Consider the following 144,179-nt stretch of genomic DNA (forward strand, 5'->3'; position numbering starts at 1 on the left):
GAATTTTTTGAAAACCTTCGCGCGCAGCTTTTTACCGGACCTGCCTCTCCGTTGCGAAAGGTTGTAGCATTGTTTATCTACACAGTCTAGTTAGTCTAGTTAGTGGTCTAGTTATACAATGGTTGTAGTAAATGCACTGATCAAGATGGGCATCAATTTGAACACTAAGCCTCCGCAGACTGCAGACTTTTTATCGGTCGATAGTTTGGTCGGCTTCTTAATCAGTACAGAGAGGTATGCAGATGCGCACATTACACCGATTTAGTCTCGGCCGACAAAAAAGTTTGATGGGCTTCCCGATTGCATTCAAAATAAAAAGTCGACCAACTGTCGGCCGACTGTTTAATCAGTATTTTCTAACTACGACGTGCGCACACACGACGATTGTTTTATCGGCCGATAGTTCAGTTTGGAGAACTCTCGAACAATTTTCGGATTCGGAATGTAAATGACGTTTGAATTTTTGCATACAGTCATGTTTAAGACAAGGAAGGAAGGAAGGTAGCCTTTTGTTATCCTTTCAGAGAAGTAGAGAACTACAGTAATGTAATCAATAATGCAAATATCCTAATATCCATTCCACTGTTGTAAGTCACGTATGTTAACAATATAAACAGAAATAACAACGAGAATAGCAGGCAATGGATAAGAGAATAGCCTTTCTTTAGAAAATGTATTAGCATCTTTTGCTTTGACAATATAAATTAGTATTTCCACGATTCCACGCCAAAATTCCCATTAAATTTTCGTAGAGAAAAGAATAGAAAGATGGTTTAGGGCAGTGTTGCCAGGGCCAGGGCTACCGAAATTTCGGTAAGTCTACCGAGGTGGGCTCCTTCTTCTTCTTTAAGTGCCGTCTTCTAATCGGAGGTTGGATAGCATCATCACTATCTTTACACTATCTACCGCTGCTCTAAAGAGTTCTATAGAACTGCATTTAAACCGAGCCCCTTAAATTCTTCAACCAAGACCACTCCTTCAGCCTCTTATCTTTCCCTGTATTATCAGTCTTAGCATTTCATATCGCTGCCCCCTCATTACGTGTCCCAGATATTGTAACTTTATTATTTTTATTGTGTTTATTATTTCGCTCTATTTGCCTTTTTCTCCCAATATTTCTGTGTTCCTTTTCTTCTGCGTCCATGCTATTCTAAGCATCCTTCTGTAACACCACATTTCAAATGACTAGCTTATTTATGTGTTCTTGCTTCAATATCCAACTTTCAATTCCATATTTCAGTATCGAGAATACGTAGCATATCAAAGCTCTTACTCTCAGTTCTAATCTAAGGTCTTTGTTGCAGATAATTGTTTTCATTTTAACAAACGCATTTCTTGGTACATATTCCTATCCTGGTCCATATTTCTTGGTTTGACCATTTTTCTCTGAAATACAGGTTCCTAGGTATTTGTATTTGTCAACCCTTTCTATCGGCACATTTCCGGCCCGCGAAAGTATTTTAATCCGGCCCGCCAAGGTTCTATTGACATGGATAGTATACCTATAGCTTTAGCACAAAATGTATTTTTTCTATAATTGTGGCCCTCCTATAGAGTTTCTCCCCTTTGTGGCCCCCCATTAAAAAACTTTGTCCACCACTGACTTATACCATAGAACGTATGACGTGTGGATGCCTTCACATATCTGGGCACAGACGCACAGAAATCAATTAGAAGAATTCCGTAAGTAGCGACATTAATGCCTGTATTTCCAGTGGGAATTGTACATACTATAAAAGATTCATAATATCGAAATTATTATACTTATATATAATATAGCTCAACAGGCCTTAAAAGCCTATGGCTTGGAATTTCTCCACGGGTTTCCTTCATTTTCTCCTGTCCATGGTCGAAGTTCTCCAATTTGATATCCCGATTTTTTCCAGGTCTTCCTTACATACTTCTAGCCACTTTTTCCTGGGTCGTCATCTTCTCCTCTTTCCTTTCCCTCTCAGCAGCGAGTCCTTTGATCACCTTCCGTCAGCCATTCTCGCAAGATGACCTAACCAACTTAGGGCCGGTTGTTCGAACGCTAATCAACAATGATCACTATCAAATATTTAATTACTGTCAAAACTGTCAATGTCAACTTTGGTTGGGTTGCTAAAAACATAATTGATTACAATTCTAAGACTATAATCAATTAATATAACAATAATTATTAACATAACTGATAATAAATCTCATAATTTTAATTAATTATGTTTTCAGCAACCCAAACAAAGTTGACATTGACAGTTTGGTGACAGTAATTAAATATTTGATAATGATAATTGTTGATTAGCGTTCGAACAACCGGCCCTTAGTCTCTTTGTTCTGACCTTATGGCTTATTTCTGGTTCCGGTACAGCTCTCTGATCGATCAGAGTCTGATCTCTGCTTTTGTTCGTCTCCTCCAAACGTCTTCATCGTTTTTTACTCCCCCGAATATCTCCCTTAGGACACTCCGCTCCCAGATGTTCAGCATATTTTCTTGATTTTTGTTCATGACCCATGTTTCGCCCCCGTAAAGAACTGTGGGCTGGATCACTGTTCGGTAGTGTCTTAATTTTGCGTCTCTGGAGATGTTTTTGGCTCTTAGTAGTTTGTGTAGGGCTCCGATTGTCTTTCTTCCTCTCTAAATTCGTTTTTTAATTACTTAGCTTTCTTCCCCTTTACTTGTTAGCGTTACTCCTAGATACTCAAACTCCGTCACCTTTTTGAAGCAATACTCTTTATTCTCGTTATTTGTGCAAGTTTTCTGTTGTGTATCTTCATCTGAGGTCTGTCCCATTTTAATATACATACTTTGTTTTTTGCTTATTAATACTCAGTCCATACTGCTTGGCCTTTACTTCAAAGAGTTTGAAAATCCTCAGCAGTTCCCTTTCCGTTCTTGCCATTAGCACCACATCGTCCGCAACTTCCAGAACCTGGTTTCTGTTGTCAAAGATTATACCTTTCGTTCGTATTCCACTCTCTCTCAATATTGCCTCCAACAAGAAATTGAAGAGTACTGCGGATCTCCCTGCTTTAATCCCCTTTTAACTTCAAATTTAGACAAATTGGATGTAGATATAGAACAGGGAACCAACCGCCAAATTGTGAAATATTAGTTTCTGTTGTTAAATAGATTTATACAATACCCCTGCACCCAGCTCCAGAATATAAACCTTAAATAATACTCCTAGCGCCATCTATTGACGAAAGGTTTATGTTCTTATACAGTTTCGCGAAATAGTAATTTTAGAACAAAGATCCACAATAATCTGAAAGTTTATAAGAATGTCGGGTGTAAAACAAATATTAAATCTTTTAAAAGGCTCTGAAGTATTGCCAGGACCAATGCACATAATAAACAGCAGGTAAGTTTACAAATTATTACATTTTTATACGGATTTTATAACCTCAAGTATGTTACTTGGTTCCTTTTTCAATAATGAAGTTAAGTGAAATGTGGGGGTTTGGTACTTTTTATTGTTGTTTGGTTCCATGTTCTAAAATGTCTAGTAGGAATAATATGGATTCTCTTCTTATTGGTTCTTTGTTCAGAAATATGATATTTATGGAATCCGAAGTTATGTGCACATAGGTACCTAGATGTTTTCGTATTTTGCTAAGATGTTTTTTGGAGTAGGATTTGCACGACAATATTCCTAATCATCTTATTCGATGAACACAAATTAGGTAGTCAGACATTACTTTGGTGTTGTGTAATAAATCAAAATATATTTAGATACCGTTTTTTTATAGTCAGTTTGAAAAAAATACTGGTTTATAAATACGCCACTACCTATTATAGCTTTGTTTCAGGATAATCGTAGCTTAGGTAACAACAAAGATAGTTATCCAAATGGTAAGCAAAATGGTGCAAGTAAGGAAAATAGTACAGCTGAGGCTCATAATACAACTATGGAAGGCCGGAACACCGATTTATCTGAAGAGAGTGACTTTGACGACAAAATTGCAGATCCTGATTTTCAAAATGATGAAGCCTCATATCCAGAAAGTACCGATGATTCATCAGACAGCAGTGCAAATACGGGACACGATTCTAACAACGAAAATTATACTCAACAAGTAAACTACGAAGAGCATTGGAAAGGAAGACCAAGAAAAGAAAGAAAACGGAAGTACATTGGACAAACAAAAGCAATTCGGAGCACTTTAAAAAACACCAATAAACCATATATTTCTAAAAGAGGGTTACACGTAGATTCTAAACAATTTATTGACTATCAACGTAACTGTAAAGAAAAATGTTATACAAAAATTAATAGTGACATCCGCAGAGAAAATTTTGAGAAATACGTTGGTAGTTATGATCTTCAAACATCATTTATTATTGGCTTGGTCATAAAAGCCATAAAATTTCAGCAAAGATTGTATGGGCCTGAAGATTATGCAGATGTTATGAGAAGCTGCAGGAAAAAAATGCAATAACAGTGAACACCATGACTACTAGTGACTTCTAAGTTCAAGTACTCGAGAAAAAATGATTGTCAACAGAAAAACCGATATTATAGGACAAAAAGTAAACTGGTTGTTGGTTCGAAAAATTAAAATCGAGAAGGTCCATTTAGTTTACTTTTTAAATTATCACATCATGATGATGAACAGTTTATTTAAGTTGATTTAAAACCAAAAGTTAAAGGTAAACCACAGCTGTCATTAACAACTGAATTGGAGCTTTTATGGATGACTGGGAAACCTATTTCTGCGCCCAAGTTAAATGATATTAAATCTATTATACATTTGATTCCTAAAAACGAGCAAAACTTTTTAACATCATTGCTTGCTAATGATGCTATTATAGATGATGTAGGTAAATGGTTATGATGGTGACATTGATTTTGAGTTTGAAACTGAAACTGAATAATGAGGCAGATTTTGTTAAAAAGTTCTATCAAACATAATAATTACCATTTTTTTTATTTTCTTTTACCTTTATTGATACCTGTTTGTAGCATTAAATATTGTTTTTACGTTTTTGTACAAGGAACCACATTACTTTGTTGGAAAATAAACCTGTTTTATTTGGTGACTTGACAATTTCTTGTGTTCCCTGAAACCTACTCGTTGCTAATTTATCAATAGAAATATTTTGTTGTATTATAAAAAAAATATTCCTATTTATACATGGAACCAAGTGACTGGTTCTTTTTAAAATTGTATAAAAAATATTGAAATTTAATTTTTTAAAAAGGAACCAAGTAGCATATTTATTTTATGAATGATATTTTTTAAACTACTTTCAGACAACAAGAGTATAAATTACCTATACTAATATTAGACGTAACCTACAATATCTTAAAATAACCGTTGTTCAAAATAATCGATTCTAACTGATGACAATCAATTTTGTTGATTTTCTCAGTTGTTACTTGATGATGCTTGGTTCCCTGTTCTATATCTACATCCAATTATTAGACAAAATTAAAAAAAGGTACCTACAGAACATTAATTATTATTAGACCCGTAGTAATCTAAGATTGTGAGATCTGGGTAATAACAAAAATGAAGCGCAACTCAAGACATTGGAGAACAAGATACTGAGAAAAGTATACGGTCCAGTACAAGAGTAAGACCGCACATGGAGAATCAGAAGATATAACGAAATTATTAAATTACAATGATATTACAAAGATTTGTTAAGTCAAATACTGTCATAGTTGGGACATGTCCAAAGACAAGAAAATACAAAATCAATAAAGAAAAGATTTTAAAATTGAAGACGAAAGAAAGCAAGACACAGAACTAGATGGTTGGATGACATGGAAGACTACCTGAAAACTGTGAATGTAAGACAATGAAGGAGAAGAGCACAAGAAAGGCCTGAATGGAAGGACATAGCAAGACAGGCAAAGACCCATTCAGAGATATGATGCCAAAAGAAGAACAGACTGAGGTTCCTAAAGGTATTCTGAGAAAGACAGTAGAAAAAAAATCAAAAGAGAGAGAAAGTCTTAACATAGTACAAACCTACGCTTTCCAGTTCGAATAAGTGAGATTCTGGATGTAACATGTTCCATAAAAATATAATTCAGTTTATAAAATCCAGATTTTTTATAATATAGGTTATTTAGATTTGCTGGTTTTAAAAGATTTATCTACTTTATTTGTTTTTTCGAGCACGAAGTAAATGTCTCGTATGTGTTGATTTTTAAAAATAGTATTTTTTAAAGTCATCTATTTGTGGAAAGTAAATATCTTTCATTTATTTCTACAATTTGGTCCAATTTGAATAATTTTGAATTTAAGCTAACATTAAAAGAATTAAAAAATATGATCAGTGTTATTAACTCACCCTGATTACCAAACCGCGTTTCAAATGCGTAATTTTTGGTTAAAACTCTTTGACGTTGATTAAACAAAATCCCCTCCCCCAGCCCGTTCGCTTTCCCCAAATCCAACCCCTACTTAACGAGCAAAATGCACAATTGTATCCGTTCAAATTAAAATGTAACAGTCATTAAAAGCGAAAATGAGCGTTGTACAATGGGGATAAAAAAGCGCAATTAAAAATTTGAATGTAAGACAAAGCGGCATCAACACAAATACTTTCGGACGGTTATTGTTCTTCGAGAAACAAAAGAAAACCAATAGTTAGCAAATGGTTTGTAACTTATAATAGATTGAATCAGGGACGGTGATTGAGATAGGAATACAGGCAATAGCTTTAAATTTGCCTCTCACACTTTTAATGAGTTGAGATAAAATGAGTATTTTCTTGATTTATTATACTTAGATACAGCTCTGAAAATTCGGACATAGAAGATGGGACATAGATCTTCAAAACTATATGGTCTCCAAAAAGGGAGTGAAAGTAGCAGTACCAAAAGCTAAAGCAGAAGCGTATTTAAACCTATACGATCAACTTGATACCAGGGAAGGCGAAGCAAAGCTATATAAAATAGCCAAACAGAGAGCAAAGAAAGCAAGAGATTTTAATCAGATTAGATGTATCCGAGATGAAAATAATAAAATACTAATTTACGAAAAAGATGTCAAAAAGTGATGGAGAAAGTATTTTGACAGTTTATTAAATGAAGAATTTGACAGACAGCCTGTGGAGTTAACGGAGACAGTAACAGCAATGGTTACCAGAATAACAAACGAGAAAGTGGCTCAAGCGCTTAAAAAAATAAAGAAAGGAAAAGCAGTCGGACTAGATGATATTCCTGGTGAAGTATGGAGAGCATTGGGAGAGACAGGAATAAGTTGGCTAGCAGGTCTATTTTATAGAATTATGGAAGTTGGACAAATGCCAGACGAATGGAGAAGCAGTATATTAGTACCTGTCTACAAAAACTAGGGAGACATACAACAACCTACAAACTACAGGGCTATAAAACTACTTAGTCATACTATGAAAATATGGGAGAGAGTAATTGATAGACGGATACGTGAAGAAACCGAAATATCCGATAATAAATTTGGCTTTATGCAGGGCAGATCAACAACAGATTCAATTTTCATAGTAAGGCAACTGATGGAAAAATACAGGAATAACGAGACCAACGCTCATATGGTATTCATTTACTTTGAGAAAGCACATGATAGAGTTCCTCGAGAGATTCTGTGGTGGCACTCAATAAGGAAGGAGTCCCTGGCGAATATGTACTTAAAGATTGTGAGAGATATGTATGAGGGAATAACGACTAGTGTTAAGACAGGTGTGGGAGAGACTGATAAATTTCAGGTGAAAGTAGGATTGCACCAAGGCTCGGTGCTTAGTCCTCTTTTATTCTCATTAATTTTGGACCAGATAACAGCGAAACTACAGGGAAGCATTCCATGGTGCCTAATGTATACTGATGTTAATAGGAAATAGTGAGACTTAGAACAAAAACTGGAACAGTGGAGACAAGCTCTGAAGGAAAAACGTTTAAAACTTAGTAGGACAAAAACAGAGTATTTGGAATGTTCATTTAAAGATGGAGTTACTACAAATAAAATGGTATCTTTGGATGGTGAAATGATTGTGAAAAGCAATAGTTTTAAGTACCTAGGATCGGTATTATAGAGTAATGGAGAAATAGATAAAGATGCTTGCAGTAGAATTAGGGCTGGATGGATGAAGTGGAAAGAAGCGAGTGGTGTGTTGTGTGACAGAAAAATTCCAATGAAGCTGAAGGGAAAATTCTATAAAACAGCCATAAGACCGGCTATGATGTACGGAGCTGAATGTTGGGCAGTGAAAAAGAAAGAGGAACAACGAATGCATGTGGCGGAAATGAGAATGCTTAGATGGATGAGTGGAGTAACAAAGAAGGATAAAATTAGAAATGAGTATATTAGAGGAACTCTAGGTGTGGCACCAATTGATGCCAAAATGAGAGAGCATAGGTTAAGATGGTTTGGTCATGTTCAACGTTGAGACGTTAGTCACCCAATACGAAGAATAGCTGAAGTGCAGATTCCTGGAAGTAGTAGGAGAGGAAGACCAAAGAAGACCTGGGGGAGACGATAAGGCAGGACATGTTGGTAAAGGGGATTAACATTGATATGACCCAAGATATAATTGTGTGGAGAAATGCAATTAGGGAAGCCGACCCCTCATAAGGATACGGCAAAGAGAATGATGATGACAGCTCTTAAAATTAATCAGGAACCTCGAAAACGTTATGCCGAGTTTACTATACCTAGTGATCTAAATTACTAAGAAGTAAACTAAAACACCGTACACCATTGTCTTGAAGGTACCGTTGCTCAGTTCTGGTAGATTATGAGCGAGTCGTTCATAGAGGTGGGAAACACAAAAAAATGGATATTAAATGACAAATAATAAACATGGAAGAGAACAACTCTTCAAAAGAAAAGAGTGCCACTGTTTTTAAATGTTTGAATAAAAATAAACAAAACTGGAATATTTGAAACACAAGGAAAAAAGTACAAGTACTATACTACTACATGTCGGTTTATAAAGTTCTCCGCCATTTTTCCAATCGCCACTTTGTCTAGTTGTTCCATAGGTCCTCCCTCTTATATGTTTCTATTTCTCAGCTCTTTCTCTTTGTCTATTCCTTCGCTCTAACTTTTTCACGGACTACCTCGTTTTCTCTTTCCTTCTGGTTACCATTTTAGTATTTCCTTTGTAACTCGTTGTTCATCTATTTTTTGTATATACCCGAACCAGATAAGTTGTTTTATCGATAAGTTATCTGTGATTGTTTGTTTGATTCCCATTGTTTCTTATAATGTGTTTGGTGGTAATCCTTTCTCTTCTAAATCTTCCTGTTGTTCTTCTCCAAAATCTCATTTGCGTTGCTCTTTCAGCGTTGCTCTCTCAGCTTTGCCAGTATTGTTTCTTTCATTCTTTCAGTGGACATAGATAGATCGATTTAAAGAGGTGGTCTTCTGGCCTATTCCACTGCGACCTTTTCATATCTATTGTGGTAATTTAGTCCTAGATAACATTCTCTAGGATCCTTTTTAGAAAGTATAATAGCTTCGAGACTAAATCTTCTATGTAGCTATTTGCTGTTAGATTTTCTTCTACTATTGCAAATAACCGTAGATTTGCCAGACTGTCACACTGACATAGAATGTACTCTGCTGTTTCTTCTTTCAGGTGACAGAATCTGCACAGGTCGTTATCTGACAATATCAGCTTTAAATGCTTATTCAGCTTACAGTGCCTTATTATCAAACCTACTATGGCTTTGACTAAGGACACACTCACCTCGCAGCTGTATAGAATGATACAAACATAATAAATACCCAGAATAACCAAACAGAGTAATAAGATAAAATATTCAAAATTATGACAATCATGATAACTAACCCCAGTACTTTTTTAAATAAAAAAAAAAACACTGCGATGGCTTAGTGTATAAACCTCGTATTTCATTTTACAGATAATTTGACAGGAGAACAAGTTCACGATTAAAAATATATATCTGTGTCAAATTATAAAACAAGGAAAACCACACGGCAGAGATCAAAAGATGAGTTAGACTGGCATGGGCGGCATTTGGAAAACTAAGCTACATCCTTAAAAACAAAAGATATCCAAAACATCTTAAGACCAAGGTATACAATCAATACGTACTCCCTGTTCTCACTTACGGTTCCCAAACTTGGACGTTTACAACAGCAAACATGGACAAGATCATAAAAACGCAAAGAGCAATGGAAAGGCAAATGTTGCACATAAGACTAATGGATTATATGAGAAACGAGTGGATAAGAGAGAAAACCAAAGTTAGGGATGTTAGACAGAAGTTGCAAAGTTGAAATAGAGATTTGCCGGACACAATATAAGACAAAAAGAAGACCGATGAAACAAAATTCTCATAAATTGGAGACCGTGGGAATATAAACGAAGCAGAGGAAGGCCACAAATGAGATGGGTAGATGATGTCAAGAAGCACGTGGGCTCTAGGTTGATAACTGTAGCGACAGACCGAGAAGAATGGAAAAGGATTGGGGAGGCTTATGTTCAAAGATGGACCGAAAAAGGCTAATTAGATAGATAGATTGGTAGGAGAGACTTTAAACTTACTTTCTGCAATCTCTAACCTAAAAACAAAAAAATATCTTTAGGTATTTTTGATTCTGGACACCTTTATGTAGATTGCAGATTATCACACATAATTTTTTCAGATATATTTTAGGTTAGAGTATGCAGAAATTCTGTTTAAAATCTCTACTGTACAATTATCTATAAAATAAGATCTGAGGTTTTCACACCAAGCCATCACGATTTATTTAGTCCCTTTCGATTTAAACATTTTTAAAATAAAGACTGCACAAGTCTAAAATAGACTTGTGCAGATTCCTTTTTAGGGACACCCAACAGATCAAAGTATTAGACCAGATAGACGATAACGCAAGAAAAAAAAATTAAAAATTTGCCGAACTAATGGACCATCCCAACCACATCCTGCGAGAAGATCATAAGGTAGGTATGTATCATGTCTGTCTTCCACCGATTGAAACACATGAGACCAAAACAGCAACTGCTTGGCAACGACTAAAGGTAGGAACATGCCGAAGATACATGGATGTTCGTGGTGTAGATCGCGATAGCGGTCGCTGCATCGATGTCAAAACAAACCTTGATTTTCTTATGAGATCGCACATACCAAGGATGACACATCCTTGTTCACCTTCGCGACCTATCATCGCGTTTACAGCGTTGTCGATGCCAAAACAAAATAGTTTGTTTTACATCGCGATCGAGCTACTGATCGCGTGGTAAATTAAAGTTTATTGGTGGATTTTAAACCACGTGACATTCGCAGGCGATACGGCTGGTGTATTTATTCATTTCTTGTTGTAATCAGGATGCTACAAGTCTACAAATTATATGGAAACCGCAAAGAACACTGAAAGGAAGGTATCTTCGGTATGTTCTGCCCGTCATGGATGTAAATCTCGACCGAAATCGCGACCTACACCGCTCTCATCCATGTATCTTCGGCATGTTCGTACCCTAAGAAGATATAGCGTGTAAGTAGCTCTGCAAAGGTCGACTAACTCACACCCTTAGGCCTTAATCAATGTTCATCCCAAATTTCCTCAAAAAAAAAATCATAAAATACACAAAAAAAGATTGCAAAATTTTTTTCTTGCCTTTCATTTTTGACATATAAATATTTAATATTTATAGGTATTTATAATTTAATTACGATTAATTAATTTTTGTTTAACAAAATATATTTCCCTTTGCCATTGGTAATTTGATTGACAGTTTCATCTTACTTCAGTGGTTTTTAATAGTAGGCCTGAATCCCGCGTACCAAAAAAGTTGATTAATATCAAGCTAAAAATTTGTTATGAATAATAGCTTAACGGTGTCTAGTCGGACTAACTTTGATGTACGGGAACACTGGAGCAGGGGATGTTTTAATTGTGGAACAGGTTACAGGTTTCGAACGTCAGACTACGAAAACGTCCCATGTATTTTGTCGGACAGAACTTCCAATTGATTTGTTACCCTCTCATTAAACTCTGATGCAAAAATCAGACTGCTATTTACCACCAATATAATTCCTGTAATTTGACATGTTCTACGTGTCGGACTTATTAAAATGCCCAACATGTTTGTCGTTCAAACATTTTTTCATATATTATATAAAGTTTGCTATTGAATAAACTTAAAAACAACCTGCTAGTTTTCACAATCATAAATTTGCCAGGATGACATGTTACATTATTAAAATCACGTTCCACAATTAAAACTTTCCCTGATCCAGTGTTCCCATACATCAAAGTTTGTCCGACTAGACACCGTTAAGCTATTATTCATAACAAATTTTCAGCTTGATATTAATCAACTTTTTTTTGGTACACAGGATCCAGGCCTATATCAAATCGGCCAGAAAGGGTGAAACGGGCTATATGTATAAAATATGTACATCTACAATCAAATCCATTATTTTTTTAAGTTACTACTAATTATTTATATTATATTCGTAATAAATACATATTTAAAATTTTAATAAACTTTTTTATTACTTTTATAGGAGTAACTACAAAATTTGGCAGTTGGCATTTTAAATATGGTGTAATTTAAATTGGACCCTGTAATTAAATACTTAATAAGTAGATACTATAAGCAATGCTCATATGGAAACAAAATTGCAATTTTGTTGATAAATATCTTGAGATGGCTGATAAAAAGCACCTAGTTCTACGTTAGTAGGTACATGTTAACTAAAATTATATGTCATAAATTATGACATGATTATATTCCATGCCAAATACCTACATAAAAAACTCATTTAAAATAAGGGGAGTGTAATTAAAATTTATCTACTTTTGATCAACGTGTGTTGCCAAAAAATGTGTTATTATTAAGGAGGGTGATTGGGTATTTAGCTAGTCTTCGATAGATGTCATTACAGTGGAACCCCGATAAGTCAGCCTCCGATAACTTGGAAGTCCGACTAACCCGGACCTATTTTCATGAGACAAAACAAACATTTTTTCACTTTGACTGAGTTTTTTACCAAGAAATAAACAATATTGTACACAACTGTACGTTAATTCAGATGTACTGTACATATGAATTTCATGTTTTTGCAATTATAATGTGTATTTGTTTATTATTTATATGTATTTTTATTAATTTTTACCATATTCTCCGGCTAACCCGGATTTTCGAAAACCAGAATTGGCCGCGGTTCCGATTAATCCGACTTATCGAGGTTCCACCGTATTTTATAAGGTCTAATAGACCCCAAATTTCCAATTTTACATTTTATGTGTTTTTTGAAGTGCCATATTATAGTATTTGCAGTACATTGCGGAATTTTGTTTTATATAAAAAGGACATCAGAAAAAACTTAAATTTATAACAATAAGTTTAATTAAAAATATACAAATCGTCGAATTAAAATAATTTATTTTGTTGCAATCAGTAGTAGTAAAAAATAAAATAGGAAATGTTAATTTTTAATATTACAAGTAATGCACAATATATTTACATGTTGCAGACAAACGCTATTTTTACACATTTTACAAAAATATTTTGATTTCTGGTCGATACCACGAGAACATGAATTACATCTGCGTCTTTTGGTTTCGACAGGCGGACTTGCGATTTCTTCTTCGTCTTCCCCTCTGAATTTTTCAATCCACACCATATTTTCTTGGCACTATTTTCATTTAATAGTGTTTGCAATTGATAATTATTTAGCAAACACAAGCACGTTTTTTCAAAAATAATCGACGCCGTATAATTTGGTGTTGCTCATGTTGTCCATAAATCGCAAAAAGGCATTTATACCTGCTATGTTAAAAATGGAAACAAATATGTGGTCACGTTCTACTATCTCTGGATGTGTTCATGTGTTGTATATATAAACATAAACTACATAGTTAATCCAGAGTATTGACATGAGTATTCTTGCCTAATTCTGGGATGTACGAGATGATAGTTTGCTTGTTTTTGAAAAGCAAGTATGGAGTAATATTGGTTACGCCTCCCCGCACTTTTCAAAATCGTAGACATTTCTTTATTGTTCTTTCAAATATTTCCAACCATAGTTGTGTTACAAGCTTTAGCTTTAGCAAGTCTATAACCAAATTATAACTAATAAACCTAAACCAGTGATCTTGGGTCACATTACGATGTGTGTTTTACGTTAAGGGAGAAAGCCTCCAAGATTATCTCCATATTATACTTACAAAATAAGGTTTTTATTTGTCATCTCCATATTTATTGCATAAAATGTTTTGGAGTTATAATGTTTTGGAGTTGTAATTGAAGCCATTGTAAAAACATTAATTCCAAATTTTGAAGGCTTACTAGGTATATATTGCCTCTTCCTAGTACATCTTCTTCGGAAAGAAAAGCGGGCAACACTTCGTCTAAAGTTACTTACTAATATATTCTACTCTAGGTCCAGTTACAGCTCACTCCTCAGTATATATATTTTTTTTTAAGATGAAGTTAGTTTTTAATCCTAATAGCAAAATTAATAATATTGGAAATATTAAAAACATTACTAAAAGATTTTTAAATTGAAAACCTATTGGTACATTTCCCTGGTGACACCTCCAAGGCTTCTACAATTTGCAAGCCAAATGGATGCTGCAGTGAAGACAAAGGGAAGGAATTCTAAACTATACAATTCACATCCCCCGTCTGCAGCTCGGTAAAGTTCCAACGGAAAATGCACCTGGTTACTCTACGGAGTAATACGACTATAAAATAAAAATGTATACCATTTTTATTCAGTTGCAATGCGAAGGCAAAACAATCTTACTTTTCAATTAGAATACGGAGCGCAGTCCAGTCCTCTGAATCGCGATTTTCGGCTCTTATTGGAGCCTCATCGGAAAGAACGTAGGCACTGTTCTCCATACCCCAATTGACCAGCGTCGAGAGGTTTTCCCACGCATTGCAACCGAAGTGAAGGTATTAGGTGACTAGCGTCATATGGCAATTGAAAGATGAACTTAGTTTTCAATCCTAATAGCAAAATTAATAATATTGAAAATATTAAAAACATTACTAAAAGATTTTTAAATTAAAAACTTATTGCAGCAGCAAAGAGGACTGGACTGCAGCATCCATTTGGCTTGCAAATTGTAGAAGCCTTGGAGGTGTCACCAGGGAAATGTACCAATAAGTTTTCAATTTAAAAATCTTTTAGTAATGTTTTTAATATTTTCAATATTATTAATTTTGCTATTAGGATTGAAAACTAACTTCATCTTTCAATTGCCAGATGACGCTAGTCACCTAATACCTTCACTTCGGTTGCAATGGGTGGAAAAACCTCTCGACGCTGGTTAATTTTGGTATGGAGAACAGTGCCTACGTTCTTTCCGATGAGGCTCCAAAAAGAGCCGAAAATCGCGATTCAGAGGACTGGACTGCGCTCCGTATTCTAATTGAAAAGTAAGATTGTTTTGCCTTCGCATTGCAACTGAATAAAAATGGTATACATTTTTATTATATATTTTTTTTAAATTGAAACAAATTCTAACTCTACTGAGGTCAAGTATCCTAAGTAATCCTAATAATTTCTTAACTTATATTTTCTTAACGATTTGTGATGGGAAGTAGAAACCAGAAACCACAAAATAAATGTAAAATGTGATTGCCATTGTAATAAATCGTGAATTAATTCCATACAAAATAATATTTATCTTAAACAGGCTACAAGACAACTGTTTCAGAACATCTTGACCTTTTTTACAAATCTTCTGTTGATCTTCTGTTTATTCCAATTGCTCAGTTCTGTCTTTTGAACCTTATGAACACGCCGTGATTTCTAAGGTAACAGTGCATAAAGTAATTAATGTTCTCTTCACGTATTTTCCCTATTCAAGAGTCGAAAGTAATTTCAAATGACAAATTCGTTAGAGGATAATTACCCAAATAATCTGTATATCCCCCGTCGAATCTCGAAAGTTTAACCAGCCGTGGAGGCAATAACAATAATTCGGTGTTTTATGATTGCGACCCACACAGAATACCAAAGGGGAGGACAAACAACGTCGGACCCCCACGATTAAACTTATCTGTCACTATCGAATCTTTTAACAGATTAACCATTGGCTTTAATTCGAATTTTAACTTTAATCATGTCCCTCGGAACATCTGGTACTTTTACGGACGAGCACAATGCGCTGCTCGCGAATGTTATCCCTTCTTTTACAGGGCAGGACTTACACGACAGGGAATTTTTGTCGGGACATTAAATTATTTCGGGTATCTAGCAAATTTTCAGTTAATATATACCAATATACTTGAGAGTTAGGCTGGCAAGGTGTTATGTTTTCTCGACTCTGCTTTACGTGATAAAAGCATGGACACTTAACGCGTCGACTGATAAAAAGTGGAAGCATTTGAACTGTGGGTGTATAGAAGAATCCTGAAGATATCATGGACCGAGCATGTAACAAACAACGACGTCATGAGAAGAGTCAACAAAAGAATGGAAATATTGGAAACCATCAAGACACGAAAGCTGCAATACCTGGGGCATGGTATGCGTAATGATACAACATACTTCAATTAATTATACAAGGGAAAATCCATGGCAAGAGAAGTGTAGGAAGGAGAAGAATCTCATGGTTGCGTAACTTGAGGGAATGGTACGGAAACACATTAATCAAACTATTCAGAGCAGCAGCCTCTAAGATAAGATAGCCGTGATGATTGCCATCCTCTGTCGCGAAGATGGCATGTAAAGAAGAATAGAGAAAGAATATGTTTCCTGCAGATAATTAGGTATTTTTTTAGTGCTTTGGAGGAACATTACTCAGAAAATCATCAAAATAGTTATACAGGGTGTTTCATTGGGAAACGGAAATACTTTAACGGTAAATAGAGGTCACCGAGCCGGTTCTAGATATACTGCATTTTTTTGGCCTAGCGACTTTTATAACCGAGTTACAGGGTGTTTTATCGATGTTACCCATTTCTTTCCTAAGCCATAACTTTAGAACCACCCTGTATATTTTTTTGATATTTGGTACACATATGTCTCATTCAAAACCCAAACGACCGACATACTAACCATAAGAAAAATCCAGGTCCGGATTAACAAAAAATTATAAAGTAATTGTGAACTTAAAAAAACACCCTGTATATTCAAATTTTGAAAATCTCTTTGCATATTTGAGAAGAGCACAAAAGAGTAAGTTTAATGGTTCGCTTCAATTTTTCGGCCAGACAATTTTATGAGTTTAATTTTCAAATTGTATTGTATTTTTTAAGAAGTCTGACATTAAAATTCAAATACAGTCAAACCCGCTTATTAGAATACCTCTTAAAGGAATATACCGGTTTAAAGAATAGAAATTTGAGGCCCGAAGCGTTTCTACTAGCGACCAATGATCGGATATTAGAATATCCCGGTTATAGGAATACTTTTGATTGGCACGAAGGCTATTCCAATAAGCGGGTTCGACTGTATTATTAACTTTTAGTTATAAATTATTAAAGTTAATTAATAAATACTCATTTTAAAAATAATCAATACTTATTTACCACATTGGAACGACCCAATTACTAATGACAAGGAAAATCTAGGTCTGGATTTACAAAAAAAAATATAAAGTAATTGTGGCCTTGAAACAACACCCTGTATATTGAAATTTTGAAAATTTGTTTGCGTATTTTAAAAGAGCATAAAAAACTGCGTTAAAAGGTGCATGTCAAATTTTTGCGCAGATAATTTAATTACGGTAATTTTGAACTCATATTGATTAATTCTGTCAAGTTCACAAGAAGCTGCCAGAAAAATGATGAATAATTTCAATGTAATTAGAAAATCGATTCGAAATCTTTTAAAACGAACAACGAAATGCATTTTTTAATTTGAGCAACTGTTATAGTTCAAATATTTTTAATTTATATTAAATTGTTGAATTGTTTAAACGAATTTTTTTTATTAGATTAGTATAGCTGTTTTTTAATTCTTTACTAAATCATTAAAATATCCCAATTCTCGAAATTCTAATTTTTAATGATGTGCATACAGCTACAAATCCAAAGAATCCATGGAGCCAGCGTAGTAAATAAGTATTAACTATTTAAGTATTGATTCATTAACATTAAATTATTAAAAGTTAATAATACCTGGTTTTAATCTCAGATTATTTAAAATTTCAATATAATTTCAAAATTGATGCAATTAAATCGACGGCGAAAAAATTAAAATTAACCTTTAATCACAGTTTTGTATGCACTTTTAAAATTCGCAGACAAATTTTCAAAATTTCAATATACAGGGTGTTGGTTCAAGGTCACAATTACTTTATATTTTTTTGTTAATCCGGACCTGGATTTTTTGTCATTAGTAATTGGGTCGTTCCAATGTGGTAAATAAGTATTGATTATTTTTAAAATGAGTATTTATTCATTCACTTTAATAATTTATAACTAAAAGTTAATAATACCTGCTTTTTATGTCAGAGTTCTTAAAAAATTCAAATAATTCGAAAATTAAAGTCATAAAATTGTCTGGCCGAAAAATTGAAGCAAACCATTAAACTTACTTTTTTGTGCTCTTTTCAAATATGCAAACAGATTTTCAAAATTTAAATATACAGGGTGTTGTTTTAAGGTCACAATTACTTTATAATTTTTTGTTAATCCGGACCTGGATTTTTCTTATGGTTGGTATGTCGGTCGTTTAGGTTTTGAATGAGACATATGTGTACAAAATATAAAAAAATTATACAGGGTGGTTCTAAAGTTATGGCTTAGGAAAGAAATAAGCAAAATCGATGAAACACCCTGTAACTCGGTTATAAAAGTCGTTAGGGCAAAAAATGTAGTATATCTAGAACCGGCTCGGTGACCTCTATTTACCGTTAAAGTATTTCCGTTTCCCAAAGAAACACCCTGTATAGCAATTTTAGGGATACCATGTGAAATAGAAATAGTTGTGTTGTAACATCAAATTAATATATCAAAAAAAAACTTTTTTTAATGAAAAATCTTACAAAATCACTCTTTCTTCTTCTTGTTAGCCTTCTATCGTCTGTGTTTGTCATTGTTTTTGTTTTGCGAGTTTCTCCATCATAGTTTGTAATTCCCCGAATGTGCTTGCTATAATCTCGATTCCGTCAGCGAATAGATTGTTTAACTTATTGCCATTAACGTTCTAACATATTCTATTGTCAAATGCCTTTTCTTAGTCTATGAAGGCAAGAAATACAGGGAGTTGGTATTCATTTGCCTTCTCTATCAATGTTCTCATTGTCTTAGCTTATCTTAGCAGATTTTAGCATTTTTTTATCGTACCCTTCTAGATGTTTTTACTACTTAATAACTTGTTTAGAGCAAAGATACAACGATTACCAGCCGTAATTCTCGCGTGCATATATATTTGGTCTCCTTGTGAATATCGCTATTAGGCAATGACATCATTTTACCTCTTCGAATGTATAATATATTTTTTCTTCTGTGATTATTGTCAGGTATTGTCCTTGTATGTATTCTCGTTTTATCCATTCCATATATTTAGTCTTTTCTTCGTTTACTTATATCCATTTCTTTCTCGCTTTCATTTCTAATGTTTTTAGTATTCCTTTTAATACTTCTGGCTATCAATACCATGACATCAGGGACTGCTAGGGATTAGTGTTTTCGTTGATACACAAGCTGTTGATTCGAGCTTTTGACGAGAAGTTTAAGAAGGATACTGAACAACAGTGATGACAGTGGGTCATCATGTCGCACCCCCTAACTGAATTCAAACTTATCTGTTTCTTTTCCATTTATTTTTATCCTAATGTTGTTCTGAAGCTATTTTCTTGTGGCATTTTTATAATCAAGTATATTCAAATGGGAAATAAGCCACAATTTTACCTAAAAATGATTTTATTGTTTTTATTTATATTTATATTTTATTATTTTTATCCTATTCTCTATTTTTTAGAGTCACTTTTATTATTCTTACTAATTTTTCACTAATTCCCATTTCACGGAGTACCTTGTATATTTCTTTTCGTTTTACTCTGTCAAAAGCTTGTTTAAAGTCTATGAATAGGGCCACCCTAGATTTCCCATATTCGTAGCTTTCTTTTTGTATTTCCCTCAGGAGGAAAATTTGATCTACTGCATTGCATTTTCTTTTGAATCCACAATGATATTTTCCTATGTCAATATGGTGTACTCCACGAATATACGTCTGTTTTGGATTATGGCGACAACGAATATTTTAGTGTGCAACATAAGAAGTACGAAAGTATTTTGCTCTAATAATTACTCCAATAAACAACAATATAATTTGCAATTTCCTTTCGTTCTTCATATTTTGCACAGTAAAATATTCGTTGTCGCAATAGTCCAGAACAGACGTATATTCGTGGAATGGGATATACCTATCTATTTTTGTGATATTTTATCTTTTATATCTACTGCATGTATTTTATATGCAACATTTAGTAGCGCTATTGCGCTGTACTTATGTCATGAATTTCTGTCGCCTTTCTTGTGAATTGGCACATTGTGGGCATAGATGAGGGGGTATTGTGGGTCCAGTCCATTCTGTCGGTGTACCTATGTTCTTGTTCCTATATTTCTTTCAGCAATTTTTTAAAATGTTTCATAATTAGTACTGGTCCTCCATATTTGAACAACTGAGGTTTTACTTCATCATTTCCTGAGTTTTTATTTTTTTAGTTTCTTTATTATTTCTTTTTCATTAGGCGGTCTTTTCTGTGTTCAATCTTAATTTAATCAGTACATTAAGGTTTTATGCGGTGGAATCGCATAAAAAAAGATTTTACTTGCATTGAAAAAGTAGGGATACGTTTCGTGATTTTCTTAAATCACATAAAATGGTGGACGTTTGTCCACCAAAAATTGTGTCTCTGATATTTTTTTTTCTCCATTGGGCCAAATAAAATCTTAAAGAAGAAATTAAAAACGCAGACTAACGATATTGAGACTGAAAAAACCTCTTCTAATGGAACATAAAACTTTACGACACTTTTAAATGTTTCAATCCAGAAATCAAAATCCGCCGATTATTATACTGCAACTTGAAATCAGCAACATTTAAACTATAAAATACTTTACATTTAAATATAATTTCAAAATAATTACAGGTTATACCTTTCAATGAGAAATTCAGATTGATATAATAGCTACATGCTACATCATGTAACAAGGGGAATACCCAAATACTGTAATCTGGAAGGGAATAGGTAGTTAATATTAATTATACTAGTTGTTAATAATAGAAATTTTTGGATGAAATTCAAATCGCACAACTTCAAAATCGCATTAAAATAATCCGCATAAGAAGAGACCTTTCCTTTCAGTCTTCTTAATATTTTATTGGAAACAAATAAAAAAAAACCCCAAACAATTAACATTTTTTGTAATATTATCATTAATATGTATCAAAAATAACAATTCGTTTCATATGTTTTAACATAAATTTATTTTTAATAATATCTGAAAGAACTTACACGAGACAGACTCAAACTGCCTGGTTTCTGAGCTGTATAGAAGGGCAAAAGTGATAGACGCGTGTAATTTGAATCCCTATTAAAATGATGTGAGTAAATTCAAAACGAATGATCCAGGAACGTATTAGAAAATTTTATTGACAGTCAATGTTTTGCAAAATCAATGTTGGAAAATATAAATATACACTGACCGGCACGAAAAACGGGCACCCCAAAAAAATTTTATGTTACTTTTGATGTCTCGTATCTCCTAAACCTGTTGTCCGATTTAAGTAATTGTTTTATTAGGTTATAGCCTTTTTATTTTTTCTTTAACAATATCGTTAAGAATATCGGTAAGAATATTGTTGCTAGACAGGTAAATTTTGATTGTATACCGGGTATACCAATCAAACTTGTTTTTTTTTCTCAATTTTCACAACAACTGTGAAATATTCTAGCCTTTATAAAATATTGAAATTAAAACCCAAATATAGCCCCAAGTTTTCTTAACAATATGTTTTGTTATTCATTCGCTTATGTTGAATAATAAAAAAGTTAGGGACTTTAACAACTAGCCATGTTCTTTATCAATACAGGGTGTTTCTAAATAAGTGCGACAAATTTAAGGGGTTAATTCTGCATGAAAAATAATCACTGTTTGCTTGATAAATCTATGTCCGCAAATGCTTCTTTGCCGAGATACGGGATGTTGAATTTTTTCTTACAAACTGACGATTTATTTATTGCTTTAAGACCGGTTGAGATATGCAAATGAAATTTGGTAGCTTTTAAGAGGTGGTTGCTCCGCATTTTTTGACATACAATTAAGAATTTATATTCACCATTGGCATGCATACGGCTCATATTACCCGGTCATATTACCTGCATGCACGCCAATGGTGAATATAAAATTTTTGATTGTATGTCAAAAAATGCACAATAACTACCTCTTAAAACCTACCAAATTTCATTTGCATATCTCAGCCGGTTTTAGAGCAATAAATAAATCGTTAGTTTGTAAGAAAAAATTCAACATCCCGTATCTCGGAAACGAAGCATTTGCGGACATAGATTTATCAAGCAAACAGTGATTATTTTTCATGCAGAATTAACCCCTTAAATTTGTCGCACTTATTTAGAAACACCCTGTATTGATAAAGAACATGGCTAGTTGTTAAAGTCCCTAACTTTTTTATTATCCAACATAAGCGAATAAATAAAAAAACAGAATGTTAAGAAAACTAGGGGCTATAGATGGGTTTTAATTTCAATATTTTATAAAGGCTACAATATTTCACAGGGTGTTGGAAAATTGAGAGAAAACCCAGTTTGATTGGTATACCCGGTATACAATGAAAATTGACCTGGCTAGCAACAATATTACTATAGTATTTTTACTACAAAAACGTTATTACGTAGGTCAAAATTTTTGACGTAAGAGAACTGTCAAAACATTAGAATGTGACTGTTCATTATTGCCATGTTTATAATAAACATGACAATAATGAAAGTCACATTCTAATGTTTTGACAGTTCTCTTACGTCAAAAATTTTGACCTACGTAATAACGTTTTTGTAGTAAAAATACTATACAGAGATATTGTTAAAGAATATGGCTATAACATATTAAAAAATACTTAAATCGGACAACAACTTTATAAGATACGAGACATCAAAAATGACCCATTTTTTGGGGTGCCCGTTTTTCGTGCCAGTCAGTGTAGAAGGATAAGGGTTTCATTCAGATATAAGGATATTACGATGTATTTCGATGGCTAGGAGATCTTTAAGAGATAAACTAGCTGTCCATTGGCGCACTAGCTCATTTAGTAGTATACTACTTTTTGTATCTATGTTTTGTATATAAATAAAATTCTTTTAAGGACACGAGCTAGTATTATTAAATAATATACATAATAATACAAATTTTATAGACTTGACAACCACCTATGTCATGGTGTGAAAGGACTTGAATTTTTTTAGTGCTTTGAATTTCTCTTCATTCCTTCATTTCACTAGTTTCTTCATTCCTACCTAAAGGGTAAAATAGTTCGAATTAAGTTAGCAGAAACACTAAGTGGCCCATTTACACCTGAAGCAGAAGCAACAAATACAAATCCAAAATAAATCCAGCGGTAACCCCTTCTCGAAGAGAAACTCCATCTGCAGTCACATTGTCCCTTTTGGGAGTTGATTAACAAGAATTCTGAAGCGGGACCCTAGTCCTAGTACTCTACACACTCTATACACGACACTTAAGTGTAGACCACTGGTAAAGCGTCCATGTAACTACTGTTACCATTATTAACAGTTAAAAATCTTGCAAATAACTATTTTATGACTAGTATGAAATAATTCCATTTATATTTTTTACCAACAGAAATATTTGTTAATAGTAGATAATTCAGTAAATAGCCAACTAGACGCACGAAAATATTGTATGTGAATCCGTTGCATGTTATTATACGTTGTTACCACATTTGGCAGTGGTAACGCAGGAGGAATCTCGCTATCACTCGTTTCTGAAAATTTTAAGGAGCGACGGCTCTAGAGACGTCGCGTGAGCACGCTTTTGTATATCAGTATTGTAACCATTTTTTGGATTGGTAACGTTGGTTTAGTACCTATTAAAGATTACAGTGTGCGTGCATTTAAACGTGGAAAGGTGTTGCTGCGTATTGCGTAATTGATCAACTACTTGAAATGTCATTCTCCTTCTATATTTTTTTTATATAAAATTTTGAAGAAATGGGAGCATGAAAGAATTATTGAAAATGGAAGACTTAAAATATAAACAATAGTTTTCAAAATATGTTCTTTTTCCTACTTGTTCATTTTTTTATGTTAATTTTATGGTAATGGTAGAATAATATCTTTAGTTTGTTTATTATTTATTGTTATACCTATTACATTTTGGGAATAGTGATTTGTTTAATTTTATCCCACAGGATTGAATACAAAAAGTTATATTTGGGAGGTTCAAAATAATTTTTTTAAAAAAGATTTTTTTACATCTGGTTTTGGTGACACTTTAGAAAAAGCCACGCGTTGCCACTGGTGTACACAGAGAAGCAGGATCCTCGAAACGAAGAGAAAGATTCTCCAAAAATTCTGCAGAAAAGTCAATAATTTTCCAGAGAAAGAAGTCCTTCGCTCCATGAAAAATTGCTTATAGAACAGCCAGGTAAAGAAGAAGGAGCAACAAAAGAAAAAGGAATCATGTTGAATCTTAGGAATCCAACGTCGTCTAAGGTTTCATATTTTTCTTTAAGTGGCTTCTTCGCGACGAATGTCGGCAATCAACATAGCTATTCGGAATTTAGAGACGGCTGCTCTGAAAAGTTCATTTGATGTACTTCCGAACCATTTACTCAGATTGCGCAGCAACGGTATTCTACTTCTCTCTTTGATTCTTTTTCCTTGAATCTTTCCCTACATAAACAATTGGAACAAGTTGTATCTCTGTCCGAGATATTTCAAGTTTCTAAGATTCCATAGAGAGCCCTTGTGCGAAGCATAAGAGAATAGGTGATAACCTAGAAGGTTTGGTCCTTTTCATATAATATGTCTGTCTCCTGTTTCATTTCAAAGAGAAAGTAATTCTTCACAATAGTTAGGTTTTGATTTTAAAGATAAATGAAACAGCGAAGATTATTATTCCATTTATTATAACAACAATTTTACTACACAATTATACATGTATTAATAACTTTAATTTTTGGCATAATAGGTAACCTGTTGCATACAAATTTGAATATGTACAAATACCTACATGAATAGACACATTTACAAAAAAGTATGTACAATAGCATTTTGTATAAATATAAGTACGATTTGCACTAACAGCAAAATAATTACACAACACTTTTATTTAAAATTGAGCTTTTTGAAATTATTTTAAAATATTGTTGAATTTCACTAAATATTTCGAATACTAAGGCAAATAATGATACAGATTTTGTTCCAAAAATTGAGGAATTGGTTTTTAATGTACCTAGACTTAAGAGGATCGGTACGTATTTTCGACTGTAATGCTATTCAAATGGGGATTCATTTTTTTCGAATCCTGAGAAAACTAATAAGTATTTTTTTAAAATTTAAACGCGGAATGAAAGATTACGTTATTAGCGAGGGCCGAAAGTCCCTGAGAACTTCTATAATGTTTATTTTAATAAGTTACAGGGGTGAAAAACTAAGAGAAAATTTAGTGTGATTTTTAATTTTAAATTTCTCATTCAAAATAAACTTTTTATTAATTCTAAGGGACTTTCGGCCCTCGGTAATAATTTAGTCTTTCATTCTGCGTTTAAATTTTTCAAAAATATTTATTGGTTTTTTCAGGATTCGAAAAAAATGAACATAATGCAGTGGTAATATTTTCCAAATCTATCTTTGTCTTACAACTCACTCAGCCGAATATAATATTGTCAGCATATATTGTCAGTCAGACACTGACAATCAGTGACAATTTTAAATGTTTGACATTGCATCGGGAATATTTTGAGTTATTGATTTAATATTATTGATATATAGTGTATTTGATAAATAATTGATTTAAGACGTGAACTTAATAAAAAGTTATTTATTGTGTATTATTTGTGGAAGATCCAAGCAGAGAATACATCAGGTTAATATATTCTGTGATCCAAGTATTTTGTTGTTAAAGATGTTCAAAATTGTAAGCGTTCCATAACAATATATTATTAAAAAATCACTTTAACACTTTTCCTCTTTTCTCGATTGAGTATTAGTTTTTGTTGTACAAATAAATTATTACAATCACTGAATACATAGTTAGTGAAAAAATTATCACATTTATTATCTAAATTAATTATTTGCAATTATAAACATAACGGTTATCCAAGAACATTCAAAAGCCATCTCTTTAAATTAATGATGACATTTTCAAGTAGAATGACATTCTAGTATTGTTTACATATCCATACCAGTGTGAATTTTACTACACGTAATTTGCCGTGTAAAGACAGAAAAAGTAGGGATACACGTAAAATATTTGCGAATTATGTACCCTTAGCATTTATTGATAGTCCAAGTAATGAAGCTTAAAATAGGACAAACCCTCGCAATTTTTATAGAATGGATCGATTTGCTTGAAAATTTGAAAATAAGTAGTGGATAGTTCAAGGATCAAAATCTATATGATGCCGAAAGGCGCTTTTACCATGGGGGTGGTTGCCACCCCATCTCGGGGGTGGAAATCATTCATTATAAGCAAAAAGCGTTCTATACATTTTTTTCATAAAATTAATAGTTTAGATTTATTCGCTATCGAAAGTGTTAGTTTTATATCGAAAAAATCAATGTTTTTAATAAGTTTTCTGCTAATATCTCAAAAAGTTTTTGTTTTATCAAAACAACTTTACTTAACAAAAATGTACATTTTGAAAAAATAAACAAAACCGTTTTTTTTTTTATTTTCTTTAAGACCAATAGTAATCGAACTATACTTTATTATATTATGTTGGCTCTTCTTCGTCAAGTGCTAAAAATATTGTAGTTTCAAAGTCAAAGGACGGAAAACTATGCATTCTTCGAGGATAACTTGTTGAAACTAAATTAAAGCATTTAAAAATATTTATCTCCAGAAATGAAAAGAATCTCTAGCTAAAAAATTAAGCGACTTTAAATGAAAAGAATGTCAGTCCCTATTTCGTTTTCAGCGAAAAGGTGATCGTAAACAACCCCCTAATCACGACCCTAATTAAAATTTGTCATTGACCTGATTTCGTTTCCATGATTTATGCATTCTTAATAAATTCTAGAAGTTTTATCGGCTTAGAATGATTAGTTTTTAAGAAAATTGAGTTAAAAGCGAATAACGAGTTTTTGTAGTTTAGTAAAAAATGCCCTTTTCTTCAGAATAGGAAGATTAGCATTAGAGATACGACAAAATATTTAAATATTAAATTGTAGCCTATTTAATTCTCAAGAAATTGGATTGCAAAAAATTTTTTTACGGCAAAAATTGAGTGAGCTATTGATAATTAAAAGTTGTAATATCATGCAAAAACCACCTTTACCAACCCATTCAATGCCACCTCTTTTTGTGACTGAGAATTTTAGAAGGATTTAATATTAATAGCCTTATAGATCTTGTAAGAACCTACAAAAGTCTTTTTTAACGAACTTTCTAAGATAAAAAATAAATAAGTTACGATTAAAAAATCAATATATTTTTTTTTTTTTAACAAAAAAGAGAAATCCAATTGGAAGCATAATAACGTAAGTTAGCGATGTTTTTAGTCATTGGCCTTATTTATTCTTCTTTGTTTATGTATTATTAATAGATTCTAGAAGTTGGACTGGCTTAGAATGATTAGCTTTTAAAAAACTGAAGTTTAAAACGAATAAAGAATGTTTGCAATTTGGTAAAAAATGTCATTTTCTTCAGAATAGAAAGATTAGCATCAGAGATACGAAAAAATGTTTAGGTAGGTAATTTAATTCACAAGAAATTGGTTTGATAAAATTTGTTCTACGGCAAAAATTTCACTTTCGGTAGCGAATAAATCAAAAACTATTAATTTTATCACAAAAATGTATAGATCATTTTTTGCTTAGAATGAATGTTTTTATTAACTTTTGCGGTCAAAATATTAACTGCTATTTTTAAATAACAGCAAACCCATATATGTATAACTTTACTAATAAAAATACTTTGTTGTAATTGTAAACATATTTATAATACGGGATTCCGGGAAAATCATTTATTTTCTTTTTCATGTGTAAAGTTATTAATTTTATTAGAAATATTTCTGAGTTAAAAACTGACAATTATCTTTATCGGAGATGAAGATTACAAAATTGTTAATTTTAACAAACTATTATTCATGTGATAATCCGATAAAGAATTTTAGACTATGATAGTTTATTAAATTTCAGCACATTTTTTTCCTGCAAAAATCCAATAAAACATGGCGTAAATTGGAAACTAAATAATACGAAAAAAAAGACGGTTAGATGGGGCCCATATTTATAACGAAAAACAAAATAGCAAAGCGATTGTAGTAAATTTAAATTTAAGTGTACTGAAAACCTCTCTGAAGACTATAGAAACAAACTGTAGAAATTACTGAAGTCTAGTAGTAGTCTAGTGTAGAATAATTTTTATTTTGTAATATAACTGTCAAACTAATTAGGAGTAGATTTGTCCCTAAAACTTCCCCAAGAAAGGAAGGAACATTTAGTAAGAAATGTTTCTTTCCACAAGCTTACCGTGAATGAATTCCCGTGTGCCAAAAGTTTTTTACAAAAACGCTGTGTATATTCTCAGATAATATAATAATGCTGTAGCTAATACTGATTCTACTGGATGATATTCTAAAGAAGACAATCGCGGAAAATGGTAACCAGTTAATAAAATATCAGAAGATATTGGTTTAAATTAAAAAAAAACTACTCTACGCCATAAAAGGCAAAAATAAATTTCATTTCCTACAGCAACCATAGACTTACCAACTCCGGGCAATTTACCAAAGTTATATAAAAGTACCAAATTGTAAATATTTCAATTGTTGCAGTTCAAAGTAAATATTTCAATTGTTGCAGTTGGATTTTTCTTGACAGATACAGAACTTTAGTTCTTCTATAATAGAATTATTTGTTAGAATCTATGTAGTTAAAGTCGAGAAATATTTAGTGAAACTCGTTAAAAAAATATTACAGGTTACTTGGCGTTTCATCATTTTCTTTATAAATATGAAGCACTTACATATTAAAAAGTCATTTGCACGTAAACCCATTTTTATATACACTTAACAATGTACATATCACTTAGAAGGTCCATGCTGCACTCTAAGAATTAATTAATATTATTCTGAAGCTGTTTCCTTATGACATATTAAACAATTTACTATTTTATTTAAGAATAAAGCCACCATTTACGTTTGAAATTAAATTTCGGCTTTATTTCCAAATAAAAAAATTAATTAATTACGATCGTTTAAAGTTTGAGTACTTTAAAATCTTATGAAATAAATACAGAGTGTTCCAATGAAAAGTTCCCCCTCCCCCAAAAACTCAGAAATAGAAATTAAGAATTTCTTCAAAATTTAAAAAACATTTCAGTATAGACTTATTACGAATATTTTTGATTTATTGTTTATTGATATCCATATTAAAGAGTTTATTGATATATTTGTAATTTTATTAAAACATTCTTAGATTACAGCCACTAGTCCAACTTTTTAGTTCTTTTACATTCACACCAATCCAGACATAGGCGGCCTACTTACAGGACTAGAAGGCAGACTATGTACAGCAGCGGCCACTGCTGCCTGGTGGTGGTAGTACAAACTGCTGGGGTATCCAGGTGATGATACCACAGAGGTACCGCCGGCGCTACCGCTGTCTCTACTTTCCAAAGGATGATGAAGACTGAGAGGATGGTTTTGTTCGAATGGATGTCGTATCGAGGAATTTGCAGATTCGTGGTAGAGGATCGGTACTCGGACAAGGCGTTGGGCTGCATGAGCCATGTTGGCAGCTTCAAGTTCCGCTGCTAGTTGCCGCTTCCACTTGTTTCTGCGATTTTGGAACCATATTTTTACCTGAAATACAAACAAAGCTCTTTAGTTGATAGAGTAAAAAAAGCATGAAACACAAGAACAACGAACTGAATTAAGCAAAAGTGGTTTAAGCGATACTTTCAAGCATGTTAGCACAACTGAAGTTTGGCACATCTTTCGTAGTGTCCTAACTTTCTACCTTCTACCAGTTGGGCTATTTCTCAACGTTTGTGAAATTGAGTCATACAAGGCCCTGCCAAAATCAAGTTTTCCAGGCCCGGCCCCAGGGGTGGGTGAACTGGGCGGCTGCCCAGGGCGGCAAATTCAGGGGCGGCAAATTCAGGGGCGACAAATTTTAGAGGACAGTTAATTTTTGAAATTGAAGAAATAATGTCTTATATTTTTAATATTATAAAAAATCAATATTATGAACAAGAGCGGCAAAAATGCAACTGTAAAAACGAGAATTAAGTAAATGAAACAATAACAATTGCAAGGTTCGGAATTGCAATTTGACGGAAAATCGACAACACCGCCTTTTTCTTCATCGCATAAAAATAGTAGGATCAGAACTAAACTAAATTCACTGAAATTCACTTAGAATTAACTTTACTGAAAATGGTTATAATAATTAGAAACATATGGCTGAAACTTTATCCAGCCAAGTCTCCAGCTCATCTACAGTCACAGCGACAGTGGGTAGAACTAGCAATTAGACTAGAATCGGGCAAAATCATAGATGAAGAAGCACAAAAAGTTCTAAATTCAGAAACTGGTCATTGGAAAAATGTAATACAACGACTTATATCAATAATACAGTTCTTAGAACATTAGTGTCATCTAATGAGGGGCGATTCTGATAAACATTTTCATCAAAACAATGGTAAATTTTTTAAGCTTTTTGAGCTATTTAAAAATTTTGATTCTGTGTTAGAAGAGCACATTAGGAGAATAACTAATGGGAGTAACAAGCAGCATCACTACTTGGGAAAACGTATTCAAAAAGAAAAAATTATTTAGCTCCTCCATGACCAAATCAAAAATAAAATTTTAAACTTTTTGAAATCAGCAAAGTATTACAGCATAAATTTAGATTGTATAACTGATATTGCTGGGGTGGAACAGATGACTATTGTTGTACATTTTGTCGATTTAGGTTCTTGTTCACAAAGTGTTCAAATTGAAGAACATTTTCTTGGATTTGTGCCTGTAGTGGAAACCACTGGCATGGAAGTTACAGAGTCCCAGAATGAACTGGGAATACCTTTGGAAGATATGAGAGGACAAGGGTATGATAATGGGGCAAGCATGGAAGAGAAGAACTTGGGAGTTCAAAATAGAATTTTGAAAATGAATCCTAGAGCATTTTTTGTCCCGTGGTCTAGCCATTTATTTAACTTTCTGTTTTAGGAAATTGTAAACATGATGAAGTCCAACGTCTGAATACTAACATTCCACCTAGAAAATTAAGAAAAAAACAAAAGAGAGATATAAAATGCTAAAAAATTGGGATTTGCTTGGGCCAGGAAGTCTGTCACACCTTACTTGGCCACAGGAAGGTTAAATAATATATTGCAATTTTAGCTGTATTAAGAAATAGAATCAAAGGAGGATGACTTACCTGAGTTTCTGTAAGATGCAAGCTAGCCGCCAATCCCGCTCTTTCCGAAGACGACAAGTACCTCTTCATGTCAAACGTACTCTCCAGCTGAAACACTTGCGACCTCGAGAACACAGTCCTGGTTTTCTTTTTTCGCTTATTCGATAACGAATTCCCAGGACTCATACTTGCACCATTTCCCTTTTTGTCTTTATCATTATCGTAATCGCTTTCTTCGTCTTCTATATCTTCCTCTATAACCAAATTCTCGTTTTCTCGATAAGGACTTTTTGATCTAATATTAATATAATTCTGATCGAGGAAAGCTGGGTGAGAGGATGGAATGATACTTGAATTGTTTGGACTAGAAGGTGGCGATCTTTGGTGGTCTGAAGGAGAAGAGGGGCGAGAAGAACGACTCTCGGTGTTGGTGATTGGTTGGGGATGTGGAGACATCGGCGGGCTGGGGTCTTCGGTTGTTGATCCACCTGCAACAAAAGAAAACATAAAATAGTAAGATCGCTAAACAATACTGAAGTGTTCAAAATGTGGTGTCTCATATTATAAATGAAGAGGTTTTAAGAAGATTGCTAAAACCCAAAGAGTATTATAAAGTTAAATGTTTCAAGTTAAAATGACCTGATGTTGCTAAGGAATTGACTTTATATTTTTGTAAAATTATTTATAGCAAATTTATATTTATCATAAATCATTTATAGCAAATAATATAGTATACCTTATTTTTACTTCTTGAATAAGATAACCATGAACGTAGAAAAGTTTCATGTGAATATGACTACAAAATTATCTTTTCAAAAAAAAATAAATGAATAAATATCTCAATAAACTTTTTAGAGATTAAAAATATTCTGTCTCGTCATCATCAATTTTTGCTTTTGTCTATTAATCTGTTTTTTTTTACATAATATAATATCGAATAAAAAACACATTGTCAAGGATGTGTTATTTATAAACAAACTCAGTATTGGAAGAGATCACCATTTAATCAGAGAAAAAATAAGTATCAACGCCAAAAAGGACAAAAATAGGCTAGCACATCATAGACGCCCTACGATGGACGAAATGAAATAACATAAAATAAGTGAGTAGGTACTCAAGAAATTCTGAACAACAGCTTATTTAACAAAGAGAATCTATGTTACTGGAATTAGTTCAGAAATCCACTGCGCATCCGCTAGGAAAAATATTCTGATTCGGATTTTTTGCACAATCTTACTCAAAAAGGACTCATTTTAACAAATTTGCATGTTGCCAGGACCAAAAGGTGGTCAAAATATTTTTAAAACGTTTTTCTTTGTTTTTTCCTAAAATTATTTTTTTTAATGGAAAAAAGTTTTTCTAGGTTTTTTGGATCATTCCAAACAGAAAAGGTCTTTAGTGACTTTTCTCTAAAAATGATAGTTTTTGACATATAAGCGATTAAAAATTGAAAAATTGCGAAATCGGCCATTTTTAACCCTCAAAAACTATGTAAAAAACTGAAAATTTGAATGTTGCCCAGGTAGATAGATATTCTTTAAACATCGATTGATGAAATTCCGAAGAGTTTTTTGCAATACAGTATTCAAAACTCCTTTGTTTTTTAATTGCTAATCAAGCGTGCGCGACACTATTTTCCACCGACAGTATGGTGCAAATGGAAGGAATAAATTCGTTATTTCGTAAATTGGCGACTTTAAGGAAAAATCCCGAAACAAGTCGATTTTTATTTTTAAGTTATGATATTGTAGCACATATGGTATACTAGTGACGTCATCCATCTGGACGTGATGACGTAATCGATGATTTTTTTTAAATAAGAATAGGGTCGTGTGCTAGCTCATTTGAAAGGTTCTTCAATTCTCTATTCGGTAATATAAACATTTACATAATTATTTATACGGGGTGTCCAAAAAATTTTTATTAAATTAAATTATTTGATAAAAAAAGAAGTAGAAGGACACCCTGTATAAATAATTGTGTACATGTTTACCGAATAGAGAATTAAAGAACCTTTCAAATGAGCTACCACACGGCCCCTATCCTCATTTAAAAAAATCATCGATTACGTTATCACGCCCAGACGGATGAGAAACTAGTATACCATATATGCCACAATATCATAACTTAAAAATAAAAATCGACCTGTTTCGGGATTTTTCCTTAAAGTCGCCGGTTTACGAAATAACGAATTTATTCCTTTCATTTGCACCATACTGTCGGTGGAAAATAATGTCATGCACGCTTGATTAGCAATTAAAAAACAAAAATTGCAAAAAACTCTTCGGGATTTCATCAATCGATGTTTAAAGAATATCTACCTACCTTAACAACATTCAAATTTTCAGTTTTTCACATAGTTTTTGAGGGTTAAAAATTGCCGATTCGCAATTTTTCAATTTTTAATCGGCAATATGTCAAAAACTATAATTTTTAGAGAAAAGTCACTAAAGACCTTTTCTGTTTGGAATGATCCAAAAAACCTAAAAAAAACTTTTTTCCATGCAAAAAAAATAATTAAAAAAAAAACAAAAAAAAAACACGTTTAAACAATTTTTGACCACCTTTTGGTCCTGGCAACATGCAAATTTGTTAAAAGTAGTCCTTTTTGAGTAAGATTGTGCAAAAAATCCGAATCAGAATATTTTTCCTAGCGGATGCGCAGTGGCTTTCTGGACTAAATTAAATGAGCTCGAGTAAAAACAAGATCAGAAATAAAAAGAGCAGTTAAAAAAGCCAAAATAAACTCAAATAACAGTTAATTAAAACAAACCACCCGAGCAACCATAGAGCAAAGAAAAAGCCTGACAAATGGAACCACTGAATATAGAGAAACAAACAAAAGAACAAGAAAATTTTTTGAAAAGTATTACAAAGAACTATACTCCGACCAAGTACTAAAACCAGATGAAATACAACTTCGCAATATATCTAACGTCGGCTCGGAAATGCCTCCTGAAATAGCTAAACGAGAAATAGAATTAGCCTTATCCCGAATGAAAAACGGCCACGCTCCAGGGCAAGGCGAAATTACAACTGAGACGATTAAAATATGTGGAGAAATAACTTTAATCACTTGCGATTTGCAGATGAAATTGTACTAATTATCACTTGTGCACAGGAGTTACAAGAAATGTTAACATACTTAAAACAAGCATCGGACTAGAGTACAAGAGTACTTACTAGAGTACAAAACAAGAGAGTAGGGCTAAAAATGAATATTGAGAAAACTGAGGTAATGTTAGCTGAATAAGCAAATCTCTTGACTCTTGATGATAGGAATATTGAAAATGTAGAAGAATATGTGTACTTGGGATAAGAAAATCAAACTACAGAAATAGCCAGAAGAATAGGAATGCCTTGGATAGCAGTAGGTAAACTATCATCATCATCAATGGTGCTACAGCCCTATGAAAGAACCTCGACCTTCCCAAGTCTATTACGCCAGTCAGTCCTATCCATTGCCAACCGTTGCCAGTTTGCTGCGCCTATTTTTCTCCCATCCTCATCTACACCATCCTTCTATCTAAGTATTGGCCTACCCCTATTTCTACTTCCCACAGGTTGTGACATAAAGATTCTTCTAGGAGGGTTGTTATGCTGGGATCTTGCTAGATGTCCTGCCCATCTTAGTCTCCCTATTCTTATAAGAGATACTACGTCTTTACCACCAAATATATGTTTATATCTGTGGTATACCTCGTAGTTGTACCTACTCCTCCAAATACCATTTTCACAGATGCCACTGAATATTACTCTCAGGATCCTTCGTTCAAATATAAGCAGAAGGTTTTCATCTGCCTTGGAGATGGTCCATGTCTCCGATCCATATGTCAACACTGGTTGTGTAAGGGTTTTGTATATGGTTATTTTTGTTTTTTGGCGTAAGTTTCTGCTTCTCATATGTCTACTCAGTCCAAAATAGCATTTGTTCGCTAGGATTATCCTTCGCTTAATTTATTCCGTCATGACGTTCTCCTTGGTGATCAGGGAGCCTAAGTATGTGAATTTGTCCACCGCTTCAAAGGTAGAGTTATCAACAGTGAATTGGTGACCGATGTTTCTGGCTCTATTGTTGGGTGTTGATGCCAACATGTTGATGTTGATGTTTTCTCCTCGTTTACTTTCAGGCCCATATTTTTTGAGGCATTTGAGAAGGTGGTATACATTTCTTCTAGTTTGCGTGTTGTGCGGTCAACTAGGTCCACGTCATCTGCATATGCCAATATTTGGGATGATTTAATAAACCATTTCCTCTGTTGTCTATTCGTGCATCTCTGACCGCCTTTTCCAGAGCTATGTTGAAGAGGAGACACGCCAGAGCATCTCCCTGTCGCAGCCCAACATTTGTTTCAAACTTTACTATAAAAAGCTTTATTATAACATATCCAAAAATCCAAAAGCCTCGGCTACCAAACTAAGAGTCACGCAGAGAAGAATGGAGCGGTCAATGTTAGGAATAACTCTGCGAGACAAAATCAGAAACGAAGAAATCAGGAGAAGAACAAAGGTGACTGACGTCATCGAGAGGATAGCCAGGTTGAAGTAGAGATGGGCAGGACACATAGCCAGAATGACAGATGAGCGATGGACGAAGAAGTTATTGGAATGGAGGCCAAGAGAAGACAAGAGAAGCGTCGGTCGACCGCCTACAAGATGGACTGACGACTTAAGAAAGGTAAATAAAAACTGGATGAGAGCGGCGCAGGATAGATGGGGTTGGAAACGAGGGGAGGAGGCCTATTTTCAGCAGTGAACTTTTGAGGCTGGATGATGAAACATCCAGCAGATTTAAAACAAAAGGTTTTGACGCATGTATCCTTCCTCTCATGACTTATGGAGTGGAGATTTAGAACAACTCAAAGAGCTGCTGAGAGACTTATGATAAATGTAAGTTGAAGAGATCATATTTATGACAAACGAAGATCTAAGAATAAGAACTAAATTAAAAGGTGATATTGAAGCTATTGCAAAATCTAAATGGAAGTGAGCAGCACATGTAACAAGGGAAAGCAAAGAGAAGTGGGCAAAGTGACCAAAAGCACGTAAACAAGGCATAGGATGATAGGAAGACCGAAAAAAAGATGGATCGGCAACATTAGAGAAAAAGCAGGAAGAAACTAGCACCGGCTAGCTCAAGACAGGCGAATATGGACAAGACAAGGGGAGACCTATGTCCAGGGCTGGACCAGAATAGGCTTCTAAGGAAGATTCTTTTTTTTGAGCTATGTATTATGAATTCAATTAATGTCTCATGAAAAAAGATCAATTTTAATTTATAAAATCATTAGGTATACAGTGGAACCCCGTTAACTCGGATTAATTGGGACCGAGGCCGATCCGGGTTATCGAAAATCCGGGTTAGCCGGAGAAAATGGTAAAAATTAATAAAATATGGTATGCTTACAGATAAACTCCGTTATAATTGTCACACAGACACTGGTAAACCACGTTCGCATTCCACACAAAACCACACATACAAAGCGTCGTCAAAAGTCTCATTCTTAGCTTTATTAGCTTTGCACCGATTAAACTATCTTTTGTTATAATTTTGAAAAAAAAATTCTTCGATTTTAGTTCTATTTTTCTTCCAATCCGATACTGTAGATGTACCGACACCATAATATAATGCTGCAAGATTCACCTTTATCAATTCTACTTAATGCTTATAGTTTCTTTTCCATTGTCACTACAACATTTTTACGTTTTGTTGCCCTTATAGACAAAAGACACGCAAACACAAAATCTGAATAAATTTACGAACGATTACAAAACGGAAGCGAACAATAATACGACTTTACTAGACACAATACCGTCTCTGATGTTATGTTATTTAATAACAGTGATGACTAAGACCATTGTTAAAAAAATAATTTTAATAGTCTTTTCTAAACAATGCTAACACAGACAGTTTCAAAAAAATAAAGGATAATACAGGTGCCTGTTGTTTTCGACAATGAATGTGGTGTACCATGAGTCATTTTTACTATGGTATTATGTAGTTCAATCCGGTTCCATTATCTCTCGAATATTATATTACACAGAGTTGGTACAAAACCTCGTGAACCTTGAAAATGCGTATGTATAACCGAAATAAAATGAAGCCAAAAACATACGACTATTTTATTTGCTGCGAATTGCGCGACAGGGTCCCATCTGCACCCTGATATTTTCAGTAATGTCGGATTCATCAATCGTTTCGTTCGTATATTGACGTCACCAAATGAATGAATTAGGTTCACGAGATTTTGTAACAGCAATACATTTTTATTGTTGAAATGTTTGTCTGATAAAAATCGGTCCGGGTTAGCCGGAGTTCCGGGTTATCGGGGGCCGACTTATCGGGGTTCCACTGTACTTAAAGGACATCGCACACATCTTATGGAAAATATAATGTCACTCAAATTCAATAAGATTTATACGAATAGATTCGTTTTAAATTAACGGTTAAATCTTATCATTGCGCCAACTCCATATTTTCAATAATAAGAGCAGAAATTGATATAAATAAATCTGAAATCAAATGGATACGTACATAAGTTAGAGAGAGAAAAAATATTTTATAATACCCAAATTGTCGGTACTTCATAAATCAGCGGATTAGTTTCACTAATCCGCTTAGGCCCAGCGGGGTTTAAGCTTTTTTGAATAGCACCCAGAGCAATAGTGATTGTAACTGACAGTTTTACTGACTCCAAAAATGTGATTTCGATAAACTTTAATTGCAATTTGCGCCGTAATTAATCATAATTAAGAGTTGGCGCAATGATAAGATTTGACCGTTAATTTAAAACGAATCTATTCGTATAAATTTTATTGAATTTGAGTGACATTATATTTTCCATAAGATGTGTGCGATGTCCTGTTTGGATGAAATTATTATTATAATATTTTTTAATTCATATTAGGGAAATCCACACCTTGAACCACCACTGCCTTATTAAATTTAAACTTGAAAATCATATGCAATAACGGTTTTTGGCACACCAAAAGGACTGTTATAAAATATAATGTGTCCATTAACATAACAGCATGACCACACTAAGAGTTTAAGCTAAATTTTTAATTAAATTGAAGTGTTCTCATTTGTTTAGTACGACGAAGTGCCATTAACGAGTGGTGGATAAACATCACTAAAAGCGACATTTTGGACATTTACAAGCATCAAAACCATTTGTCCTCTAAGAAACACCTGGCAGTCGGTGAACATGTTAATATATTTTTGCACGTTTTGTCAATTTCATGAAGGAATGAATTCGTTTGCATTTATTATATTAGGTGTTGTTGAAGTTAGCGGCATTTATCAAAAGACGGATTGATTGCAACGTTTTTAATTAAAGCTATTTACTTATAATTTACTTAATAAATATAGTAGAATATTTAATGAAATTAATGAATGTTACGTGCCAATAATCATTACAAGTCATTTATTACATATCTAAATAAATCCTCATTTCCCTTTAATTAGATAACATCTGGAATCTGAAGCAATATTAGTGTATAAATTCTATTATACACCAATAAGGGATTGACTAAAACTGTTTTTCTTTGGCGTCTTCAAGAAAAGGCTTTTTCTCCTCTGGATTTGGGGATACTTTGAAGAGTGTATGTAACCTGCAATACTAGCTAAAGACTAAAAGGTTGTTAAGTAAACTATGTGTTTGTGTATGTGTATGTTTTTTATAGAGGCAAGAAATACATCTACCAATCTTTAGGACTTGAGGTACTGTGTGGTACGTATTTTAGTCTCGTATGTTACAATTCCAACTAAAACTCATCCCCTTCTTTTGCCTCTTCACGCGGAACTGCCCTAAAGCATTACTTTTCTCCTAATCATCTCTATTTTCAGCTTTCTTACTTCTTTCAGTGCGACGAAGATTCTGGAGGAGTTTCATCGCAAATGTGTTTATTGTATCTCAAGCTGCCTTCAATGAAAGCATTTCCTGCTAAGGTGTCTGGTCGAAGAACACATGCTCCGCGTCTTCACTGACCCTTGAGGCTTCGTACAAATGCTGCGCCGCGATTTACCAGTTTAAACGCTGGTAAACTCGCGGTTGCATATGTATGATGATGAGCGGTTGCATTTGTTTCTATGTTAACCTGAACCGCGGCGGTTGGGTTTTTCAGGTAAAACGCGACGTCGACGTTGGCAAACCGCTCTCATATGGACTAAGGGTGAGACAGAACGGACACTCTGATTTAGCACTGACGTGCTCCAAATCATCAGTCCCAAGTATTGAAGGAATGGTTGTGATGTGATTTCATGTTCTCCAATGCTCAGAATTACGGTTTCCTCCTGTTTCCGATAAGTAACAAGCACTGCCTCAGTTTTGTGCTTCATTAGTTTTAAATTAACTATGTTCATCCACTGGCAATGATGATGTGGAACATGGGATTTATTTTCTCAAGGTGCTTTCCAACGATCACCACAGACAGGCGCGGATACAGGGGGGTCAACGGGTCCATCGACCCCCCTATTATATTTAGTCTATAAGTATTTTTTTATTGTTTATAATTTTTTTCTGTTAACTCTAAACTTTAAGCCATCAGTACAACACTAAATTACACGACAACCGCTTCCAATGAATTGGAAGAAGCCATAAAATCTAATAAAACACCCTTCTCTGAAAAATAATCTGCAGGCGCATTTGTTTGGATACCGGTGGAACCATAAACAAAAGAAATATTTTTCTCAATTCAAAGAATAACAAAAATGATATTTTAAAATGCAAATATATTACACTGGGTATAAACCTTATCTCATGAAAAGTCACGTTTCAAATTTGCGATACAATAAATATATAAAAATTTGTATTTTACTAGATAATCCATGCGTACCTACCCATTGATGGTGGAAAGGTTAATCTTTATGGTAAAGAACGACCAGTGAGATTAATAGTCGTGAATTGTTTATCAATCCACGTTTATCAATTATACCGTAGGTATCTGGGATTATACAGGGTGTCCAGAAACTCTACCGACAAACAAAGACAGGAGATTCTTCAGATAATTTTAAGATACTTTGACCCAATTCACTTAGTCCAAAAATGCTTCCTAAGGGAGCTAGAGCTCTTTGAAGATGGCGTCTTGTAATTAGTTTTTCTTAAATACGGCCAGAACGCTTCTATTTAGAAAAACAAAAATTGGTACGCGTATTTATATTCAAGATATAAATTTAATCCATCCATTGCAAATTCCTAGTACCGATCATAGGCGTCCGTTTTGGGTAGGGTAACGGTTATTTTATCGCATAACTTTTTTATCTTTAACTTTTATGAATTTCTGACACTGGATTATTAAATTGTGAAGTATTCTAGTACTAAAAGGTACTCTTGTTTTAAATCGGTAGGACACACCGTTTTCTAGAAAAATCGATTTGAACATTTTTCGCTTGTTGAATCAAAAAAAAAAATTCAAAAAAAAAACTGTTTAGAAAGACGAAAACTGGTACATTTATTACTATTCCAGAGATAAATCGATTTCATTAATTGCGAATTTCTAGTACTGGTCATAGCCGTCCGTTTTGGGTAGGTCAACAGTTATTTTATAGCATAACTTTTTTGTCTTGAATTTTTGAGCATTTTTGACACTAGATTATTAAATTATGAGGTATTCGAGTACTAAAAGTTACTCTTACTTTATGTTGGTAAAATACTTCGTTTTTTGTTGAAAAGTTCTTTCAATTTTTTTTCAAATTCTAAAAACGAAAAACTTTCAAATCGATTTTTCTAGAAAACGGTGTGTCCTACCGACTTAAAACAAGAGTACCTTTTAGTACTGGAATATCTCACAATTTAATAATCCGGTGTCAAAAATGCCTAAAAGTTAAGGACAAAAAAGTTAGGTGATAAAATACCCGTTGCTCTACCCAAAACGGACGCCTATGACCGGTACTAGAAATTTGCAATAAATGGAATCGATTCATCTCTGAAAAGTAAATACACATACCAATTTTCGTTTTTCTAAATAGAAGCGTTCTGGAGGTATTTAAGAAAAACTAAATTCATGACGCCATCTTCAAAGAGCTCTAGCTCCCTTAAGAAGCATTTTCGGACTAGGTGAATTGGGTTAAATTGTCTTAAAATTATCTGAGGAAGCTCCTGTCTTCGTTTGTCGGTAGAGTTTCTGGACACCCTGTATAGTATATTTTATCCTTAGAGTAAGTGTGAGTCGTATGGCTAAATCTGGAAAATATAATATTTGACATTTGAGGTAAGTCTGGCCCCCTATTATGAATTTCTAGATCCGCGCCTGACCACAGACACATCATCGTCATATGGTGTCCCTTGCTAATTCTAGCTGTAGTAACCCATCCTACATACCTAATATTCCACAAAAGAAGGTCTAGTACAGAGCCCTGTGGTACTCCTCCAATGATTTTATATTCCTTCGGACTGGACTTATGTCATACTTCAAAAGTCGATCAGTGAAGTAGCTTCATTATCCTCCTTAGATATGCTGGTACCTTCATTTCGGTAAGATCTTGCATAATGCAATCCCAGTTGGCAGAGTTGAAAGCATTTTTGATGTCAAACGTGGCCATCAGACAGTACTTCTTCGTATTCCTGACAACATTAATCGCATCTACATAGTGGTGAGTGTACTTTTCAAAAACCATAATGATTAAATGATTACTATTGAGCACCGGTTCAACTGTTAGGTCGATTATTTGATGGACTATTCGTTCTAATATTTTTCGAGCTGTATGCAGCATACAGACTGGACGATAAGATGATGGTTCATCTGGTAGTTTCTTCCCTTTTGGGAGAAGCACTTATTTTAGTTGCATCTATATATGCGAAAAAGTACTCTCCTTGAGGCATATATTGTAAACCTCCAGGAATATTTCTGGTGATTTTTTGATGCCTTTATCCTCCGTGATTGACGGGATTTCTTCAGCCTCCGACTCCTCGATTGGATAATAAAAGTCTTGTTGACGAAATAGTGCATTACCAGTATCTTCTAGGAGCTAAGGACATATACAGGGTGATTGATTATTGGGGTAAAGCTCCGTAGATCTTCTATAGTAATAGATAGCAATAAAAGTTAATAACAAAAATTGTAGCCAACTTTGAGCTTCACATTACAAAATTAGTTAGAATGTTACACGGTGTTCGATAACATCTTGGCAGACCAAATTTATGTTTTTTTAAATAGAACACCCTATATTTTATTTTAAATTCGAAATCCTGTTAACTTCTTTATCATCACAAAAATATAAAGGTTTGTTATGTTATACAGGGTATTTATAAAGTTATAACCAATTTTGTATGAAAATCGTAACAAGTTCAACTCCCTGTATAAATGAAAATAAGCACAACAGCAATGGTTTACTAATGCCATATTTTTTATTTATTGTCAAAATTTTCAAGAATTATTGACATTGCTAATTTTCTTTATATCAAATACAGGGTGAGTCAAAACGCAAGTAGATTATTTTCTCAGTAATGTTAAATATAATACCCTGTATTTTATATCATTATTGAAAAGTAACATCACCGTACTTTAATTTTTATATAACATTCCCTATGTCCAAATTTATTAGTTTTCGAGATATTTTCATTTTTCAGAGCAAATTATTTTAGGTGTCTAAATTTATCTGAATTTTAAGTAAGCCATGACTGAATTGACAATTGACGATTACTGATTATCAATCCGGTAATCAATGTAACAATGTTGCAAATAAAGTAATAAAAATAATTTATTAGTAATACATTTTACAAAAAAAAAACACAACCACAACAAAAAACATTTTTGGAACAATTAAAAACTACTTTTTTTTATGTAAATGTAACAAATAAAGAAAGAAAATTAGTAATAAATTTACAAAAAAACACACAAACACAATATACAACATTTTGTGAAGACAATTAAACACTACTTTTGTATGTAAATGTAACAATGTAACAAATAAAGAACGAAAACTAATTTATCAGTAATACAATTTGCAAAAAAACATGTTTAAAAAAATTAAAACCTACTTTTAATAAAACATTTTTAATATTTAATTATATACGGTGTTCAAAATTACCTCCTAACACATTTATGCACTCCTAAAAACGATCATTGAATGAGCTACTTACTCTACGAAGCATTTGTAAATTAACACATCGAAATACACTTTTTATTCTATTTTTCATCTCATCCCTTATTGTTGGAGGTATTTTATAAACTTCATTATTAACGTAACCAAAAAAAATCAGTCCAGTTTATTAAATTCTGGTGATTTGGGTGGCCACGCTACTGGTCCATTGAAAAATGAAAATATCTCGAAAACTAATAAACTTAGACATATGGAATGTTATCTAAAAATTAAAGTACGGTAATGGTACTTTTCAATAGTAATATAAAATACAGGGTGTTCCATTTAAAATTACTGAGAAAATAATGTACTTGCGTTTTGACTCACCCTGTATTTTATATAAAGAAAATTAGCAATATGAATCATTCTTAAAAATTTTGACAATATTTAAAAAAATATGGCATTAATAAACCATTGCTGTTTTGCTTATTTTTATTTATACAGGGAGTTAAATATGTTACGATTTTCGTATAAAATTGGTTATAACTTTGTAAATACCCTATATAACATAACAAACCTTTATACTTTTGTGATGGAGAAGTTAACAGGATTTAGAATTTAAAATAAAATATAGGGTGTTCCATTTAAAAAAAAAACATAAGTTTGGTCTGCCACTGTGTTATCGAACACCCTGTAACGTTCTAACTAATTATTTAATGTGAAGCTCAAAGATAACTAAAATTTTGGTTATTAACTTTTATTGCTATCTATTACTATACAGGATCTATTGAGCTCTACCCCACTAATCAATCACCCTGTAGGTGTCGACATAGAATGGCTTTTCAGGTGAGTCATGACCACTTTATAAGGTTTGCCCGACGGATGATTCTGCACCTTATTGATAAGCTCCATCTAGCATTGTGTTTTGCTGTAGGTCTTTAATTGCCTTATTTAGTCTTCTGCGTGAGTTCTTGTATTCTTTCACCAGAACTGTAAATTTCTGTCGTCTCCAGTCACGCTAATTTGCTCTTTTTGTTTTAAAGCACTCGTTACATAGATCACCTATGTGATCATTCCAGCAGTGTACTGGTACACGTTGGTTTTTGTCGCATACTTGCGTAGCAGGCCTCCACGACCCTTTTCATCAGCTCCTTGTTCTTATTTTCAGCGTTTCCAGTGGCGATTGGGTCGCCACCTAGAACCACTGTAAAGACAATTAGATCAAAAAATTTTACCCTTCAACCAACTGCATTAGTCTGCATATGTGTCTGGTACTCTATTCAATGCATATTTTCCATATTGCGTATGTCTCTCGCTGTGAAAATATTAGATACCTTCCAATCAAAAGAATATACAGCTCCTGGAGTCGGATTTTCGAATTCAATCGAATTGGTTCGCATACGAGTTAACTCGAATAAAAAATTTCGTATACGAATCTGAATCTGTATTTTTGAACGTCCTTCGAAATGTTATACGTATACGAGAAAAATTTGCACCGGCAACACTGCAAATTCGAACAACATTGGGCTCAACCTTCATTTGAAGAGTCACAGTGTTGTCATACTTATTTTATTAATTTCTTGTATAATTTCAATCAATGGTATAATCACATTATTAAAAAAAATAGCTAAAATATTAGCTGGAATCGAATCTTAAGCTTGCATAATATTAGTAATATCGGTTTGCAAAGTCCACTATTTTGTTTATTATTATTTTTGTATCCAGTATTTACACTGATATTGTACTAGTTTTTTGGTGTTTCAAAACGATTTTTTAAATGCAGGTTTATATAATGTGATAGTATGAAAAAATTGAGAATTTACACTGATATTTTACTATTTACTTTTCAAAACAAACTGAGGTGTTTCAAAACTATTTTTAAACAACTTTATATAATGGGATAGTATGAAAAAATTGAGGATATGGCAACGGTGTCATATGTCAAGCTTACAGCTTACATCCAATGCTAGAATACGTACATAAAGTTAGGTTAGGTTATATATTCAATGCATTATCGTACAGTATGTCGTTTCCTTCTATTAAAAAATATTTTTAACCACCCATTGAAAAGAAAGTTCAATGTAAAAATATTGTATACATACAACAACGATTAAAACCATCAATGACAACTGAAATGACCTTGAAATGACAACAACAAAACAATTCGTATACGAGCATCCAAATTCGAATGGTTCATACCCATTCGAGTCATCGTATACGAAAAAATTCGTACACGAAGTATTCGAAAATACAAAAAACTGGAATTCGAGCGAAATTCTTCTAATTTCGTATGCGAAATATACTCGAATGAATTCGAAAATAGGGCCCCTGGGGTCGTATTTTCGAATTCAATAGAATATTTTCGCATACGTGTTAACTCGATTGAAAAATTTCGTATACGAACGTGAATGTGTATTTTTGAACGTCCTTCGCAATGTTAAACGTATACGAGCAGAATTTGCACCGGCAACACTGCAAATTCGAATAACATTGAACTTATTTGTCATCTGAAAAGTCACAATGTTGCCATATTTGTTTGGTCTATTTCTTGTATACTGTACAAGACTGTCTTAACTGGGGTATAATGTATAAGAATAAGATTGTATAAGAACGTTTAATGTATAAATATAACGACTTATAGTCTGAACAAATTATAAAAAAGGGCAATTTTTGGGAGAAAAGTTGTTTAGAAGTTATTTTAAGTGTAATCGAATATTAAGATTGCATAGGTATATTAGTAATATCAATTTGCAAAGTCCGCAGAAAGTGTGCCATTTTGTTTAATATTATTTTTATATCCAGTATTTACACTGATACTTTACTATTTACTTTTCAAAACTTTACTTCAAAGCGATTTTTTAAATGCACCTTTATGTAATGTGATAGTATGAAAAAATTGAGGATATGGCAACGGTGTCATATGTCAAGTTTGGAGCTTAGATCCAATGCTAAAATGCGTACATAAAGTTAGGTTATAATCGTACAACATGTCCTTTCTTTCTATTAAAGAATTATTTAAACCAGTCATTGAAAATAAATTTCAATGTAAAAATATTGTAGACAACAACACAATTAACACTATCAGCTAAAACTATCATGACAGCTGAAATTACCTTGAAATGAAACAATAATTCGTATACGAGCATCATGATTCGAATGGTTCATACCCATTCGAATCGCCGTATACGAAAAAATTCGTACACGAAGTATTCGAAAATACAAGATACCGGATTTCAAGCGAAATTCTTCTAATTTCGTATGCGAAATATGCTCGAATGAATTCGAAAATAGGACCCCTGGAGTGAACCGTGGCCGATGAGAAACGCTGTCGTCGGTCGTACACCCACTTAAACATTATGCAGACAGGATGTCTCTGATCGGTCATGGTTCGTTACGCGAGCTGTAAATACGATAAAATATTGTACATTAAATATACAATTAACTTTATAGTCTATTGATTATGTTCAAAATAAGAGAGCTAAAAGGAACTACAACGTTAACGGGATTTTGTTGTCTCATATGGTCAACGGACCTCTATATTTGAAAAAACCGCGGAGTGCTACCATTTAAATGGGAGTTAAATTAAGGTGAGTTCCATTCACTTTTGGTACAAACACTTCTACAGGAAAATTGTTCCAGGATAAATTTACTATCGAAATATCATATTTTAAAGTCAAAAGTATTTTTTTTACAAAAATACATTCAAAAGAAAAGCAAGAAAAAAACACGAAAGAAAGCAATTTTGTTTTCTGCCCCATAATTTTTTTCCACAGGGATATAGGTATAGGCATTGCTTCAGCGAAAAATAACTTCCATCATTTCTCTTTAAAATGACGTTTGGTAGAAGTCTCTAGAATTTATAGTTTTCGAAATAGGATTTTTCAAAATTTGCCGCTCACAGAACTTTTAAGCCAATTTCCCCATTATTTCGCAAACATTGTTTTTTAACTTTTTTCTACACATTTCTAGGTATACGCAATGGTACATTTAGTAGAAATAGAAGTCAATTACCTTTGAAATGGTCTACTGTATAAGGTCGTACGACAATTTTTAAACAAGTTATGCTTTTTCAAGATTTTATACTTTTAATGATTTTTGATATTTTTTATGATTATTTTTTAAATTTCTCATTATGACTTTTTTTTGTACATTTAGGTAGATACATTCTGGAATAAAAAAGCTTATTTTCTCTACTTTAAAATGATGTATTTCAATCACCCCTAGGACTATTTTTAAACAAGATATCCGTAGGATATCCAAGGGTATAAGTAAATTAGAAAAATTTTAAAAATTTTAATTTTTTTCAATTAGAAGAACATAATTACATATTGTAACATAATTTATAATTCCAAATAACTTTTCTTAATAACACTTTTCAATATTGTGAAATATAAAGGTACTTTACTCTTGAGCGAAATTCTTATTTTTTAACATACCTCGTACACTATTAATAAAATTTTGTATCTGATGATTACATCTTAGGTTTTAGACTATGCAGAGCATTTTATAAAAAATAATTTTTTTCATAAAGTTAATAATAAAAAGTTTTCCATATGGTTCCAACTTAGTGGGACCTATTGCATGTGTATATGTCAAACTTTGAAAAAGCATATCTTGTTTAAAAATAGACCTAGAATTTTTTGCAATACACCATTTAAAAGTAAAGAAAATAAGCTTTCCTTTTTAATGCACAATGTATATACCTAAATATACAATAAAAGTTATAATGAGAAATTTAAAAATAATCGTAAAATATACCAACAATCATTAAAAATATAAAATTTTGAAAAACCATATCTTACTTAAAAATAGTCAACAGCCTTCTACGTTAAACCATTTTAAAGTTAATTGACTTTTCTTCCTACTAAATGTAACATTGCATATACCTAAAGCTGCGTAACAAAAAGTTACAGAACAATGTTTGCGAAGTAACAAGGAAAATGGCCCAAAATTGTTGTGAGTGGCGAAATTTGAAAAATCACATTTTGGAAACTATAAATCATACAGACTTACACCAAACGTCATTTTAAAGAGGAAGGATGGAAGTTTTTTTTCTGTGAAGCAATGCCTATACCTATATCCCCGTGGAAAAGAGTTATAGGGCAAGAAACAAAAATGCTACCTTTCGTGTTTTTTTCTTGCTTTTCTTTTGAATATATTTTTGTAAAAAAAAATATTTTTGACTTTAAAATGTGATATTTTGATAGTAAATTTAACCTGGAAAATTTTTCCTGTAGACGTGTTTGCACTAAACGTGCATAGAACTCACCCTAATTCGCCCTGTGCCTAGGGACTAATTCACCCCTTTGAATGGTAGCACTCCGCGGTTTTTTCATATTTAGAGGTCCATTGACTATATGAAACAATAAAACCCCGTTAACGTTGTAGTTCCTTTCTAAAATACATAATCAATAGCCTATTAGTTTCCTAACTAAAGATTAAAAAACTCTACAATCAAAAATTAATGCAATAAATTAAAACTTGAAAGTTTGTAGTATGTATTCGACGATAGAAAGTCAATACAATATTCCAACACGATAGTTCATCTGGCTCTCCCGTTGTTTGAGTCTCGTATTCCATGTACAAATTATATCGGTGACAACCGATATCTAGTAATTGCAGCAAATTGTAAAACGGCTTCCATGGACTTACAAAGAATTGCGTAATCAAGTCTAAGGCGATTAGAAACCGGGTATTTACCGGAGTATTTGAAAGTATTTTTATTGTTAGGCCTGATTTCCAATGCTCGAGAATTGACGCGCCGTGTACAATCCGGACTTGAAGGGCTTCTGACGATTAGAAAATATGCCATGAACGGCGTTATGTAGTTCAACGGATTACTTAAGTCTTTCATTTATTGGATTTCATAATTTAGAACTACGGCATAGTAAGCTATAGTTTTTTTTTTAATGGCATAGACTTGGGTGTCAATTAGCCAGTCACAACTTTTTTGTTTTCTATTCATACTAAGGCAATGAAATCCTTAGAGTTCCATAGCAAACTCTTCCACAGCTCTCTACCCAGTTCAAAAGATGCAGGTGGCCGCTATGGACTATCCAAGTTGCTCACCACATTTTTACATTATACATCTTCTTCTTTTTCTTCTTTTTTCATATGTAGATAATATATCAAATTATCAGGATTAATAAATTTAGAGGTTAATTTTAGTTTCACAGATAAATTTCATTAAACAATCATATATATTTTTGCTGTTCAGAGACAATAGATAGGATATATTGAAAGGTGGAAAAACGTTACATTTTATTAAATCTTCGATTAAATTATAGCTGTGTGGAATGTATTTTGTGCACTCAAAGAAAGTGTGATTCAAATCACCCACCTTCTGACATTAAGTACAAAGATTTGAATCAAAAACTTTAATTCTTGCTAGATGTAGAGGGAAACATGCATGTCCAAACTTCATTCTGATTAATGTTGTTATATATCTTCGAGTTACTACATAATTTTTAAACCAACATATATTGGGAACAGAAGGTTGAATCAGTGAATACTGAGATTTGGATTGTTTACAAAGATCTCGCCATGATTGACTCCACTGATTTTTAACTCGATGCTTAATAGTGTTAACTAAATCAGATATGCAACACTTAGATTATTTGAAGTACCATACTCAATAGCTTTTTTAGCCAAACTATCAACATATTCATTATGCGTTAGTCCTATATGAGCCTTAACCCATAAAAAGTTCACTCTTCTTTTATTTTTATGAATTTCAAAATGGATTTTCTTAATTAGTAGGATATAAATATTTGAATTATTATTAGGAAAATCTATAGTTTGAATAGCAAGAAGAACAGAGAGTGAATCGGAAATAATTGTTGCAGATATATCTTCTGATTCTTTAAAATATTGCAAGGCCTCATAAATTGCTATGGCTTCAGCACTGAAGATAGAAAAATCATGGCCTAACTTAAACATTTTTTCTGTTTTAGTAGCAGGTATGTAAAAGGCACATCCAGTGTCAACTAACGTCTTAGATGCATCTGTATATATATTTACAGAGTCTGACCAATTTTCTAAGAATGTTCTTTAGATGGTAGAGCTAATATCACTGTTTTCATGGTAACTTGGTTTTACTAATTTAACTGTATGTAAAAAAGAATGAAAATCTTCAAGTCCAATGCTATCAATCACGTTATAATCACAGTCAAAATTTGACAGATCTCGAAAAGCCTCGCAAAGTAGAGGCGAGTTCTTTAGCTTCCAGTATTTATTAGTTAAATCCGCTACATTGAGCTTGTTAACATTTTGGTAAAGACCGATATTTAGGTAACGAATTTTTATTAAAAATTTCTGGCTGAGATATTTCCTTCTATAATTGAGTGTAATTTCTAAAGCTTCTACATGTAAAGCTTTATTTGGAGTTGATTTCATAGCTCCCAAACAGATACGGAGTCCTAAGTTCTGTACAACGTCTACTTTGTTTAAAATATGTTTAGAAGCTGAGCAATATAGAATACATCCATAATCAATTATAGATCTAATATATGATCGATATAAAAGTAAGGAAGTTTCAACATCAGCTCCCCACCAAGTCCTTGAAATTGCTTTAAGAAAATTAAGACCCTTATTACATAAGCTATAGTTAAAGTCAAATATCTTAATATACTTTTGCAACTCAATGATACAAACTAATCCAAGTTCTTCTTCTGTTTTTTCATTAGAATTACGGCCCAAATTGCGCCCTATTTAGATTATTTTAATATGAAATCCCAAAAAATCGATATAACTAAGACCGAAGCCTTCGAAATGTGGATCTAAAGAAGATTTTTACGCGTGTCTTCTGCCCTTTCTTGTAGGATGGCTTTCTGCAGCATTATCGTTATCTTTTAGCTGTACTGAGTATTTAGATTTGCTTATTTCTACCTTGATTTCTATAGTTGAAGCTTTGCAATTCATCTCCTCGGTTCGGGATCGTTTCATCTGCACACATTTCATGTTCATTTTTCGGAGATCTGCTTGGATGTTATCTCTCCATCGCATTCTGTCTCCGTACAGGTCTTTTGCCTGTAGGAATCTCCTCCCATACCAGTCTTACAAGTCTCTCGTTATGAAGTCTGTGCACGTGGCCTGCCCATCTTAGTCCCTGTGATTTAATTTTCGTAGAGAGCTTTTAATTCGATGTTGGTTCTGATCCTATACTGGTTTGTGTTAATGTCATGGTGAGGTCCGAAAATTTTTCTAAGTATTTTTCGTTCAAAACTTCTGAGCTCTTCTTCGTTTGATTTGGTCATGGTCCACATTTCGCGTCCATATGTTGTAAGATTATTGATTTTATAAGCTTATCCAGTGCGAATAGACAGCGATTAGCCGATTGGATTCTGTCTTTTATTTCTTCAGTAACATCGTTGTCAGCTGTGATTACGGCCCCCAGATACTTAAAACGTAATCTTTCGAAATTGAAGGTGTTGACCGTCAAATTTTGTCCTATCCTGTCTAGTCGTGTCGTTCTATTTATACACATATATTTCGTCTTCTCTTCATAAATCCTCAGCCTTACTTCGTTTGTAGCTCCTTCCACCTTGTTGAGAATGGCTTTTGTGAATAGGATGAAGTCTCCAACGAGATCAATGCACACAATCTGCACGCAATCGCAGCAATGTGCCTTCAGCACGGTGTCTCACAATTTTGATTACGCGTTTTTTGCTGTTGGTTTTGTTCATCGGTTTTTTATTTGGCGTCAGGTTGTCTCCTCGACAACCGATACATACGATACAATATCGATGCTTTTTAAGTATTGAGTATTGTATTGGTTATGCCAATAAAGTATCGTATCGTGTATCGATATCGGCAATACTTTCTTATAAAAACATCGTATTGATATTGATTTCGATACGATATCGATACAATACTCGATAAAATATCGACATGAAAAGGATTAAATTAATAAAAAAAAACAATTCTTTAGAAATAGGATAAATTACATTATAACCTCACAAAAAATATTATCTTTTAAAGAACTCTTGATTCATCTGTTCACACAAATGAGTTCTTTGATACTTTTTTATTTTAAAGAGCATCTTTTATTCGTTAGTATTTTTTTTGTACCAGAGTTGCCTTAGAAAATAGCCGCTCGACTGGTATGGACGTCGTTTGGACACACAAAAGATCCCCTATATATCCGAGATGAAACGAAGAAAACACTGCTATATGATTTCCCCCATAATAAAATATTTGTGTCTGCTCCAAGTCTTGGAGATTGCAAGTAGTTTTTAATTTCTTTTCAAAAACATCGATATTATCTGATGATTTTAAAAATAAAATATCGAAATTGATTGACTTATTGGGTTCATCATCCTTCTCTCTCGCATTAATGGAAAGCATACGCACTTGTGCGTCTTATACCTCTTATATTTTAACTGTATAATAATAGGCCTTATGTAGCATTCACGTATTGTATTGTATTGTATTGTATTGATTTCAAAGAATGAGTATCGTATTGACATTAATATTGCTAAGGTATGTATTGTATCGGTATCGTATTGATTTTCGATACGATATCAATACAATATCGATATTTTTATCGAATATCGTGAAGCTCTAATCAATCGCATCCTGACAAGAAATAGTCTCTGACTTGCTTCTCTCTTTAGTCACCTGCTACGATAAGCAGGAGAAACTGTGGTGATATTCTTTTTGAATGGTCCGTGCTCCACACGGGGAAATGAGTTCCTGAACACCCTTTGTTTTTAAACCAGCAGTGATCAATGGACAGTTTAGAATTTATTCCGAGTATCCAATTCATCTCTCTAAATTTTATGTTGAGTTTTTCTCTCTTTTTTTTAATGTATACTTTACAACGCAGTCTCTTATCCAAATGTCACCCCAAAAATTTTGCAGAATCTGCAACAGGGACCTGAATGTTATCTATTCTAATAGGTTGATCTCGCTCTCTTTCTTAGATGAAATTGGCATGAAATGATTTTGTACTACACTCAGGTGCAAAAAAATCGATCCATGGGTATTTTTTGGTGAAGAAAGAAAATGTTTGAAGATTTAACTTTTAGATAAGGTATAGATGTAAAAGTAATAATTTGCATTTATTTGTTTTTTTTTCTAATTTTGCAATACATAAATATATCTACTGATAAACAGACTTTTTAATTTAAAATAAAAAACAATCACGAGTGGAAGTATATTTATACTGAAAGGGTAAAGTTTACACATTATAATTTGACGTATTGTACTAAACATTTGTATTATTCATGCTATTTAGTTACTTGACATAGTTATGTGGGTTGTAAAAATCGTTATTTATTTGTTTTCAAAATATGAGCCCCATTAATAGATATATGACACGACATGATATGAAATGAAAAACTTTTATTTTACTAAAGGCTTTTACTAGGCTAAAACATTGTTGAAAAATCTTATACAAATGGTGTGATTTTTAATTTAACACTTTCGTTCACGAATTAAATTTCTTCAAGCTAAATATCTGAAATTTGCAACATAGCGAGCGAGAATAATTTTTTGCAAATTTTTGATATTAGTTTTACATCTTGAAAATGCACAGTTTGGTCAATGCAAGATATGACCTCATTTGATGACATGGTGAGCCGATGGAGTAAAATATTAGATAATTTTTTTAAAATACTGACAAAGAACAAAAACTAAAGCATTTTATTTGGTAAGTAATATATTGTATGTTACAAAACAATTTTTTCTTTACTTATACAGAGATGAACAATTCAAAAGAATTGGCACTGTATACACCAGTCATAAGTAATAATTATTATAGAAACCTATTTTTCAACAATTTAAGTATTTGTAAAAAATTGTAATTGTAAAATTTTTACAATGGTAAAAACACGTACAATGGTAGAACTACATACAAACAATTATAGAATATAATAGGACAACCTATATGGTAGGACTGAGGACACGGTAAACGAAAAGGTTAACTCAATATCATAAAAAATTAATTCTAATCAAGCTTTCTCCTTCTTCTTTCTTTATATAAGTAATTCTGCTTTTTCATGGTATTCATTAAGATAGTTGATAAAAATAGAAATAAGTACTTGTAACTGTGGTTCTGGTTCTGACATAGTCATAAAACAAATGAACAATAACAACACGACAAAAATTAAAACAAACGACATCACTACGGCCAACATACCAATACCAAGAGGAATCAGGCAGGGAAACAGCCTCAGTCCATTTCTATTCAATATGCTAATGGATGAAATAATAATAGAAGACGTGGAATCGCTACAACTAGGATACAGACTCGGTCACAGTAGAATCAGTATAGTGTGCTATGCGGATGGTGCAGCCCTGATTGCAGAGGAAAAGGATGGCCTACAAAGACAACTTTATCGATTCTATCAAGCATGTCGACAACTCAACATGAACATATCCACGCAGAAAACAAATTGCATTACCATTGCAAAAGACCCAATTAGATGCAAGCTCATGGTAGAGGGGAAACCCATAGAACAGCTAAGCCAGTTCAAATATCTAGGTGTAGAGTTATCAAGTTATCATGACCCAGCCAGAGACCTAAGAGGACAAATTAACAAGGCCGCTGTCTTGTCCGGATGTTTGAGAGATGTGGTCTGGAATAACCCATATATTAGAATGGACAGCAACGTTAGAATTTATAAAACTTGCATTAGACCTGTTATGACCTATGGTATTAAATCAAGAGAAGACACCAATAAAATCAAAAGCATGCTACGAACAGCCGAAATGAAGACACTAAGAGCAATAGCAGGGAAGACTAGCAATCTTCTCTTGTATGCAATAGCATAGAAGAGAAGATTGAAGAATAGCTTTTGAGGGTTTTTTAAATGTACCTTTTATACAGGATTTACTGTTTTTTTTATATTTCTTCTCGTCTATATCATTATTTTTGTTTTTACTGTGTTAATTTCTAGACCTAGCCTTTTCGTTTGCATTTTTAACTCTGCGTATGTTTCCTGCGCTCCTGTTGATGTTCTACTCATAATATTCATATCATCGGCATAAAGTGGCCAGTTAAACCATTCTGTTGGTCAGTACATAGGTTTCCCCGTCCAGTTTGCATTTGCATAACTCCAGTGCCACGTTAAAGAATGTTGGGGCCAGCCCATCTCCCTGCTTCAGTCCCTGCGAGATTTGGAAAAAGTCTGTCCGGTGGTTTTGTATTCATACAAATGCCTGAGTTTCATCCATTGTGGCTTTAATGGGTCTAATTAGCTTGTGTGATATTGCCAATTCAGCCAATACACACGTAAATACTTAATTATACAGGGTGTCCCGAAAAGAATGGTCATAAATTATACCACATATTCTGCGACCAAAAATAGTTCGATTAAACCTAACTTACCTTAGTACAAATGTGCTCATAAAAAAAGTTACAGCTCTTTGAAATTACAAAATGAAAATCGATTTTTTTCAATAGATCGAAAACTATTAGAGATTTTTTATTGAAAATGGACATGTATCATTCTCATGGCAGGAACATCTTAAAACAAAATTATAGTGAAATTTGTCCACCCCATAAAAATTTTATAGGGGTTTTGTTCCCTTAAACCCCCCCAAACTTTTGTGTACGTTCCAATTAATTCATTATTGTGGTACCATTAGATAAACACAACATTTTTAGAACTTTTTTCCTTCTAGTATTTTTTTGATAAGCCAATTTTTATCGAGATGCGGCTTATTTTTTAATATATTTTACATAAAAATTTTATGGGGTTTTATTCCTTTAAACCCCCCAACTGTTTGTGTACGTTCCAATTAAACTATTATTTTGGTACCATTAGTTAAACACAGTGTTTTTAAAACTTTTTTGCCTCTTAGTCTTTTTTTGATAAGTCACCTTTTATCGAGATGTGGCTTCTTTTTCAAAATATACCTAAAAATGTAAATTATAAATAAATTTTCAGATTATTAACAGGTCTCTATAATCGTACTTATTAACCATATACAAATACGTGGTGGATTCGACAAATATTCAAAATATCTCGATAAACAGTGGCTTATCGAAAAAGTACTAGGAGACAAAAAAAGTTTTTAAAACATTGTGTTTCACTAATGGTGCCACAATAATAATTTATTTGGAACGTACACAAAAGTTTGGGGGGGTTTAAGGGAACAAGACCCCCACAAAATTTTTAAGGGGTGCACAAATTTCACTTTAATTTTTATTCAAGATGTTGCTGTCATAAGAATGCCACATGTCCATTTTCAAAAAAAAAATTCTAAGAGTTCTCGATATATGAAAAAAAATCGATTTTCATTTTGTAACTTCAAAGGGCTGTAACTTTTTTTGTGTGCACTATTGTATATAGGTAAGTGAGGTTCAATCGATTTATTTTTGACCCCAGAATCTGCGGTATAATTTATGACCAATCTTTTCGGGACACCCTGTATGTAAATCAAATTGCAACACAGATTTAGGTTAGGTTTAACAAACAAAATTACTTATTATACCCTCGGGAAACCAGATTTGTCATATCTTACTAGCTCTAGTGAGGTAAAAGAAAAGTAATTAAATCTTTCATTATATAAAAGGCCGAAACTTGGACATAAAAGTAAAATTCCAAGCTGTTCCAATTCAAATTCTAACAAATATATTTTTATATCTCAACTGTTTCTTCACTACCCCAATAAAAAGTAATCCTACCCGACCCTGGCTCGAAGGGCTTTTCTCGATTAGACTTAAACTTTTCGTCTAGTAGGGCTTCGGGAAACCATTTTGGTGCCGTTTTAAATATCTTCGAATATGCTGGTAAATCTGTCAAGTCGGGAAGTTGCCACTTGAGATTGTTGACATAATAACACGAGTCGATAATTTGAAGGAAAATCTGCTGGAAACTTAAGACGACGAAATTAATGTCACTGCATTGCGCGTCGCGTCACAGTCGCTGGGAAGCCTTGCATATTGTCGAGAACAGTTTATTCTGGAAGTTGTTTCTTTTGAGTAAGAATCGAAAGTTACTTTTCACGAAAAAGTAGATAACGTATAAAATAAACGAATTCAAACTATATTTTTTAAAAGTTCCAACTGCAATTAAACTTTTTTTATGTAGGAAAAGAAAGGCCGAAATCGATACAACAAAACTGTTTTGGGCTCTGCCAGGAATGTTCTGTTTGCCAAGTTAACAAATATGAATACGAGGTTTAGCAATTAAGTTTAGAGACTGATTGTTTTTACCTAAAAATATCACAAGGAAAAAATTCCTGTACTGGCTGTATACCATAAACCATAAATCACAAAAAATAAAAACCTTATCTTGTAAAACGTATATTTAAAATCCCTAAAAGGGGCTGTATCACAACAAAACGTTTTCGGAATCATATTCCATTATTAGTGTTATCACAGGTTTACATGCTTTAAGACTTTAAGCCACCAAAATGTACGGGTAAAAACCCTTAAATTGATATTAAACAGTTGGGCTTACATTCTATTATCCGATTTTAAAGGATGTGAGAAATATTTCCAGATTAACCCCTGGCATCACATGACATCAACCATCTTGGTTGGGAAATTGTAGGTAGAACCTTACATGGCAGAGTTTAGATGACAACTCAAAAAAAGAAAAAAATATCACAAGGAAAAAAGTTGTCACCTAAACTCTGCCATGTAAGGTTCTACCTACAATTTCCCAACCAATATGGTTGATGTCATGTGATGCCAGGGGTTAATCTGGAAATATTTTTAACATCCTTTAAAATCAGATTATATAACGTAAACCCCAACTGTTTAATATCAATTTAAGGGTTTTTACCCGTACATTTTGGTGGCTTAAAGTCTTAAAGCATATAAATCTGTGGTAACACTGATGATGGAATATTGATTCTGGAAACGTTTTGTTGTGATACAGCCCTTTTTAGGGATTTTAAATATACCTTTTACAAGATAAGGTTTTTAGTTTTTACCTAACACCTGTACAGCGAAAATAATTAAGAGGCGTGGTTTCGATATATAATGTCTTTGAATTTGAGTAAATATTTAAGTAAAGAAGATAGCAGGAATAAAGCGCCCCACACTCACGCTAGTCTACATTGATCCGTTAGGGAACCATGTTTGAGTTCTTGTACCAAGGACTCCCACATAAAGAGCATTTGGCTGGTAAGAGTGCCCCTATCGCGCATCAGAATGCTATAGAGTGACAAGGGAGGGTCCGGAGCATTAAAGCGCGGTGGAGTGATTCCTGTTTTTACACGAATTAATACACCTCGCTCCAATGCATTGTAACACCTGAACGTAATTTTAATGGGTGTACAAGTCTCTTGGTAGAGGAGCCCAAGCGGGGATTTTTGCAATTATTCGAGCGCGTCAGATTATCTCATATGGGGAGAAACCTGGTACCCTGCAGATGTACCTATACCATATATTGGCTCTTAAAACAGGGGAGTTCGTTAAGGGGGCCCGAAAAAAAATCTATCCTTAAAAAACTCGAAATTGTCAGATTAAGATAAGTAAATGCAAGAGAGTGTATATTTAAAAAATCTGGCGATTTGAACCGGGCTTAAGGAAATGGGTGAGTCCCAAAGTTTTACAAGAAAAAAGCGAATATATCGCGAAATGAATGACAGATCGAAAAACTAAAAAATATGTGCTCAATATTTTTTAAAAATCTATCGAATGATACCAAACATGACTTTCCACGGAGAGGGGTGGGGGGTAAATTTAATATTTTAAATACGAATCCCAATCAAAATCAAATTACGAATCGAATCGAAAAACTGTAAAATACACTTATTCAATATTTTTAAAAAATCTGTCGAATGGCAACAACGCGACCCCCCACGGAAGTGGGGTGGGGAGTTACTTTAGAATCTTATATAGGAGCCCCATTTTTTATTGTAGATTTGGATTCCTTACGTAAAAATAAGTAACTTTTATTCGAAACATTTTTTCGAATTATGGATAGATGGAGCTATAATCTAAAAAAAAAACGATTGTTGGAAATGGAAAATTAAATTAAAAATGAAATACTTTGCTCCCCTACTATCTCAGGTTAAGTTAAATTAAATTGCTTTACTTAAAAATTCAAGTAGCTGCAACATACCTACAGTCAACCTGTAATCGTCAAAAATAATATTGATGAAACAGAGCTCTCCAAGCGGAGCTGGGGCGAGGATCTACAAAATTCCTTAATGTTTTATAAATCTTTTATTATTCTCTCGATTTTGGATTATATGTATACTCTCTATCGTTCTACAGTTCTACCTCTAACATGAACCAACTTACTCTTGTTCGAATACAGTATAAAGGTCAAAAAAATTTTGAGGAACCCTGGTATCTTGCTTTAAAAGTTTAGCTTTTTTTATCTACTGAGGCAGTACGAAGTCTGCAGGGTCAGCTAGTAATTACTAAAGATCAATTATCTTTTTAATTCTTTTCTGTTCCATTTTTCCTCAGTTCTTATTATATTCTCTCTGGTGATTTGTAAGACATTTTCGGTTATACCGGAAATGAAAATACTCATACCGGCAGGGGCGGTTTCTCCATTGGTTCACTTGTGCAGTGAACACCCAATCAAATTTCATTAAAATACATATTTTTAAAAATCTTCTAAATATCATTAAAATATTTTTTCTTAAATCTCATAAATATCATAGTATCATTAAAATATAACTGTATTTATTAATCACATAATTTGTTTGCACAACACCGCTACGCTAGATGCACGTGGTAAGTGCAGAATTCAAATTGAACCCAGCTACTATACAGTAACCCTATAGAAGAACGAGAGCTCTTAAATCCGTGAACCAGGGATTCTCCTATCTTAAAACATTGACAATTTGTGCACTGCACACAGAGACCGGGGCGAAGCGTTTCGATTCACAGTTTGGCATTTTCTGTTGTGGGATTTTATTAAATACAATATTGGTAGGTAGTTTTTTTAGGATGGTGGAGCCCTTATTCAGTGAAGTTTATAAAAGAAAATGCAAATAGTTTTGAAAATCTACTTCTTATAAAAAGAATGGACTAACTTGGCCGGAGATAAACTTGGTACAAGAATGTGCAATAAGAAACAAAAAGTTTAAACATTGTTTTAAAGTTAAACAATATAGAAAAACTTAGTGATTATGTGGGTGTGATTAACTACATTCTTTATTTTGTTTTCCATGTTTAGTATTTTCAAAGAATAAAAATATAATTTCAATCTCGGTCTTTGGATACCGTTAAAATAAACGGATTTTTAAACAGTTTTGACAAAGCCATTTCATTATTCGTAACTTCTGCCTCCACCTTCACCACCGAAGAAGCGCCATCATTCAGTAGGTATCATATTCTGCACAAAACAAAAAAAGTGTGTGACATCCTGACTAATCGGGTCAAAGATAGGTTTCATTTTACAGAACATCTTTTGGCGAGGCCCCAAAAATTTTTCGCCTGCGGCGCGTATTCACCGTTCGTATAATTACATTCTTTAATTGAACACCCTCCTTAAATTACCACGAGCCGCCACTGCATACCGGCAATAGTCCCCAACTTTGTTATTTGATTTGCATTGCATTTTTCAATTTCCTGTTGAATTCTAGGATACATTGAGCATACATTCGACCTATGTTACCATTTTGGCGTTATTTAACTACTTTGGGAATAATAGTCGATTTTTGATAAATTCAAAATATTTCAAAAACCCAAAACAGTGCAATTTCCTGGCTTTTTTATAGTTATTATTTATATTATAAAAATAATTTTATAGTCTTTAACTGTCATGGAGTGTAGATAGTTTGTAATATAAAAAGATCTTTAATTTTTTTGATCGATACTTCTTACTATTAGAGAAAGGAGAAAGAAATATTGTTTGGCTACGGTTTGGCGGAAAAGAGCTATTGGCAATTATGGATGTACACAAACATTCTTCTAGTTAAATTTCGTTTCTAATTAAATACTGACTAGACCAAAAAATGGAATATTGGACTTCCTTCTTCCTTATTCCCTATGGTTCAAAAATAAAATTGTATTCTAACACACTCACCTGTTGGACTAGGTTGCTCTTTGGGGACTTGGGAGGGTATTCGGCCCCAGTACCAAGGAAGCGTCCTGGGATCTGTAGGATTTCCGCATAAAGCTGCGTATCTGCTACTAGCCGCCGCCAATGCACCAAAATGGGACATCAATCCTAACCTAAAAAGAAAAACAAAATATATTACTATCATTTGAAATTCCAAAATTCCTTATTATAAGTATAAACCTATAAATCTTACAAATTAATAAGCAAGAAAAGAATCCAATAAACAAAAGAAACCAATTTCGAGTTGGTTTTAAAGTTAGGATCCAAAAAAAATGACCAAAATCGACAAAAACTCGGTTATAAAAACTGTCAAAGCCAATAAATGTGGTATATCTTTATCTTCAACCTCCTCAGTGACCTGTATTCATTGTTTTTTTCACATGCAAAAAGTAATACTTATTAGATTTTTACTGTATCAAATTCTAAATTCCCCACCTAAAATCTAAAAACTACTCTTTAATCCAACCCTGAGTAATAATTCGTAGTATAGTCGAAACGCAAATCGGTGTGAATGCGCATTTTATCAATAAAATGCGATATGTTTAAGACATTCCAGAAGCCGCTAACAATAAGATGTTTTAACATTCCATTAATTATTCTGAATCAGTCGACGGATATTAGTACAGTTAAGATAATTAGACCATAACTGGACAATAATGATTATGCAGGAGAAATTTAAGCTCATTAGCGGAATCGAATTCAAAATTATTTTGCACATCATATTTGAAACATTCAGCCCTGTGATGAATCACTCACGTTAAATATATATAACGTAAAGTTATCCTGTAATTAAGTTATAATCCTCGAATTGGTGTGATGTATCATATTTAACTTAACTACTTGCGTTATTTCTTGACAGTTCTTGAGTTATCTGATATATCAACTGTCACTTATAACGCGACGTTAAACCTCAAGTTATGAGATAACTGTGTAGTTATGTTAAGGATTGTAAGGTTATAGTCGAAGAGATAGAAGCAGATTTTGCTCGTGATAAGTAATATGGAAAAACTATACGGGGATATGTTGAATTAGTTGTGTACATGACTTTTCCCAACGAGCGGAAACCAGAGTGGGGGACGAGGGTAGTTATAAGGGGTCAAAGTTACGGTTTTTATTATTTTTTTGTGACGCTCATGACAGAGGTAGTGCACCAAAATTTGGGAATAAGTAGATCATGAAGTAACTAAGTAAAATCTCCAGGGGCGGAAAGCTGCGTGGACGGCAAAGGGGTGGGGGCAGGGGTGAGTATAAAAATTATAAAGGGGTTTTTTGTGACGTTCCTAATCGAGAGAGTGCACCAAAATTTGAGAATAAGTAGACCATGGCATAACTAAGTAAAATCCCCAGAGGCGGAAACCAGAGTGGGGGACAAGGGTAGTTATAAGGGGCCAAATTCGCGGTTTTTATTATTTTTTTTTGTGATGCTCATGATCAAGATAGTGCACCAAAATTTTGGAATGAGTAGGTCATGACGTAACTAAGTAAAATCTCCTGGGGCGGAACGCTGAGTAGCCGACAAAGGGGTGGGAGTAGGGGTGAATATAAAAATTATAAGGGGTTTTTTGTGAGGTTCGTAATTGAGATAGTGCATCAAAATTTAAAAATAAGTAGACCATGACATAACTAAGTCAAATCCCCAGAGGCGGAAACCAGAGTGGGGGAAGAGGGTAGTTATAAAGGGTCAAAATCGCAGTTTTTATTATTATTTTTTTGTGATGCTCATGATTGAGATAGTGCACCAAAATTTGGGAATAAGTAGGTCATGACGTAGCTAAATAAAATTTCCAGGGGCTGAACGATATTGTTAATTGTAGAAGGCCCGGATTTAGGTTATAACCGCAATTTGTTTTCCGGCGTAAGATATCTTTAGCTCTTCAGTTCTTTGGATTCCTTTTTGCAACAGTATAGTTAAAATCGAAGCAAGAAACGAAACGAATCCAAACTATTGGAGAGGGCCAAAAAAATCAAGTAATTAACGAATTAATTAGTTGAAAAATTAACTTAATTAGAACAATTAAACATAAAATTAATATAAAAGATTTTTAAACTATGTATTTAAAGTAAATTGCTTTAACGTGTTTTGTTTTCCATTTATGAAGTATTATAAATAGGAAAGAAGTTTAATGCAGCTCTTTCAATAAATCGTTAAGCCCATTTACGACGAAGCAAAAAGGAACATACTTCCGTTTAACTCTATCCGTAATATTCAGAGTACTTGTTGGCTATACTTTTCACTTCAAAGTTGTTTACTGATCATGTAGCAATATCGAGGCACTTAAACGAGGCTGACTAAGCTTCTTAGGGAATACTCCGTCGGAAGTCTTGAAGTTTTCTTCCGCTCAAGGAGTTCTCTTCTGAAGAGGAACACTTAACTTGATGCAAATTTAATGGGAGATAGACTAAGTTAGTATAGATTGCCACGAGGGAATATTTGTATTGAAATATGACGGTGCCGACCGAGGCGACGCCGACGACGCTCTGGAGCAGCTACGAAAATGCTCCGAGAGAGAGAAGAACGCTAAATGATATCGATTTACTTTTTTAGCGTGGCACATTTAATAACATAAGGAATTATTTTACAATATATAGGCATACTTACATATATAAAATGTTTTACAATATACATATACAGGCATACTAATCCAAAACTAAGTTTTATTGTTTTCACCCAATTTTGAAAAAATGTGAAAACTTTGAATTATCCACGTCCGTCTGTCCGTCTGTCTGTAATCACAACTCCTCCGTCAATATACCAGCTAGAATGACAAATGAGGTGTCAAATGAAAGCTTATAATCCAAGGATGGTACTAAAGGTGAGATATTTGACCTAGGCTGTCTGTCCGTCGGTCTGTCCGACCGCGAATATAACTCCTCCGCATTATATCAGGTAGAATGACAAATGAGGTGTGAAATGAAAGCTTATAATCCAAGGTTGGTACTAAAGGTGAGATATTTGACCTAGGCTGTCTGTCCGTCAGTCTGTCCGACCGCGAATATAACTCCTCCGTCATTATACCAGGTAGAATGACAAATGAGGTGTCAAATGAAAGCTTATAATCCAAGGATGGTACTAAAGGTGAGATATTTGACCTAGGCTGTCTGTCCGTCGGTCTGTCCGACCGCGAATATAACTCCTCCGTCATTATACGAGGTAGAATGACAAATGAGGGGTCAAATGAAAGCTTATAATCCAAGGATGGTAATAAAGGTGAGATATTTGACCTAGGCTGTCTGTTCGTCGGTCTGTCCGACCGCGAATATAACTTCTCCGTCATTATACCAAGTAGAATGACAAATGAGGTGTCAAATGAAAGCTTATAATCCAAGGATGGTACTAAAGGTGATAACTTTGATCTAGACTGTCTGTCCGTCGGTCTGTCCGACCGCGAATATAACTTCTCCGTCATTATACCAGGTAGAATGACAAATGAGGTGTAAAATGAAAGCTTATAATCCAAGGATGGTACTAAAGGTCAGATGTTTGACCTAGGCTGTCTGTACGTCGGTCGGTCCGTCCGACCGCGAATATAACTCCTTTGTCATTATACCAAGTAGAATGACAAAAGAAGTGTCAAATGAAAGCATATAATCCAAGTATGGTACTAAAGGTGATAACTTTGATCTAGACTGTCTGTCCGTCGGTCTGTCCGACCGCGAATATAACTTCTCCGTCATTACACCAGGTAGAATGACAAATGAGGTGTAAAATGAAAGCTTATAATCCAAGGATGGTACTAAAGGTCAGATATTTGACCTAGGCTGTCTGTACGTCGGTCGGTCCGTCCGACCGCGAATATAACTCCTTTGTCATTATACCAAGTAGAATGACAAAAGAAGTGTCAAATGAAAGCATATAATCCAAGTATGGTACTAAAGGTGATAATTTTGATCTAGGCTGTCTGTCCGTCGGTCTGTCCGACCGCGAATATAACTTCTCCGTCATTATACCAGGTAGAATGACAAATGAGGTGTCAAATGAAAGCTTATAATCCAAGGATGGTACTAAAGGTGATAGCTTTGATCTAGACTGTCTGTCCGTCGGTCTGTCCGACCGCGAATATAACTCCTCCGTCATTATACCAGGTAGAATGACAAATGAGGTGTCAAATGAAAGCTTATAATCCAAGGATGGTACTAAAGGTGATAACTTTGATCTAGACTGTCTGTCCGTCGGTCTGTCCGACCGCGGATATAACTCCTCCGTCATTATACCAGGTAGAATGACAAATGGGGTGTCGAATGAAAGCTTATAACCCAAGGATGGTATTAAAGATGAGAAATTTGACATCGGATTTTCGGTTTTAGAGTTCAACCGTATGAACTGTTCTAAAGTCACCGAAATAGTATAAGCGATATATCATTCGACGTGCCTTAGCAAGATAAGAAAAAATTTTGGTTTTGGTTTTTATATCATTTCCGCTTAAAAAGGTCTAACCAGAAGTGCCGGTATAGTCGCAGAAATAGTACATGTAGCACATCAATCGTAGCGTATTGAAAAGTTGAGTTGTAATCTTTAATTCCTGTTTTGAAGTCATTTCTGTTTAAACAATGATGACCCAAAGTTTAGTTAAAATGACTCAAAATTAGTAAAATATTATATCGATCGACGCAAAGTTACACGAAGCGTTCAAATATCGACTTCCGGTTCTACTTTAGATTATTTTGGGTGAAGTGAAAACCTAGGACTTACGAAGTCCAATTACTTGTTTGGAAAATTTTAAATAACAACAAAATTTAGACTCTTACGCATTTTAAATTATACGCTGCTATTAAATCGGCGTTTTTGAGTTCTCCCAGAGTTCAAAAATTTATTTGGACCGAAAAGTAGGCGGATGCTGGGAAAGGCCCTGCCCGACTGGATGTAGCGCCATAGAAGAAAAACAGAGATAAAGAGAAAGAGACAGAGAGAGAGAGACGATCTTCTAAAAACCGGGTCGTTTTTACCTTAGAATTCCTTCAGCTGGTCTTAAAGGTTACCCCGTGGTGTGCTCTGTACTCTGTGCTTAGATCCATCGTAATACCATTGTTGTTTCGAGATGTGGTGCTACCGTCGAATGCTGAAGATAAGTTAGGTTGAAAGAATCACAATCTTGAAGTAATACGAATGATAGGAAAAGACCAAAAATTTTGTTAACGATAAAACAAAGAAAACTCGAATATCTGGGTCACCTGATGAGAGGACATAAATACGCATTACTTCAAAATTTATAACGCAAGAAAATATAGAAGGAAAACGAAAATAATTTTTGAAGAATGAATTTTATTTTTTAAGTGCACGGATTTTAATAATTCCCCTCCACCGACCACGAATCGATTCCGTTAGGACGTCATTTTTAAAGCTTTATTAACCACTTTGTTGAAGTTCAAAGTTTTTTCAAACTTTTACACATAAATTATTTACCTTGAACTTCAAAGTGGCGCTAGTAAGGTTGCTTTATTGTTATAAACAAAGTAACTGTGAATTAAATAAAAAAGTGGCTAACTTTGACTGTAATTAACCTAGGCAAAAAGTTTTTTTTGAAAATTTGTGTAAAAATACTTACCAGCTTTTCAAATCCCGAAGTAGTTTTAGTCTAAATTAAATATTAACAAAGTTATTCAAATTGTTTATATGCCAAAAATAACTCTACTTTAGTAAAATGTTTTCGGAATGATAAGAATGGCTTTTTAATGATTTTTTATATACTTTGTAAACATAACTATTTTTCTTTCACGCAGTTTCAACAGAATTGCTATATCATTATTATTTTCTGTACAATAACATTGCAAAAAAAGCTCTTTGGGATAAACAAATTGAATAAAATTTAAACTAATTGACTAATCGTCTTAAAATTTTTTGTGCATTATATGGACTGTTTGATTCAACTTTTCGTGTAATATGAAAGTCTTAAGGTCATTTTCGCAAAAGTTATAGCGAATTTTTTATTTTCGAAATTTAAGTTTTATTTTGAAATTTCTGAAGGAACAATGATCGGACCCAACATTCAAAAATTGCCATTTAAAACTTTTGCTCATCTTATAAAAGGATACTATAAATAAGATATTTAATTACCCTATTTTTACCTGTGGCGATTTAAACGAAAAAACTGCCATTTTTGACACTTATTTGTTAATAACTAAAATTCTCGTCCGAACTGTGACGGGCATTTTTGTATTTATAATGTATTAGTTATATACTACCCAAAAAACCCATTTGCAACCTGGCTGCTCATCTGCTCAAGTGTCCCGAACATGGTATATATTTACCTTATTTCCCTGGAGTATTATTTATGATTGCCTTTCATTGTAATATCATTGTTTTTTTACTTTTATGTACATATATAGTACATTGTTTACCGGGTAGGAAAAGCTTAACATTCCTGGACGACTGTGAAGATTGCTAAGTCGAGGCGCAAGCCGAGACTTAGCAACACAGAGTCCAGGAATGTGGCTTTTCCTACGAGGTAAACATACTATTTTTCCGCAAATCGTTTAAAATTCGACAGATATTGATTGATTTAAAAAAAACGCGATAATTTTATTCCCAAATAAATGGTGCTTTGAAATTCCTAATAAAATTACTTGGGTTACTATGGAAACGTATTGAGGTTGAATTGTCAAACTTGACGCTTATAAATAGAACACTAACAACTGTACGGAAATATCATTTCCTTACAGTAAGGAAATGACATTTCCTTACAGTAAGGAAGTCCTGACTTTTTCTTCAAGAAATTTTGACAGGAATGTCAAAATTTCCTGGCGATTTGCGGAAAAATATATTATAATGTATGTAGGTATATAAATATTATTTTTCTTCAAACGTCAAAGAATGATGACATTACTTATCTAACTTGATCCTGTCAAAGTTTGATGTCTCCGCCGGCAGCAGTTTTTTTCCCATTTCTTTACGGCGGAGGGAAAAATGTTGTCATGGCAACAATATGAAACATGTCACAAAGCAACAATACAAATGTCATTAACAACAATTAAACATCATTTTTATTTATAGTAATATTAAAAGTACAATTAGTTAATGAGGCATTTTCAAAATTGAAACCGTGCAAAAATGTTCCCGACTCTTGATACGCATTGGTTATTGTTGATGATACTGATGGTCGAGCACAACTTTCAGCAATCATTCCCGATGTTGGCGAATCATGAGGGTTTATCCCACCGACGACTTAATTATTTTAATTTCTAACATCTAGACCAGCGGTTCTCAATCTTTTTGGGTCATGTACCACCAAATACTTTTTATTATTTTTGGTACCACCTAACTGAAATACATATCTAACTAGGTGATCTAATTAACTATAATAGTGGTACTGATTTTGGCTGTTTTTGCGTTTTGTGTACCACCTCAAAAAATGAAATGTACCACCAGTGGTACATGTACCACAGATTGAGAACCGCTGATCTAGACGACTTTGATAGTTGTCACAGTTAATTTCGAGTAAAAATAGCATATGAATTGTACTATTTATGGTTGAAAATTGCTACGTTTGGAGAAAAAATAGTATACTTTATTCGGCAAAGAAGCGACTTTTCTTGACTTGCCCTCTATTACGCGCCTCACTTCGTTCGGCGCGTAATATCGGGCGCGTCAAGAAAAGTCATGCTTCTCCGCCTCATAAAGTAATATACTATTCTTGATAGAGAGAGTAATTATAAACTTTGTGAATGTTTTAAATAGTTCCACAAACAACTAAATACGGATGCTTTAAAAAATATTGATGCCATTTATTTATTATTTATACAATAAATAATAAATTATCAGGAATTGCAAATTTTACCATTTAATTTATAAAATATTTACCTTTATTGTAAAACTATATTCGTATAGTTGAAAGTTACACAAAAGTACAAAGCTCGAACAAAAACAAATATTGTTAGGTCATATTTATATCATTTATTTATATTATTTTATTGTTGAGTGAAAACATTTTATTATGTTAGATATCAATATGACAAAAACATTAAAAAACGTCCGCAATTTATAAAAGTACATGATTGTTTATAATAAATAAAACAAAAATATGATTCCTGTAGAATTTTTGTTATATTCGCTTTTATAATATATCTCCCATATACAAAAATAGAGATAGGAGAGAATGTAATAACTCTAATAACTGTCGAAGATTGACGTTGCTTTGTATTATAATATGTACTCTGGGCTAATTAGCAAAATACAAGGAAAAGTTATTTACCAGCAATTTTATTGCTGGAATCGAATCTTATTATTGTATGTATTAATAATATAGATATGCAAAGTCCGCAGATAGTGTGCTACTTTTTTTATAAACACAATGGCGCCCGAAAATCGTGTTTTTTTCAATTTTTGCTCTATAACTCCAAAGATTTTAACTTTAGACCAAAAACACTCAAATAAAAATTCACCGCAATTAAATTCTGCATAGAGACGTGTTTTTTCCGATTTACTTCGACGACAACTTTCCCCGGAAAAAGCGGGTTTTTCCAACAAAATCTTTAATTTTCAACTAAACTTTTAGATAAGTAGTTGTTAATCAATAATTAAATAACTTGGTAACGTAAAAGCCCTTTCCGTATGTATTATAATTCCAGAAGTCTATAGAAATTGAATGAACAGTTTAGCAACAATTAAAATTTTAATTAAAAATTTACGGTCGCTATAATAACGACAATAATTATGATGCATAATAATAACTATGATTTTTTTATAAAAAGACACTATACCTATCTAATGTACTTCACAGAGTTGAAATTGTACTATTTAAGCGGCCTCAGGAATATTTTAAAATTATAAACAATTTTTTGGCTTAAAAACAAATAGAATATCTTGGGAAATATTAAACTAAATTAAATTGTGAAAACGGTATTCGAAAGACAGCGGCAGGACGCTCCTTTAAAAGAAAAAACGTTTAATTATTTTTTTTTTTTTTTTTTTTGTTTTTTATGGCATTGACTTGGGTGTCATTTAGCCAGTCACAACTTTTTTTTTTGTTTTCTGTTCATACATAAGGAAGGCAATGAGGTCCTTAGAGTTCCATAGCAAACTCTTCTACAGCTCTCTACTCAGTTCAAAAGCTGGCCGCTATGGACTGTCCAAGTTGCTCACCACATTTTCCATTATGTATCTTCTTCTTCTTTTTTCATATGTACATAATATACCAAATTATCAGGATTAATAAGTTTAGAGATTAATTTTAGTTTCACAGATAAATTTCATTAAACAATCATATATATTCTTGCTGTTCAGAGACAATAGATAGGATACATTGAAAGGTGGAAAAACATTACATTTTATTAAATCTTGGATTAAATTATATGTGCATCGAATATATTTTGCGCACTCAAAGCAAGTATGATTTAAGTCACCAACCTTCTGACATTCTGTACAAAGATTTGAATCAAAAACTTTAATTCTTGCTAGATGTAGAGGGAAACATGCATGTCCAAACTTCATTCTAATTAATGTTGTTATATATCTTCGAGGTACTACATAATTTTTAAACCAATATATATTTGGAACAGGAGGTTGAATCAGTGAATACTGAGATTTGGATTGTTTACAAAGATCTCGCCATGATTGACTCCACTGATTTTTAACTCGATGCTTAATAGTGTTAACTAAGTCAGATATGCAAAACTTACGATTATGTGAAGTACCATATTCAATAGCTTTTTTAGCCAAACTATCAACATATTCATTATGCGTTAGTCCTATATGAGCCTTAACCCATAAAAAGTTCACTCTTCTTTTATTTTTATGAATTTCAAAAAGGATTTTCTTAATTAGTAGGATATAAATATTTGAATTGTTATTGGGAAAATCTATAGTTTGAATAGCAAGAAGAACAGAGAGTGAATCGGAAATAATTGTTGCAGATATATCTTCTGATTCTTTAAAATATTGCTGGGCCTCATAAATTGCTATGGCTTCAGCACTGAAGATAGAAAAATCATGGCCTAACTTAAATATTTTTTCTGTTTTAGTAGCAGGTATGAAAAAGGCACATCCAGTGCCAACTAACGTCTTAGATGCATCTGTATATATATTTATAGAATCTGGCCAATTATCTAAGAATGTTCTTAAGAACTAATATTACTGTTTTCATGGTAACTTGGTTTTACTAATTTAACTGTATGTAAAAAAGAATGAAAATCTTCAAGTCCAAAACTATCAATCATGTTATAATTACAGTCAAAATTTAACAGATCTCGAAAAGCCTCGCAAAGGGGAGGAGAGTTCTTTAGCTTCCAGTATTTATTAGTTAAATCCGCTACATTAAGCTTGTTAATATTTTGGTAAAGACCGATATTTAGGTAACGAATTTTCATTAAAAATTTCTGGCTGAGATATTTCCTTCTATAATTGAGTGGAATTTCTAAAGCTTCTACATGTAAAGCTTTATTTGGGGTTGATTTCATAGCTCCCAAACAGATACGGAGTCCTAAGTTTTGTACAACGTCTACTTTGTTTAAAATATGTTTAGAAGCTGAGCCATATAGAATACTACCATAATCAATTATAGATCTAATATATGATCGATAGAAAAGCAAGGAAGTTTCAACATCAGCTCCCCACCAAATCCTTGAAACTGATTTAAGAAAATTTAGACCCTTATTACATCGATTTATCATAAAGTCAATATGTAATTTCCAAGTCAATTTACGATCCAAAATCATGCCCAAATACTTAATGGAAGAAGCAAATGCGTAGTCGTAGCCATTAAGTTTTAAATTCTCTATTTTTGGGATATTATGTCGAGTGAAAATACAGACAGTAGATTTATTTTGAGCTATTTCGAATCCGTTTTGATTGAACCATAAATTAACACAACATTGAATTCGTCCTAAGGTTTGAACCGAGTTATCATAACTTTTGGCCTGTGAATACAGGAGAAAATCATCAGCATATTGTATTATTTGAAATTTAAAAATGTCAGTAGGGACTTTATGCAAATCCGCAGTATACATATTAAACAAAAGGGGACTCAATACCAGCGGCGGCTCGTGGGTCAATCTTCAGGGGGGTCATTTTGGTTTGAAAACTTCAAACTGTTGATTTTTTAAAGTATTTAAAAGATCTTTTAGCATTTATATTTTAGATAAAAAATACAGACTTAGATAAAACTCAATACTATTTACCCTAGTTTTCCGAAAATTAAATTTGTCTTTTTTTAGAGTAAATCTTTTAAAAAATATAGGAAAAATGGTATGAACAGGTTATTGACTGATATATAGATAGGAATATTTATAGTATAATAAATTGTAAATTTATTAAAACGAAACTTACTTTAAATATTTTTATATTTTAAGTCAATTCTTCTATCCTTTAGTTCTGCAAAATAGTCTATGACCTTCTCATTGAAATTTGGAATGCTCTTGACAAGCGTTTTCTCGATGCTCAGCATAGACAAGGCACTAAGTCTAGGTTGTCCCATCGTATTACGCAGGAATGTTTTTACTCTTTTTAAAGTAGAAAAACATCTCTCACTTTCCACGGTTGTCATAGGGAGTGTGCACAAAATATTTAATAACTTCACTGCTTCAGAAAATGTTTCAGACAAATTCATGTTAATAAAAAGCTGAAGTATGGCTACTGCACCAGCACTATTGCGAAAATCCTCACGACAATATAAGACTTCAAGTTCCGATTTTAGTTTGGAAATATTCACTGTGGGATAATTAGCCGTCACCATTTTTAAAATATTTTGCGGAAAGTTGGTAGTGTATGCTTCAAATTTCTCTATGTAGAATAACTGTGAAATCATGAGATGATCATTGAAACTAAACCTGTGATTTATTTCAGATATAATAATATCACAAATTTCAAGTGCAGTTCGTCGCTTTGGATCCTCTGCAGTAGTTTTTCTTTTTTTTGCTGTTGATGTGCTTGGTACTTCTGATTCCAAAATAGTATTTCTAATTATTTGGATATTGTTGTTAAAAGACAGGATACAATTTTTGACAGATATAACATCAATGTCTCGCATTTGCAATTGTTTAAACAATATATCAACATGGGGCATTATTTTATGGAAAAAATTTAACCAAAATAAAAAATGCTCATCTTCCAAATGTCTTTTTAAACCAGTTGCTTGATTTATATTGTTACCATCTTGCTCCTCATCAATAATTTCCTCTAAGCAAGATTTTAAATCATCTTTATAAGTGTATACAATTTCAACACATTTTGTATTGAAAGCCCATCGAGTAGGCGCAGCTTTAGGTAGCCTTACTTTAACCACTCTATCCAGAACCATCGTACGTTTTGGAGATCGGCCGAAAAAGGACGAAAATCCGTGTAAATTTGCAAAAAATATTTTTATCGGTTTGTGTTGACTCGCCGCTTTTTGGAGGATAAGATTAAATTGATGGGCATAGCAGTGAATGAAGTGTGCATTTGGGTATATTTCTTTAATTTTTGTTTGTACTCCTCCCAGTTTACCGCTCATGACTGATGCACCATCGTAACTTTGGGCAATCAATTTTTCAGGTGCTTCATTAATTTTTAATAATTGAAGTTCTTCCAATATTACATTAGTTAAATGTTGTGCTGTAGTACCTAGGGGGTTAACAAATTTCCAAAATCTTTCATGTACAATACCAGTTAATACATATCGCAATATGATAATCATCTGCGTTTTATTGGAGCTGTCTGTGGTCTCATCTACTTGAATGGCCACAAAATTTGTCTGGCCAATCTCCTTCATGATATGAGTATGCACAATGGCTAACATTGATTCTAAAATATCGTTCTGAATTGTTTTCGATGTTCCTTTAAATACTGTACTTTTTTCAATGTGTTCTTTAAACATTAAATCCAGTTCAGAAACAAAATCGATAAGGCCCAGAAAAATTCCACGATTATTGGAGCTGTCACTTTCGTCATGACCGCGCAATGCAATTTCGAAAACTCCACAAAATTTTACACAGTCGATTAGTTTGTTTAAAATATACCTATTTTTAGATACCAATTCATTAAAGTCATGCACAGATTTACGATATACACTATCAAGTTGCTGTCTTATGTTAACACGTCCTAAACTTGCGTAACTCATTGATGAATTTATATGAGTAGTTGAAGAGGCATGTTTTGTAATTTTCACTTTTAAATGCTTAATGTCAGTTACTCCATTTTTCGCCCATACAGCGTCATTCGAAAACAGTAAACACGGATAGCAAAAAAATGCATTTCTCACACTGCAGCCACAAATCCAATCACACAAATTGTACATTGATTCTTTAAAATATCTTTGAATGTCCTTACCCCTATCCTTTGTTGTTTGTTTTAAATTCATGTTTGGTTTTGGTCGACCACTTTCTTTTTTCTCAAGCCGCCGTTCATAATTTAGTGTTCCAGCAGATTTTAAGGCAATTATTTCGTCAACAACACTCATCTTGTTTTTGTTACAATCACAAAAAAATCCAACAAAACAAAATAAATTACGCAAATACGCCGCGATCGATATAGACCTGCCGTGAAGTGCGGTCAGCAGACGGTAACTAACTAAACGTGAGGCCGTCGACTCTACTAGAGGTATACGACGGAAAGGTCACTCCCACTCTCGCCCACGAAATTGCTATCTGCCGTCTCTTTTCTATTTTACATGCATTTGTCCATAAGCCATAAGAACTGTATATAGACAATTTAAAATACGGCCCAGCCACGGGCTTGTGTATAGCGCGAGGCGCGACGTTATTATATCTATTATATTTGTTTTGCCAATGCAGACTGCTGAGAGAGAATTTTATATTTCAGAGTGAAGTTTTAGATAAAAGATATTTTTAATAAAATTGGTATTTTTATGAGATTATTTTAGGGGGGTCATTGACCAATTGACCCTAAGGAGGAGCCGCGCTTGCTCAATACTGATCCCTGTGGTAGAATAGAAATATGCTTTATTGTCATGAAAAATTTAACAATTTTATAGACAAAGCTTACAAGAATCATAAATAAGAACAATAACAAATAACAAATACAATTTACTAAAATGATATAAATCGTCTATATAAATAAAAATAATAAAGAGAAACAAAAAAAAAAACAGTAACAATCTATTGCAAAATTTAAAAAAAAAATTGCAAATTGCATATTCTACCTTAAGAAATTTAATAAGTTAAGTTAAGTAGTCCTAAATTATTATATCTAGGGCCTATCAGTTTATTATAATTAGTTCTTAGATATATCTTTCTGCAGGAATAAAAATTATAAAGGGCTTCAGCCAACTGAGGCGGTATATGAAAATGTTTTATCAATTTTTCCCTTAAAATGTCAAGACTGACATTGTCATATGCACTTTCAATGTCTAAGCATATAGTAGGTAAATAGGTGTTGTTGGAAAATGTGTTTTGAATATCTGTTACTAGTGTAGAAAGTGCGTCTAAAGTACCATATCCTTTTTTATAACCAAACTGAAAATCTGGAAGAAGATTATTTTTTTCTACCCACCATTCCAACCTGTGTTTTATCATTCGTTCTAGAGTTTTCAACATACAGGACATAAGAGAAATCGGTCTATATGACTGAGCCAAATTTGAGTTTTTACCTGGTTTTAATATTGGTAAAACAATTACATCGTGAAATTGATCAATAACTGATTTATTGCTGATTACACAATTAAAAATATCTAACATTAGAAGTTTGGCAATTTTAGGGAGATGTTGAATCATTGGATATTTAATATTATCAAATCCTGGACTCGTGTTATTTCGATTTTTTAGAACATATTCTAGTTCTGTAATATTAAAAGGTTCTAGTAAAAAATGGCTTTGCTTATCTGGAATATAATTATGAGTATTAGGTGGTTTAACAGATGGCGGAGCAATTTTATCAAAGATTTCATCCTCTAAGGTGTTATCCAAATTGTATGCATTTGGAAATGATTTTCTATTTAGTTTTCTGGCTTGCTTCCACAACGTTGTAGTTGGAGTATTTTTGTTTAGAGAAGACACAAAATCTTTCCAACTCTTTTTAGCTATCAATTTTAGATTCTTCTTAGTTTTAGCCATGCTAGCTTGACACTTTATATAATTATTAAAATTAGCATTTTTTTTATATTCTGTCAGTGCTTCTTGCCTTTCTTTAATAATTGTATCACATTCTGTATTCCACCAAGGTGGGGAACAACGAATTTTATTTTTAAAAGTTTTATATTGCGGGATTGAAATGTGCGCAGCATGATTCATACTATCTATTAGAAAGCTATATTTATCAGATGTACTGTCCATTTCGTAAACACTATTAAAAAAATGTTCAACTGAGGTTGTGTATAGAGTCCAATTGGCTTTTCTAATGTTCCACTTACTTCTGGGTATAAACTCTTCAGTTGTAGTACTATCTAATATTTCCATATTGATAATAAAATGATTAGAGCCTAGTGTGTCAGAATGTATGTACCAGTGGATTTTATTAGCTATGTCAGGAGTAACAAAAGTTACATCAATTGCTGAACTATTTTGATCTGGTCGAGTAAGAACAGTAGGCTCGCCATTATTTATTACGATAAGGTTGAGATCATCTGCAGTATTAATAAGCTGTGTTCCAACTGTGTCATTGTAACTAGATCCCCAAATAGTATGGTGAGCATTAAAATCTCCTCCTATAATTGCTGAATTATTAACTTGCGAGAAGATGTTTGTCCAATCATTTATTGAACTTTTACTTTTAGGTGGTCTATATAGATAAAATATTCAGATCCTTTGTTTTATATTTAATTGTTACACCACAAACTTCTATTTCCGTATTAAAATTAGAGTTTAAATTTAATTCACTAAAAGTAATTGAATTGTGGATGAGAATAGCTACACCACCGAAGCCATCATTTCTGTCTTTTCTAACCAAATTATAATTTTTAAAATGATAACTAATATCTTTTTTGAACCATGTTTCACTCATTAGGAGCATGTCTATACTTTTATTATTTAAATAATGCATTAAACTACCTTTGTTTGATATAGCAGATCTGGAATTCCACTGACTTATTTTTAAATTATGTTGTACTGACATTATGAATTAATTATGAACTGTTCTACTTCTTTAATAATTATTTTGTTGTCTAAGGTTTTTATGTCTTCTACTGTATGAATATTTTTTAAAAAGTTTATTATAAATGTTGCTACAGATTTAGCTAGTTCAGTTTTATTTTCGATATTATTATTCGGTGTATAAGAATTAGTTGGCAAAGGTTGAGACGGTCCAAAAGTGAAGGGGAACATCGGTTTATAAGATGTTGATTCTAAAATAGGTGAATTTGCTTTTCTTTTCTTTCCTGAGTGTTCATTTGAATTATTTATATTAGAGTTTGATTGAGTCAAAAATTGAGATCTATTAATTTCTACAGTTGGCCGAGTCGGACCAAGATTTTTATCATTATTATTAATTGGTAGGGATGGAAATTCTTTTTCATTATTATTTAAACAAGAGAAAGAGTTGGGACTGATGAGTGCCGAAAAGGAGTTTTCACATATTAATCTAGCTTCCACAAAAGTAGTTTTTTGTTCTATCATAATATTCTTAATTCTCTTTTGTTTTTCATAAAATGGACATTTTTTTTATATTGTCACATGTTCGTTATTTTTGCAATGTATACAAAACATACTTTTTTCGCAATGATGGTCTTTATTTTTAATTTCACCGCACTGTATACATAGTTCCTGTGTACTTCGGCATTGCCCTGAAACATACCCAAATTTTAAACACTTATAACATTGAACAACTCGGCCAAAAAACTGTTCAACAGAAAAATATACTCTATTAAAGGCAACATAATTCGGTAAAATATTGCCTTCAAAAGTTATAATTATAGTTTTTTTGTCCACATATTCAATTTTATCTTCTTTTTGTACCCTACGCTTAGTCCTATATATACTCAAAACATTAGAAGGAGTTTCGATGTTATCCATGAGATATTTCACATCATATCTAGTGTCAACGTCTTTCACCACACCTTTTATTTCTAGTAAATGACTAGGAATATATGCTTTCAAATTTTGTTCTTTAAGTGAGCTGTTATTGACGAGGTTATTTGCCTCTAACCGAGAAGTAAGTAAAACTTTTACACGGTTCCTACCTATACTTTTAATTTCTCGAACATTCGTTAACTTTAATTTTTTTAAAATAAGGTGCCCAATCGTCATTGCATGTAATTTTCCCAAATTAAGATCATCACCAATCCTTTCAATGTAAACCCAAATATTATCAAGATTATACTTATCTGAAAGCAAATTGAATTGTTTAATGTTCGGTCTCGCATTTTGTCCATCATCTTGCATATTCAATTCCATTTTACTAATAATATCACCATTATCCGCAGTCACTCGCGTCGCAAGAGACGTCCCTGACTCACTTTTATCCCCTATTTAGGGGGAAATAAGTTTTAAACCACTATATACTGAAATGTTTTTGTTTATAAACACTAAATTAATTATTAACCACTACTTTATCTTCCAAAAAACACCAAAACTTTTAGATTTTACAGGAGCAGATCAAAATATCAACATCAACTTTGACAGTTATTTTGACAATGAACGTTTAATTATGACGAGTGGTTCCTGAGATACAACCGGTCAAAGTTGACCGAAATTTACGGCAAAGATATAAACAATAGGATCATAATTTTCAAACTATCACCTTTTTATTTTTGTCCTCTTTCTCCACACCAATTTTTATATCCTTAAAATCCTCATAACATATATTATTACAATAAAAACTGTCGATAATACGTGTGAAAATTGCCAAAAATAGCAAAAATTCCAATCAAAAATTAGGTTGGAGAAAATGTAACCCTCAAAGTTCAAAATCGGTATACGTTAACAAAATGCATTTTCTCGGCTTTCCATGGAGCAATTTCCTTCATTCTTTTTTTGTTCCCAAGTAACTCGAGTAGAGCCATCGAACTAACGCATCATTAAATGTCAAACTTGCTTTTGTTTTGTTATAATAGATTAATTTATTTATAAGAACAGAAAATTACATATTTTTTCCAGTTGTAGGCTTTTTTTTTAGATAAACTTACTACAAGTGTACCTTTTAAAGTTAAAAACATAAATATTCTCATTTGAAAGCTGTATAATTATTTAAACAATTTTTATTTAAACAAATTAAAATATTTTCTTATAATAAATAAATTAATTTATTATAACAAAACAAAAGCAAGTTTGACATTTAGTAATGCGTTAGTTCGATGGCTCTACTCGAGTTACTTGGGAACAAAAAAAGAATGAAGGAAATTGCTCCATGGGAAGCCGAGAAAATGCATTTTTTTTAACGTATACCGATTTTGAACTTTGAGGGTTATTTTCTCCAACCTAATTTTTGATTGGAATTTTGCTATTTTTGGCAATTTGCACACGTATTATCGATAGTTTTTATTATAATAATATATGTTATGAGGATTTTAAAGATATGAAAATTGGTGTGGATAAAGAGGACAAAAGTAAAAAGGTGATAGTTTGAAAATTATGATACTATTGTTTATATCTTTGCCGTAAATTTCGGTCAACTTTGACCGGTTGTATCTCAGGAACCACTCGTCATAATTAAACGGTTTTTCTTTTAAAGGAGCATCCTGCCGCTGTCTTTCGAATACCGTTTTCACAATTTAATTTAGTTTAATATTTCCCAAGATATTCTATTTGTTTTTAAGCCAAAAAATTGTTTATAATTTTAAAATATTCCTGAGGCCGCTTAAATAGTCCAATTTCAATTCTGTAAAGTACATTAGATAGGTATAGTGTCTTTTTATGAAAAAATCATAGTTATTCTTATGCATCATAATTATTGTCGTTATTATAGCGACCGTAAATTTTTAATTAACATTTCAATGGTTGCTAAACTGTTCATTAAATTTCCATCGGCTTCTGTAATTATAATATATATGGAAATGCCTTTTACGTTACCAAGTTATTTAATTATTTATTAACAACTACTTATCTAAAAGTTTAGTTGAAAATTAAAGATTTTGTTGGAAAAACCCGCTTTTTCCGGGAAAAGTTTTTGTCGAAATAAATCGGAAAAAACACGTAGTCCTGTCGCCAGGGGGGGTACAACGGCCTCGTTAATTCAGATGGACTTACCCAAGTTTTTTTTATGTATTTTGACCCGTAGAACACGAATTTTTTGGGTAACAGTTGATCCGGATGTCGATAAGATTGTTATAGACCAAGAACTTGAGGAATCAAATAACAGCGATTTTTGGCAAAACAAAACAATATTTTGTATTTTTTGGGTCATTTTAAGCAAAAAATATTTCTACAAGTTTTTTAGTAGGATGCACAGTTTTCGAGATAAACGCGGTTGAACTTTCAAAAAATCGAAAAACTGCAATTTTTAAACCCGAATAACTTTTGATTAAAAAATAAAATAGCAATTCTGCTTAGCGCCTTTGAAAGTTCAAGTCAAATTATGTCGGTTTTGATTATTTGCATTGCTAAAAATTTATTGTGTTATTGTTAAACAAAGCTACAAACAACTAGTGCGTGAGTGATGTTTCTATGATTTCTCATTTAAAATCGAACGAGTAGGTAGAATAGGTACTAGTGCAATCAAGACTATTTCTACGTTACATGCGTTAAAACGCATGTAAAAGCACGGGAAACCCTACGTGTTTATAGCTTTGTTAAACAATAAAAAAATAAATTTTTACCAATGCAAATAATCAAAACCGATATAATTGGACTTAAACTTTCAAATGCGGTAAGCAGACTTGCTATTTTATTTTTTAATCAAAAGTTATTCGGGTTCAAAAATTGCAATTTTTCGATTTTTTTAAAGTTCAACCGCGTTTATCTCGAAAACTGTGCATCCTACGAAAAAACTTGTAGAAATATTTTTTACTTAAAATGGCCCAAAAAATACAAAATATTGTTTTGTTTTGCCAAAAATCGCTGTTATTTGATTCCTCAAGTTCTTGGTCTATAACAATCTTATCGACATCCGGATCAACTGTTACCCAAAAAATTCGTGTTCTACGGGTCAAAACACATAAAAAAAACTTGAGTAAGTCCATCTGAATTAACGAGGCCGTTGTACCCCCCCTGGTGACAGGACTAACGTCTCTACGCAGAATTTAATTACGGTGAATTTTTATTTGGGTGTTTTTGGTCTAAAGTTAAAATCTTTGGAGTTATAGAGCAAAAATTGAAAAAATCACGATTTTCGGGCGCCATTTTGTTTATAAAAAAAGTAGCACACTATCTGCGGACTTTGCATACCTATATTATTAATATATACAATCATAAGATTCGATTCCAGCAATAAAATTGCTGGTAAATAACTTTTCCCAAAAATGGCCTATTCTCCGATAATCAGCCCAGACTAATGTATGAAAATCAAAATAAAGAAACAATTAAGAATAATGACAGAAGACACACTAGACGAAGCACATAGTAGATTTAAAAGTGGTAGAAGTGTAGAGGATTATATATTTTCTTTAAAACAGATAACACAAGAAGCGATTTAAGATAAAAAGAAAATATACGTAGCATTTCTTGACCTAGAAAAAGCCTTCGACAAAGTACCAAGACACAAACTGATGACCTATCAAATTTTGTTCTACAGATGAAATGTAGGAGACTAAAAAGTAAAAAAAAGTAGAGTGACATGTGATACAGCAAACTTGGCTTTGAAAACTATTATGGCCAAAAAGTCGTTTTTAAAAGCTGGGACTAGTTTCCTTTATAAATCAATGAACACAAGATGAAATAATACTGCTTCTCTACAGTTAAATTATTAATTTATTTATAAAAAAAGGTTTATTGTTACAAACAAGACCCTTCTTCTTCTTGCAGTACCGTCTCCTATCGGAGGTTGGCTACCATCACAGCAATCTTAACTTTGTTGGCTGCAGCTCTGAACAACTGTATTGAACTGCACCCGTACCTACCACTCTCTTAAATTTCGCAACCAGGAAATCCTCCTACGTCCCACATTTCTCTTTCCCGAGATTTTTCCTTGGATGATGAGTCTTAGCAGAGAGTACTTTTTTCCTCTCATTATGTGGCCTAGATATTCCAGTTTTTTCGTTTGTAAACAAGACCCATATACTAAATATAGGTCTTATAATATACTAATAAATATAGGACAAAATATTGCTGCTTCTCTACAGTTCAATTATTAATTTATTTATAAAAAAGGTTTATTATTACAAACACGACCTATATACTAAAATACATCGTAAGACTTAAAAAAACTAATCACTGTCATAGTCTTGATTGGTCGTTGGCCAGTCCTTAAATTGTTCAAAAAATGCTTTGTCTTCGTCGGGAATGTAATTCGGGACTTTCATAAGATCATCGAGTTTTTTTGCCTTGATTGGCAATTTTCCTTCGTAAGCCATTTTATTTGGATGCGAAGGAGCTGAAACATTTTTTTTAACAAATTAAATTTATATGAGGTAAATCCATCTATGAACTCAAACGCTGTTACAACTCCAAGAGTCTCACTTGAATAAGTAAAGTGTTTATATTTTGATATGGCAAAATTTTCTTTAATTTTATTTGTACTAATGACGAGTTCCCTTCCATTTTTTTTTTAAATAGGCTGGCCACCAGTCCTGTCCTGTTTGTCGATCAGGTTTTGTAATTACATACTTTTTGACTAACATAACTTTTTCCAAGTAATCGAGCTTTAATTCGCATATTATTCTTATATTTTTCAGGGTTTTGCTTCTTTTCTCAATTTAATAGTTATATTACTTGCATCAGAAATATCAGACATTATGCTAACGAATATTGTTTAATAAAAAAAGAATGTGTGTGTACTTTGTACGCACGTAAGAAGTTATACTTCTATTATATGATTATATGATTATAAACGAAATTAATATACTTTTATTTATATTTTATTTAAATATTAAATTAATTTATACTTACTACTTCTCAAACATTTTTATTACAACAGTGCCAAAAATTAAAATAATAAAAAAATAAAACACACACAAACACATTAAAAATGCCACAAATGATTTCTGAACATTAATTGTCGGAAAAATTTTTAACTAAATACGTATTTTCTGAAAATAAAATTATATAATAAATATACTTATAATCATAAAATGTATAAAAAAAAATAAAAAAAAAAGTTTCTATTGGGATTCGAACCAACTTAGCACGCGGCTGGTATTTGCGTTGTATTGGGATTCACTCGCATTAAAACTTCGCCACAGAGACAGCTTGTCATTATGTGCGAAGATCGTCTAACTAAACAGATTAACCTTTTGACATTTTTAACTTATGTAAATCAAATTATTTTGATTTTGAATTGAAATGATTTAGAATTGAAAAAATACAACAAAACATAGAGTAAGAAAACAATATATTAGGTGAATATTGATAGAAATTTTGATGGTAATCAAATTATGTAAATAAAAGTATTACATACTACTTATGTATTTTGGTAAGTTCAAGGTAGGTATCGGAGCCCGTATAACGACTAATAAATTTCGCAATCACTTGCGTCGTGCAAAGTGGCTATGTTCAAATATCATAACAAAATTTGATCAACTATTTATAAAACACTTACCAGTGAAAGATTCTTTAGCTTTGAATAAGCGAGATCTGCGGCACTCATACTAGTCACAGTTTGATGAGCTTTCTCATTGGCATGCAACAATAATCTCTTCTATGTAAATAAGTCCAAAAATATAATATGAAAACTATTTAAAAAGGCAGTATAACCATTAACTAACTTTTTGTTTGTTGTTTCTCTTCCTACAAATTTTAAAACGCAACAAGCATACATTATAACCAAACCACAGTCCGACAGCTGTGCCACAGCTGCCATATTGGATAATTTTTGTCATGTCATTTGAACATCCAATCAGAACAAAGTTATAATGCGCATGCGCCCGGTCGCTAGGTTTTACCATATAAAATTTCACCGTCATTACGCCCGTAAAGAAGTATAACTTCAAAAATATTAATGCTTATCAGCAAAACTACTAATGCACACACGTGTTACAGCTAACCGAAGTAATAAAATCAACGACTCTCTAAACAAAAGACACAAACGATGGTGGCACCACAAGAATTATTGTATAAAGGTAATCAGTCCTGGACTAGTTCCCTTAACACGCTCAACAAAAATTTTATCGTGCTATATTTCGCGTACGGTGAGAGATACAAATTTCCTTTATAGACTCATCGATCCGTCGACGTTGGTTTAACAAAATATATCTCACTTTAATTTCGTACGGACAGGGCCGCGCCGTCCATAAGGGCGAAGAGGGGCTGTGCCCCCGGCGCCGAACCAAAAAGGCGCCGGCATGTGCCGAAAAAAAATTTGACAATGCCGAAATTACCAGAAATATTAGTAATATTTTATTATTTTGTAAAATTGAATATTTACCAATCATTTATCAATATAAAAATAGCAGTTATTATTACTTTGATCCCCTACGTGTACGAACCATTATTTCTCTCATTAAACCGAAATATTACTCCATTCACTCACGGTAAAATATTGCAAAAACCTCTGAATTTTAAAGAACAGCTTGGATTAACATGAAATTTAGAATACACATAGCTAACAGGCCAAAGAAAAAAATGATATTGTGTCGACGTCTGCTTTTGCCCTAGGGGAGTACCACCTTTTCACGGCGGTTGAAAAATATACGTTCAGAATAAGTCCGGAAGTGGATAAATTGATGAATTGTAAGTAACTATAAAGTTAAGTTGTTCTATAATATAAATTTTTATATTACTTAAGTCAATATCTAGTTTTCGAGTTATTTGCGAGTGAATATGTTCATTTTTCAACAAAAAAAACACGTTTTTAGACGGCTTTTCGCAAATAACTCAAAAAGTAAGTATTTTATAAAAAATATGTTCTTAGGAAAACTTTTGAAGGCATTTCCTTCAAAATTTCAATTTTTTTTTAAGTTAAAACCAATTTTTTTCATAAATAAGCACTTTGAAATGTTGAAACTTTCAGATCATATAAATATACATAAGTGAAATAAATTGTAAAGCAGTAACGATTAATTTCATTTGGGACGCTAATTAAGCGGAAATTTTTACGATGTTTTTTACCAAAATAAAGGGACCGACTTTATTTTCAGCGTTACTGGCTTACTTTTGCTGCTAGAAACTTTTTAAAAAACAAAAATAAAGCTTTTTCTAAAGACTGTAAAAAGATATAACGAGTTTTGTCCGAAAAGTGCTTCATTTTTCGGTTATTTCACGTTGCAATGGTCGATTTGGAATTTGACGAATAAGAACCCACTTTTCTCGAGCTACCGCTCTTCCTCTACTAGATCTACCGACTTCATGCGTTCACAAGTTTTTTTAATTTTTTTATAAGCTATATTTTTGCTAAGAACATTTTTTTGAATAAAATATGTACACACTTTTTGTGTTATTTGCGAAAAACCGTCTAAAACCGTGGTTTTTATGTTGAAAAATGAACATATTCACTCGCAACTAACTCGAAAAATACTGACTTAGTGAAAAAACTGTATATGGAACAAAATACTTGCTTAGAATTAGTCAGTTTATCCACTTCCGGACTAAATTTTACCGTATATTTTTTCATCCCCGACGACACGATATCAATTTTTTTCTTTGTTATAAATTAGTTATGAGTATGCCAAAATTCATATCAATCCAAGAGGTTCTTTAAAATACGGAGCAAAAACCGTGAGAAAATGGACTATAATAATAATTATATATTTATTTGTTCTCTGATAATATGTATAATCGTTGTTTTTTGTAAATATTTATAGTACGTATTCGTAATAACTTATTAGTATATTACTTTCTTGCTGCTGAAAATCTAAGAGCAGAAAATAGGGGTTACCCAGAGGACCACGATAACAATCAAAAGGAGACAGAATACCAAATAATATCAGTCAAAGAAGAAAAATCAAAGACATAATAGAACATGTAGCAAAAAAGAAATGGAGATGTGCAGGTCATGTGGCAAGAACACCGAACAACAGCCAGACTAGAAGATTATTGGAATAGCGACCGTGGGCGGATAATCGGATAAACGAAGCAGAGACCGAACATATAAAAAATAGTTTGTAGGTATACCGTATAACGACTCACTAAGCAACAAAAAACTACTTACAAAGGAAGGAGGAAAGGGGCGCCTAAAATTACTCGCCCCGGGGCGCTTGAAAGCCTTGGCGCGGCCCTGCGTACGGAAGTGGACTGATTCCCTTTATACAATAAGCGATTCAATTTGTTCCGGCTACTCTTTTAATATCATCAACCCATCTCATTTGTGGTCTTCCTTTCGGTCGTTTACTTTCGTAAGGTCTCCGGTGTTGTATTGTTGCATTCCAACGTTCGTCTTTTTGTCTAGCAATGTGGGCTGCGAAGCTCCATTTAAGTTTGGCAACTTTTGTTGTTATGTCCTCGACATTTTTGTTTTCGATCGTACTCAGTCGTTCCTCTTTTTATCTGACAGTCGTATACTTAACATTGCCCTTTTCATTGCACTTTCTGTTGTGGCTAGTTTATTCATATTTGCCGTGGTTAGGGTCTAGGTATAACATCCATATTATGTCATGATAGGAAGGATGCACTGGTTGAATACTTTGCTCCTAAAGTATTGGGGTATTTTGCGGTTCTTAAGTATCCAACTAAGTTTTCCAAATCCTGCCCATGCTAGTCTTGCTCTCCTAGTAAGGGGCCGTCCAAGTATTACGTAACGCAGGCTGGGGAGGGGGGGTCAAAAATCTTCAACAATTGCGTTACGTAATACTTAACGCCCCATTACCGTGCGTTACATAGGGAGGGGGGTCAAAAATCTTCAAAAAATTGCGTTACGTAATACTTGAACTCCCCCTAATTTCCGCACTTTGGTTCTTTTTGTTAAGTTTCAGGATTTTTCCTAGGTATATATATTCCTGGACTGTTTCTATCTCAGTGCTGTTTATAGTTATACGTCTTAAGTTATCTGTGTTTGTCATTATTTTTGTTTTTCTCATATTCATTTTTAGACCGACGCGACGTATTGGGAGTTGCCTCTGTGAGTTCCTCCATCATAATTTGTAGTTCCTCGAATAAGCTTGCTATAATCACAATGTCGTCAGCGAATCTGAGTTGGTTTAGCTTGTTGCCATTAACGTTAATGCCATAGATTGACCAGTTTGTAGTTTTGAAGACGTTTTCTAGGGGCTAGGTTGAAAAGCTTTGGCGATATTACGTCTCCTTGTCTCACGCCTCTCTTAATGGGGATGGGATTTGTATCCTCGTCTAGTTGTACTATCATAGTTGAATTTTTATACAGTGCTAGTCAAAAGTCCGTACCCCCCCTCGTATCTTTTGAACGGTTATACCTATAATAGTGAAATTTGGAGATAGGAAATAAATGACAGGTGACGTAATAGTGACAGATGACTTTACAGCGCCACTGTGACAGATAATTTTAAATGGGACCTTATGGCAAGTGACACCTCGTTTGAAAGGTATTGAAAATACCTATTCAGTCATACTAATATTGTTTAAGTTTAAGCTAATTTTGACGAATTAATGAAATAAATATAAAATTGTAGTTTCATTTAATTAATTCAAGATTCAAAATTCCGCCTATGATTACTTGTCAAAAAGGTTGACGTTGACGTAAAAACTACTAGAGAATCGAAAAACGTCAACTTTTACAAAAAAACCATAGGCGTACATTTGAATTTTTATTAATTAAATGCGAAGCTACAATATTATATTTATTTAATTTATTCACCAAAATCAAAATCAACTAAAGCACAAAAAAATTAGTATGGCTGAGTAGGTATTTTGAATACCTTTCAAACGAGGTATCACTTGCCATAAGGTCCCATTTAAAATTATCGGTCACAGTGGCTCTGTAACGTCATCTGTCACTATTACGTCACCTGTCATAACTAGTTAAGAAGCTTACGTCAGTTAATTTCCTCCATCCAAATTTCACTATTATAGGTAAAACCGTTCAAAAGATAAGAGGGGGGTACGGACTTTTGACTAGCACTGTATATATTATGTATTATTTGCCTATATCTCGAATCTATTCTACTATTTATAGCTTGTTCTATGGCCCACATCTCGATACTATCAAATGCCTTTTCATAGTCGACGAAGGCAAGAATACGGCTAGTTGATATTCATTTACCTTCTCTATCGATGTTATTATTGTCAGCAGATGGTCTGATGCACTATATTCTTTGCAGAAGCCAGCCTGTTTCACCGGTTGGTAATTGTCCATTTTGTAGATCAAGCGGTTGTTAATAGTCCCCACATTTATTCCCTTTTTTGTGTAAGAGTATTATTAGACTTTCGTTCCAGTCTTTAGGGATCTTGCTGTTATGGAGACAACTATTAAATAGTTTTGTTAGTATAGGGATTGTTGCCGTTTTGCTTGTTTTCAAGAGCACAGTAATTATACCGTCGTGTCCTGGAGATTTATAATTTTTTAGTTCTTTTAAAGCTCATGCTATTTCGAAACTCTTTATATTTAGTAGTACTTCTGATCCCACGTTTTTTATTTTTCTTTTGACGTTCTCCTTTGTTAATTCATTAGGCTGGCTTTGTGAGCTGTACAAGGTTTTGTAGAAGGCTTTGACTATTTTTGTTATTTTATATTTGTCTGCTATATCACGCAAGGAACAAAAATTTACATGCATAAAAGAAATATCACGGAATACAAAAATGAAAGTTTTAGAAGCAGTTTATAGACTATAGTGATGACATCAATAATTAGTATAAAAAATTACAGATATTATTAGTACAATAAACAAAATCAAACAAAAATATCCCTGACAAGTAATGATGCCTAGTTTTTCACTATACAAGAAACATGGCCATGATGAAAAGTCATGTTCTAATGTTTTGGCAATGCTCTGGTTTCAGAAAATCTTGAATGACGTGAGCATATATTTTTAATAAAAAAACTGTATATATTTGGAGTCGGCATCTGTTATAAATTTTAGAAATATTACTTAATTAAAAAAATACGTAAGTACATTTTAGGATTTAACTGTTATAAACGGTTATAAATTGATAAAACTGTCTCTATTAAAACTATACAAGTTCTTATATTATTATAGAAGCTCTATTTATATAGTACGTACTTTTATATAAGTATTTTTTGTTTTGTTTAAAATTCCCAAACGAAAACGAAACGCTTAGACACAAAGGAAGAGAAGAGACATGCGTTTGAGTCGATTATATGGAAGACGCCTCGAGAAAGCTTATCCTCCCGGAATATCTTATTATTCTCCACTTGTTTACCTGCTGTTCATTTTCCTTTTGTAGGATTTAAGACAAATACTCTAAACATTCAGTAAATGTTTCTTAATGATGTTAAAAGTTAATCTTATGGAAGATTAAATAAACGATTTTTCTTAAATAATTAGGATTATAATTGTTACTTGTAATGAGTTTAAATAAAACATAAATACACTCACCGGCACAAAATTCCGCCACCCAAAATTTTTGATTAAGTTTGACAATCTATAACTGTATTATTTGTACTCCGATTTTCAAGATTCTTGCATCAGTTTGTAGGTACATGTATATTGGTGTCGTTCGTTATTATTCCGGCAACAACAAATTTTTGCTTATGGCATTATACGGGGGTTAATGGAAGCGTTGTAATTACTCCTAACTTTAAAAAATTCTGTGGAAAAATTGGAGGGCTGATTTTGTTTCATACTCCTTTTGTATTATCCTGGAGGTATCACTAAGGTTTTATTTTTTGAATTGCCCGAATATCTCTTTTATTGTAAGAGCTGTAAATAAAAACTTGCTTTGAAGGTTTATTTCATTAAAATTATCAAGCGCACTAAAATTATCAAAACAAAACAAAATTAACAACAGAACAAAACAATTCAATAGCGAGTATGTCCACCTCTTGCAGCAACGACTGCTCGCTATCTGTTTGGCATCGAATAAAGATGTGTTATCCTTGCCTGGAGAATGACCCGATATTCCTCTACCAGGGCCATAACTGCACCAAATTTTCTGGAGGCCTAGGATGACGGCGAATAGCTTTTTTTAATTCATCCCATAAATGTTCAATAGGATAGAGGTCTGCGCTGCATGAGGGCCATTTTAATCTTATCAATCTAACCTCTATTTTATGAGCCAATCAGCGTTTTTATTTACAAAAATGGTACAGCTCTTACAAGAAAAGAGATATTCGGATAATTCACTCAAAAAAATTTAGTTCGTAATATTGATTAACAGTGATTACTGAATAGTATTTCGTTGTCACAACAATTTAATTTGTTGTTTCAACGAACTTTTAGATATTGACGAATGTATTTGGTTATTGTCACAATGATTGAATAATAATTGTGAGAATAACTAGAGTACATTAATCAATAACACTCAATTTATTCAGCCAATAACTTAGTTTCGTATATTTAATAAATACTGTTAATTCTGGCAGCAACTCACGTTCTTGATTTCGTAGATGACAAGCAATTACCTTGGTTTGTTGTGACAACGTACAGATTTCATTAAAACAATGTACAAATGTTGTTAATATAGAGTAATATATGATTATTGAATAGATATAAATTGATTGTTGTGACAACGAATGCATTAGTCAATCCACTACTGCATTTAATTCCCACAATCAATGCGTTTATTGTGACAATAATCGTAGTTGTTGAGACAATAAATGTTTTGCTTGACCATTTGAAAGTTAACGGCTTTTACTTATCGTGATACCCCTAGCTTCTCTGTGTTACCGAAGTGCCGAATAATAATTGCATTTCGTTTTCAAGTGTAGTCCGTAGTAGAAGAAAGTTTTTGTGTGTCTCTTATCGTGAAATTTCGGTCGAATTCTTTTTAAATGTATTCATTTTTTTCGAATCCTGAGAAAACTAATTATTATTTCTGAAAATTTAAATGCAAAATAAAATATTTCAGTATTATCGAGGGTCTGAAGTCCCTGAGAACCTCTATAATGATTATTTTAATAAGTCACAGGGGTGAAAAAGAGAAAATTTAGTATGATTTTTAATTTCAATTAGGCATACCATTCAACACAAACTTTTTGTTTATTTTAAGGGACTTTCTGCCCTCGGTAATAATGTAATATTTTATTCTGCGTTTAAATTTTTCAAAAAAACTTATTAGTTTTCTCAGAATTCCAAAAAAAGAATGCGCTTAAAAAGAATTCGATCGAAATTTTGCACCTGCGCTCTCAAAAAGGATTAAAGTGTTATACATTTTTGGAATCACTATTTCAAACGCTTTTAAATAAGCTGCCACATGACGTACTTTCCCATTAAAAAAATCAAAGTTACGCCGCGCCTGTCACCTGAAGAGGGATCGTGTAAAGTTCGAAACATTGATGTTATAATATACTTTGATTATTTTAAAAATCGACCTGTCCGAGCGTTTTGCTTATGTGCTAAAAATAAATAAGTTAATAAGGGGGTGGGGGAGTGTAACACTTATTCCAGTACACTGTATAAGTGAAATCATATGAACAATCACACAGTGTAAAGTCCTTTAGGTTAATGACAAAAAAGGGGGATTTAAAAAATTATTATTAATCAATTAATATCATACATTGGGCTATTGCATTCAGTAATTATTAATATAAAATACGTTCATAGTAGGAATGAACGGAATTAATTGTAACAATAAACGGAAATAATTGTAGAAATAAACGAAATACGTTAGGAGAAATAACACTGTTATTGACACAACGAATAGTCTTCGTCGGTCAATTAACGACGTTGTTGTTTCAATAAATAGTGTTCGTTGACTCAGTTAACAGAGTTCGTAATACCAATAAAGTGCTATTATGGTATACATAATGAATGTTCATCAATTCAATAAACGTAATACATTGGCTCAACGAATGAAAATAATGAATTGATGAACATCGTTTTGTTGTCCCAATAAAACCAAGAATTGGACAAATTTTAAGGATTGCGTTTGTTGTCTGAATTAACATTTTTATTGATATTACGTACCTTTTTCGTTGAGTGTTCAAAAAACAAAATTTTAGTGATGCATCCGGGATAGTATGACAGGACTATGAAACAAAATCAGATATATTCCATTTTTTCACAGAATTTTTTAAAGTTAGGAGAAAATACAACGCTTCCATTCACCTCTGTATAATGCCATGCAAGCAAAATTTTTTTGTTACCGGAATAATACCAAACTATATCAATACAATACATGTTCCTACAAACTGGTGCAAGAATCTTGAAAATCGGAGCACAAATAATAAAGTTATAAATTGTCAAACTTAATCAAAAATTTTGGGTGGCGGAATTTTGTGCCGGTGAGTGTAGTTTTATGTCGTATTCATAAGCTTTTCTTTGTACCGTTCTGAGTAAATTAATTCTGAATATATTGTCTGCAGTTGCAGTGGCTTTATTCGGTCTGAATCCGAGTATTCGAACGACCGATTGTAGATAATGCCAGAAACAGTTTTGTATTTAAAGAATTTAGTAATGTAATTGGACTATAATTTACTCTGGCATTCCCTCTTGTCTCAAGGCTAACTACCCATTAGCCCATTTCTCCGGCATAAGCTCTAATGTCCATATTAATATTAATGTTAATAGATTTATTTCTCTTTTTCTGGCGCTTTATTGTTTTTCAGTTTCTTTATTATCTGAATCACTTCTTTCATAACTCGGATTTTCGATGTATTGCTCCGCCGGATAATTATATTGTCTCGTTTTGTTCATTTTAATTATCTGCGTTTAGGGTTTCTTTGAAGTATTATATCCATCTCCTTATAATCTTTTATAATTTTTTGCTCCTGTGTTAGTAGTGCTTTGTCCTTTGTCTTTGCATATCGTCAATTTTTGTCTATATGACTATGCACTTCCTTTTATTTTTTTATATCCACTAAAAAACTCGACAGGGTTATCTTGGTAAACATATTAAGCTAATAAAATCTTTTTGAATTTTTTGTTTACCATGATCCAATGATAAGTTCGGATGTCCACCGCAAAATACATTTTTTTCGAGGTGTCTTTAAAAATTTGCCACTGTTGCGTTGGCTTATTTTTCAATATTTTTCCTTGATTTTTTTTTAATATTCCTTGAATTATACTAAATACGCTTGTTTAATTTAAAAATAAAATAATTTTATCATACTTTCAAAAAAAATTCACAAAAATGTGCTTGAAATGTTGATTTCAGCCCCTACGGCCCCCCTATGGATAGCTATGACACGATTTTGATAGGCAACCCATGTTGGTCATGTTTATCTATGTATGAAATTTAATAAAAAAAAATGTTACATCCAGCAACCAGATGGGTACATTTCGACGTCCTATTTGGATCTTAGACTAATACACATAACTCAAAAATTAACCCTAAATTACAAAAATATAAAATAATTCGAACCGATAAACATAACCTACATAAAATTTACCTGGATAATACTCCATTATCAGCACCTCCTCCAATTCCGCTAGCCTCCAGCACGTTCCCTCCTGGCACACCAGACATGAAACCACCATTTTTCTTCACCGTCGGATCGGCTCTCGATAAAATACTCGAAATAGAAAAGTTTGTGGATCCACCTACACACTTCTTAGTGTCTTTTTCAGTCCTTTCTTCGTCTTCACTGGTTTTTATCACTGGGTAAGAAATGTTCGAGTTGTGGTTGATGAGGCGGTAGGTGTCTGGTTCGGGAGAGTTTCGGCTGGAAGAATCCGGGCTGGAAACCACGTTGATCTCAGCTTCGCGGGTCGGAGATGACATATTTATGTCTATAAATAAAAATTAGAGTTAGTAATACGCGCTACAAAAACATTATTCTTATATAATATTCAATGGCATTATAAAGAAAAACATGGTTTTGACAAAGGAAGAAACAAACAACAGAAGAATGGATTATTTGTTGAAACCATCAGACGAAAAACGTACATAATTCAACAGATAGAGAGATAGAGAGAGATAGAGATATGCAACTAGAAAAACTAATGTAGAGGCAAACTTGTAGATACTTTAGAAGCAAAAGAAGAGACAATATCTGCAACAACAAATTAAAAAGGTAGACGAAGACCATAGAGACAATCAAAATAAAATATGCTATAGAGAGGCTAGACATAAAAGAGGCTCCCATATAAGTACACTCAATTTCGTGAGAGAGAAAAATGGAGAAATGGTCACTGCCAAAAATAAAATGATGATAGAAAGATGGGTCGAATATTCTGAAGAACTTCTGAATGTCCAGAATGCGACTGACAAAAACGATGAAAACAATGGAAGCAACGGAAAAAATGAGAAAATATTAGAATCGAACAGGCGAAATAGAAATACCCCACCAAGACCAAGCCTAGAAAGAATTAGAACTGGCATAAAAACACTTGATAAAAATGGTCTGTTTTAAAGTTAATCAAAAAGTTGTCCCTCTTCCCTGTCTGAAACCAGCCTGGTATTCTCATAATTATCTCTTATTCATAAGCTTTTAATCTAGCTCTTATAATTTTTGCTAATACCTTTTACACCACTTCTAACTGCGATTCCTCTGTAATTTTCACATATTGGTCTTATTGCCTTTCTTGTGAATTGGGCAGATGAGTGCTGTGTTCCATTGCTCCGGCATTTTTTCGTTTTCCCATATTTTCTGTATAAATCGAGCTATTTTTCGCTGCAGTATATTTTTCCCTATCTTTAGGATCTCTGCTGGCACTCCGCCTTCTCCGGCACTTTAATTATTTTTAGGTCTTCTATTAATGTTATTATCTCCATTTCTGTCGGTGCTTGTGTTTGTTGTGGTTCCGCTTCTTGTATTTGTTGTTGTTCGATTTCTTGCCCTCGGTGTTGCATTTCTGTTTCTGTTTGGGCTTTATCGTTTAATAATTCTCCGAAGTGTTCTGCCCATCTGTTCAATTTTTCTGTCTTGTCTCCCAGCAACATACCATCTTTATTTCTGCAAAACAATGTGCATTTATTTTGAGTCCCTCGTGTTTTTTACTCCTTGGTAAAAATTTTTAACTTCTCTTTGGGCAGTTTTCTTCTATTATTTCTAGTTGCTTTTCCAGTGATTTTCTCTTCTTTTGCCTGCATATTCGTTTAGCTTCTCTTTTTTTGTCTTTATAATACTCTTTACTTCTTTCTGTGTTGTTTCTAATATTTTTCATTTTTGCGTTGTTTCTCTGCTCTAGAATTCTTTTGCAGTCCTCATCAAAGCATTGTTCTCTCTTTTCTTTTTCTGCTTTTCCAATGCTAAGGTCTGCCGCTTCTATCACAGCTGCTTGTATTAGTTCCCATTCCTCTTCTATGTACCCCGTCGTGATTCTTTCCAATATCTGGTTTATCTCTTCCTCTGTTTGTTTTGCTACTTTATCTTGGAGCCGCTCTAATTGGTATTTTTTCCGTTTTGTTCCTTTTCTTGGGAATTTCATGCTTAAGAGTTGCTTGGTAGTTCATATTTATATAAAACCATAATACGACCAGCAGTCACATATTATGGAAGCAAAATATGGATGCCAATGAAAAAAGAAGTAAATAAATTGCTGATGTGGGAACGTAAAATCCTTCGAGTAGGTTATAGTTATATGGCCCTTGCAGGGATAGCGTGCCAAATTAATGGAGACGCAAACGCAACATTGAGTTAGAGATCCTCTTCGGAAAGAAAAAATCTAGTGGCGTAAATAAAGGATAACAGACTAAGATAGGCGGGATATGTGATACGTTTAACAAAAAGGTGTAAAGATACACTCAGAGAGGATCTGAAGAAAATCGGAGTGAGATAATGGGAAATAGCGCCACAGGACCGACAAATATGGAAGGTAAGAGTAAACGCGGCAAACACTCATTAATAGTAGTTGTAAAGCCCTTGATCATTATAACGCATTAATAACGCATTTCGATCTCCACCTTTCTCTCACTCTCTCTTCTTTCTTCTATCCATTCTAATGCTGGTCTTCTTGTCCTTTTTGTACCCTATAAAAATATAATTTGAGGCTTTTTTGGCGATCGTTCGTCTTCCATTCGCATTAAGTATCCGTACCATAAAAGTTGTTTAGATTATATTGTATCACGTCTACGGTATTGTAAATACTTACTATTTCTCTTCTTATTTCTTCATTGACAACTAAACATCAGTACTGAATCCTTTTTTTGGGTAATTCTTTTTAACTGCAACCCCCCAGGGTGTGGAAAATTAAAGAGAGTAGTGGAACTTCGGCACAAATAACGTGAACTTAAAGATTGATGTTATTTGTAATAACTCAGAGGCGGATCCAGAAGGGAAGGTGATGGGGACGATAGGCTCTAACACAGTGATTTAATTATTTTTCTAAATTATATAAAAATTTTAGAAACATTCAGTTTTATTCAAATGGGTGATTATACATTTTTTTAAATTACAATATTGAATTATATAAGTGAGACAAATGGCACAATGCTGAAGTAATTCTATTGTACAAAAAAGGAGATCCCATCAATTAGAAAATTACGGACCTATAAACCTTCTTAGTCACTTATACAAACTCCTTACAAGAATAGTAACGAATCGTCTTGAGAAAAAACTTGATTTCTACCAGCCAATGGAGCAAGCGGGATTTGGTACCGGAGTTGGAACAAATGATCACCTACAGAGCATTAAAACGGTAATAGAAAAGACTATTGAATACAATCGACCACTGGTTTTGCCTTTGACACGGTAGCATTTGACAAAATTCTGGAAGCACTACAAGCATGGCGCATTGACTACCGATACACAAGATTAATTTACATTACATACAAGAACGCAACTCTGTCGGTGAAACTACATAAAATCACGGACTATATCCCAATCGGCAGAGGAGTCCGTCAGGGCGATACCTTATCGCCTATACCGCAGTACTAAAATATGTTTGTAAAAAACTTAACTGGGAAGAGCGAGGCCTGAATATTGACGGTAGAAAATTAACAAATTTGAAATTCGCAGACGACATAGTTTTATTCTCTGACAACCTTAAGGAGATATGTACAATGCTACATGAACTTCAGTTAGTGTGTGCCAGTGTAGGTATTAAAATAAACATCTCCAAAACAAAATTCATGATAAACCTAGTACCTAGCGGAAATATCAATATTGGAGACAACGAAGTAGAGCTAGTGGAAAAATACATATACCTTGGACACGAAATAAAAATTACAAGAGACAACCAAACATGCGAACTACGAAGAAGAATAAACCTAGCATGGCCAGCCTATGGAAAACTCAAAGACGTCTTTAAAAGCGATATACCAATTTCTTTAAAACGTAAAACATTTGACCAATGTGTGTTGCCTGTGATGACTTATGGTGCCGAAACTTTGACATTGACAGTTACAACTTCTAAAATGCTGCAAATAGCCCAGAGGAAAATGGAAAGGTCAATGCTGAGTATATCGCTTCGTGACCGAGTTAGAAATGAAGAATTAAGACGAAGAACAGGAAACGAGTTGCCGATGTAATTTCCCGAATTGCCACCCTGAAATGGAACTGGGCCAGACACGTCGCCCGAATCAGTGATGGGAGATGGACGAAGAGATTACTTGAGTGGAGGCCGAGATTAGACAAAAGAAGTAGAGGAAGACCACCTACTCGTTGGACTGACGATCTCAAGAAAATGTCTAGAAATTGGATGCAAAGTGCTCAAAATAGAGCACAATGGACAAAAATGAGGGAGGCATATGTCCAGCAGTGGACGCAAAGGGCTGGAGGATGATGATGATGATGAAGTGAGACAAATACACGAATACTTTAGTGAGACAAATAAAAATTGAGCACTGGCAGAGTTTCTCAAAACAGATGGAACACGACTTCTACATGGATGGAACACAAAAAGAAGTATGGAGAATGATCTGAGGGCAAAGAAAGGCGATAAACGAATTAATAAAAGCGAAACACATTCAGAAGGAAACATGGGCAGACTACTTCCGATCTCTATTTGCTAAAGGCGACGATAATGAACCGCCAACACCTGAAGTTACGACAAATGAAGAAATAAACATCGAGGAGGGAGAGGTAAAGGAAGCCTTAAGAAAATTAAAAAATAGAAAATCTCCAGTAGAGGACAGAATATCGAACGAACTCCTAAAGTACGGAGGACAAGATCTAACTAAACAACTATTAAAACTAATATAAAAAATAATAGAACAAAACAGAATACCACAAGAATGGAGATCAAGCATCCTAATACTTCTCTTCAAAAAAGGGGACAAATCGGACCCGGAGATTTACAGAGGAATTAACTTATTAAACACAACATTAAAATTAACAACCAAAGTGATAACAAACAAATTGAATGAAATTATAACATTATCAGAAGAACAACAAGGTTTTAGGTCGGGATGGTCATGCACTGACGCTATATTTATAATGAGGCTGAGGCAAGTTCAAGAGAAATCGTTGGAATACAACAAACCGGCATATTTATGTTTCGTGGACCTTAAGAAAGTATTTAACAAGGTCACATTAAAGGACGTTATCCATTTGTTATACTCGAGAGAGGTACCTATAGGAATAATAATTAAAACGATCGAAAACATCTACCAGAACAACACAATAAAAGTAAAAGTGGAAGATGAACTAACTGACCCAATTGAAGCCGGCAATGGGATAAGACAGCGGGATTCCTTGAGTCCTTTATTGTTGAACCTGGTGGGGACGAAATAATAAAAAAGTAAGAATTAAAAAAGGATACCAAATGGAAGGAAAAACAACTTAAAATAATCTGCTATGCAGACGATACAATAGTAATATTTTAAAGTGAAGATGATTTACAACGTATGCTGCACCAATTTAACATACCCGCCAGAAAATTTAACATGTTAATTTCCTTAAAAAAGACAAAATGCATGGTTATAACAGCAGATCCAATAAGATGTAAATTGGAACTGGAAGGTCAGCTAATAGAACAAATGATGGAGTTTAAATACCTAGGCATCACACTATCTATAGATATAGCCACGGGAGGCTCGAAACAGAAGTGGAAGATCAAGTGAATAGAGCAAACAGAGCCGCAGGTAGCCTGAATGACACAATATGGAGAAATAAAAATATCAGAAAAGAAATGAAAGGCAGAATTTACAAAACAGTCATCAGACCAATAATGACATACGCGACAGAAACACGACCCGACACAGAGAGGACAAAAAGATTGCTCGAAACAACGGAGATGAAAACCCTTCAAAAAATCGACGGTAAGACTCTATGGGACAGAGCTAGAAGTACAGATATACGACGGAGATCGGAGATGCAAGGTGGATAACATTAATAATTGTGTAAGAAACAGAAGAATACAATGCAATGACCACATAAGCCGAATGACAACAAATAGGGTAGTCAGGACAACGAGAGACGGTTCCCTAATAGGAAGACGATCAGTGGGAAGACCACGAAAATGATGGAACGACAACTTACTAGAGGCACATTGAAAACACAGACAGAGTCGTGTCTTTACAAAAAGAAGAAGAAGAAGAAGAATTATATAAGTAAATGTATTTTATTGCCACGGGTGAGTCGCTAGACTAAATTGTGCCGGTATAGTGGGTATTGTATATAATTAGATGAAGGATATAGAGAAGGATGATCGGCCCCCTCTTAACAATGCTGAATCCACCGCTATAATAACTTGAACAATTCTACAGATAAAACGAAAAAAGTTCAATCAAACGCTGAGGTGGAAGATTTTTATGAAACCAAAAATAAATGAAACTAAATCCCAAAAAAATTGATTAGTAATTACTCAGCAGATTGGATTCGAACAGCAGTTAACATTGTAGAATCTAATACTGTTTTACATAGCTACAGTAAAGTCGATTGGGATGATATAAAGCTTTGGGTATTACACTAACTAAACTATTGCACATATTTAATACAACTAAGTATACTGCCAAAAATTTGGTTGTTTTCAGTTAATAATACCACCACTTCTTGTTTTTGAAAAACTAGACAGTTTGTTTTTAGTTTCAGCAGTCTTTCGAACCTAACCTTAGAACAAGATAAAAAATAAAATACCATACCTATCATGCATAATAAGGGGAATAATATATGTATAGAAGAAACAGAATTAAATATTAAATAGAAACAGTGTTGAATTCAATTAATGAAGCCGCTAGTAAAGTATTACCTACAGGATTATAAGAGTATGTAATTAATCACACAATTCTTTCACAAAAAAATGATGTCTATATACATATTTAGAAAATACTATCTTGTATCTATTATATTTTGTTGAGGGTTCCAATATTTGTTATTTTTTCTGCAACCGTCCCGAAAACTAAACTTTCGGTATGTTAAATCGAAATAAATAATTTATTAAATCGAAAGTTCCACTTAACACAAATCGTACCGATAGTCTACATATTTTCGGGACGATTTTTTTCACTTTTTGAAAGATTTTTTTTACTTTTGGAGTGATTTTGTGTATCTACCTATGTAGGTCGCCTTAACAAGTACGCTTGCCATAGAAGATTTGCAAGTGTTTTTGTGTTTTCATTTCAAAAAATGGTGTGTCACTTTACGGGATTCGTAGGAATCCAGAACTCGGCTTCGGCTCGTCCTGGAAACTACTCATCCCGTAAAATATCACTTTCAGCACTTGTTATGTCAATTACTATTACACAAATTGCAAAGAAGAATAACATCAACCATGCGTGAATTAAACTTATATCTTGTTTATCAATATTTTAACGCCGGTTTTACAAAATATGTACTACGATGACCGATACATTCAATAATTTAACAAAATATGTATATCGAAAAACGAATCAATTTGAACTACAATTTTCCAAATAAATCATATAGGGTAAGGAAAGGTATATTGGTGATACAAGTAATTTGGTGATAATTTTTAATCAGATTACCACACAGTTCCCTATGCAAGCACATTCATGACACAGCGCTAGATAAGTTGTTACGAGTGTAAGCAGGACAAAAGTATATTACGATTTCGCTATTCGCACAGTTCCCTATGCAAGCACATTCATGACACAGTGCTAGTAAGTTGTTACGAGTGTAAGCAGGACAAAAATATATTACGATTTTGCTATGCGCGCACCCGCTTTTAGTAAACAGACTGTTTTGACCGTTGCTTGTGCGACAGTCGACAATGGAGCCATTTCTTATTGAATGTGAGAGACGGTTACATATTTAGTGGAATAATTGCTGTTTTTTATGAAACATTATAAAACCATTCAATAAACTAATTAGCAATAAAAAAGCTTCATTGAATTCGTGATTTAGCCAAGGTAAGTTAAATTTCTTAAATTGCGGTTGTTTCAGCAAATTTTCTAACTTATTGTGTCACCAATACCTAACATAACTTGGTATGTCAGTTTGACATTTACTATTATTATTATTCATTTTTTGTTAAATTAACTCTTCTAATCATTTACTTCAAATAATAAGTAACATAATAAAGCAAAACTTATTTCTTGCTTAATTGTCAAATTCCTATATTATTAGTATTTTTCATTTTTATCACCAACATACCTTTTCCTTAACCTACAAAATCATACAGACAGTAGAATTGATACAGTTATTCCAACGAACCTTTGCAAGAATGTAATGTTTGATTTGCAAAATAAGTTCAATCAAAATATTAAGTGAAACGTGCGCCGGTCTGTTGTACTGTCAATGTTATAATTAGGAAATTGCTATTATTCCGGTGGACGTATTTTATACAGATATTTTGTTGAAGTGTTTAATTTTTTTTCACTATTAAGGAGATTGATGGACTTATTAAATAGCTTGAACATCATATCGGCTATTACTAATATAAAGATACATATAGAACGGTATTAAATAAATTAGAAAAAAACAAAAATTTAAACCGTAGGTTATCACCAAAATAAACAAATAAGTTTCCGTTCGATAGAACTATAGCCAGACTCATGTAGTATAATGACAATTTGTAGATTAAAAACTATTACTTTCCTCATTAGCTTAAAAATAAATAATTACCGCTAGTAGGTAATCAATTAAGAGAGCAACAGTTAGGCATTCTAACAATTATGTTGAAAATAAAAATTACAATTAAATACACAAACAAAAACTAAAAGTTTAAATAATATGAAAAACTATTTTAAACAGAACAAACGTCAAAAACGATAAATGTCAAAATTCTTAGTAAATAATGTATCAAAGACATGCCGCATCGCTTATCATTGTTTAACTTATTGTGGTTTCTATGGACAAGCGGCATTTTGCGATACTTGTTTCTGGGAGTAAAAAAGAGCCCGATTATAAACAATAATTATTATTCTTGAATAATTTCATGCATGTGCAAAGATGCGTTTGAACAACTACATTTTATATATTTTCTTGTGTAGGTAGTTAAGTTTCTTTTTATATATAATATGGTAGATTTTAAAGCAAATATTTTTTCTACATAGATTAAAAATGTTTGTTGTTGATAATAATAGTGATATTATTTACCGATATTGAAGATAAAACAAAGCGGCAATCACAGCTGTTTCATCGGCAATCACTTAAAAAATCACCAAAACAACACTCGCAAAACGTCCGTACCACCGGAACTCGCGTATTGTCGCAAAACAATAAAATATCAGCGGCTCGATAGCTGGACTATGACAGAATAGGTTGTAAGTACTTAGAATTGAGTTTCTCTGGACCTTAAAGGGCGGTTTTCACCCCGGACACTCCCAAACTCTGTTAGAAACACCCCTAAATCTACCTCGCTCGCTTTTTAACGCTCTCCGGCGATTCTTCCCTCTCTTTTTCGTATCTCTCTAACGGTTTTGTGATACTTCGGCACCGTGTCGCTATGTGTAAATGTGTTTTGCAGGGGTTGCAACGTGTCTCTCTCGCCGGAGGGTGGGGGTGGCAAACCCCCTTAAACTGTTGTTTCTTAGTAGTTGATTCCGTCACAAGAAAGTGCTTTCTCGCAAGTAAATGTTGAGGTAATCCCACATGTTAACAAATGATTTCAGGTAATTTGGCAGAATGTGATGTGGAAGGCGTGTTTTGCGGGTTGTATAAGGGGTTTTTGTGATACAGTTAATTGGAGAGAGTGCCAAGGTGGGTGAAGCAAGTTGTGGAGTGACAAATGGGATAGATTTTTTTGTCTTAACTTTTGGCTGTATAATACTCCCAGTCTTTTATTAGGGTTCTTATTTAAGCTATCATCATTTATGTATCCTTACGCTTACGGGGGATAAAGATATTCTAAGAGATATCATATAATTTTTCATTTAGAAAGAATATCTTTGTCATGATATCCTTTATGTGTGTGAAGGCTATAATACTCAGAATAAAAAGTATTCAATTGCTATCACTTATTTATTTTTTAACTTTCAGTATCTAAAACATAAACATTCAGCATTCAGTAATAGAGAGTTTTAAAAAAACATACGAAGTCAAACGATCTTTAATTTAAACCAATCTAATCAATATAACATAAAAATAAAGAAAACACGAGTCTTGAAATAATAAAACTTAGGCCCACACTTAAAACAAATATTATCTAATCAATTATTTTATTAACGTTTCGAAGCCCAAATCGGGTTTCGTTGTCAAAATACAAAATACTACAGTAGTATTTTGTATTTTGACAACGAAACCGGATTTGGGCTTTGAAAGGTTAATAAAATCATTTTTTGGTAAAATTGTGGCTTATTTGCCATTAAAAGTAATTGATTATAAAAATGCCACAAGAAAATAGCGTCAGAAAAATATTATCTACCCCCTTTATGAGACTTTTTATTCGGTTATTCACGTCAACTCGGACAACTTTTCAATTTCGGATAATTTTGGCAGGGGGGCGTTTCGTAAATATAGAAGTTTCTAAAGTTTGGTGCGTCCGACAACTGGACACCCTTAAAAATTTGTCGGACAATAGTACCAGTTAATTAATTGTAAATATTTTTATCAAACAATCCTGCAAAAATCAGCTGTGATGGTATAAATTATAATGACTCTTTATGATGCATGCCCCCCCCCCCATATGGGGGGATCTCTAGAAGCTAGCACAAATAATCCCTGGACAAATTATCTCGTACAAAAAATCCCCACAAATAATCCTATGACAAAAAATCCCCGGACAAAAAATCCCGGACAAATAATCCCCACAAATTTTTTTGGACAAAATATCCTCACAAAATATCCCGGACAAAAAATCCCCAGAAATATTTGCTGCCTAATAGTTTTCTAAAAGTCTTCCAGAAATTTTACTAAATTTCGAATTCCAATTCCATGCTGAAACATTCAAATTTGACGTGACAAAAGAGTGTCAACAATTTCATTTGTGGTTTTTGTGGCGACCGGTTTCGGCATTCACACTTTATATGTCATCATCAGGCCCTTACAGAATTTACAAGCTCAAAAAAGGAATATATGTTTCAATACAGTTGACCTATGTTACATTTTAAGTTTAACGGTTTAATTAATAAGTTATAAAAAGTGATCAAATCGACCAGTGCTAATGGTAGGGGAGCCCAAGAGGGGATTTTTGCAGTTACTCGAGCGCGTCAGATTATCACATGGGGAAAAACCTTGTACCTTGTAAGTGTACAACCTACCATGTGCTCATACAGGGGAGTTCGTTAAGGGGGGTCCGAAAAAAAAATATATCCTTAGAAAAACTCGAAATCGTCAGATTAAGATATGGTAAGTTAAGTAGGTATAATAGTACATGCAAAACAGTGTGTACCTATTTAAAAAATCTGACGATTTGAAAGTCACAAAGTTTCACAAAAAAAAGCGAATATTTCGCGAAATGAACGCCATATCGATATATTAAAAAATATGTGTTTAATATCGTTCAAAAATCTATCGAATGATACCAAACATGACCCCCCACAGAGAGGGGTGGGGATAAATTTAAAATTTTAAATATGAACCCCGCGATATTTCACGAAATGAACATTAGATCGAAAAATACACGTATTCAATATTTTTGAAAAATCTATCGAATGACACCAATCACGATCCCCCACGGAGCTGGGTGGGGGGTTACTTTAAAATCTTAAATAGGAGCCCCTATTTTTTTTTATTGTAGATTTGGATTCCTTACGTAAAAATAAGTAACTTTTATTCCAGATAATTTTTTCGAATTATGGATAGATGGCGCTATAATCGTAAAAAATATTGTTGGAAATGAAAAATTAAATTAAAATATGGAAAGTCCCCACTTTATGGAAAACTTTATTTAACTTTTTTTATGTTTTAGGACCTACTCTTCCAACCCAATAGGTCCTCATAACGCTCGAGTAACTGCAAATTTAGCATACTTTTCTCCCCTACTATAATCTGATGTTAACTGTTTTAGTTCGTTTTAGTCAGTATATGAACTGAACTGTTATAGTGTTTTCCTTGACTATATCAATTGTCTTTTCTGACATAGGTAGGTATACTGATGCTTTTGATGTTTTACAGCCAAGTGAATAGTAAAATTAGGCTAGTTTAGCAAATCACTAATTTCTTGACTCTTTTTTTTTTTCGCTAATTAAGTTATTGCTAGAGAAGTAAAATAGGTAGGTAGGTACCTATACCTACTTAAAATCGAAGAGTGTAGAGATTTTTTCTCCATGTTTTTCAAGAACCAAAAAATATAAAATAAGGCTACCATTCGAGACAAAATTAAAGCTGCAAGTCTTTTAAAATTGCAATTCATTCTTGCTAGAGGTTAAATCTTAAGTTCTGAAAATATCTGCCGGATGTCTCATCTTTGAAATAAAAAAAAAATAAAAAAAATCTCAAAAATTATTAGCAACACGATTACTAGATATAAAAAATGACTGAGGTGAAGTGCAACAACTTAGATAGTTGAAATAGAACTTTGAAAGAGTGAGATATCTTTACTGTAGGTAGATAGTTATAATGTATTGAAATTCTTGACCACAATTTTAAGGCGTAGGTACCCTCCGTTAATAAGGGGGGGGGGATGGTTTAAAATATTTAATTGTTTTTATTATTTCAAATAAAAGTGCATACTTTCAAGAATACTCTCTGAAAATTTTAAAATAATCGGAGTAAAATTACCATACAGTAATACAGTAATACGGAGATACATACAGCGTGTTGAATATCCCTACCTTCGACTCGCTTTGCCGCGACTTCGCTTGAACGTAGTGAGAAACGTTAAACAACTGTTAGCCTTCTCTTGTGTAGATTACTCCTCGATTCAAAAAACATATTCCAATGTGCATCACTTTACGATTTGGCAGACAAATAAGAAGATGAAGATGCAGTTGTCAAAATTTTAAAAGCATTTTTCTCAAAACTGCTTTTTAAAATGCGGTGGATATTGTAACTGAAAAACTACTCGGCCTATCTACCTGATATTTTGCACAGATTTTCCTGAGACATCTCATGAGGTAACAGCGTCGAGATATTTTTCTTTTTTTGCTTATTTTTTGTTCTACAATAATAAATCTGTTGATTTTCACAAAAATTTTACCAAAAATTTCATTTTTTTGATTTTTGAGTGATACCAAAAATTCAAAAATCATTAAAAATAAAAAACTCGACGTTGTGACCTCATAAAACTCATATAAGCTAATTATATCTTTTTGAATTTTTTGTTTCGTATGATCTAGTGACGAGTTCTGATGTCCACCGCTAAATTCATTTTTTTGTGAGCTGCCTCTCAAAATTTGTCACCAATGGCTTATTTTTGAATATTTTGGATTTAATTTTTTTCTAAATATTCTTTGAATTGTATTCTTTTATTTAATTTAAAAATAAATTATTGTATCACAGCTTCGAAAAAAATTCACAAAAATGTGCTTGATATGTTGATTTCAAACCCCCCCTTAAAATAGGCAAAATACCCTCACTCTTAGAATTAAACATTTTTCATTTTTTTTGCGTTCTCTGTGATTAAGAAATAAGACTCAGCGCAATTTTGTCTCGCCAACACCTCCCCCTATTCCCATCAACAAAAATATCAGTTTTTCGATTTGAATTATTTAGATGGGTCGCAATTAATTGAAAAATTTTAAAAAAATTCACACGCACATTGAGTGTACATGACCTCAATTTTTTTTCTTTTTTTTTTTAACGTATCTATAACTTTTTTGAGATGGCTCCAGGTCTAATAATTCGTTTTTTTTTTCAGATTTTTCCGTAATGTACCGGAAAAAGATTTTTTAAAAACAGAAAAACTGGATTTTTAGGAGGTTTTTGGGTTTTTCCATTTTATAGACTTTAAAATCAATCAAGGTTTTTTATAGATTATGATTTGAGGTAGTTATTACTTAACTGAGTTTTTAGGATATTCAAAAATTGGGTCAAACACCTTTAAACCCAGCAAAAACCATGTTTTTCAAGTTATTAAGGGTTGTTGTGGGGTTAATAATATTTTTTGAGATCGATACGGCCTGAATAAATATTTTATTTTTTTTAACTTCTATGTGATAAAAAAATAAGACTTGTTGCAATTTTATCCGGCCAAAAGCGTCATTTTCTTGATTTTATTTTTTTAGATGGGTTACAATTAATTTAGGAATTTCAAAAAAATAACACGCATAGTTAAGGCTCTTACAAAACGTCTATTATTATAGACCCGTAGGTTAAGTGTACATAACCTCAAATTTTTTAACCCTACAATTTATTTTGGAGAAAGCTGCGGGTCTAATTTTTTTATTTTATGTATTTTATAAAAAACTACATTTCTGATTTTTTTTTCAGATTTTTCCGTAAAGTTCGCCCCAATTCCGTAACCTAATTTGGACTATAATAGCGAAAAAAATTATGACTATAGGAACATTTTTTTAGTTGTTATTTTTTGGTTTTTGGCGTTACATTTTTTATTCTTGTTAATTTTCTCAAAAATAAATTGTCTATTTGGTTTTCAAAGTAAATTTTAAAGAACACATAACATTGTAATACGTAAAGCCCTTTAAACTTGAGTAGTTTCCTCTAAAAATTGGCAGTACTTAATTTTGTAAACAACAAAGTTTTCAAAAGTTAAATTTTTTAAGACGTCGTTATCATTTGAATAAAACGTTTTTTTTTAATGAAACATACCTAGTTTAGTAGGTACGAAGTTTCATTCAAAGTGGAAAGTAATTTGTGTAAGTTTGAGATTTTTATAGGTAAAATTGTACTACATTTTTAAATAATTTTTACCAACATTCATGTAATTCCCACTTTCTGCACATACATACTCTCCTTATGCACATTTGTTTTTCTTTGTGATATAACTATAAAATAGCTTTGATGTTTTTCTTTGTCATTTCCAAATTGTAAAATTTATTTTAATCAATTTATTAAAAAGTTATGTTAAATTAACTCAAGCGTACGCTCTGCCGAACGCTGCTAAACAGTGCACCAATGCCTGAGAGAGGAGTGACGCACGTTATAAATTAAAAATTATAAAAGCTGTAGATTTAATATTAAAAAAATCTTTTCTGATTTTGTGGGGGAAATTCTAAACGGGATTTTGTGTAGGATTTTCTGAATTTTTTAATGGTCATGTCAGTTTTTTTGTAAAATTTATATTTTTGTAGTCATTTTAAAAACAGCTAATTTTACAGTTAATTTGTTTAAATTAAAAATTAACACCCACTTTAGAAGTAGAACTTTTTGATATGTTGATTAGGTACTATACATTTCTGAATAAAATTATGAAATGTACCATTTCGTTAGATTTTTTCGTCAGTAAAAACTACATTGACTCTACTAAATTAAAAAGTACCTATCTATTATTTGTATATTTTTAAAAATTTATGATCTTTTATATAGATATAAATTCATCTATTTATCCTGTATAATATTTTATTCGCCGCAAATACTCTCCCCAACCGTATTGCGTACATAAAATCGCAATAAATTAAACTGTTAGTCGAAAATGCCCGTTCAGAATCAACATCAATCCCATAAACTCAGTTTACCCGAATCGACTGTCCCACCAAACACCCTTCGCACACAAAATCCAAAAACGTTGCAAAAATATCTGGATTTAGTTTCCTCCTGTTCAATTTTGCGGCTCAAAAGACCAGGCGCCCCCACTCCAACAAAACACCAATGATACCACCCAACTGGGACCTCTTCTCTCTTAAAAAATCGAGTGGTGTCAAATCTGGAGACCGAGGACTAGGAGGCTAAAATTTTTCAGAAACCCGATTTATAATATAACACTTGCTAAAATGTGTGAACAGACATAAACTATTTGAAAGATTATTAACTTGCTAATAATATTAGATTTTTAATGAATATTGTTTTGTGAAAATGTGCACATCATTTTTATCGGAACCCAAGAGTTATCATATTTATAATAAATAAAAATGATGTATCGGTAATTTGAAAAAAAAAATGCAAAACTTTTTTTTTAACTAGAAATCTATAGGTAAGTAGTTGCATATTAAAACATAGTAGGTAGGTACCTACATATTTAATTCCGAATATTTTTTCATAACAACTTTCGATATTGTGAAATATAAAGGTACTTTACTCTCGAGCGAGATTCATATTTTTTGACATACCTTGTATAATAATATTGACATAATTTCATATCTGATGGTTGCTTTGATTTGATATTTTGATTGAATGCTTTTGAATAGGTATATGAAATTTATTGAAATAAAAGGCAGATATCGAGCACCTAGTTTATTAAATCGATATTTACCTTTTATCTCAATAAAAAATATTTTTAAGTTTGTTATTTAATGTATTTAATATAATTGTACAAGAAAAAAAATTTTATGACTTTGTATTAACATTTTTTTTAATTTTTATTTTTTGGTTTTCACGTTAAATTTTTTGTTTGTATTAATTTTCTCAAAAAGAAATTTTTTTTTTCGTTTTCAAAGTAAAATAATATACTTAATGCATTTTAAATATTACGGCTCAAACTTTAAAAAACACATAAAATTGTAATATAAATATAACCCATTAAACTTCAGTAATTTTTTCTTAAAAGTGGCAGTGATTCTGTAAACTATGAAGTTTTTATAAATTACATTTTTTGAGACGTGCGTCTATTTGGATATCATTTGAATCGTCGTATCATTTGAATAAAATATTTGTGATTTTTTTTTAATGAAACACAGTTTAGTACGATGTCTCAATCAAAGTGAAAAGTAATTTGTGTAAGTTTGAGATTTGTATAGGTAAAACGGTAACACGTTTTTAAATAACTTTTAAATATTTATGTATTCTCCACTTTCTGCCCACACTCTCTTTAATGCACATTTTATTATTTGTGATATGACTATAAAATAGCTTTGATGTTTTTTTTGTCTCATTTCGAGTATGTAAAATTTAATATAATCAATTTATTAAAAAGTTATGTTTAATTAAGTCAATCGCGTGCTCTGCCGAACGCTGCTAAACAGTGCACCAATGCCTGAGAGAGGGGTGACTCGCACGTTATAAATAAAAAATTATAGAAACTGTAGTTTTAATATTAAAAAATCTTTATATATGGGATTTTGTGTAGGATTTTCCGAATTTTTTAATGATCAGGTCAGTTTTTTTATAAAATTTATATTTTTGTAGGTATCTTAAAAACAGCTAATTTTACAGCTGATTTGTTTAAAATTAAAAATTGAGCACTTACTTTTGGAGTAGAATTTTTTGATATGTTGATTACTATAGGTACATTCTCTGAATAAAATTATGAAATGTTGCATCTTGTTAGATTTTTTCCGTAAGTAAAAACTACATTGACTCTACTAAATTAAAAAGTATTATTTGTATATTTTTTAAAATTTATGATCTTATATATAAATTCATCTATTTATCCTGTATAATATTTTATTCGCCGCAAATACGCTTCCCAACCGTATTGCGTACATAAAATCGCAATAAATTAAACTGTTAATCGAAAATGCCCGTTCAAAATCAACATCAACCCCATAAACTCAGTTTACCCGAATCGGCTGTCCCACCAAACACCCCTCGCACACAAAATCCAAGAACGCTGCGAAAACATCTGGATTTACTTTCCCCCTGTTCAATTTTCCGGCTCAAAAGACCAAGCGCCCCCACTCCAGCCCAGCACCAATGACACCGCCTAACCGGGCCCCCTCCCCTACTCGTCGATTTGCCGCACACCAATCACATCTCTGAGGTTTTCAAGTCAATATTTGTTACTTTATGAACGGTGCATTTGTCCCTTTTGTGTGGAGTGAAATGATCAGTATAGTAGAGCGATAAATGGCTATAGCTTCATTGTGTTCCAGATTTTGTTAACATGCCACCGCTGAGGTATATCTATCTTTCTCTGGCGCACGACTCGACTTGTGTTTTCGCTGGTGATATTGATCGCTTTCTTTTGCGGATTTGGATTGTTCCTGTAATTTCTGACTTTACTTTTCTTTCACCCTACATTCTTAAGGGATTATGTTATTTGGAGAAACGCAAATTACATTTAGACTAAAATTTACGGTAATCTTCAAGGATCTTCCACAAGGCCGTTCTTAAAAGAAGGGAAAAAATAATTTACTGCAATTAATAGCCCTTAATTTTCACACGAAACAGAATTTTAACACGAAAGAGAATTTCGTGGGTGGATCGTGTGACTAATGTTGAGGTTCTACGTAAAATAGGCAAGGAATGCGAGATTATTAAGACAATCAAAAAGCGCAAACTAGAATATCTTGGCCATGTTATGAGGAATGAACAGAGATATGGCTTGTTGCAACTCATTCTTCAAGGCAAGGTATTTGGAAAGAGAGGACCTGGGAGAAGAAGAATATCTTGGCTTCAAAACCTGAGAAAGTGGTTTAATACATCGACAACCGGACTATTCAGAATAGCAGCAAGCAAAGTTAGGATAGCCATGCTGATCGCCAACATCCGGAACGGATAGTCACCTTAAGAAGAAGAAGAATAGCCCTTAAAAAATAGTATGTCAGCATATTTTTATTCTACAATTTAGAACATTGTATATATCTTGAAATTATTTAAATTAGAAATATTATTTATGTAGATGCATCAAAATTTTATAGTCTGGTCAACGCAGGATAATTTTTAAATTCTTAATCTATAGAGACATGTCCCATTTTCATTATTTTTGTAATTGTATGTTTTTATAGGTACATTACTTAAATCAGAAATACTTTTGTATACATATTTGTAGTACCTACCCATGATACTACGACAACCAGAGATAAAGCCACTTCGAGAACAACTTTTAACCGGTGACGTCAGCGCCCGACAAACTTGTACGGAGACTTATGGGAAAGCATAGAGTTTTATACGGTTTTATACATTCTCGTATTATTAAATAACTGAAATTCTCGTTCGTCTGTTCTGTTAAACTGTTTAATTTATACTTCGATGAATTATTGTAATCATACAAGTATGTAAAATAATACAATATATTATGTAGGTATTGTACTAAAAAACGTAATAGTTGTTTCACTGTAAAAATTTAAGAGGTTTCTTGACATGCAGAAAACTTTAAATAAATCGCGTCAAATAAAAGATGGTTTAACAAATAATAAAAAAATTAAAGTTTCAAAAAAGTATTAAAATTATAAAAACAAAATTAAGTAGATAGATTTAGATGGATTTAAAGAGGTGGCCGTTTAGCCTATTCGGCTGCTACTTTTTCAGATCTATTGTGGTCCTCTAATTCTAGATTACATTCTTTAGTCTGGCCCTTTTTAAAAGGTCCAATAAGCCCCCAATTCGCACCGCACATTCTTCTACATTTGCCCAAGGACATAGTAGCTTTCTGTGTGGTTTTCAGGATGTAATTATTCCATTTAAGCATATGATCAGTATAAACCCCAAAGTATTTTGTTTTTTTGGCAAATGAAATCTCTGTTCCTCCCAGCGCACCACCGGTAGTTTTAAGCCTTCTAGTGCTCCACTAAAAAGTGAAATTTAAAATTATTTACCACTAATAACTTGCATCCACGTTCACTCATTACGAAATCTGTTACAAGTATTTCAGCCATTTTAACAAAATTTATTTCGACTTTCTCATGTAACTCGTCCAAGAGACAATACATAAATGATGAATAACTTTTACACCACCTTCAAAGAGGGTAATTTATACAAGTACATACCTGGAATACCGGTATTAGATTATCAACATCGTTAAGAATTTTTAAAAAAATGAGAGTTACAAATTCACCGGTAGTTGATAAGTTATCGAAAAATTAACTCAGGGCCAGAGTTACCAGTTGGCCTATAATTAAAATGGGGGATTAAAATAGTTACGAATTCACCGGGACCCGCAAGATAACCTCTACTTTGAGCAACCTTCGTAGATGATCTCAAAAATCTCTCCACATAAGACTTTTTTGTCTAGGATCAATGACGATATATCAATCGTAATCAGGGGCAGGTTTGCCCAGCTGGTGTCTGGGAGAATGCAAGAAGCCCCAACTATAGTTGACAACCGGTGTAAATAAGAGAGACTGATAGTCAATGTTCAGAAAACAAATCGCCAACTGCACCAAAAGGACAGCACTAGAAGGCTTAAAACTACCGGTGCTGCGCTGGGAGGAACAGAGATTTCATTTGCCAAAAAAACAAAATAACTTGGGGTTTATACTGATCATATGATTAAATGGAATACTCACATCCTGAAAACCACACAGAAAGCTACTATGTCCTTGGGCAAATGTAGAAGAATGTGCGGTGAGAATTGGGGGCTTATTGGACCTTTTAAAAAGGGCCAGACTAAAGAATGTAATCTAGAATTAAAGGACCACAATAGATCTGAAAAAGTAGCAGCGGAATAGGCTAAACGGCCACCTCTTTAAATCCATTTAAATCTATCTACTTAATTTTGTTTTTATAATTTTAATACTTTTTTGAAACTTTAGTTTTTTTATGATTTGTTAAACCATCTTTTATTTGACACGATTTATTTAAAGTTTTCTGCATGTCAAGAAACCTCTTAAATTTTTACAGTGAAAAAACTATTACGTTTTTTAGTACAATACCTACGTAATATATTGTATTATTTTACATACTTGTATGATTACAATAATTCATCAAAGTATAAATTAAACAGTGTAACAGAACAGACGAACGACAATTTCAGTTATTTAATAACACGAGAATGTATAAAACCGTATAAAACTCTATGCTTTCCCGTAAGTCTCCGTACAAGTTTGTCGGGCGCTGACGTCACCGGTTAAAAGTTGTTCTCGAAGTGGCTTTATCTCTGGTTGTCGTAGTATCATGGTACCTACCTACCTTGTGGATAAATTTCTGTAAGAAATTGAAAGTGACGCCACTATAATTTCTACTTTCATAAAACCTACCGAGTAACGTTCCCGATAGTGGCGTAGCGTGAGTGTCGGCTGCCCGGGCCCCGGGGCGGAAGACAATTTTGACGCCCTCTTATTTAGGTATTTTAATTTAATATATACTACATATATACATAACATACTATTGTGTTTTCAATTTATCAATCAAAGGCAAAATGAAAATTAAATTAAGTTTTTTTTTAAATAACGCGGGCACATAAATTTGATACACCCTGTATATTGATCTGTAAATATTTATTAGAATTTAGTTTGGATGTAAGTAGATTTCTCTTTTAATGAGCTTTCCAATGAACCATTAAAGACTTTTGTGAATAATTAAAGTGAGAAGGACGATGTATTTAGGTTTAGAATGTTAAAAGATTGTTTATTACGGGAACTATAGAATCTACAGGTAGAGGTAATTATCATTTTCTAGAAAAATGGTTTAAAAGAAAGTTTGGAATTTTAATATCTTTGTTTCACCCCGAGTAAATGTTGTAGAGTTCCCCGAAAGTAATTAGGATGGTCGGAATAATTTTGAAAATGACTGTTTGTTTGTCGAATGGAAAAGAGAAATGTTTCTGATTCTTGGCAATTTGGAAGGGGAAAAGTGGTTGGAATGATTGAGTGAGTTTGAAAAAGAAGTCAGTATGTTATTGGCATCGCTGAGGAGCAGTTCGACGCTTTCGTGGATAAGTAGTTAGCAAGTACCAGTGGTTGTTGATAGTGGAGAATAGTGCTGAAAAGTGGAACGAGAGAACCTCTTTGGTTCTGTATTATTGTGAGAAGGAGAGCAGAGAATTTTTGGAGTTTGTGTGAATCGAGTACTGGTCAAAAGAGGCTTTGGCTCGTTGGAGAATTGGTGCTGGTATGCTGATAGTTTTGAAGCTGGAGAACGGAGAGGGCTTTTATGAGTAGCCTTTAACATAGTCAACGAGGGAGAGCTGTTTTGGGTCACGAGAAGACATCAGAGTGAGTGAAGCAAAAGGTCAGTCAACTTATGTGAAAGATATTTTTATGTTCGGAAACTAAAATTTTGAGTAAAAAGCATATGAATTAAAATTCCAATATTTCAAAAAGTAAATAGGAAGTATAGCTAATCTTGCGAATACATAAATTTGTTTTGTATAGTTTGTTTTACCAAAGTCATCGGGAACAAACCGATAAATTGTTTTTTTTAACTAGAATAATTTTAGGTGGTAAAAATTTCATTCGGACATCTGTGTCCACAGGTTTTAGATTTGATAGAATTTTAGAGTATTGATTTTGATAAATAAAAGACAATTCTGTATGTTTATTTTATATTTTACTTTATTTCTTTTTCCTATTTTATCCCGATTAGGATCAACTAAGAGATACTGAAACCACGAGAGAAGATAAGTATAACGTAAGATAATTTAGACATTTTTTTAATATTATAAAAAGGCACCCTGAGATTTTTTATTCATTTTTTATGTATGATTTGCGACAATTAAATAATTAATCAAATAAATAATAATTAATATAAAATTAATAAGAAGCAGATCATAACAATACATACATTAAATAGAGAACTTTTCGCCGAGAACAGTCATCATTATTTTGCATTATACAGGTTAGATTTTAAATAAAAAAGTTTTAGGTCTGGATCCCGCGTATGAAAAAAAAGTTGATTAATAGCAAGCTGAAAATTTGTTAATAGCTTAAGGGTGTCTAGTCGGACAAACTTTGACATATGGGAACACTGGAACAGGGGAAGTTTTAATTGTGGAACAGGTTAAAAATTTGGAACGGTCAGACCACGAAAGCGGCACATGTATTTCGTCCGACAGAACAGACTTAAACTCTTCGAACAGAGATTAAACTCTCATGCAAAAATCAGACTGCTATTTATCACCAAATGGGCGTTTTAATGAGTGGAACATGTAGAATATGTCAAATGACAGTAATTATGACAGGTGAAAAATAGTAGTCTGATTTTTGCATGAGAGTTTAATCTCTGTTCGGAGAGTTTAAGTCTGTTCTGTCGGACAAAATAAATGTGCCGTTTTCGTGGTGTGACCGTTCCAAATTTTTAACCTGTTCCACAATTAAAACTGCCCTTGTTCCAGTGTTCCCATATATCAAAGTTTCTCCGACTAGACACCCTTAAGCTATTAACAAATTTTCAGCTTGCTATTAATCAACTTTTTTTTCATACGCGGGAGCCAGACCTATTTATCTAAGTTTTACAATCACGTTTATTAATACAAAAATTCTTTTACTTTAACCTACTAGATACATTGATTCATTGATATAACTTAGGTACCTATCACTTGGGATTATGTACACCTTGACCCTTGACGATCGACAAGATTCAATAAAATCAATTTTAATTAAAAAATAATGTTATATTTTTATTTTTATTTTTATTGAAATGTAATATGAGCAGTGGCGGCTCGTACCACTTTAAGAAGGTAGTGCCACAACTCGGGCAGCCGCCAAAATTGTTAGTGACGGATTCACGATATTGTCAAAAAAAGGTGTAATGACAACAAAAACTAAAAAAAATATGCGCGGATAGTTTTATCTTATGTGGGTCATTCTCAAAAAATAACGAAAACTGAGTATTACATTGGAAAGTTTACAAATAAATTACTTTTATAATTTATTTTGGTGCAAATATACAAATTATATTAAAATTATTTAAAAAAATTATGTACCCCTCATATTTTTCAAAAAAAAAAAATAAAAAATGACACGGTAATGAGATTTGTCAAACACGGTAATATACAGATGACATGGTAATGTTAAATTGGTGTCATGGTAATGTCCAAAGATAATAAAATTTGGAAATGTGCGATTCTTTGCCCTTTAAGGACTGGTTTTTGTTTTTCAATATTATTAGCAGTATTTTTTTCACTAATTCACAAAAACTACAAACATATCAAAACAAGTGTGTTGTTTATTTATACAAAAAAACTAAAAGTCATAATTCAATCAAATACTTAAAAATAAAAATTATAAAACGCACTATAAATTAACGAATAACGAAAATTAAATGAATTATAAAAAGCACATAAAACACACTAAATATGTAGAATAAAATTAAACCAATTCGTCTATAATTTTAGACTCCGGAACAACAAAGAGTCGGGCAGAGCGTTGCACAGGTGGCTTGGACAGTTTACACAAAATTTCAGTACATGGAATAAATTGGATGTCACGCTTTTTTGGCCAAAAAAAAATCCCCATTTTTTCTGTCCGTAAATCGAATTTCCAAACACTTACGCTTCAGAGATAAAACTACTCCCGGATACCAGAAATCATTAAACAGAACAGCCACCCATTCGTTAGGTTTAATGTGTGATTGATTATCTTTGTCCTCTTCAGGAATATCAGGATCAGGTTTATAAGTGACGCTTACAAATTTATCGTCTGGTATGGGACTCTCGGTAATTTCAGTATTGGTTGCTTCATTAATTTCTTCAATATCTTGATGCTCCAATGGATCAATGTGTAATTTTATATGTCCAAGGTCGTAATGGGTGCAAGATTTGCCAATATCGCAAGATAAACAAGTCAATGTGTTAAAGTGTAGTTCTTCCTTTAATCTGCACCATGTTACATTATGCACTAGCATTGTACCTTTAAACGTGCCAAAACTTTCGGTCATTTCGTTATCTACGGTTTGTATATCCAAATCGCTCACTGTATTAATATGTATGTTAGATACATTTTTCTTAACTACGTTCACAAATTTTTCGTAACAGGGTATGTCTGTATTTTCCGCTACCAATCGGTCCGCTGTACGTTTTAAAGTTGCCCCAATTCCGTCCGGGGCACCTTTCCCATGCCCAGCCTCACTGTAGGACCAAGAAATCTTGTTTATATTTCTAAATTTGGTTGGCAAATAATACCCAATGATATTAAACATCGTCCTGTTGCGGTATTGTGTACTAGGGCTATCCGAAAGAAAATATATGGTATTTATCAAAGGCGTAGAAAAACGTTCTAAAATCGGAATCAAGTGAGCAGCAATTGCTTTGGCATCATGCCTAAGACTCGGAGATATAGTGCAAAATGAGCTTACCCGATCCTTGCTGTAAGCAACACCAGTATGCAATGTAATTTGCTGCCTTGATGCGCCAAAATGAACCGACTGTGCTTCGGAGGAATATTTGCATGAATAGTTTTCCGAATAGTCAATATGAAGAAGCAATTCGGACTCATTAAGTGACTTTTTGATTGTTGATAATGTTCTGTGCTGATGGTAGATATTTCTGACGTGTAGCATGTATTTTGGAAGAAGCAAGAACACCTCCTGGACAAGATTGTAGTGAGATATTGTAATATCTTCTTTCAAAGTTATCTGCACAATAATCGTCTTACCAGTCTTACTACTAACTCGGGATTCTTTTTTAGTACACCACTTCTGATATTGACATTGGCTGTTGGCATTAAATTCATTTACTGGAACTTGAATTTCCTTGCAAGTTTTACATTGTCGACTTAAACATTCTTCATTATGGGGAGTACACGTAGCAGCACTTATAACTTCCTCGGGAGTTTTCAGATTTATAATTTTTTCAAAGTGTAATCTGGAAACGATCAAACGAAAATTTTCATGCGTTATGCATAAGCAAGTGTCCCGGGAGCCAAGTCTTGGTACCACTACCCAAAAGGGTCTAAGACGGCAAAATGTAGTGTATGATATTTTACATCCTTTTTCTTTTAAATATTTCTGATGCAAAGACTTAAGTGAGTAATTCATATAGCGTTTTTGCTTTTTAACTTTTTTGTATGTAATACACTCTTTCTTTCCCGCACACAGACGACTGTTATCATCATTTTCGAAAAATTGTATAACATCTCTTTTCACAGAATTTATCTTTACATCAGCTCTCTTTTTTTGCGGCTTGGAAATGACGTGCTTAGATATTGCGACATATTAAGCTTACATGTTACTCCATATTTTTTAAGAATGCCTCCTCCCACTACTTCAGCAAATACTTGTTTTGAACGATGAACTTTAATACTCTTGAAATTTGCATTTAACTGCTGCTTTAGACACTCTCCAAAAACTAACTCCTTTTTGATACTGTTGGGAACTACAACTCCAGCCTTTTCAAGAGTAACTTTGATTTTTGTATTGGGAGTCAAATCTGGCAAAGGACATTCTTCCGTATTCGTTTTGTCATTGGGACTTCTATATTGTGCTGCAATTTTTTCTTTCAATGCCCTGGATCTTAGCTTCCTATTCTCATTTTTAAGCCTTTCTATTTCTTGCTTTTGTCGAATTTTTTCCCGGTGTCCTCATCTTTAGACGGGATATTTTCCTTCTCAAATTAATTTCAGTTTGTGGCAAAGCATTCTCTACAATTTGGTCTTCATTTATGTCAACCACTGATGGTGTAGGAGTATTACAAAGAGCTTCGTTCTCAATATCAGTTAACTTTATTTTTTTCCCTGTATGTTCTATTATTATGTATCCATGTTTTTCGTTTTTTTCTTTTATCTCTGTCACTTAAATCGCCAATAAGTTTAATTTTGCCTTCGCTTTTCCTTTTCTGGTAACGCTCCTTTTCTTTCTGTCTTTGCTTTTCATATTCTTCCGGATTGTTCTTAATTTTCTGTCTTCTTGCACGTTCTCTTTCTTTTTTCTTACTCAACATATCTTTCCTAGATTGTTCGGCGGTTTGCTTGGCCATCTGAAATAAATAAAATGTCTATACCCACAGTTGCATAATAAAGATGAGCTAATTACAGTATCGCAATCAGAAAGAAATATTTCATATTGTAGTAAAGAAATCTAAGTGAGTAACTTACATATTCACTTAGATATCTTCACTGCAATATGAAATCTTTCTTTTTGATTGCGATACTGCAGTTAGTTCATCTTTATGCAAATGTGGGTTAGCTCTCTTCCCATCCACGACGATGATTTAGTCGTTATAATGACTACCTTAAACATTACCGTGTCATAACAACATTACCATGTCATTTAAAAGGCATGGTAATGTCAAGCATTTCTGACATGGTAATGAGCAAAATATCAAATATTGTTTAAGTATTGTACAATAATACAAAAGTCAAATTAATCCTACCTTGCAGTAAAATAGCTCCAAATAATCAAGGTATTTACAAAACTTAGTTTGCAACAGCACAAAAATATCTGAAGGTCACGGTAATGTCGTCAAACCGGTTACACTCAATCAAATAGTCGAACGACTCACCTATTTCGCATCTAATTAGCAACTGCCTGGAGAATTTCCTTTTCTGGGTTCATAAGTGTTGGTGGGGGAATAGTTCCACCCGGTGAAGGTTAACCAAATACTTTTAGATATTGCCAGATCATAATAAAATGTTGGTGACACGGTAATGAGCATATATTTTGGTTACAATATAAAACTAAATATAAAATGAGAAGACCAAGAGTTTGAATGATGTTAAATATCAAAAAAGGTTGTTCTATGTATAAAAGCATTGAGCTATACTAATTGTTTATTAAAATAAAACTTTTAATCATGCTGTATCAGCTGTTTACTACAAATCTATCACACGACCGGGACATGGTAATGTTTTTTTTCTCTTTATTTCTTCTTAAAATTTTATGATAATATTTATTTTGCAAATTGTAGTTTGTACATTTAGATTAATGATAAATACATAGTTTAAAAATAAATATAAGCATAAACATTAAAAAAAACTAATTACAGGCATAAAATTGTAGGTTTTCATCTTTTTTTGAAATTGACCCATGTACATATCTTAAGTTTATTGATCTGAGGTGCCAAGCAATTGTCCAACATTGATCAAAACAGTTCCGTAAATTAATTAATAATAAAAACCTCTTAAGCTACCACCAGCATTTACTGCTGATAGTGCTTGAAAATTGTTATTACGATTTAGTCTCTATTTACCAATTTATAAAAATAATACTATTTCATTATTCACACATATGCACACATTTTTGTAATGTCACTTTTAAAGTTTACGATATATGAAGTTCATTCTTCTATTTTTTGGTTGCAAAGTTTTCAATGACTTTATAATTAAAATTATCAATACAATTTACAAAATGCTTTTCTGCAGATAGCATACCTAAAGCACTAGGTTTCGATGTAAACATCGAAAAACAGCGTTCTGCTTCAGATGTTGATATAGGAATGGTAACTAAAATACTTAAAAGTTTAATAGTTTCTTCAAATGTGTTTTTTAAACCTTCCCTCTACAATAAAACCGATAGCGAAACAGCCCCAGAGGTAGTACTTAATTCGTCTCGCTAATAGAGTACCTACTTCTAATTCAGTTTTAAACCGAGTTTTGCTTAAAAATTAAAATTGTCTCCATGGTTCATTAAGAAATGATTCGGAGAACTGATGCTTATAAGCAGAAAACTTCTAGACCTGGATCCCGCGTAAGAAAGAAAAGTTGATTAATAGCAAGCTGAAAATTTGTTAATAGCTTAACGGTGTCTAGTCGGACAAACTTTGATGCACGGGAACACTGGAAAAGGGGAAGTTTTAATTGTGGAGCATGATAAACGTGTCGTCCTGACAAGTTTATGATGGTGAAAAATAGCAAGTTGTTTTTAAGTTTATTCGATAGCCAACGTTATGTAATATATGAGAAAATGTTTGTCCGACAAAAATGTTGGGCATTTTAACGAGTCCGACACGTAGAACATGTCACATCACAGGAATTATGTTGGTGATGAATAGCAGTCTGATTTTTGCATGAGAGTTTAATGAAAGGTTAAAAAAGCAATTGGAAGTTCTGTCCGACAAAATTAATGGGAAGTTTTCATAGTCGGACATTCTAAACAGGTAAGATATAGACAAAATGCTGGTGATAAATAGCTTTCCGACAAAGACGAAATTTAATAAAGTAAATTATTCCTTAGCAAGAATGACTGTTGTCGGAAAAAAATAAGGGGTAGATTTTGTAGTCGGACAATTTAAAAAAATAATTTTTGAAATTTTAATAAGGGGTGATTACTCTATGTCAAAAGCACCTGCAATCAATTACAATCGATATCTTTCGATTTATCTCAACATCATTTAGATACCTCACTGTAATACATTTATAGTAGATCAGGCAAATTATATTATGGATTGGGTGGTCTAGCTATCTTTGTCTGCCACATGCGCGGGATCGCTTGGTTAAAAGAGATAGATAGACCACCTATCGACTTTTTGCACTGTATTCCCTGTCTACCCTTATGTCTATGAATACATTTCCATTTAAGAAAAACTGTCACTTTTGACAATAATTCATAATAAATTGCAATCGTAACTTCAAATTTAAACTAATCGATTTATTTTGGCAGCAAATTATTTCTTGCCCTGTGACATATTAATTACATTATTTCATTTGTAGAAAGTTGAGAAAAAATACGTTATACAATTTTAGTAATAATTTATTTAGGTACCCTTTTTCAATCAAGCAAAGCATTATAGCACGAAGAATGATATTCAATAGAACTTTCACAATAATTATCTGGCAACTGAACCTCATTTAATTGATGACCAAGTATTTTACTAACTTTGTAAAATGTTCGAAAATTACTCAAAAATGTTCCGTTGAATGGTTTCACTTTTGATTTGGCGACTTAAAATTTAAACTGTTGACACTCAAAAATAGACACAAAAACACTCCATAGTTAATATAAATTTTAATTTCCAACACACGTGGCAAACAGAAACTCAGAGACCATGTACTTTCAAATAGTACTTTGTATAGCACAAAGTGTCACACTGACAAATGCAGCCTTCTAATACATACTTCTAAGCATAATGTGTCATATTTACGTATATTCTTATAAGCACCGAAGTTTTAGACTCTTCACATTTAGACTCTTCAATGTCGTTTACAGGGTTAAGATTTAAGTATGGAAAAAAATGTATATTCTTGTTCTCATGATCATTTTTTAGTGCGTCACAGTTTTTCGATTTCTCTCTAATGCATTAAGTTAGATGAGACGGAAAAAGCGGTAGCTCCGTGATTAAACACAAAAATAATGCAGCATTACAATGGTTATATACATAAGATGTCTATTCCTAACCTACCTTTGATTCGTTGATATTTAGAATGCGCGTTTTTTCTAGCCAATCAAATACACGTATTACGAACATTTGACAAAAACTTTGTCCATTTTGGCCATTTTTTAGAAGTGTCAAAGAGTCAAGTGACGGTTATTATTCAGGTCAGTATTTTGTGTACCTGTCATTTTGAAATTTCGAATTCGACTTCCCTTGTGTTTCACAACGTCTTTGTGCATTATTTTGTGTTTTGGTTTAGAATTTAGTTCGTTAAAAGTTAGTCATTGGCGTGAGGAGACTAGAGACATTCGATTTGTACCGAAGAGTGCTAAATATCTCATGAGTAGATAGAATAGCCAACGTGGAGGTAATGAGACACGCATAAGGAACGAGAACTAACAAATAAGAAGAAAACTGAGATATATGGGACATGTGATGAGAGATGAATATCTAATACTCCAGGTCATTATGCAAGAAAAAGATCCATAGTAAGGAGACGTAACTCATGGCTGAAGAACCTTAGGAACTGGTTTGGATGTAATAACAATGAATTATTTAGAGCCGCTGTTTCAGAAATAAAGATCTCTCTGATGATTGCTAACTTTGGAAGCGGAGACAGCACCTAGAGAAGAAGATAAAAACACAGTTTATGGACAGTTTTGTGTCATTTTTAAATGTTTCCATATTTATAAATTTAATTAACAATATTGTTTACTTTTTAATTTTATTGCCCTTTATAAGAAATACCTACATGTTAACATATTGTGTAAAAATCAAATCTACTAAATTACTAATTAGTTTAATTCCACAAGCTTTTCACCTATGGCTAAGTACGATTGTGGCATCTGTCAGATTCGTCAATAATTACATGAAATAAGTCTCGACACACCGAATACAGTATATGACGTCATAATTAATGACGCACTGAAAAATGATCATGAGAACAAGAATACAACGTTTTTTATAGGAAATTTTCCGTACTTTCTGATGCACCTAATTAGAAAACCCTAAGAGATTTCTTTCACATGTTCTTTGACATTTTTTATTGTCGTTTTGAGAATATCTAGAACAAACTCCACCCAAAAAAATAATTGTTTTGCAATATATACATGCATTGATACTTACCTCACTGTTTTTGGAGTGTGCATGTATATATATGCACATGCAAATATGTGAATATAAATAATAATATACAACTAAAATAGCTTTATCAATATGTGACTAAGTCATTCTGAAGAAATGTTTTTTATTTATTTCCTTCGATTTGCCCAAACTTTTTGTCCGACATATAACTTTTTGCGTTACAAAATATAATTTGTACATAAACAAATCAAAATTAGCTTGTTATTTATCACCAACATGTTTGTCTATATCTTACATGTTTAGAATGTCCGACTAGGAAAATTTCCCATTCATTTCGTCCGACAGAACTTCCAATTGCTTTTTTAACCTTTCATTAAACTCTCATGCAAAAATCAGACTGCTATTCATCACCAACATAGTTCCTGTGATGTGACATGTTCTACGTGTCGGACTCGTTAAAATGCCCAACATTTTTGTCGGACAAACATTTTTTCATATATTATATACCGTTGGCTATTGAATAAACTTAAAAACAACTTGCTATTTTTCACCATCATAAACTTGTCAGGACGACACGTTTATCATGCTCCACCGTTAAAACTTCCCCTGTTTCAGTGTTCCCGTGCATCAAAGTTTGTCCGACTAGACACCGTTAAGCTATTAACAAATTTTCAGCTTGCTATTAATCAACTTTTTTTTCTTACGCGGGATCCAGGTCTATTCTCCGACATAAATAAATTAGAAGCAACTAAATGTCCGGAGAAGGTAGACCTTTGAAAGATCTGGTACTTTGAATAATATGAACCTTTAAGTCGTTGTCTAATTCGGCGCTAAAATTGACCAGCTCCTTAAATATGCCTCTATTTTCTGAATTTTCTTTTTCGTCGTGACCTCTTAAAGCTAACTCGAAAGCTCCACAACACCTTATAACATTTGCAGTTTTTTTTTCTAGCGAAAAACCACCAAAAAAATTTTTTAAATACTAATCTTTATTGTCAATTAATAAATTAAACTTAAGAAATAATTAAAATATTATCAAAATACCCACGATCATGATGCACTAAAAGTTTAATTATAAATACAAAAACTTTTTAACAGAAAATATACATAATAAAAGTGACAAACCAGCACGTAAAGAAACTCAAAATAAATAGACCTGGCTTCATACCCTCGTGCCTGGCACAGAGATTCTAATGTTAAGGTATACTAATAGTCCAATATAGCTCTTTCTCTGTCACTTACATATAATGCTCGTAAAATCTTTCTCTCTTTACTCGTGCCAGTACTGACTTCGGCGCGAAGGAGATTCTCCTGTCGAATACTCTCCGCTGTCGGCAGGGATTGTATTGCGCCCATAGTTGCCATATTTTATATAATTTATGAAGATCAAAAGAAATACACACAAAAAATTAATAGGAATTAAAAAGTTTTGAAGATAAAAAATATGTTTATGGATAGTTAGCAAGGTAGTGCCATGGCTCTATGGCACTACCTCACGGGCCGCCACTGAATATGAGTATTTGTTAGAATTAAAAACAAAATTTCCGTCTTCAATTAAAAATGTATACCTACGTTTACCTACTTTTTTAAGAGCAAAGTCTTTTATTACACTGTCAATGTCTATCGCATCACACACCTCTTTCTCAATAGACAAAATAACCAATTAGTTATATTAGTCTTAGAGTACCTACTCATTGTCGATCTTAAATAAATTTTAATCAATTTCAATTTTGAAACACTTCTCTCACAGCTGGCATTGCTTATAGCAACTGCGAAAACAGAGTATCTTCCAGCTTGGATTTAACAATAAATTTAAATAATTCAACTGAGTCTGCATTAATCAATTTATTTTTGTTGCCTGTAGCAGTAACGAAAGTCCGCAGTCGAAGTCTTTCCAGCTTGAAATCCTGCTCGTCAATTTCGTCAGCTCTAATAATATAGCCGGCGTTAGATAAGCAATCTTATCCGTTAAATTCTGCACCTGTTGAAAACGGTCACGAATCTACAATATCTCTATCTAAAGAAAGCAGCTTACGTCTCAACTCATTTTCACATGACAAGTTAGCATCTCTGGTTCCGTCATCAAAAATATGCTTTTCTGTTATGCGCTTCCGAGGTTTTATGGAAATTCCAAGTTCTTCACACATATTTTTTGCATAACCTACAGCGCCATTTGCCCATTCCTCTCTTTTCTCTGTCAATATCATCTGCAAAGCATTTACTTTCTAAGCGCACAATCTTATGTCAAGTCCCCTTATTTGTAACTATTTTTATGCATCATTCACTTCATGTAGCACCGGTTGCCCCATGCCCAAAAGATAAGAAAAGGAAAATGACTGCATCGAATCTAGTAAAGACCAATTAAATGTTCGAACAAACCACCCTCTTGCAGTGAACAAAAACCTAGTCGATCATACAATGCAAGTCTCACTCCATTCAGCTGATCTGGCTGTACCTGACTGCAGAGTTGAATAATTTTTTCTTGCAATTCGTACTCAAACAATTAAGTGTTTTCTTTGTTCCACACACTGAATAACCTATAGGGTAGTAAAATAATTGCCGATGTATGTAATAGAAGTCATTGTCGCTGATTGTTAGTCATAAACGGGGAATTCCCACAAATATAGACGTTGTTGCCAGTCGCTACAAAATATCATTCAAAGAAAAGGAATTTCCCGAATTCTTCACAAAATAATTCGTCCTACCTAATGAAAAATTCCGTGCTCCTTTCAATCGGTCCGAATTTGTAGTTGTGATAAAAATATAAAGTGGTTCAAATATTTACAAAATATTTTTATTATTTATTGTTAAATTTTACCGCCCCATAAAAAGTGCCGCCCCCACTACGCTACGCCACTGGTTCCCGAGCAAATTTGAAACCTCTTTACTCTGGGTATAGAGATTTTTGAAGAGAAGAAGAACTGAATAAAGATGGGTAAAAGAAAATGATAAGAGATTTAAGACGACAAGAAGAGGGGCTTAGCTCAGAAGGACAAATTAAATGGGCAGAGAGACACTAAATCTCAAGTGGGTATTTGGGCTAGCTTCTATACACCGAATATTGGCTTTGGAGATATGAGAAAAAAAAATTGATAATGAAATGATAGTAACTAGAAAGAAAATGAGACCTGCAAACACAAAAATGGAAGAAAAATAGATCAGAATGCTAGAGATAAAATAATATCGAGATACAACAAAGAAAGAAGAAGAACAAAGGGCGCCAACTCGAACGAACAACTCAGCTCTCAGAACCAAGAAGTTGGACAGGTTCGAGATTTTTGAAGTAACTAACAACAGGAACTCTATGACACTGGTTACAACCACCTGAAATACAAAATACTAAATACTAACCGTGTCTTGCTATATTATATACTGGTAATACAGACTGAAATAAAACATCAACCTTTCTAATAACAAATATATTAACAATAACTCTATTATACATATATTGACAATGTAATATATAAATCAAAACACAATAACAGTGGTAGTGGGTGGTGAAACGGTCAAACAGGACCAAACAGCCACTAACTTACAATTAACCACTACACACTGCGCTAAGTAAATGTATTAGTAGAAAATCCAAAAGCAAAAGTCCGTGTGAATAGCACAAAGTTCTTACAACTAAAAGTTAGTAATATTTCCTAAATTGAACTCGTCTAATGAGATACGTACACGACAAGAACGCTACGGTTACCAAAAATTAAGTATCTCATCTAGCAAAAATACTAATTATTATACAATTGACTTATATAAATGAGCTGGTCAGACTCTTAATATACAATGTAAAAACCCACTAGACATATTCCCTATTTTAAAAGCTCGACAAAATTTTACCCCCGATTCCCTATCAAATTTTAAGCTACAATTATTTATGATTATTATTAAACAAGACTTACTTAATTAGAAAAAACTACTATTTATAATATGGAACAAAACAAAGACCTGAAAACCCTATCTGTCACGAAAATATGTACCTAGTTCCACTCGATTGTATGCATACAAACAGTTTACAGTGCAAGCAACTATAGAGTACCCAAAATATATAAATAATAAAAGTAAACAAACTTATCTTTCACCACAGTTCCTATTTAAGAATTCAAGATGAAGTCCATAGGAGAGTCCTTTTGGCACGATAAACTGGTTGGATGCTGTGGTGGGCAAGTCCTACTGAAAAATCCTAAATGTTGTGAAGTCAGGTACTGGTTTTCTCCAACGAAACAGCGAGCTCTATGGGTAAACCATGGCAAAGTTGCTAACAGTTACTGGTACATACTTCAAGTGACATAAATTATGCAAAGGAATGCAAAGTGACTAAGTTACGACGTAACTAAGTGACTAAGTCACTAAGTGTCTAAGTGGCGGAATCTACAGTAAAGTTTATTAAATTTAGTTATTTATGTATTTCAATAACAGTAGCAGTACATATTGAACAGGCCCAAACAAAAACATCAAATATTAGGTAGGTTAGGTATCCATATGTCATGTCAAAATTTCTGAAGTTTACTTCAATTCAGACATGACAGGGACGTGCGCATTAGATGGGCGTGACAGATAGACTGTATAGATACTCGTTAAAACTTTTTATAAATCACAGATAAAAAACTTAAGTAAAAACGTCACGATAAGGTATAAAAGATATTAGAATTTAGGTTTGGACACTAGAAAAACTTGACCTTTAATGTTCTTTTCAAATATTTAAAGGATAATATGATCTACAATTTGGAATTTAAATTTAACACTAAAACCCTGTGGCCTTGATTGATTGTTCCTTTGTAAATGGAAATGAATATCATTATTATAATATGGATTATATATGAACTTAACTACAATGATGCATTACCACGAAAAATAATGAGAAATATATCAACAGTTTACTTACTTGGACAGACGAAACACGCTGGCCTTAAACTTTTTTTATGTAAAAAAAACCAAAGATAAATTGAGTTTTGATATTATCGCTATTCCAAAAAAAAAATGGTCTTAATGTTCCTTGATTTTAGTGATATATCTGCTCCATTTTTATTCCAAATCTCGTCCAAATCCGCCACTTAAGAAAAAAAACACAGCGTGTTCGCCCTGAGTCTTGACCAAAACTGAAGTCCCGATGGCCGGATCGACAAAATCGACCGCCCAGGTTTTCGCGCGTGAGCAGAGAGATATCGTTCTTAAGTCGATCGACGGCGTCGCACACGGAATTTATTTAGGGGTATTTGATGAAATTTTATTGGGATTTATTTAGTTAATAGCGTAACTGCTACTGCCCAAGAAATCCCGTGTATAATGCATTCAAAATATGTTTTTACTCACCGAAAACTTGTACACGGCACATTCCGGGTAGAAAACATTTAAAAAGTTTTAAAAGGCTTTACCTACCTAATAGAAATTTCGAAGTTATCCCCCGCCTACCCCCTGGCATTGGCTAGGAATTGCAATTATAATTTTAAGCAATCACGCAGTTCGTATTAATTAGTAATCCAGAGTAGCTGGACACCGCTTTAGTTTAGAGTTTTTCAAGAAAAACTCTCGCGTATTTGTAGTACAAATCTAGAATTTGACCAGTCTGGTCGACGCATATATTGTTTAGAGTTTCATCTCTCGCGTTTTAGTGAAAAAGTCAGGCCTTAGAATCCAACCAGTTTTGATACTCCCTTATTTAGTTTAAACTAAAAACTCTCGCGTATTTTATATAGTTGTTTATTGACTAGCTTATAGTTTAAAAGCTACACATCTCGCAAACGCTTCTTATTAATTAAGTTTACTAAACTAATGAAAACCTCGTTAGTTCATGTTATAGTTAGTGACCTTTAAACTATAATAGTGCTATCGTGTCTGTGTTTCGTGGACTAATGTAAATGGAACATTGAATCGGCGGTTTAAATATCCTAAAGAACTATACGAAAGAACTTTGACCAGACTTTAATTTAGTTATAGTAACAAAGTTAGTCATTAAATTACATATTTGTTAATGCTTGCATCTAGCTATTCATTATTTCCCGCGTTAGTTGGTGGTCCTTCCATTTTTAATTTATTACATTGTTTATTACGCTCTAAATGGTATAGTTCGTCCGCTATAACTTTTCCCATACGTCACGATTCATTTTCAAACCAATTAAGTCAAAACATAAAGTGAAACGTACGCCGATGTGTGTAGTATATAGTATACAGTAGGGGAGAGCCAGAGCGGGTACAATTGTAACGCGGTACAAATGTAACATTGCTTATAAATATCTTGTTTCTGGTCGACTACGCTGCATGCGAAAAAGTGTTTAGTGATGGAATGTTTACCGTAGTTTGGCGATGTTAAGTGAGGGAGTTACGTTATTAGATGCAAATATTGGTTTTCACGCCTGGCGAGTAAAATTAATTAAATTTTGTATTTTTTGGATAATCGCTCTAGTTTTAGAGTTATTTTTTAGAAAGGATGGCACATGAATTCACTCATATTATACATTTATCAATATTGGCATGTCGTTGTGGTACAATTATAACTTGTAACACTAGCAACGGGTACATTTGTAACGTGTATTACTCATACCAGTTATTACATACACATTGTTTATGTATATAGTCTTATAACTTTTCCCATGCGGTACGATTCATTTTCAATCAAATTAAGTCAAAACATATAAATTGAAACGAACGCCGATGTGTATATACATTTTGTATACTGTATACTATATACTACATACATCGGCGTACTACATACATCGGCCATCGGCGTTATGGGAAAAGTTATAGCGGACGGACTATATATCACTATGTATGTATATACATACATACATGTATACATACATACACATACATACACACATACATACATGTAATATACATGCAGATAATGTGTGTGTGTTTTGAAATACATTTTTTATTTATATGTTCATTTCAAGTATGTAGTAGTAAGTAAAGTAGGTCTTTATATAATATTTAATTCTTTATTGGTTTACAAGACACCTGTTTATAAATACTTATTTTGGGATACGTTACGTGGGATACGTTTGGGATAAAATTCGATGATCTTGACATTGTTACATTTTTTGTCCCCTTTGGCCGATGCCGCAGTGCAGGAAGTTTGCTAGGATGGTGGATGGTAGATACCCGCCTGGCAACCATCCAGCTACTTATACCACGAATAATACAACGACGGTAGCCGCAGTGGCCTCCCACTACCATCTACCCACCCGGTGGTCCGCCAGGCGTCTATCCACCCATATCAGTCGTGTTTGATAATCCATCCGGGTAGCCTCGCTATGGATGAAAGCGTAGTAAGTGCTGTGTATAAAAGAAGGGCCATTTGGGATCCAGCAGACCCACTATGTGACGAAACATGGCTTAAAATATCTGTTTTATTTATTCTTTGCAGTTGCATTAAAAAAATCCAATATTCAAGTCAGGTGAATTTAAAAAACAATTTTTGCCTTTAAGTCGATTTTTCTCCACTTTCTGAAAAGTTTAGTGAGTGAGTTTTACCTCTTATATGACGATATGCTAAAAAAACAAACCAAATGAAACAAACGATTCCTCAGCAGTCAGTTGGATACTGACTCTGACTTCATTTCACTCTTTCACTGCGTCCAGGCTGCAGCGACCCTCCACCATCCACCTTTAAAATCCACCCTCCAAGCCACCATCTAGCATCCTGCAGTGCGGCATCGGCTTTTATGTGTTACAATTGTACCTCCAATGGGTGCAGATGTAACACTTGTTAAGTTAAAATGATGAATTTTTCTAGTTACCCAATCAATAAAACTTAAAAAAAAAATTGGAAATTGAAGTTAAATGTTCAACGTATACCTATTCCCCTATTTTTAAATCCCACTTATATGGAACCCATTTTTAAATAAAAATTACAAGTAAAAAAATGTTACAATTGTACCCACTCTCCCCTATACAAAATGTATATACACATCGACGTTCGTTTCACTTTAAATTTTGACTTAATTTGTTTGAAAATGAATCGTGACGCATGGGAAAAGTTATAGGGGACGAACATTAGTAACATTGTCATCCTAATTTATTGTTAATCTTCTTACATTTTTGTTGGACAAATCTTCCATTTATCTTTACCATTTTTGTTGTTGTTCTGAAGCTATTTCCTTGTGGCATTTTTGTAATCAACTAGGTATTTTAAATGGGAAATAAGCCATAATTTTACTAAAAAAAAATGATTTTATTAACATTTCGACACCCAAATCGGATTTGACAACTGTATCCGATTTGGGCTTCGAAACGTTAATAAAATCATTTTTTTAGTAAAATTGTGGGTTAATTATTTCCCATTTAAAATAGTTAAATAGCATTTTTGTTGGTCATTCGATCGGATGGTGAACTAATCTTCTTCCAGCTTCAGTACTTGGGACTGATGACTGATGACTGATGCCAGACTCAGTTTCAAGCAGCAGGTGGAGCATGTCAATGCTAAAGCATCAGTAGTAAGGGCAGCCTGTTTACGGCTAATGGCAAATGTAGGTGTCCCAAAACAAAGCACGAGGGCATTTGTCGACAGTATTAACATACGGAATATCTATTTGAGCTAATACCTTCGGAGCTCAGGAATCGCGGAGCAACGTTGCATCAGTAAATTATCTGAGAGCCTTGAGAGTTGCCAGCGCATTCCGCACATGATCTGAGAACGCAATATACATACGTTACGGATTCCCATTGAAAAGCTAACTTAAGAAAGGAAGACCCTTTATCAGCACAGAGGGTCAACTGCAACTACATTGTGTCTTGATGAACTTGGAAGGAGATAATGGCAAAACAACATGTGTACCATAGGTGAATGCCTGGCTAAACCGCAAACACAGCGAGGTCAACTACTGTCTGACGTAGATGATCTAAGGACGTGACTGCTTTCGAGAATACCTTTATGGTTTCAAACATAACAGTTCTCCAGAATGCTTGTACTATTTTGGAGTCAGTGAAGACTGTTTATCTATTTTTTCCTTAAATGATTTTTAAAACAAATAAAAACAAAAAGAGTTTCAATATAATTTAATTTCTACTAACATAATTATCTTGTTTTAATGAAGTGCAATAATTTTAACCATTCATTTATAAACAGCTGCCTCTAACATTCCTTCCAGCGAATCAAATTCTACAGAAAATAATTTATTACGAAAATTTCGGCGTCTTCAGGAAGCTACAGCTACAATAAGAACATAAATCGTTTAAAGTTTTATACACGCCATCTCAACTATACCGAACGGTACTCAAAACTCCTTTTCAATGCTGTGCACTCTTGAAATACTTAACTCTAATACCTCTAATCTCCTATGTATAAGCTCTTATGACGCCTTAAGTGCCTTTCAATTCTGGCAAAGCGAATACAAAGAGGTGCTCGCATACGAGCCCTTGAGGAATGTGTTTTGTTGGATGGGATTAAAGGGAATGTTGATACTCTGTCGGTGAGATTAAATAAAACTAATAGATTTAAATATAAATAAAGCTTGAAGATTTTCAATAATGCATACTGACAAAATTATTAATATTTTTCAGGATTAGTCAATACAGAAAATATGTTGATGAACAACACTGCTTTAGATCAGGACGATCCTGTAACGATGCAGTTTTTGTCGTCAGGCAAGTCATGGAAAAATTTCTAGAATATAACTTCCCGACTTACTGTTGCTTCATATATCTACAAAAGGCATTCGACCGTGTGGAGCTAAAGGGCCCCCGTAACCGGGCGTGCAACGCGTGCGACGCACGCGGGCGCAACCCCGAGAGGGCGCCAAACCGAAGGTTTGGTAAATAAGAAATATTTATTTTAATTAAGATAATTTTTTATAAAATTTTAATTTTTGGCATGGACTCCTAGAGAAATGTCAAAAATCAAATATTGTGTTATTACTGAAAAAATAATTAGAATCTTATTTTATGTTAACTTACTACTAGGTATTATTGTATTCTGAAAAACAATATAATGTCCGAATATATGTTTTTCTGTATTCATGTTTTCTAAAGTAAAAAATAATATTTAGGGTATGGTGCATAGTTCTAAATATTATTCAATAATTATGGACTGTACCCCAGATTCAAGTCGTACAAAGCAAATAAGCCTAATTTTGCGGTTTGTTGAATTAAACGATAATTCTAAAAAATGTTCAAATACAAGAGAGTTTTTAGCTTCTCACCTAATATTTGACGCTACATGGGAAGGGTTATTTAATTTTTTTTGTTAAACTATTACAAAATTTAAATATAAAAGACATGAGCGGTCAAGGGTATGATAACGGTGCTAATATGAGTGTATGATAAGGGTAGGATAATCCTCTAGCTTCTTTTGTTCCACGCGCTGTACATAGCTTAAATTTAGTACGGAATGATGCTGCTAAAGTGTCAAATAAAATAGTAAACTTGTTTAATATACATAGTACAAGAACTTTACGTATTTTTCTCTTCCTCCACAAAAAGATGGGATATTGTAAAACTATGAATGTTTCTGAGTCAAATCTACAACCCTTATGTGATACAAGATGGTCGAGTAGGATAAAAAGCTATAAAGCCATTGAAATTTCATATAATTAAAATTTGTGAGGATTTTACAAACATAGTAGATAATGTTTAAGTTAGAAATTGGACAGTATTAGAATAATTGGTCAAGTCCCAAGTTCGTTAAATAGAAGATTTGGTATGATGTTTGGTTGATGATGTTTTTGGTTGGTGATATTTTTACATTAAGTGACGATGGTATTTTAATAAAACTGTCTTGTTCTTCAACAAAACTCTTAATAATCAATATATATTAATTTGAAAATATCTAACTACATCTCTACCAAATATCACTAGTTCATTAAGAATCCTCCTCACTTTAACTGCGTGTCTCTTGCTTCTGATGGAGAGGGATCATTTTTAAAATTAAAGTTATTAAAAATTATTTGAGTTATACTATGACAGAAGAAAGATTATCTGGTATGGCAATTTTAGCTATATAGCAAGAGCTAGTGAATAAAATTTACTTTGATAATATAAAAGAATAATGTAAAAAAATTTGCTGCAGTAAAATCTAGAAAAACACTCATTTAATTCAATTTAAATTTAAGGTATCGGTTTCTAGATTTAAGAGGGTAGGCGCATAATTTCGGGCCAATGTTTTTTAAATGTACTCATTTTTTCGAATCCTGAGAAAACTAATAAATATTTTTGAAAAATTTAAACGCAGAATGAAGGATTACATTATTACCAAGGGCCAAAAGTCCATTAAAATAAACAAAAAGTTTTTTTGAATGAGATACCTAAAATTAAGGGTATTGGCGCAAAATCTCGCCTGTCAAAATGTTCAATGTGTTTTAAATGTATTCATTTTTTTTTCGAATCCTGAAAAAACTAATAACTATTTTTGAAAAATTTAAACGCAGAATGAAAGATTACTTTATTATTGAGGGCCGAAAGTCCCGGAAAACGTCTAGAATGTTTATTTTAATAAGTTACATGGGCGAAGAAAAAAGAGAAAATTTAGTGTGACTTTTAATTTCAAACTTCTCATTCAAAAGAAACTTTTTGGTTATTGAAATGCAATAATGGTAATAATGCAATATTTCATTCTGCGTTTAAATTTTTCAAAAATACTTAAGTACATATTAGTTTTCTCAGGATTCGAAAAAAATGAATGCATTTAACTTAACTAATATATTAATGTTTTATTTGTTTTTTTTTCATCATCAGCAAATCAGTTACAAGAAAAATAAAATGTGAGTTCTTGCAATTTCTGTTGTTTTATTACGAGTAAAAAATAAAAAAAATTAAATTTATTTCATAAGTGGATATAGTAGATTTAAGGGCGCTAAAATATATGCCGCACGTGGGCGCCGCTCAGCCTTGCGGGGCCCTTTGGAGCTGAATGACGTAATTCACCTGTTATATAAACGAAACATACCGTCAGATATTATCAAAAGTGCCGAAAACATATACAGCAGGAATAACATACCTACAGGCAAGAACTAATATCAAACTAACACAGCCGATACAAGTGGAAAGAGACATACGTCAAGGAGACTCATTGAGATCGCTGCTGTTTAACCTCATCATGGATGAAATTATGAATATTTAAGTCAATAAAGAAGAGAAAATATGTTAATTCATGTTTGGTATGATTACTTAATAAAGAAACTTTTGCTTGTAAGGGACAACAAGAAGTTTATCCAAATATACAGATTACTGATTAAAACATCAACCAAACTCGGTCAGATGCAGGGCAGAACTGCACCCCCTCCTAAACTTTTTAGAGCAAACTTTTTGAAATCATAATGCATAGGAAATTTTTTTTAAAGGCATTTTTTTTAAATATAATTATAATCTATAAACTTTAATCACATCCAACAAGACGAGGAGTCACTGTTGGAGGATATCACTGTTCCTTATACTTTGGTATACTCTTTCGTAGGTACGTCCTGGTTAGGTACTCTAATCAATTTTTAAAAAGTGCGAGTAATTTTTCGTATATAATATCATAACAGAGAAAATTTTGCCGGCAATATTTTCGACTGGTACGACTGGTTTCGACTTTAACGGCATCGGAGAAGAACATCTAATAGAAAAGAAAGAGATGAGAAAAAGTTGGATGAACGACAATATACTACAACTTACGGAAGAAAGAAGAAAATCAAAAAACAACAAAATAATGTACAACACGATTCAGAGACAAATAAGAACTGAAATAAGAAAGGCCAAAGAAAATTGGTTAAAATCACATTGTGAAGAGATAGAGTCGTTAGAGCAAAAACATGATACGTTTAACATGCATAAAAAGGTGAAACAAGCAGCTGGTCTTCATAAATCCAACACAGCTAGCAAATTGCGAGACCAGCAAAGGAACATCATCACAGACAGAAATCAAGAAATCTGCATATGGACAAAATACATACAGGAACTCTTTGATGATACTAGATCCGAACAACCTCCATCCTACATATGTGATGACCACTTACCAATCACATCAGACGAAGTGGAAAGAGCAATATCACAACTAAAAGATGGCAAAGCTCCTGGGCCTGACAATGCATATGCTGAACTCTGAACTCATAAAACTATTTAACACCGACGGTACTCAACGCCTAACCAAAATATTTAACGACATATATTTAAGCGGAGTAATACCAAAAACATGGTTGAAGTCGACGTTTGTTGCTTTACCAAAGAAAACAAAGTCCGTATCCTGCAGTGATTTCCGAACCATCAGCTTAATGAGCCATATTTTAAAACTGTTTCTAAAAATTATACATCAAAGGATATATAGACTGTGCTAAGAAAAAATCAGCCGAACACAGTTTGGTTTTCGAAATGCAGTGGGTACAAGAGAGGCTCTATTTAGTATACAAGTGCTATTTCAACGATGTAGAGACGTAAATTGCGATATTTATGCATGTTTCATTGATTACCATAACGCGTTCGATACAGTAAAGCACGACAAGCTGATGGAGATATTAACCAATATTGGAATTAACATCTGTGATTTAAGGGTTATCAGCAATCTGTACTGGAATCAAACATCCTCTATCTGGACAGAGGCAGGAGAATCCGACGATATCAAAATCAAACGTGGGGTCCGTCAGGGATGTATACTATCCCCACTGCTGTTTAACATCTACTCTGAGGAAATCTTTCAAGAAGCAGTGGATGATGTTGAAGCCGGAATTCGAATTAACGGAGAATGTATCAATAACATAAGATACGCGGACGACACTGTAGTATTCGCTGACAGTTCTGAAGCCCTAAAGGAGTTAATGAACAGAATCGCAGAAGTCAGTCAGAGATACGGACTTTCACTAAACACTAAGAAAACAAAATGTATGATTATCTCTAAGAACGAACAGCAATTTGGACGAATCAGTGTGAACGGTCAACAAATAGAAAGAGTAGAAACAAATACCTACCTTGCTAAGCTACGAGCGTCAATGAAAATTGGGACCATTTTATAGAAATCAAATGTAAGATAGAGAAAGCAAGATCTGCATTTCAAAAAATGGCAAAGTTGTTCAAATGTCATGATTTGTCGATACACACAAAAGTCAGATTACTACGATGTTATATCTTTCCTATACTGTTGTACGGAGTTGAGTCGTGGACTCTCAAAGACGCCACCTGCAAGAAAATTGAGGCTTTTGAGATGTGGCTTTATCGTCGAATCCTGAAGATATCTTATACCGACCACATTACTAATGAGGGTGTTTTGCTGAGAATGCAAAAAGAAAAAGAGTTGTTAATCAAAATAAAAACAGCCAAAATCGAATACCTCGGTCACATCATGAGGAACAGTGAAAGATATAGACTGCTGCAACTGGTCCTATGCTGGCCACTCACTTACAGATATCGAAGAGGCCATGGCATGCAGGCCAGGACTGAAGGCCGTTATTTGAGTAGTTAAGTTAACGAACTGCAGTTGAGACGCCACACATATGCAGTTTTGTGATCGAGCGTGCCAACGCCTTACGAAAACTGCGTGTATGTGGTGATTTTGGCCTTCAATTAACCTCCTGTCAGTCGCCCGGCCTCTTCGATATCCTCAAGTGAGTGCCCAGCATTACAGGGAAAAGTAAAGGGAAAGCGAGGACCAGGAAGGCGAAGGATTTCGCGGCTGAAAAATCTACGTACGTGGTTCAACACAACCACTACAAATCTTTTCAGAGCAGCAGTGTGCAAAGTGCGAATTGCCATGATGGTCGCCAACATGCGATACGGATAGGCACTACAAGAAGAAGAATGAAAGTTTGTTGCCTGGCAATTTTCGCGAATTAAATTTTGACAGTTAAATCACGAGACGTCAGTCGAGTGATTTTGTCAAAATTTCATAAGCGAAAATTGCTTAAAGGCAACAAACTTTAATAAAACCAGAAGAAAATTTTGCCGGTAAATAATTTTCTCTCGAATGATTTTCGACAAGACTATTTCACGAGACAATAATTAATGCACCATCTATATCAACGAAGCATAATATTTATTTATTTGTTAACAATATTAAATGTACAATTATTATAAGCTATAGTAGTTTAAGTTTTAAGTCTCATGGAGGAACGAAGACAGTTTAAGGGAAAATGCAAACAAAAATACAACGAGATACACAAGCAAATTAGAGATGAAATAAGGTCAGCGAAAGAAAACTTTTACAAAAGAAAATGTGAAGAAATTGAAGAACTGCAATTAAAACATGACACGTTTAACCTACATAAAAAGGTAAAAGAATTGGCAGGTATACAAAAAAGGAAGCATCCCAATGTGCTATACAACGCAAATGGACAAATAATAACTGACGTACAAGAAAAGCTTACAACCTGGAAGAATTATATAGAAGAACTCTTTGCCGATGAAAGAGAGGATCATGATATTGGTAACATACAAGGTGAGGAAGGACCAAAAATCTCTAAAGAAGAAATACTATATGCTATAAAAACAATGAAAAATGGCAAATCACCGGGTCCAGATGGACTTCCATCGGAACTTCTTAAGCTTGTGGAAGATGAAACAGTAAATGTTTTTTTTTTTTTTTTTTTTTTTTTTTTTTATTAACAAAAATCGCATCAGCCAAATTGGCTATTAGCGAAACAATAGTGGTGAACAATAATTTTTATTACATTTGTGTTTTTATATATTGTATAAAATGTTAATTGCACTTAGGAACCTCTTTAAATTTGACATATTGCACTGTAGGCCTAAAATGTCACTCAGTTTGTTTGGTATATTGTACAATATGCGCTTTGGCGTTAATGCTGCGCAATTCTCCAATAAATGTTTGATTGTTAACTTTTCTTCACAGTTGTCACATCTTGGTTCTTGTTTGTAGGAAAACACATGACTATTAGTTAATCGCGTATGACCCAATCGGAGTCGCGTTAATATTACCTGGTCTCTCCGACTTGTTGGTAATGTTGGCCAGGGTTTTATCGATTTTTTAATTTCGCGTAGTTTGGCCGATGACACTTTCCACTTTTCTTCCCACATATACCGCACTTTACGTTTGACCGCCGCTTTCACATCCGCACTCGTAAATGTTTCCGTACACTCCGCACTATCACTAGTTGCAGCTTCTTTTGCAGCGTTGTCTGCCTCTTCATTTCCTTGAATTCCAATATGGGATGGTATCCAGAGGAATATGATAATTTTTCCATTCAGTTGAGCGGTATGAACTTCTTGTTTTATTTTGATGACCAAAGGATTAGATGGGTAGACATATTGGATTGACTGTACCGAACTTAGAGAGTCTGTGAGTATGATATATTTGGTATTACTGGACGCATTGACAGCAAGGGTCGCCTGGTATAGAGCGTATAATTCAGCAGAGTAAATAGAGTACTCTGAAGGGAGTTTGTATTTATTTGTTGATGTTGGGGTTATGACTGCAGCACCAGTGCCTTCATTTGATTTAGATGCATCGGTGTATACTTGTGTATACTCCTTGTAATTGCGGAGTATATCATTGAAGGCGGATTTGATTAACTGTGGGTTTGTTGAATGTTTATCGAAAGAAATAAGGTGTGTTAGGCACTGAGGGTTCTTTATTTGCCACGGAGGAATTGAGGACAGTTTGGAAGGAAAGCATTCTGGGAACGCATAGTTTATTTGATTTAAGTAGCTTCTAATTCTTGCGTAGAAGGGTTTGGCCGTTCTTGGTTTATTTATGAAGAGATTTGGGAACTTTTCTGTAAAACAATTTTGTATAGTAGGGTTTTTTGAGTTACACCTGATTTTTGCGGCGTATGCTACACTTAAATAAACTCTTCTGTCTTCTAAGGAGGGTTCTCCAACTTCACAATACAGACTTTCGATTGGTGTTGTGCGAAAAGCTCCAGATATTATACGTAAAGCGAGATTGTGAAGACTGTCAAGTTTTTTCAGCAGCGTCTTAGCCGCTGTAGAATACACAGTAGACCCATAATCTAATTTTGATCTGATTAATGTTCTGTATAACATTAAAAGTGTTTGGCGATCCGCACCCCATTCTTTATTGGCCAGAGTTTTTAGAAGATTTAGTCGCTTGTGACAAGATAACATCAGATTTGTTATATGAAGTTTCCAGCTTAGGGTTTCTTCGAATGTCATGCCCAAGAACTTAACTGACGTTGCACGCTTTAGGTTTTCATCACATAGTCTTAGGTTGGGGATATTTGTGACGTTTCTCTTTGAAAACAGGATGAAGCGAGTTTTTTCAGCGGAAAAACAGAAACCTGTTTTTTGTGACCAGATTTCTAAGTCTTGTATAAAGTTCTGTGTGTGACGAAATATATTTTGTATATTTTTACCTTTGCAGAAAACTACAAGATCATCTGCGTAGACTCTTGCCTTTACAGGCGATTTTAGGTTTTTGAGGATATCATTGATTGCCACTATGAAGAGAGTAGGACTTATAACCGAGCCTTGAGGGATACCATTTTCTGGATACATTATATCTGATGTTATGTTATTTGTCCTAACTCTGAAAGTTCTATTTTGAAGGAAATTTTTAATAAAGAATAGGCTGTGACCTTGAATGTTCCAACTATGTAATTTTTTTATTATATAGTCGTGCCAGGCTGTATCGAAAGCTCTTGATATGTCAAAGAAAACCGCTAGACATTTACCCCCTAGTGCGAATGCTTCAGAAATGTCACTCTCCAAATCTATGATATTATCTATAGTTGACCTTTGGTCTCTAAAACCACTTTGTTCTGGAATAATCAAATCTTGTCTCTCCAAGTGCCATCTTAGTCTATTGTTAATAATCTTTTCTAGTAACTTACACATGGCGCATGTTAAAGATATCGGTCTGTATGACTCGGGACTTGTCTTAATACTATTAGGTTTTTGTATAGGTATTACTATGGATTCATGCCATTTTTCAGGAAATTTGTGTTGAAGCCAAATAATGTTAAACAGATCTAGAAGTTGTTTGTGAGCGCTCGCTGGAAGGTGTTTAATAAAAATACTAGGAATATCGTCCGGGCCAGCGCTAGTTTCTTTAATATTTGATAATGCTTCCGTATACTCTAATTGAGAAATGGGTAAATTTAACGGTTCATCTGTGTTAGGAGTAATGCTAATTTTCTTATTTTCTTCATGTTGTTTGTAATTAATGAAAGATTTTTTATAATTAATATTACTGGATCGGTTTTTGTATGTGTTAGCAAGGATTTTAGCAATCTCAGTATTACTAGTAACTGCCTTTCCATTTCTCTCGAGGCTTTTGATATTCTGATTGCTGTTTAATCCAGATATTCTTCTGACTTTGTTCCATACTTCAGTCATGGGAGTGTTTGCATTTAACGTTGATACATATTGAGTCCATGACTGGCGTTTGGCATTTCTAGTTGTCTTCTTGGCTATTGCACGTTGTTTTGTATATTCAATTTTATTCTCGAGAGTCTTGTAGCGCTTGTATTTGTTAAAAGCTCTTTTGCTAGATTCAACTGCTGTTTTGCATTCATGGTTCCACCATGGGACGGGGTTGCGTTGTTTTATGTATGAAGTTTTTCCTATTGCTCTTTCTGCTGCTTCTGTGATAATGGTAACAATGTTCTTAAGGGTCTCGTCTATGTTTGAGGTGCTTTTAAATGTGGTCATACTGCTTTCGACTAAATTTGAAAAAAGATTCCAGTTAGGTTTTTTTAAATTCCATTTTGGGGTAAATGTCCGTCCACGTTGGTTTTTGTTGTTATGAATAAAAATTGGGTAGTGATCACTGTTATACAAGAAATCCAGCTTATCCCAGGTGAGCTGTGGGGTCAGACCTGGTTCGCATATCGTAAGGTCTATACATGAAGATTCACCGTTCTGTATATTAAATCTAGTGGGTCTGCCGTCGTTTAAGACTGAAAGGTTGGACTGTTCAAATATCTCTTCCAGCAATCTTCCTCTGGTATTTATAGTAGAAGAGCCCCATGAAAAGTTGTGAGCATTAAAATCGCCCAAAATAAGCCTGGGTTGGGGAATTTGTTGTAAGAGTTCAGTTAATGCTTCTGAGTCTACTTGCGTTGATGAAGGTAAGTATAAGTTACAAACGTAGATATTTGGACTCGAGTTAACTTTAATGCAAATTGCTTCTAGATTAGTTTGGAGAGGAACTACTGTAGTTTCAATTGACTTTTTTACAAAGATAGCTACTCCACCACTGGCTTTATCTTGGTTAGTTCTGTTTTTGCAGTAATTTTTAAATTTTTTTAAAGCTTGTATGTTTTCATTTTTGAAATTAGTCTCCTGAAGACAAATTATATCTGGATTGTGTCTGGACAGAATTATTTGGAGCATTGGAAGGTTATTATAGAAACCGTTAATGTTCCACTGCAAAATTGATGAGAAGCCCATTTATAATAAATAAAACTGAAATTTGGGATTGTCACAGAAGTTCATGACTCTATTCTTGAGAAAACTCACTTTCAGTCTCTGATGCCTCAGTATCCGAGTAAGCCATCTGTAAATGCTTCAATAGTTTCTTTCTAATTTTTGTACATCTAGCTTTAATCGATCTTTGTTTGAAATACGGGTATATTGCTGTTAGCATTTTCACTAAAGCTTCAAATTCGCTAGTGTAGTTTTTTATGATGCTGACTGGGTCCTGTGCACCATAAACATTTTCAAATAGATCGGATATTTGATCAAAAT

General features: G+C 33.2%; 2 protein-coding genes and 1 long non-coding RNA gene across 3 annotated transcripts; all 3 read right to left on the reverse strand.

Annotated features, from left to right (window-relative positions):
• Window positions 1-25,067: 25,067 nt before the first annotated feature.
• On the reverse strand, window positions 25,068-102,921 carry LOC126879857 (homeobox protein Hmx). The gene is made up of 5 exons (XM_050643172.1): window positions 102,785-102,921; window positions 93,794-94,133; window positions 61,456-61,604; window positions 31,507-31,973; window positions 25,068-29,927 (listed from the first exon to the last, which is right to left on the reverse strand). Exons 2-5 carry the CDS (start codon window positions 94,123-94,125, stop codon window positions 29,580-29,582), a joined length of 1,296 nt encoding a protein of 431 aa, XP_050499129.1. The 5' UTR covers window positions 94,126-94,133; window positions 102,785-102,921; the 3' UTR covers window positions 25,068-29,579.
• A 16,980-nt stretch (window positions 102,922-119,901) lies between these two features.
• Window positions 119,902-120,707, reverse strand: LOC126880699 (zinc finger CCCH domain-containing protein 13-like). Its single transcript, XM_050644738.1, has 2 exons — window positions 120,591-120,707; window positions 119,902-120,194 (listed from the first exon to the last, which is right to left on the reverse strand). The coding sequence occupies exon 2, from the start codon at window positions 120,192-120,194 to the stop codon at window positions 119,931-119,933; it is 264 nt and encodes an 87-aa protein (XP_050500695.1). The 5' UTR covers window positions 120,591-120,707; the 3' UTR covers window positions 119,902-119,930.
• A 7,307-nt stretch (window positions 120,708-128,014) lies between these two features.
• On the reverse strand, window positions 128,015-129,865 carry LOC126879858 (uncharacterized). Its single transcript, XR_007696318.1, has 2 exons — window positions 129,493-129,865; window positions 128,015-128,978 (listed from the first exon to the last, which is right to left on the reverse strand). It is a non-coding gene; the product is annotated as an uncharacterized LOC126879858 (long non-coding RNA).
• Window positions 129,866-144,179: the final 14,314 nt, after the last annotated feature.

This window comes from Diabrotica virgifera, chromosome 2, assembly GCF_917563875.1.
Source record: "Diabrotica virgifera virgifera chromosome 2, PGI_DIABVI_V3a".
NCBI lineage: Eukaryota > Metazoa > Arthropoda > Insecta > Coleoptera > Chrysomelidae > Diabrotica > Diabrotica virgifera.

Excerpts from the sequence above, each read along its gene's own strand:
- LOC126879857 (XM_050643172.1), bottom strand. The coding sequence starts at position 94,125 with ATGTCATCTCCGACCCGCGAAGCTGAGATCAACGTGGTTTCCAGCCCG. Across the intron at positions 61,605-93,793 it reads GATAATGGAGTATTATCCAG|GTTAGGATTGATGTCCCATT; the intron begins GTAAATTTTATG and ends TTTTCTTTTTAG. Across the intron at positions 29,928-31,506 it reads TGCATCTTACAGAAACTCAG|GTAAAAATATGGTTCCAAAA; the intron begins GTAAGTCATCCT and ends TTTGTATTTCAG.
- LOC126880699 (XM_050644738.1), bottom strand. The coding sequence starts at position 120,194 with ATGGCCAAGCAAACCGCCGAACAATCTAGGAAAGATATGTTGAGTAAG.